The sequence below is a fragment of the Eleutherodactylus coqui genome, chromosome 1 (assembly GCF_035609145.1).
Source record: "Eleutherodactylus coqui strain aEleCoq1 chromosome 1, aEleCoq1.hap1, whole genome shotgun sequence".
NCBI classification, from domain to species: Eukaryota; Metazoa; Chordata; class Amphibia; order Anura; family Eleutherodactylidae; genus Eleutherodactylus; species Eleutherodactylus coqui.
The window spans coordinates 466,054,707-466,198,885 of record NC_089837.1 but is presented as its reverse complement, the minus strand read 5'-3'; the positions used below and the strand labels follow the sequence as shown (position 1 = coordinate 466,198,885).

Here is a 144,179-nt window from a genome sequence, read left to right as displayed (position 1 = left end):
TTATGTTCACGTAGTTTATAAAACACAGGGAAGTGACATCACATTGGGTCACAATGCATACGGGGAAGTCCAACTGTAACATCGTGATTTTGAAAACTGGACTTCCCATTATGCACTGTAAAAATCACACCAGAGGGCATAATGAGAAAATACTTTGAAGATGACATTTTACAAAGGAATGAACTCTCAAATATTCTGGGGAACTGAAAGTAAAATCTGCTTACCTCATTTCAATGATTCAAAGCCTTCAGTATGCATTCCTTCAGAGTCCATTATTTCGCTTTGACTAGAGAAAAGTTTTTCCAGAGAACTGGGCGCAATAGTAACATGAAGAGTAAACTTTGAAAATACTTTTATATTTGCAAGTCATTGCTACATAATAGACCTTTATATAAGCTTTGTAACGTTTGTGGTTGTGTACAATGGCAAGTATTTTTTCACTATGTGCAAATATGACTATTGCATAGTCACAATTCCCACTCCTGCCCACACACAGTTTGAATTATGTTGTCAAGAATTATGCTGCTACAGGAAGATGGTAGAAGTAGCAGGCTTTAGTTTAACATTGTGAACACATTATTGTCAACTTGATAGCCAAAAACTCAACAGTACAAAGGCTGAAAAACGAGTGCAACATTAATGGATTGTCTCTCCAAAAAGAACAACTTTAATATATTTTAATATCAGAATTTTATGACTGATGAAGAGCTTGGTCCATGGTTGAAATGTTTAACACTATTTTTGATAAATATGGAGTTTCCTTTTAACATGTTTATCATTTGGTGCCAGAAATTTCTACTTTCCTTTATGCACGACTAGAGATGAGCGAGCACCAAAATGCTCGGGTGCTCGTTACTCGGGACGAAAATTTCGTGATGCTCGAGGGTTTGTTTCGAATAACGAACCCCATTGAAGTCAATGGGCGACCCGAGCATTTTTGTATATCGCCGATGCTCACTAAGGTTTCCATTTGTGAAAATCTGGGCAATTCAAGAAAGTGATGGGAACGACACAGCAACGGATAGGGCAGGCGAGGGGCTACATGTTGGGCTGCATCTCAAGTTCCCAGGTCCCACTATTAAGCCACAATAGCGGCAAGAGTGGGCCCTCCCCCTCCCAACAATTTTTACTTCTGAAAAGCCCTCATTAGCAATGCATACCTTAGCTAAGCACCACACTAACTCCAACAAAGCACAATCATTGCCTGCATGACACTCCGCTGCCACTTCTCCTGGGTTACATGCTGCCCAACCCCCCCCCCCCCCCGCACGACCCAGTGTCCACAACACACACCAAAGTGTCCCTGCGCAGCCTTCAGCTGCGCTCATGCCACGCCACCCTCATGTCTATTTATAAGTGCATCTGCCATGAGGAGGAACCGCAGGCACACACTGCCGAGGGTTGGCACGGCTAGGCAGCGACCCTCTTTAAAAGGGGCGGGGCGATAGCCCACAATGCTGTACAGAAGCAATGAGAAATATAATCCTGTGCCACCGCCATCAGGAGCTGCACACGTGGGCATAGCAATGGGGAACCTATGTGCCACACACTATTCATTCTGTCAAGGTGTCTGCATGCCCCAGTCAGACCGCGGTTTTTTATAAATAGTCACAGGCAGGTACAACTCCGCAATGGGAATTCCGTGTGCACCCACAGCATGGCTGGCTCCCTGGAACCCACCCGCTGTACATAAATGTATCCCATTGCAGTGCCCTGGACAGCAGAGCTAACGTCAGATTAAATGCAGGTGGGCTTCGGCCCACACTGCATGCCCCAGTCAGACTGGGGTTTTTTATAAGTAGACACAGGCAGGTACAACTCCCTATTGTGAAGTCCGTGTGGACCGACAGCATGGGTGGCTCCCTGGAACCCACCGGCGGTACATAAATATATCCCATTGCAGTGCCCAGCACAGCTGAGGTAATGTCATGTTTAATGCAGGTGGGCTTTGGCCCACACTGCATGCCCGAGTCAGACTGGGGTTCTTTAGAAGTGGACACATGCAGTTACAACTCCGTGTGGACTGACAGCATGGGTGGCTGCCAGGAAGCCACCGGCGGTACATAAATATATCCCATTGCAGTGCCCAGCACAGCTGATGTAACATCAGCTTTAATGCAGGTGGGCAAAAAATTAATTGGATTACACTGTAGGTGAGGGCCCAAAAAAATTGGTGTACCAACAGTACAAATGTACCTCAGAAAAATTGCCCATGCCCAACCAAGAGGGCAGGTGAAACCCATTAATCGCTTTGGTTATTGTGGCTTAATTGGTAACTGGGCCTGGAGGCAGCCCAGTTAAAATAAAAATTGGTTCAGGTGCAAGTTTCAACGCTTTAATGAGCATTGAAACGTATAAAAATTGTTTACAAAAATTATATGACTGAGCCTTGTGGGCCTAAGAAAAATTGCCCATTTGGCGTGATTACGTGAGGTTTCAGGAGAAGGAGCAGGAGGAGGAGGATCAATAGCATACACAGATTGATGAAGCAAAAAGGTCCCCGTTTTTGATGGTGATAGACAACGATGCTTCCATCCGCGGGTGCAGCCTACGTATTGCTTAGGTATCGCTGCTGTCCGCTGGTGGAGAAGAGAAGTCTGGGGAAATCCAGGCTTTGTTCATCTTGATGAGTGTAAGCCTGTCGGCACTGTCGGTTGACAGGTGGGTACGCTTATCCGTGATAATTCCCCCAGCCGCACTAAACACCCTCTCTGACAAGACGCTAGCCGCAGGACCAGCAAGCACCTCCAGGGCATACAGCGTGAGTTCAGGCCACGTGTCCAGGTTCGACACCCAGTAGTTGTAGGGGGCAGAGGCGTCACCGAGGATGGTCGTGCGATCGGCTACGTACTCCCTCACCATCCTTTTACAGTGCTCCCGCCGACTCAGCCTTGACTGGGGAGCGGTGACACAGTCTTGCTGGGGAGCCATAAAGTTGGCAAAGGCCTTGGAGAATGTTCCCCTGCCTGCGCTGTACATACTGCCTGATCTCCGCGCCTCCCCTGCTACCTGGCCCTCGGAACTGTGCCTTCTGCCACTAGCACTGTCGGATGGGAATGTTACCATCAGTTTGTCTGCCAGGGTCCTGTGGTATAGCATCACTCTCGAACCCCTTTCCTCTTCGGGTATGAGAGTGGAAAGGTTCTCCTTATAGCGTGGGTCGAGCAGTGTGTACACCCAGTAATCCGTAGTGGCCAGAATGCGTGTAACGTGAGGGTCTCGAGAAAGGCATCCTAACATGAAGTCAGCCATGTGTGCCAGGGTACCTGTACGCAACACATGCCTGTCCTCACTAGGAAGATCACTTTCAGGATCCTCCTGCTCCTCCTCCTCCTCCTCAGGCCATACACACTGAAAGGATGACAGGCAAGCAGCATGGGTACCCTCAGCAGTGGGCCAAGCTGTCTCTTCCCCCTCCTCCTCATGCTCCCCCCCCTCCTCCTCAACGCGCTGAGATATAGACATGAGGGTGCTCTGACTATCCAGCGACATACTGTCTTCCCCCGCCTCTGTTTCCGAGCGCAAAGCATCTGCCTTTATGCTTTGCAGGGAACTTCTCAAGAGGCATAGCAGAGCAATGGTGACGCTAATGATTGCAGCATCCCCACTCACCATCTGGGTAGACTCCTCAAAGTTTCCAAGGACCTGGCAGATTGCTGCCAACCAGGCCCACTCTTCTGTAAAGAATTGAGGAGGCTGACTCCCACTACGCCGCCCATGTTGGAGTTGGTATTCCACTATAGCTCTACGCTGCTCATAGAGTCTGGCCAACATGTGGAGCGTAGAGTTCCACCGAGTGGGCACGTCGCACAGCAGTCGGTGCACTGGCAGATTAAACCGATGTTGCAGGGTCCGCAGGGTGGCAGCGTCCGTCTTGGACTTACAGAAATGTGCGCTGAGCCGGCGCACCTTTCCAAGCAGGTATGACAAGTGTGGGTAGCTTTTCAGAAAGCGCTGAACCACCAAATTAAAGACATGGGCCAGGCATGGCACGTGCGTGAGGCTGCCGAGCTGCAGAGCTGCCACCAGGTTACGGCCGTTGTCACACACGACCATGCCCGGTTGGAGGCTCAGCGGCGAAAGCCAGCGGTCGGTCTGCTCTGTCAGACCCTGCAGCAGTTCATGGGCCGTGTGCCTCTTCTCTCCTAAGCTGAGTAGTTTCAGCACGGCCTGCTGACGCTTGCCCACCGCTGTGCTGCCACGCCGCGCGACAGCGACTGCTGGCGACGTGCTGCTGCTGACACATCTTGATTGTGAGACACAGGTTGCGTTGGGGGAGGAGGAGGAGGAGGGTGGTTTAGTGGAGGAAGCATACACCGCCGCAGATACCAGCACCGAGCTGGGGCCCACAATTCTGGGGGTGGGTAGGACGTGAGCGGTCCCAGGCTCTGACTCTGTCCCAGCCTCCACTAAATTCACCCAATGTGCCGTCAGGGAGATATAGTGGCCCTGCCCGCCTGTGCTTGTCCACGTGTCCGTTGTTAAGGGGACCTTGGCAGTAACCGCGTTGGTGAGGGCGCGTACAATGTTGTGGGAGACGTGGTCGTGCAGGCCTGGGACGGCACATCGGGAAAAGTAGTGGCGACTGGGAACTGAGTAGCGCGGGGCCGCCGCCGCCATCATGCTTTTGAAAGCCTCCGTTTCCACAAGCCTATACGGCAGCATCTCCAGGCTGATCAATTTGCCTATGTGCACGATTAACACTTGAGCGTGCGGGTGCGTGGCGGCGTACTTGTGCTCAAACAGTTGAGCTAGCGACGTCTGGACGCTGCGCTGAGAGACATTGCTGGATGGGGCCGAGGACAGCGGAGGTGAGGGTGTGGGTGCAGGCCAGGAGACGGTAGTGCCTGTGTCCTCAGAGGGGGGTTGGATCTCAGTGGCAGGTTGGGGCACAGGGGGAGAGGCAGTGGTGCAAACCGGAGGCAGTGAACGGCCTTCATCCCACCTTGTGGGGTGCTTGGCCATCATATGCCTGCGCATGCTGGTGGTGGTGGCTCTGCAGCTGATCTTGGCGCGACAAAGGTTGCACACCACTGTTCGTCGGTCGTCAGGCGTCTCTGTGAAAAACTGCCACACCTTAGAGCACCTTGGCCTCTGCAGGGTGGCATGGCGCGAGGGGGCGCTTTGGGAAACAGTTGGTGGATTATTCGGTCTGGCCCTGCCTCTACCCCTGGCCACCGCACTGGCTCGGCCTGTGCCCACACCCTGACTTGGGCCTCCGCGTCCTCACCCGTGTCCACGTCCTCTAGGCCTACCCCTACCCCTCAGCATGCTGTATTACCAGTAGTGCAGAAACAGAACGCTGTAATTAAATGTGCCGCTTATTGGCCTGTGGTTGGAGGCTGACTTCGCTTACGGAATGCACAGCAGAGCCAGGAAAGAATTTTGCACAAGCCTGCTGTAACACTTAGCTGGCTGCGTATGAATTAGGACAACTACCCCCAGCAGAGACGCAGTACACTGAGGACGGTCACAGGCAGCCCAAATAGATTTTTTTCCCCAAATGTTTTTGGAAAAGCCCACTGCCTATATAGACTGTATATGTCTTCTGTCCCTGCCTCACCACTACCGGCCCTGGACAATGTAAAATTACTGCAGACTGTTTCACTGTGGACAGGAATACAGCGGTGATGTAACAGGCAACACAGAGCCAGGAAAGAATTATGCGCAAGCCTGCTGTAACACTTAGCTGGCTGCGTATGAATTAGGACAACTACCCCCAGCAGAGACGCAGTACACTGAGGACGGTCACAGGCAGCCCAAATAGATTTTTTTCCCAAATGTTTTTGGAAAAGCCCACTGCCTATATAGACTGTATATGTCTTCTGTCCCTGCCTCACCACTACTGGCCCTGGACAATGTAAAATTACTGCAGGACGCAATGCTCTGCACGGCCGATATACAAAAAAAAAAAAAAAGTGCAACACTGCAAAAAGCAGCCTCAACAGTACTGCACACGGTCAGATGTGGCCCTAAGAAGGACCTTTGGGGTTCTTGAAGCCTACAATAACTCCTAACACTCTCCCTATAGCAGCTCCAGCATCAGCAGCACTTTCCCTGAGCTACGTCTGAATGCATCTGAGGCGAGCCGCGGGAGGGGCCGATTTATATTCTCGGGTGACATCTGATCGCCCCAGCCACTCACTGCAGGGGGGTGGTATAGGGCTAGAACGTCGCAGGGGGAAGTTGTAATGCCTTCCCTGTCTTTCTATTGGCCAGAAAAGCGCGCTAACGTCTCAGAGATGAAAGTGAAAGTAACTCAAACATCGCATGGTGCTCGTTTCGAATAACGAGCATCTCGAACACGCTAATACTCGAACGAGCATCAAGCTCGGACGAGTACGTTCGCTCATCTCTATGCACGACACTTTCTAAACAGTATTTTTTTCTCTTCTCATTCTAATTATAGTGGATATTGAGACATATTCTTGGGACCCTGCTTGTGGTCTATTTCTGGAGTTTGCAACCGTGGAACAACAAAGTTGAGGACTCAACATGTGCAACTATTCAGTTGTGTTGATATGTATGCCCAACTTGACAAGGTTAGAATTAGAGATGAGCGAACGTGTTCTTAACGAACACTTACGCACCCGGACACCGGCTTTACCGAGGACTTCAGTGTCCGCGCGTAAAGATTCGGGGGGCGCCGGGGGGCGGGGAGAGGCGCGGCGGCGCGGGCGGCAGCAGCGGGGAACAGGGGGGAGCCCTCTCTCTCTCCCTCTCCCCCCCACTCCCCGCCGCACCCCCCCGCGCTGCCACGGCGACCCCCGAACTTTTTTCGCCCGAGCACGGAATTGCTCGCAAAGTTCTGTGTTCGGGCGAAAAGGGGCGGAGCCGAACACGTTCGCTCATCTCTAGTTAGAATCACTCTTAGGCCTTAGTCAGACGGGCAATTTTTCGCGCGATTTGCGCATGCGCATGCGTCCGGCGATTTTATAAAACCATTGCTTTGCAATGGTATCGGACCCATGAGCGCTTTTTATGCGCTCGTCCGATAAATTATAGAACAGAAATCGCAGATCGCACCTATCTGCGATCTGCGATTCCTGTTCTCTTCTCTATATGCGCTCAATGGGGCCGACGGCAGCAGCGCCGACCCCATTGAGAACATATAGAAGACAAATCATTCTTCTCTGCCACAGCTGTAACAGCTGTGACAGAGAAGAACGATGTTTGCCCATTGAATTCAATGGAGCGGCAATACAGCCGCTCCATTGAAAGCAATGGGCTGCCGGCGTGCGCGGGGTGAATTGTCGGGAAGGGGTTAAATATATAAACCCTTCCCTGCAATTCATTCTAAAATGTGCTGAAATAAAAAAAAAATTGTATACTCACCTTTCCGCTGCAGCCGGAGTCCAGCCGCGGCCGCTGTCAGTTCTCCTGAACTGCTTCTTGGCACTATTCAGCCGGCGGGGCTTTAAAATCCCCGCCTGCTGAATGATCTGCCTCTGATTGGTCACAGCCCTGACCAATCAGAGGCTGAAAACACTCACACACCCATTCATGAATTCATGAATGGGTGAGTGACTGCTGCCTCTCAGCGCTGAGCCAATCAGGGGCAGGTCTGACTCACATCCATTCATGAATTCATGAATGGGTGTGAGTGAGGCATGCCTCTGATTGGCTCAGCGCTGAGCCAATCAGGGGGCAGGTCTGACTCACACCCCCTTCACACCCACTGCAGGACGGCCGCACGGAGCTCCGGCTGCCGGCAGAAGGTGAGTATACAATTTTTTTTTATTTTAACACATTTTAGGATGGATTGCAGGGAAGGGCTTATATATTTAAGCCCTTACCGACAATTCATCCCGGGCTCGCCCGCAGCGCATTGCTTTCAATGGAGACGGCTGTATTGCCGTCTCCATTGAATGCAATGCGCTGGACAGCTCCGGCCCGTTTCTAATGAAACGCGGCTAGGAGCAGATTTTCGGGCGATTTGCGGGCGACTTACACGCACCAGTCACGCGATTTGCGAATGCGCATCCGTCATGCGATCCGCAAATCGCGTGAAAAATCGCCCGTCTGACTAAGGCCTTAGGCCAAAAAAACACATGGCCGTATGCCTAACTATGCTGGCCGCTACGGAACGTAGTTGCGCATGAACTTTTTTTTCTTCTGGGGCTGTTCAAACGCCGTGCCATAGCGCACAAGTTTAAAAAAAAAAAAAAAAAACAGCAGGAAGATAGGTCCTGCCCTATCTTTCCTCCACATAGTATTAACTATGTTCAGGAAAGATGGGGCACGTCCTAGCTTTTCTAGCTCGTAATATTAATGGGCAAGAACACCGTTAATGAAAACAAAACCATTAAAATTATTGGTTTCGTTTTAGCTCGTTATGCTGCTGTGATTACCACATAAAGGGACAGATACATGCCCATGTGAAGAAGCCCTTAAAGTTGCTTCTTATAAATGAAAATCTATGGTTTATAGGAGTTTTCTGTCTTTAGATGTAAAAAAAAGATGTTTTTACCCACTGACAGCAAACAGAGAAACTACGGTCAATAGGACAAATACACCAGCCGACAGAGCAAGCATGGTCACTTCTCCAGCAGAAATGGAGGGTGGATTGCCGTCATTCTTGGAATTAATGGAGGTTTAAAGGAGTTGTCCAGTTGTAAATTATTGATGGGATATCCTTAGGTTTGGACATCCTAATGATGACCTATTCACGGGATGGGCCATCAATAGTGTACAATTGGACAAGCAGTCAACCATCTAACAATGGGACAATTATGGATTATAATAGCACAGCCCTTTGGGGTATTGTTGCATGAAACAATTTATTGCAAGTAACATTTTATACATACTACAAAACAGTTTAGGCCACAATTAACACTTCTTTTGTCTTCTCGTGTAATTTCCATTGTGATGTTCATTATTCAAACAACAATCACCTCTTGCCTATCAGCCATAACTAATTAGTACTTCATTCTAAAAAACCTTTCTTATATCTACTGGGATAATAAAGTTAATAATGCTGATGCGTCCATTAGTAATCACTATAGTCATGATACACTTGGTTTGATTAAATAAATAGTTCTTGTCTTGAAATCGGTCTTTCCCTCACTAAACTCTCCTCTCTCCAATCTATTCAGAATGCAGCAGCCAGGCTCATCTTTCTATCCAACTACTACACCGATGCCATAACCCTTTGCCAGTCACTTCACTGTTTGCCAGTTCACTTTAGGGGCTGTTCATATTATGTTCAGGACTTTATTACTGGGCTTTTTCACAGGTTTCTGTTTGGGTCGCCAAAAACGACACCCAAACAGAAACCTTAGAGGCTTATAGCTTTAGGAAGCCTTCTAGGCTTCCTTTATTCAAAGAGAGACCAATAAGGGCTCCTGTTCATTTCCGAAATTTTTGCCAAAAAGTGGATAGCATAGTAAAGTATGCTATTCACTCTCACAGAAATGTTGAAAGTGAATGGAACTGTGCTCAAATGGAGACCTTACTGGAATAAAGATTATTTTTAATAAACTGCATTTGAGAAGCACTTATCACCCTTTTTTGCAGACTTGTCACTTAAAGGGAACCTGTCATCAATTTTCAGCGTATGAATCTGTGTATAGTGATAGAATAGTGATGTTCATCTGTTTCAAAAACATAGTTTGTAATTGCTCCTTATTAAAGCATAACTGGAAAATTAAGTTTAGAAATTTCTCGCGTCGCATGCAAATGATGGAGCCCGGTCCTCCACTGGTTGTAGCATTTCCCAGTAAACCACCAATCTACACTGCAAAGACATAGATGACGTATTAGATCTCATCCATGAAGTGATGCAAATCCCTGGCATTTGACATGAGTTCATAAGCCAGTGCATGTGCAGATCCATCTGTCCCTTTTGTACATCATCCACATCACAGCAGCATAGAGCAGTGGGTCAATGGGAAATGCTGCAAGCAGTGGAGATGGTCCAGTCAGCCCACCGGATCGGTCTGTCCCTCATTTGCATGCTGCATGGGAATTTGCCATGCCCGTGATCACTTTTTGCTGTTGGTTTAGCCTCTGAAACATATGCAATGTGAAATTCCACCATGTAGGCACGTCATAGATGAGACGGTTGGGTAGTCCGAACTGTTGCTGCACCTCTGGCAGATGAGAGGTGGCTGGGTGTGAATGCCGAAAGTTGAGCACAGTTTCCTGTCCTTTTCCAGCAGTGGATGCAAATATGTGAGAACAGACAATATACAAACATACAATATGTGAGAACAGAAGGCCACATGTTATAGCTTGTATCTTTGTAAGCTGTCCCTGCTTGGCACAGCATAATTGAATTCCCCAAACCTCACTGCTAGCTATGTAAGTTCTGTAAATAATACGTAGTGTCCTGACTCATGACTGAATCATGTCTGAGGCTACTGACACGCACTGTGTGTATTTGCTGTTTCCCTGTTGGGTTTTCTTTTTGTTTTATATTAACAAAAAAAAACACTGCTAACTAAATAAGTCACACTCCCTGGGCGACAGCATAATTGAATTCCCCAAACCCCACTGCTAGCTGCTTAAGGTCTGTAAATAATTCGTACAGCCCAAGTTTCGTATAGCCATATAAACATAATGCAGCTTCTTTCACTGCTTTCTCCAATATAACCCTCCTTAAGTTCTCTGCTTTCTGCAGCAATATATCGTCTGTAGAGTATCTGTCCCTAACAACAGACCACATGTTATATAGGCATATAAATATGATGCAGCTTCTCTGTCCTTTGCTCAACTGTAAAATGGCCACTGCTTACACTGTGCTTATGTTATATGTGGCTACGTCATGTGATGCAGGTATCCAATGAAACTGCTGATCATGTACAACATGAGAGACGACTTGATGACACCAAGGCTGCTGATTAGATACATGATAACCTCTGCAGCAGGCATTATGGGAAACTTGATTTTCCTGTGATTTTTGCCAAAAATCTATTCAGACTCTCTGGATTTGATTTTTTGAAAATTGGACTGATAAAGACGAGCAGCATTATTATAGGAATACATGCCGAAATTTGACTTCCAAATAGCAGGACATTTTAATCCCACTGCCCAAACCATCTGCAAATTACAGTTTTTATAACTCTTTATGAAAATTTGCATAATTCATATCCTCTTTTGAGATTTAGTTTGGGGGAATAAACAGAGTATTAGCATGTACGACAATAGGAAGCACAGAAGCTGCAATTGCACACAGCCATGGTGTATGAGATAGGACATGGCCACTCTGGGACATAAGAGGTCTAGTACTATAAATGACATGTAATAGCTGGTGTGCCATGTTACAGGTTTTGCATCAGAAGCTTTCAGTTATACCTCCAGTTATCATTCTAGTTCTCTGGAATACACTACCCTTTATGATCAGATTGATCCCCAATAGCCACTTTTTTTCAAGTGTGGCCGAAAAGCACCTCTCTTTAGGAAAGCCTATCATATCTCCTAATCTAACTCTTCTCCATCTACCTTGACTCTGCATTGTCCCTCAGAGAGAATGACCCTAATGACTCTGTTACTGGGCATGGGATCCCCAACAAAATGTTCTGCTGAGCAGTCAAAGCTAACCTAGTTATGGCTCTACTACTGCATTTAGTACAATTTGGGTACTTTTACACGCACCAACTATCAAGCTATTTAAACGATAGTTGACCCATGTAAAGGGGGGACCCAATCACTTATCACTTGCTAGTCACTTTGTCTCAGCTCACTGAAATGAAAGCGACTAGTGATCAAGTTCTTGCTCAGTATAAACAGGCAGTCGTTCACTATCTGTTCGCAGTGAATGGAGGCAAGCAGCCAGAAGAGCTCTCCGGTGTGCTCTGCCTTAATTCACTAGATTAGCATCCTTTGTGGAAGTACAAGAGCGAGAGTCGTCCCGTGTAAAAATACCCTTAGGATAAAACAGTTCAGTCAAGAATACTGCTAAAAGCTAGATTATTATAAGTTCCAGCATGGTTTCATTCAGTTTCCTTACTTGTGTGAAATTGGGAGATTCATGCTTTAATACACAAGCAAATCTGCACTTCCAAGAAGCAATAAGTAGTAAAAGAAAAAACTTTCAGTGCTCAAAAAAGCTGAGGAATGTCCAATGCTATAACAACTTGCCCGGTCATGAAAAAAAGCACCTCTGTTTTACCCCGTCGCCCACTGCTAGAACATCACAGCCTGAAAGACTCCTTACAGCTACTTCCTATAAAAGGATCATTGTGCTTATAAGGGATTGAGCTCCAACCTGAAGCTCACATGTAAAAATGTGCTCAGACAGATCCAAGATAACATTATCTAGAAGAAGCCACTCAGCCAAAGCAGGCCTACAAGAGTATCAATGCATGAATTAACCCTTTCATTCTTATGTTGACCCAGGGACTATGTAAAACCTGTTAAACTGAAAGCGAGTAAGGGTTAAAAGGAAAGGTGACTACTTTTGTGTTTGGCTAAAATAGAAAAGTGGCCTCATGGACTGTGAGAAACCGAGTCTGAGAGAACTTCAGGCACTCGGTGGCAAAATGCAAACACAATGTAGTTAGAAAAGAGTGAAGACGATCTGATGCTTGTCAACTTCTGAAGACAGATATTCTTGTGTGCATTTTCTAGATGAGTGATAGAAGTGTCAGTATAGCAGTAGTTATCAGGTACGGTACAAGGGGAACAATAGACTCCACAAATTAACAGCTGTATTTAACACAGGATGCAGTTGATACTTTTTTCTTTGCTTTTCTGCACTTTAATCACTGCTCATCCACCCCCAGACTCCCTCCTGGATAATTTTACGTAGTTTGCTTTAATTGCAGTACACTGAAAATAACACTAGGTGGCATACTTTGGGAAAATTCATATAGTACTTGTGAGGTACTCTGTTCCAAAGGCTTTTACGAAAGCTATTACGAAAATAGGACCAGAAGTATACAGAATAGAGTTAAGAAGTGTTCCTTGAAATACTAACAGTGCCTACAGGTTTTGGTGCTTGACAAAAAGTTTTAGGAAATTGTGCAAGGCATTGGTAATAGAATTATACTGTACTGTTAATGTTGCTGGACTGGCCCTGACAGCCAAAAAATATTTACATTCTCTGTATTAGCCTTTAGATTCCATCAGCAGTAGATCACCAGTCTTCATTACCTGGTATTACATTTAGGTTTAGCTGCCATGATGCGTTTATAAACTCCTCCCATTGCCAGAGGGAGGTGGTAATTCCGTGACACATTCCACAATACATAAGGGAATTCCTAGTATTTTGTGTATAGTAATTTCAAATAATCTGTACATTTCGGAAATAATCTAATTTAATTTTGAAGTTACCCTAATTATTATTATATACTGTGCTTATGTCAATTACGTATCAACTAGATTATTGTTTACTGAGCATTACACTAAAGTTTGGGTGACTACATGTTTTTTTTTTTTGGTCTTTTAGGCGATGCAAAGTCTTGCCTTATAAATATGGGAGGATAGGCAAACTCTGAAGATTAGATCTTGGATGGAACTGAACCCATTACTCTTCTCCTTCATAGTAACCATTCTAAGGGTGGCCATACACCTCTACTGACAGGTTGCATCATATTGGATGGGAACAATGATGGACATCTTGGAGGAACGGGAGGTATGAACAATGCCTAACTCTCTTGCTGACCCATTTATGTTATCTAAATACAACTGATGAATTGCATTAAATACTAATAATTACAAAACATTCAAATGCTACATTTTAGTTCTTAAAGGCTATGGAAACCTTTGGAGGACATTGTTTTTTTCAACTAAATGTAAGTATTTTGGGCTGACAATCAGTTTTGCAATGATTTAATTAAAAATGTTGCCCTGTCTTCTGCAGCTTATACATATCACTGTATATAAAAACTGCAGTGTAAGGGCGCCCACCCACTGGCGTTTGCGTTTTCCGCGGGAAAAAAACGCGATTTTACGCGATTTTTCTGCGCGTTTTTCGCGGCGTTTTCGCGGCTTTTCCGTTAATTTCTATTGACATTCATGGGTGCATTAGGAGAAAAATAAGGACACATATGCAACTGACAGTTCCTATGTTAAAAAACGCAACGCAAAAAAAACGCCAGTGGACAGGAACACATGTTATCTCTATGCCTGTGCAGGAAAAACGCAAAACGCAGGTAAAAAAACGCCAGTGGGTGGGCGCCCTTATGCTGGGTTTACATGGGAACGATTATCGTTCAGAAAAGGGTTCAAATGAGCGAAACTGAACAGTAATCTTTCAGTTTAAACGAGAGTGAACGACGAATGAGAATCGTGCGCTTCTCATTCGTTGTTTAGTTTCAGCCAGCATAAATATCAGCGCTGGCGCGGGAAGTTATTGTGCAGTTTAAACACTGATCGTTCAGTGTTTCATATAGGAATGCAAATAAGGCAGATGGAATAATACCTTTACAGTGCCACCTATAGGAAGGCAGCATTCCTACAAGCCAAAGTTAGACTCTTTATACAAGCCTTGTGACAATGACTGGGAATTAAAAGCAAAGCTAGACTCCATGCACAGACAGCTGTTTCAGGGTATTTGCCCTCTCATCAATGTGCAGCAGGAGTATGGCTTTGCCAGGGAGAGGCCTGGGATGGGGGGTCAGAAACGCTATCTTTTCTTCTTAGGTAGAGCACTTAGACGGTGAGTGAGGAGACTCAAAAGGCCATCATGCTCCTCTGGGTAATATGCAAATAAGTGAGATGGAATAATACCTCCACAGCGACACCTATTGGAAGACAGCATTCCTTCAAGCTAAAGTTAGACTCTTTATACAAGCCTTGTAACAAAGACTGGGAATTAAAAGCAAAGCTAGACTTCATGCACAGACAGCTGTTTTAGGGTATTTGCCCTTCATTAGTGTACAGTAGGAATGCGAAACACAGAATGATTAGTACACAAGAACAGTCTAAACAGGCTGCTCAAGCGCTGACGACCTGGTGATGAGGTCACCAGCCCATACTCTCGGGCAAACGAGAATCGTGTAAAGTGGGCATAAGTCTCAATAATAGATCTGTCATTGAGTTTGGACTGACAGGTTAGATTCCCTCTGCTCACTTTTCTCCTGCATATTCTTATCATTGTTGTGCAGATAGAAAATGCCGAAGGGATTCGGCAGACAAGGGCTGAAGTCTACGGCTGGGTTCCCTCGGGACGGAAATCCAGCGGAAATCTTGTGACTTAGCTGCACTGAAAAGCCGCGAGATTTCCGCGGCTTTGATGCAGCTCTAAAACCCCCTGCATTTCGCTATGGGTTTTGGAGCCGTTCAGTCACCGGCATTCCGTTGCAGCTTTCTCTCCCCATAGAGAGGAGTGAGACCGCAACAGAAAAAAAAAAATTGACATGCTGCGGCTGTCAATTCCACGCTGCATTGCTGCTTCCACCCGGCTTTGCTGCGATTAATTGGCCGCCCCATGTGGATGAAATTCTTGCAAAATGTCGTCCACATGGCTGGCTAATCCCAAGAACAGGAGCCGCAGGAGGATCTGCCGCACAGAAATTCTGCACGGAATTTCCGTGGCAAATCCGTCCTATGTGAATCCAGCCTAAAGGTACCTTTACATGGGAGGACTATCACGATAGTTGTTCAGTAAATGTAGGTGGGGCACAGCAGAGGTCTCATCCGGTTGTCTTCATACACTGGGAATAGGCAGTCAGTAAAAGATTGATCAACTTCTACTTACTCTAATCCAGAGGTCTCTCGCTTCAATGAGCTGAAACGAAGCGACTAGAGACTATTGGGCCATTTCTCGCTCAGTGCCCTGAGGGATCCGATTCTCTTCTATATTTACGTCAATGTTCATGTAGTCTGGCATTGTGCAGCCATTACGTTGCCGTATTAACAAACATAGGTCCAGCATATTCTTGCTGCATAGTGTGTCCAATGCAATAAATCGCAGGCACTATAACCAATTCCATATATAAAAATTTCAAGAGTATATACATATGAACCATCAGAACCCAATTAAAGAGAGTTTACAACACTGGCTTTTCTTACTATGCATGGTTTTTCCAAATCTGCTCAACTTCCAGCTACCATTCTAATACTCTACTGCAGCTTGTGAGATAGATGTGAACTGCTCATTTTGGTTTTTATGTGAAAAGCATAGTCTTATCCCAGAAAGCTTAAACATGTGAAATCTGTGTTTTACTATTTCTGTATTATTTTTCATGGAAATGAATGAATGAGGTGCTGTATGGTGGCACCATATGATCATGTGAACAAAGCCTGAATGGAGGAACATGGATCCAGTAAGGCTCCTTACTATGTTCCACCTTCACATTTGCTTCACATACACATGTTCTCTAGTATGTTTCTGTATAGTTGTAGAAGTAATAGTGATGATTTATCTACACTACTGTTATATTATGCTATTTTTATTTACCGATCTTTAATTAAAGTCATTGTCCAAGTTAAACAAAACCCTCTCACAAGGCCCTCTATGCTGTAAAATTAGCTAATACCTCTCCCTGCTCCCCACTCATCCCCAGCCGCTGGCTCTGATCCTTCTGCTGATGACATCTTTACTGACTACAGACAGCCTGAGCCATCTACAAACAAGCTGCTGCAGACAGCACTCTGCGGTAATTGACTGAATCAGGAGGTTTAAGGGATGTCATAGGCAGCCTGTAAACAAACAGAGTGGAGACTCGAGTCGGCAGCGGGGAAGGAGCGGGGAGCAGGGAGTGGTGAGCATCAGCTGAGTTGTTATTTTATGGCATGGTGGCCCCAGTGAGAGGCATTTACTTAACTCGAGCAACCCCCTTAACATTACTATTTTCCTCATTCTTGAATATTGATGTACTGCCTAAAGGATATGCTAGAATATACAATGGATCTAATCTTCTACAAATGAACACTCATTAACAGAAAATTAATGCATTTAATCTATTATTGCACTTCTCTTTATGACTTGCAGCTGGGCCTAAAGCACCTTGTAAATTTGGCTCTATAGAGCTCAAAGAGACGTTTTTGGAACAGTGCATTGAAGCATATGAGCTTGGTTCTTATTTATATGAAGCCAATTAAATGTCCCATGCTTTAAAAAAGTTTCTAATTGTGTTTATTATATTTACTCTTTAATCAACACGCCTATGGTAAATAGTCAATCTGCTTATTATGCTTAATCGTATTAGTAAATAATGTAAACTCCGACTTCCCACTAACAATTAAAACGTGTAATTCCTATAGAAATAACAGAACTATATATTGTGTAAATGTTGTTTTTTTTGTTATGGGATAGGTTCTTGCATACAGTAGTCAGTAGGAAGCCAGCAGGTTCAAAGTCAACATTTTTAAAGAAAATACATTTGAATATAGGGCAAAAATAAAAGTAAAATATTTACAATGTTATCTCTGATAGTAGATAATAAGACCCTGTAGCATTGCATTTTGGGTAAAGCATCCTTTGCACATGTGATTACACCTGCAGGACAAAATTTACATTCACCCTAACATCAAAGAAACAGGTCTATGAGAAAACCAGGACTGCACACATGACAGATGTATGTTAAATTCTAGAAATGCCAACTGCAAACAAGACAAATACAAAAAATAGCTTAACTGGCAACGAATGGTTTAACCCATTAATGACCAAGCATCATAAATATACAGCGCTTGGTCTTTAATCCTGGCCGATATTAAATATACAACCATGCCTGGGGATCCCCTTGTAAACGACAATTGGTAATCCCCTCTCTCTAGGCCTTATTCTCTAAAAAAAATCAGTCTTAACTTGAAATACAACTTACAGGTCTCCCAGAAAATAACAACATTTTGACATTTACCAGAAAAATAATCCAGAAGGTCACATTTAGGTTCCATTATAGAAGCGCTTGCTGATCCAGGTGGTGTAAATGGACCGACTTTTTGTAACTTGAGGTCTTGTTTGATGTCCACCAGCTCAAGAGTTAAGGCCTGTAATTGCTTAGCGATCACATGGATAGGATCCAGGATCTGATTTTGTTAATATGTTGTTTTTTTAACGGATTATATTGTCACGTATGATAAGACTTGTCCGTGCAACCAGATATTATTAATTCCAAAACTAAGAATGGTGTCAGAACGGAAGATGGATTAACAGGATTTTATGGTCAAAGGTAAGAGACCAGAATGAACTTTGACAATGGCGACAAGTTATCTCCTGAACCGCTTAGACCCGACTGTCCACCTAATAAGAGCCTCCACTACAAAAAGGGTTACCCCACTGTGGGAGAGAAGCCCAGTCATGGTACGAGATGAACAAGTGACACCGAACATGGTACACCAAACCACAGGATACTAAAGTACTAGGTACAGGATTATTTTTAGAAGGGGCAAGTAGCTGAGTGTTTCTGCTAATTATGATAGTTAGTTACCCTTGGTGTTTTTGCATGATGTCATAGGACATATTTTATTAGTTTTTTTGTGTCCTGTTATTGTACATGTGGTGTTTGCTCAATAGATTTGAATGAAAACTCTTTATTTTATGGGAAAATGTTCAATTTGGTGTATCAATTTGTCTTGTATATACTTTTATTTTTAGATTCTGGGTACCCCTTCATTCCATACACGCGCACACACTGTCCTCCATAGGTGTGCATGCATGGGTCTGATGTACTCTCACCTCTCCTTCACAGCACAGGCGGTATCCCACAGAGCTGTTCTCTGCTCCACCATGGAGATTAGGAGTTCCACATCAACTCCACGTGGCATGTTGCCAAGGAAAATGAGCTCAAATGCCTCTTAAAAATGTCTGTCGTGCAATTTCCTGCAGACGTTGTAGCGTCCTGACAGGTGTCTGCATGAGCACACGGTTTTTCATGCATGTCCTTGCGTTTTGCGCTCACATTTGCCCATTCGATTAGCTGCTATGGGGGCTGTTGCAGTGCGAAAGTGTGTACAAACCCATAGATATCAATGGATTCTATTCACTGCGTATGGTATGCACAAATTTTGGATGTCTATTGGCCCATGTAAAGGTACCATTAGACCTGGGCAAATATAGTTTATTGAGTACAGTGTGCACAGATTTAGCCCCTAGGATGAGTACCTTCAGCACCACTGCTTTTGGCTATGTGCTGTGCAAGGAATGGATATAGAGAACTCCAAGTATACTTTCTTGATGCTTTGTTCCGTTTAGTGGCCATGATTTAAGGTGCATTGAGACATAAAGATGATTGCTGAAAAGGTGGCTTTTGAGCGATCGATCATTTGTGCATAAACTACTACTCGGTACTAATGCCTATTAGTACCAATAAGTAGCGTGTGAGCCATGGGGAGCTGTAATCAGAGAACAGACCACCCGCTGTTCTCTGAATAAATTCCTTTTGTTCTACCACAGGGCTGACAGCTGAGACAATGTAAGCAGCTGTTATCAGCGCTCCCCGGGCACAACAGAGCATGATGATGGATGTCAGTTCGGCAGAAAAGTGAAAGATGCACACACATTTACACGCAACGATTATTGCTCAAAAGATGGCTTTTGAGCGAGTTTTGGAAGATAATTGTTGTGTCTAAATAGGCCTGTACTGTACAGCCATCAAAAATTCTGGAATCTAGGCAATGGAAAATGCAAAATTTGAATATGTTCCTTCATCCTTTGTTATCATCAGTCATTTTGCATTGAGTGGACATACTTTCTTATATATGGTGATGCCTGGAATAACTTGGGTGTAAGGACCCCTCTTAGCATTGGACTGTAACATGACCCTTGCGTTTTCAGCTGCTATTGTACGTAACATGTTTTTACCTTGGATCTCCCCAACACCTATTTAATCCTAAACTCTTTGATCATCTCACATAATTGATATACATATGTATTTTATAAAGTGGACCAAGGTTTAGATTTTTGTTTCTATTTCTAATTTTATTTTTTCCTTTATTAAAACATATGAGGAAAAAATGCCATACAATTCCAAAGAAATACAGGAATGAGTAACGTTATTTCACCAAAAATGTTGTATGGGAATAAAACATGACTTAAACCCAAAATATGATAGCTATGATTCTTTGATTTTTAAATTATAGCCCTAAAATAGCTGACCCCGGCTCTACAGATATGGGATTCACACATGCAGTTTTTTGCCATATTTTAATAGAATTTTAAGGCTCCTTTAGGCTAAATTCAGATGGCCATATGTAAGTAGCACCTGAAAACCTCGGATGAACTCACACATCGGTCCATGTGAAAACAACGGCTGTGTATAGCCTCATGGGCTATAATGGGTATGTATGCTATCCATTAAATAAGTCCATCTTTAATTTGTTCAGTGTTTTTAAATGCTTGTAAAAAACGTAAAGTATTTCAATTGTTTTAATGGATTTTTTACAAGTTGCTGCTGCTAAGCTTTCGTGTAACATTTAAAACTATGGGTAAAATAGCCAGAAACAAAAAACTTTGTATGTAGTATAATTTATATAGCACTATAGAGTAAAATACTAAAACATGCAGTTAAAAGCACAAAATAACTGCAAAAACATTCTATGCAAAATCAGTAGAGATGAGCGAACGTGCTCGGCCACGCCCCTTTTTCGCCCGAATACCACGATTTTCGAGTACTTCCGTACTCGGGCGAAAAAATTCGGGGGTCACCGTGGCGGCGAGGGGGTTGCAGCGGGGAGTGGGGGGGAGAGGGAGAGAGAGAGGGCTCCCCCCTGTTCCCCGCTGCTACCCCCCACGCCGCCACGCCTCTCCCCGCCCCCCGGCGCACCCGAGTACTTTTCACCCGAGTAGTGAAGTACTCGTAAATCGCGGTATTCGGGTGAAAAAGGGGCGTGGCCGAGCACGTTCGCTCATCTCTAAAAATCAGCTTTTAGCCAAATACAGAATGGGATCCAAAAAGGTAGGAAAGATGTATATGTCTTCTATTTTTCTATAAACTCCTGTTTGGCTAAAAAAAAAACACACCAAAAACTGAAGGTGTGAATCGAGCCTTAGGAGCCAGAGCCCTACGCACTGAACCGGAATGACAAGGCACAGAGGCCATGTGGCTTCCTAGAGAGTCACAAGTCCGCTTTCTTGCCATACAGGCATATGTACAGAGATATTGTACCCTAGAATAAAACTTCTGCACACACAGAACCAGATAGACAAATCACAATTGATACCTGTTGGAATTCTAAGGAATTGAACAGGAAAAAGCCTCAGTACACCTCTATATGAAGTCAGAGGCATATGAAGGTACAGCAGAGGCCACTTCTATGGAATCCTTATTACAGCTTCATACAAAACAAAACTGTATATGCTTGCGTGTACAAAGCCCTAAAGGGGTTTTTCATTAAAAAAAAAATCTATACTTACCTACTCCTTCCCAGGCAGTCTTCTTACCACATCTTCTCACTGATCTTCTCCGGTCCCCGGGTCACCTCCAGCTGGCCTGATCCTCTTGTTGTTATGATGCCTCCATTCTCTGCATTCTTCTTCCGGCAGGTCAGTGTAGGTTACATCACTAGACATGAGCGCTGTCTCACTGCAAGTGTCCATATACTATTGCAAAAAGACAGCGCGCATGCACAGTCTGGGCAATAGCTCGGCACTCCCTGCTAGCCTGTGAACGTTAGATCACTAGTGAAGTAGTGTACATTACCCTGCAGGAAGGAGACTGCAGAGAATAGATGCTTTGTCTTCGGCATTGGTGACTGTAGGAAACAGGAGAGGATCAGTGGTAAAAAGACTGATGGGGGAGAAATAGGTAAGTATAAAATTTTTGTTTTCTAATGACAGAACCCCTTTAAGGTATGTTCACATGGGATGACTGTTGGGCGCATAAGCGCCAAAAAGCCGTCCCACGGAATACCGCCCAACTATCACTCCTGTGCTTGCACACAATCAATAATCTTTCAAGTGAATAGAGGCAGTGTAGACCAGGATCGTTCCAGCCCGTCCGCCTTCATTCACAGTAAAGTGGAGTCACTCAAACACTGAGCTGCTCCTGTTTACCCGGCCCAACAGTTATATGATTTTTAGTTCTGCTAAAAAAACAAGTGACTCCGATATATGAGAGATTTCCTGCTCTTTGCCATGTCGGTGGCCGTGTGTACAAGGGGAAGAGTATCACCCAAATTCGCTGTGTCCAGTGATATTTTTTTTTCATTTGAAGATAGCAAGTGGAAAAGAGCTATGGCCTAGTGGGAAGGGGGCATAGCCTAAATGTGGCATCACACAACAAAAAATTGTATCAAAAGTTCAGCACAAAATGTAGCATAAATTCAACTAATATGTGGTATAAAGATAGACTGGATGTCTAAATATGCACTAGATTTATCATCCAGGAGAATCACTGATAAATCTGGTACATTTTAACCCCTTAAGGATGTAGCCCTTTTTTTATTGTTTTTTTCTCCCCACTTTCAAAAAAATCATAACTCTTTTAGTTATTTATCAATGTAGATGTCTGAGGGCTTGTTTTTGCAGGACAAGTTGTAATATGTAATGTACCATATAATGTACTAAAAAACATTTTAAAAATTCTTAGTGGAGTGAAATGAACAAAGAAGGAACAATGACAACTTTATTAGTCAGTACAATTGCAACGATGCAGAATTTATATTGTTTCTTTTTTTTTTTTGCTGCACTATTTGAAAAATATAAAACATCTTTGGAAAAAAACTAAAGTTATTTTCTGCCACCATCTTCTGACAGCCAGAATTTTTTATTTCTCAGTCGACATAGTTGTACAATGGCTCCTTTTTGGCGGAACACCCTGAAGTTTCTATTGGTATTATTTTGGATTACAAACAACTTTTTGATCGCTTTTTACAAAATTTTTTCATGGAGACGGGATTTAAAAAAAAACGCAAGTCTGATGTTGAACTTGAAATTATTTGATCGCTCCAGCAGTATAAAGTAATACTATAGTTTACATTATACTGCGATCTGACAGGCATTCTATCAAGCCATGCCACAGGCATGGCTTCATACTGTAGGTAATCTGCAAGGTCGGCCCTGTAAACCTTCAGAACGCCCCTCGGCTGCCATGGCAACCAAACACCATCCCACGATATTATCGTGTGGGATACATTCTAGACCCCCGAAGTCTGATCGGGGTATTTAGATGCCACCTCTGGAATTGACTGCAACAGTAAAAAGGTTAACAGCTGCGATCAGCGTGAGTGCTGATCATGGCTGTTGCAGGCAGGTGTCAGATGTCAAAGAAAGACAGATGAATTGTATGGAGCGGGATCGTATACTAATTGTGCTCCATACAAACCATCAACATCCATGCCGTAACTGTACGTCATGGAGTGTTAAGGGGTTAAGACTTTTTTAGTTTGGACTTTTTGGCTATTACACAGCATTTCTAAACATCTATGAATTTACAGTCCTATATATTAATCACAGATCTGTGCATAGATCATACGTAGGACATAGCAGGTTCAGGAGATACCTATATTAATACACACTGACCTATATTTGGCTATTACATGGCTGTGATTTGGGTGCTGGATGTGAGTTGCATTCTTTTTACTACAAGGGGCTAAAGAGCAAACACAGCTTTATTTGACTCGACTCTTGACTTGTTGAGTAGAGTTGTGTTTTCAGTTTAGATAGCTGACTGACATGCTAGACATTATGTCCGGGGAAGATATACTTAACTTTTACCTACTAGTGAGTCAATACAATATATGGATTCTAAATAAAAGAAGTAGTAAATATAAAATGTTTCTCTCATTGTGCATTCATTTACTACATTCATTGATTCACTGCAATCTACTAGCTAATGGTTTTGTTACGCTTTAAATTGTTTATACTTGAAGGGATTGTACCAAGATTGACTTTTATCACCTTTCACACAGTCGGTGATAAAAATGTATTTGGTGGGGTCTTACTGCTGAGACCCCCATCAATCCTGAGAACAGCATTTCCATGTCCTTCTCTTCATTGCAGGTGGGTGCAGTGATGTGGAGATTGATTGGAGCGGATTATCCTGAGGTTCCCCAGTTTTCACCATTTGACACCACCCATTATGATCTGGTCTTTGCTGTCGAGAACATGAGTCTTTTATCCCAGAAATAATCTTGGTTATGGCTGATGCAAACTAGGTACAGTTACTGTAATGGGGTACCAGAGGGTGTAAACATAGACGTGGTCATAGAAGAGCCGAGGTCAGGACACGTATAATATTTTCATAACTGTGAATTAGGCCAAGAATCAGGATAGGCAGCAGACAGAGTTAGAGTGGTCAATAAACTAGCCGAGGTCAGGAGTGGAGAAGATGGAAAGCAGGATGGAACAAGCACAGGTCAAAACCAGGAGAACTCTCAGAACGAGAGAACACCTTTGCACACTAGGGAGACTAATTGCTCAAGCACACTCCAGTACGGTAGAGTGCTTTAGATAGACATGAGCCTGTCTGGGTTGCTGGAGACTGGGAAGCTGGGTGGGTGCTCTGTCCCTTTAACCCCTTGAGTGGCGGGTTTCCTACCACCCTGTCGTGCCCACCAGGGCAGGTTTTTTAAAATGGTCTAAATATTGAATTTCAACTAATTTTGCAGTTGCGTCTCAAGAGCCATAACTTTTTCATTTTTCCATTGACATGGCCATATGAGGGCTTGCTTTTTGCGGGACAAGTTGTGATTTTTTAAACAGGGGGGAGGAAAAAAAGAAATGGGGGAAAAAGAAAAAAAGGGGCCATTCATTAAGGGGTTAAATAATGTATTAACTTCCTTCTCTGGGTCATTAGGACGCATGGATACCACATGTGTGATTTTATTTTTGATTTTTTACAAAGTAAAGGGAGACAAGTGTTTTTATTTTTTTTTTTATAATTTTTTTAACTTTTTTTTTTTTAATTTTTTTTTTGTCCCTTTAGGGGACTTCCACAGGGACCCATCAGGACCCCTGATCACATTCCGGGGGTCCGATGGTGACAGCCCTTTACATGCTGCAGTGACAGCCCTTTATATGCTGCAGTCACATAGACTGCAGCATGTAAAGGGTTAACACAGCAGAGATCGGAGGTTTTCTCTGATCTCTGCTGTAAGAGCTAGTACCTAGCTGTCCTCTCACAGCCAAGCACCAGCTCTCCCTGCCACAGAGACCTTCGGCTTGCTTCTGACAAGCCGATGGTCTCTATGGCAACCTGTAAACAAACCAGTGCAGGAGATTGCCGACATATCTGCAATATCTTCTGCTGGTTTTTCAAAGCCCTTGCTTTGTTCTCTGTGAGTCTGTGCAGGCAGAGCACACTGTCACAGCCTGTGGCATTGTGCTCTGCAGCTCCCATAGTGATACATAGCCCGGAAATCTTCCGGGCTGTATCGCTATGAGCAGTGGAGCTCGTCCCGGAAAATTTCCGGGCGTGCCACTCAAGGGGTTAAGAGGCGGCTAAAGTGTGCACCCCTCATGCAGCAGTGACAGCAGGACTAAGAAAGAGGAGGATACAGTGTCTTCCGTTCCACAGTTGATAGAGAAGATGGAGAATGTGACCACCTTGGCAAGTCAGTGGCCATGGTCCCAGTTCATTTATATAAATAATGGTATATGCACATGGCAGAGAGGAGCAGCATATAGTCCTGTGCCATGGAGCAATAGGCACTCCATGTGTTCATAGTATGGAAAAAGATACAAAAGCACTCCGCAATGATTGTCTTCTTCAGACGTTTTGGGAATTTGTGATGTTTTCATAGTAAGATGCTATTATTTAACAGCTGTGCTGAGCTTTATTCCTTTGCTCAGTACCATGGACAGAGAAACGCAATAAAATTTAAACCAAATGTTACACATTTCTACTCTTAACAATTCCACATGTTCATATGTATTTTTAATGATGACAAAGGGTGGCTGAGTGCTTTGTAGTGGAAGTACAGTACAGTCCTGAATATACCACAAGTCCCACATTATGTTCAAAATGAGAAAGTAGCACTTCCATGTTACTAGTATAGGAATCCTTTTGCAAACTACAGAGCAAAGGCATAGATTGAGGCTTAATTCAAATTTGTACAGGGCCCACCCACATAGTGTAAAATATGGCATTTATATTACTGGAGTCTTCATATGTCGCACAGAAGTGCAACTGCTATCTCTACACCCTCCTATAACCCTTCAAAGACTGCTTTACAACTGTTGTTTGGTGCCCCCAAGCAACTACTTGGCTATTTTGTAGCTCCGGTGTATTAGGGCAGAGCTGTGATTCTGAGACACAAACCCTGGCTAATGATTGGTTCAATCTGCAGAGGATCGAGCTAGAACCAATGATAAGACATGGGGTGTGTCCCAGACTACTTCCGATTAGGCACTGCAGGTAAACTAATCACAGATTAAATGTCTGCCCTAATAGAACTGAGCTATAAAAAATGCCAAGGAGCAAGATCTGAGGAAAAAGAAGTAATCATGCCCTGTAGATACTGACCTATTTTGAACATCTAACTTGAAGGGTCGATTTAAGGAAAATTACATTGTGAACAGAGTAATTGGCATTAAAGGAAAAAATAAAAAGTGTTATGGTGAAAAGGTGCACATTTGTGAATCTTAGCACAATTCTTGATAACAGAAAAAAATAGGATACGTGAATAGGATACAATTGCAAAATGTGGAGCAGCAGGGAAATTAGAACTAGCTGTCACATATTGAGTACTGAGGGGCATAGCGGGAGATGTACCCTGCAAGGTAATCAGAAAATACTGCATTGCCATTGTAGGAAATACAAAATGACTTGTACACATCTCCTTTTTAAATTCTTTTCATTTTATCAACAGTAACAAACAAATATTAAAAAATAGTACACCAAAAACATCTATCCGCCATTGAGTATAAACTCCATCAATACATACTTTATTTTTAACTTTATATTACACCCAGCCCACTGGAGGAACCATGACAAATCAGAAGATGGCATTGATGAGAATCAGTGAGCAGGGAACACTGTTGATTAGAGTTGAACGAACATACTCTGCCGAGCTCGATGCTCGTTCGAATATTAGTGTACGCGATGGTGCTCGTTACTCGAACGAGCATCAAGCCGACTTCGACCCCGCCTCAGTTTTTCTTTCCTCCCTGCTGTGACGCGCCTGTTTTGGCCCCTCCCTGCCACAACGCAGCGCGCGTCAATGGCAAATTTTTTGTCTGGCAGGCAGGGGGAGAGAGAGAGAAATGAACCTAGAAAAAAAAAAAAAGCTCGCCACCCAGCGTCCCACATACAAAAATGCTCGAGTCTCCCATTGTAGTCAATGGGGTTCGTTACTTGAGTAGAGCTCTCGAATTTTACAAAAAGCTCGATTCGAATAACGTGGGCCCGAGCATTTGGGTGCTCGCTCATCTCTACTGTTGATCGCTAGAATTAAAAGAAATGTAGCAATTCAAACATAGTTTCACAAAAATATGTAGAAACATATTGATATAAACATTGTGTAAACTTACGTCTATTTGTGTGTTCTCTTTTCTATTCATGTTGCTGATCTGTATACAATATCCAGGTTACAGATCTTCACAGTGAACACAATCAGCTATTTACAAATGTAGTAAGGAATAAAAGAAGAAACATAAAACCATACAAATTACTCATCCACCTGTTGGCTTATCAGATCAACCCATACAATGGTGAGCTTCAACTGACAGGAAACGTTAAGGAATACAAATTGTATGGGATAAAAGAAAATGAAATACCTACTGCATGTATACAGAGAAACCACTATGCTGGGGGAAATTCTTTCAGACTTTAGTGACCATAGTTCACACAAAGAAAACATATTGTAGAATGATAGCTTTTCTCCAAATTCAAAGACATAGCTAGAACATACACATGCATTATACTAAATGATCATTAGGGTGCCATGTGCAGAAGAGTAAGTAACTTGCAGTAACATAATATGAAGGCTGCAAGTTCCATCCCCGCATGACTCAGGTAGCCAGCTCAAGGTTGACTCAGCCTTCCATCCTTCCGAGGTCGGTAAAATGAGAACCCAGCTTGGTGGGGGGTAATAAGTAATAATTACCTGAAAGCGCTGTGGAATAAGTTGGCGCTATACAAATACCAAGATTTATTTTATTTATTTATACTTTGTGCTACAGAACTCACCAAGATAGTCAAACCTCTATGTTGCTACTCAGTAGCGTAGCTAAAGGCTCTTGGCCCCTGGTCATAAAGTTCAGATCAGGCCCCCCTTCCTTCTCATGGCTGTAACTAGCCTTGACCATTTGCTGGGTCTGTTAAGTGACCCATTGATGCAGCAGTAGCAGCCAAGGGTGTTGCTAGAGTCTTAAAATCTGAGGAGCACAAACCGCAGGACGTGTGTTTTGCCTTCACCCTCTTCCAAAAAAATATTATATAGACACAAAAACAATATAAGACAACTTTTATAAAATGGCAGGCTTAGATACGGCAGCTCAGCTCCAGTATACCTCTAAATAAGAAAGTCATTAGGCAATAGATATCAGCTCTACACAGTGCTAGTGATTACAGTGCAGTTACCGCTTGAGATTACAAGGGATGTCTTCTCTGATTTGAGTCTTTCTCTTTCCCTTTTCTTCACTACCTGAGTCCAGACCACCAGGAAGTCTTCTTCCAGTGACAACTCAACTCTGCATTCTATCCCTATCCTGCTACTACTCCTAATACACCTCTCAGTGACCCAATAGCAATAGCGCCTAAACACAGGAATAATGCACTTATAATGCCCACCATAATAAATAATTCCTCCTTAATGCCCCCAAAGCAATAGTACCTCTATGTACCCCCACAAAGTAATTGTGCCCCTCTGTGCCCCCTCAAAGTAAATAAGTCCCCTTATAGCCCTATAGTGTCTCTTTGTCCCCCTATGAAGAGTGCCACTCTATACCCCCTTAAAGAAATTCTGGCTTCCAAAAAAGTATTCTACTGTGCCGCCACAAAATAATAGCTTTTGACTGTTCAATAATAGTGCCTCTTTGTGCCCCTACAAAACAACTGTGTCTTTATGATGCCCCCACAAAGTAACTGTACCTTAAGAGAGCCCCCTCAAAGTAACTATGCCTTTTGAATGCTCCCACAAAGTAACCGTGCCTTCACAGTACTCCCACAAAGTAAATATGCCTTGATACTGCCCCTCAAAGTAAGGGCGCCCACCCACTGGTGTTTGCGTTTTCCGTGGGAAAAAAACGCAGCGTTTTCGCCGCGTTTCCCGCGATTTTTCCGCGCGTTTTTCGCGGCGTTTTCGCGGCTTTTCCGTTAATTTCCATTGACATTCATGGGTGCATTAGGAGAAAAATAAGGACACATATGCAACTGACAGTTCCTATGTTAAAAACGCAAACGCAACGCAAAAAAAACGCCAGTGGACAGGAACACATGTTATCTCTATGCCTGTGCAGGAAAAACGCAAAACGCAAAACGCAGGTAAAAAAACGCCAGTGGGTGGGCGCCCTAAATATGCACTGAAAGTAATCTTGCTCCTTAAAATGACCCTTGAGCCTTGATCTCCGTCGGTCACCAGTGAAGTTCTGCATCACTCAAATTGCTTGCCGCAAGGATGCCTTGTGTGACATAACGCAGCCTGATTCCTTTCCCCAGCTTCCTGCTTTCTGGCGCTTTGCAGTACATTGGTATGTTGACAGCAGAATCTTGAGGAAGAAGTCTGGCTGTGTTATGCTTGGTTTGCGAGATGCTCCGCTCATGCAGCACGCAATGTGAATAATGCAGAGCTTCACTGGTGATCACCAGAGACTGCATATGTGGGAGTGTCATCCCTGCTATTATGGGAGGGAGGGGCCTGTGGGCCCTCCTAGCTTAGGGGCCCAGCCGCAATCATGACCACTGTGACCCCCCACCCACCCTATAGCTACACCACTGCTGCCTCTGGTTTTATATTGGAAAAGCTTGTGCTCATGGGCTAATAAACTATCTTGGTATGGACCTTTCCATTTGACTCCCCACCAATTAGTTTCAGGTGCACTACAGAAGATGTTACACTGAGACATGGTGTAGAGAGCATGCATGGGTCAAGTACTAAACATAAGCAGAATGTGATCAAGAGGCGGAGCAGAAATCAAACACAGGGAATACTAAAGGAAGACAGCTGGTGTAATATCAAAAATGTGATACAGGTATAAGGTCTGGATGTGGCAAAGTTTGTGATAGGTACAGAGCAAGGCAATTGTGCAAGTCAAGATAGGGTAATTAGGTCCCTTTAAACATTAGACTCAAACTCTTATTGATGTCGTTGCGCTAAGCCAATTGACTTGGAGACTGGGAACAGCCGAGAACAGAGATGCAAAAAACATAATTGGAGAGCAGAAGATAGTCCCAGGGTAAGTCATCACACTGAAGAGTAGTAATGCTTTTATATTTTATCACTCCTTCAGTTTTATGGCTATACAATGAGGATGACTGTGTGTGGTCAAATCTCAACATTATGGTTCTTTGGTGCTGGGAAGTAAAGTCACCATTAGGCCTTATTCACACAGGCGAATTTACGTGGCTATTTAGCCACAATAAAACATCGACCAAAAATCGTGACCATGTGAAGCATTGGATTCCAATACATTCATTCACATGGACAGTTTTCAGGTGCGTGAAAAAAAATCACACTATTAAAACGTCAAATCGGTCGCCGATTTTTCACGCTGTGTCAAAAGATAGGTCTTGACCTATCTTTTGACAAAAATCGCTGGGGACTCCCATGGAAGCTGAAAAAAAGGGAGGGGGAAGGAGTTTACCTGCATCAGAGCATCAGAAGTCATTCTGAGGATGTCTGCTGACCGGCCTGAATTCTACACGTATCTTTCATGCGATACGCTCATTTGAACAGGTGAGAAAACGCTAATTAGTCTTGGCACTCGATTGCAGCTATCCTTCATCGATGTGATTTTCGGCTGTGACGGCTGCATAAGTTCGCACCGATCGATCGTATGAATGAGGCCTTAGAGTGATGGGATGATAACAAGGTATAACAAATAGAGATGAGCGAACCTACTCGTTTCGAGTAATTACTCGATCGAGCACCGCGATTTTCGTGTACTTCCGTACTCGGGTGAAAAGATCCGGGGGGCGGGGGGAGGCGTGGCGGAGCGGGAGGTAGCATCGGGGAACAGGGGGGAGCCCTCTCTCTCTCCCTCTCCCCCCTGCAACCCCCCACTCAACCACGGCGCCCCCCGAATCTTTTCAACCGAGTACGGAAGTACTCGAAAATCGCGGTGCTCGGGCGAAAAAGGGGCGTGGCCGAGTAGGTTCGCTCATCTCTAATAATAAACTTTTATTGCTAACTGCTGGGTAATAAAGGCCATATTCCCTTGAGAAACAGCAATGTCTTATTTACCTACATATTGCTGTCCTTGTCTGTTGGGTAGTTTGCTCTAATGTCAAGGGACAAGATTCAGTCTGCACTTTCCATGGATTTATTACTGATGTTTAGGCTTAGAGTCACAATGATAAATCACAGCATAACCTTAGAATTTTAAGAATGCGAAGACCATTGTTCACATTTTGCAGTCTGGAACATTCTGGCTCATTTTATTCAGGGTATGTAATATGAAAATAACAAACTGGAAAGGATTTTGAAATCTCAAAATGCCACATAAATAGCATTTTAAAATATAGGTAGATGAAAAATGACTTTTGTAATGTACTGACCAGCACTGAGGGAATGTATAGTATAGAGATTAGCTCAGAGTTAGTAAATACATCAATTTCCTTTCCCTAAATAATGTAGGGACTAATGTACTGTATGTATAAAAAACGTGTCCATAATAAAACATGAATGAATGAATAAATTCTGAAAGGTTGTGAGTGCCTATGTATTCAGCCCTTTTGCTATGAGAAACGAAATAAAGTCTGGTTCGGTCAATTACCATCATAAGCCACATGCACGTAAGCCATGGCTGCGACCAATGCAGTACCAGAAACAATTGCACAACTTTTGTTTATACTAACCACATAAAAAAGCAATGTTCTTAGCTGACATTTTGTGACCAGCTGCCACATCCAGGCAAACCTTAGGCCCCCTGTCCACGGACGTTGCGGTATCCCGCGGTGGATCTCCGCCCGGGAGCAGGAGCCGCGTACGGTTCTCCGCAGGTGAGCCTAATCTGATAGATAGGCTGACAGCGGAGAATCAGAGCAATTTGCAGCATGCTGCGAATTGCCGGGTGCGAGTGGAGAATCGCAATGATTCTCCGCTCGTGGACAGGGGGCCGGCGCTTTCCATAGCAATGCTATGGAAAGCTTTATACGACGTGATTCGCCGGCATTTTGCTGTCGGCGAAATCACGTCCGTGGACAGGCGGCCTTATTGGATGGGTTCCTAACTCTATTGGCTTAAAAAGATGACCGTATTTGTGCAAGTTTTTGCGCGCTGAAACTCACACCCCACAAAACACGCTGAAGGTTCAATAGGTTCGTTCTCGTGAGCGTGTTTCTCGTATGCAATTCCTGCACGCAAGAAAAGATAGGCCTTGGCCTTTCTTTCTGCGTGTTAAGTCTATGGCAGGTAAAAAAAAATCAAGGGGAAGGGTGTGACCCTGCGGACAACCCTTGTTCATGCGCAAATATGCTCTGTTGCGGTGAGCGTATTTGTGCATACGTTCGATTGTTGAAGCCCTAAAAAACATCCCACTTTGGGTCAAAGGCATTAAAGTAAAATTAGGGAAAGCAGGATACCAGGCTATATAGTCTCATTGAAGCACCTAGGACAGATGGGTGAATGGAGTCCATGAAGTGCTGAAGCATGTGTTTCTGTTACTGTATTTGTCGCAGTCATGGCTTATATACACCTTCGCATTTGTTTTATTTATTGGAAGGGCTGTTCTTGTTTTTTAATGCATGTACATTTGTGGGGAGTAGCTGCCTGCATTATTGTCATGCACTCCATTCACCCAGCAATCCCAGGTGCTTCATTGAGAGCATGCAGGCAGGTATCTTGATTCCCCCGAGTTAATTTGGAAGACTTTGGCTGAAAGAAAAGTGTCTTTGAGGGCTTAAAACACACCGCCATGTTTGCAGAGCTTTTTGCTGCCATGAAAATCACGGCGGCAAAAAGTGATTTCAATGGCTTTGTTCTCCCAGGCGTGATTCTCGCGCAATATTCCCATGCGTGAAAAAGCTAGGACTTGCCTATGTTTCTCGCACGTATGTTTTACATGTGCGAAAAAGGTTCTGCCCTATTCTTTGGCTTTTTTATTTCTCAATAGCTTGAAAAAAAGCAAGACCTGCTCTATCTTTCTACGTTTTGTGCAGCAATACACAAAGGAAAGTGTAAAACACTGCGCAAAACTTGCAAAAAAAATAAACACATCTGGACCTCATGAGGTAATTATTAGCCTTTTAATCAATGGAAAGGGTGTGTTACGCACCCCTGCATGTGTGAACTGGCCCTGCATGCACAAAAAGTGCAGCACTGTGTGTAAACACGCCAAATGTACCTCTTCCAACCTTGTTCATGTACAAGTATGTTGTGCTGTGGCGAGCGTATTTGCACATACGGTGGTGTGGAGCCGCCCTAATACGCATCCCTCATACGCCCATTTGCACATCTCCCATAGACTTCTACATCTTTGTTGCGCAAATACACACAAAATTAGTGCATGCTGGGTTTTTTTGCACATAAAAAAGACAAATGAGAATTAACCCATTGAAATCAAATTTTGCGCAGGGATGGATGGCCTTGTGAAACCGTTTGGTCTCCATTTCTTATAATAAAGGGGTCTTCCAATATTTTCTATTTAAACTGGCTGGCTATGCTGAAAAATAATAAGACAATATATGCTCCGCCGTCCCGGGCCCCGCAGCTCTAGAAACCGCATCTAGCACTCTCCCTGCTTTGTCTATCTATAGGCCACTCTTACGCAGATATTTTTTACAGCGTTTTAACGGCCGTCTGAAATGCCCCTCTAGATGAACGCTGTATGTTCTATTTTAGTGCATTGCAGCGCTTTTTAACGCACCACATCACCCATTGAAATGATGGGCTGCGTATAAAACACAGTTGAACGCATTTACAAGCGCCGTTCTCAGGCCGCATGCACACTGGGGGAATTGCTTTGCAGAATCTGGAGCGAGTGTCCGCCTCTGGATTCCGCAGCAAATGCTGCCCAAATGCTTGCGGAGAAGAAATCGCGGCATGCTGCGATTCTGTGCGGCTTCTGTGCAGATGGCTTCCATTGAAGTCAATGGAAGAGTCCGCCCCGCAACTCTTCCGCAATCATCATTGCGCACAGTTCATGGGATCCGCGTCATCGCCTAGCGATGGCACAGCACAGTCTGTACTGCCGGCACATCCGCAGCACAAATATAAGGACAGCTGTTAGGTACGCGGGGGTTGCCAGCTGGCACTGGGTCGGATTCCACTGTGGGATCCCTCATTCGGAATCCAACTGGGCTGTGTTCAGGTGGCCTAAAACACCGCATTTAAACTAACGCATGTGTGAGAATGGCCTTATAAGGGACATCACAAACTGCTGCGGCCCAATACCGGGCCTTAGCCTTAACTTACATTTTAAATCCCTTTTTTTTACTTGTTTAGCTCTCTAAAATAAGTGCAATCACATAATTTGTAATATAATTATCTGTATTGTGGACATAAACACATAATAAACCTGCTTGTTGTAGGTAGAACCTGAAATGTCAAGGGAAATAATGTGTAATTGGCTGGATAATAACATCACAATACAAGCCAGTTCTCTAACAAAGACATTTTGTACCGAGCGACTGTGGAGATTGAACTTGACATTTCTACTTCTTATATAGAATACATCGCAGTAGAAATGAAAATGTGTTATAGGTCATTTACTTGGAAAATGACATAACCACAATGACATAAGCATTTGTTGTAGCACAATGCCCTCGCTGTGCCGAATGGTTCTGTACGGTGGTGCTCATTGGTGGAGGTACACAATACAGCGAATTGTCTGCATGGCACTGACCTGGAGAAGAAACTATGGAGTGGGCACTGGGCATGATTACAACTGGCCAGAGTCACTGTTAATCTGATGGGTAACATAAAGAATGCATTAGGCATCTTGAACTATATAGTAGACTAACTAAGGCCTTAGTCAGACGGGCGATTTTTCGCGCGATTTGCGCATGCGCATGCATCCGGCGATTTTATAAAACCATTGCTTTGCAATGGTATCGGACACATGAGCGCTTTTTATGCGCTCGTCCGATAAATTATAGAACAAAAAATCGCAGATCGCACCTATCTGCGATCTGCGATTCCTGTTCTCTTCTGTATATGCGCTCAATGGGTCCGGCGGCAGCAGCGCCCCGACCCCATTGAGAAGACAAATCATTCTTCTCTGCCACAGCTGTAACAGCTGTGACAGAGAAGAACGATGTTTGCCCATTGAATTCAATGGAGCGGCAATACAGCCGCTCCATTGAAGGCAATGGGCTGCCGGCGTGCGCGGGGTGAATTGTCGGGAAGGGGTTAAATATATAAACCCTTCCCTGCAATTCATTCTAAAATGTGTTAAAATAAAAAAAAATTGTATACTCACCTTTCCGCTGCAGCCGTAGTCCAGCCGCGGCCGCTGTCAGTTCTCCTGAACTGCTTCTCGGCACTATTCAGCCGGCGGGGCTTTAAAATCCCCGCCTGCTGAATGATCTGCCCCTGATTGGTCACAGCCCTGACCAATCAGAGGCTGAAAACACTCACACACCCATTCATGAATTCATGAATGGGTGAGTGACTGCTCCCTCTCAGCGCTGAGCCAATCAGGGGCAGGTCTGACTCACATCCATTCATGAATTCATGAATGGGTGTGAGTGAGGCATGCCTCTGATTGGCTCAGCGCTGAGCCAATCAGGGGGCAGGTCTGACTCACACCCCCTTCACACCCACTGCAGGACGGCCGCACGGAGCTCCGGCTGCCGGCAGAAGGTGAGTATACAATTTTTTTTTATTTTAACACATTTTAGGATGGATTGCAGGGAAGGGCTTATATATTTAAGCCCTTACCGACAATTCATCCCGGGCTCGCCCGCAGCGCATCGCTTTCAATGGAGACGGCTGTATTGCCGTCTCCATTGAATGCAATGAGCTGGACAGCTCCGGCCCGTTTCTAATGAAACGCGGCTAGGAGCAGATTTTCGAGCGATTTGCGGGCGACTTGTGCGCACCGGTCACGCGATTTGCGGATGCGCATCTGTCATGCGATCCGCAAATCGCGCGAAAAATCGCCCGTCTGACTAAGGCCTAAGGCTAACTTCACACTGGCAAGTGCGATATGGGGCCATGAATTCCACCCGCATATCACGCTCACCATCCATGTGAATTACCGGCGGTTCACAGAGTTTCTCCCATTGTTTCCAAAGGGAGACCTTGCATCGCATGCACCTAGCACGTGCTGCGATGCTGCCACCGGCCCCATTGAAAACAATGGGCACTGTGATGCAAGAGCAGGTAGCAAGATAGAATACGTAGAGGGGCCCATTGTTTTCATGTGCAAATTTGCAGTGAATACGCATGTTTGATGCATATGAACTGAGTTTTTGGGTAGCCCATTCACTTTTAGGGCCTATTCAGGGTGCAATATGCCCTAAAATAGAACTTGCGGTGTATTTTTTCCCGTGACCGAAAACCGCAGGACAAAGACACAGATGTAAAGGAAAGCACTGAATGAGGCCTTAGGCAAGGGTAACTGGTTTATGATCATGTTTATTTAGATCTATTTGTGATAGATATTATATTGGCTGAAGCCAATGTAAAGCCAATACATAGGGCCGTAGTAAGGATCCATATTGCAAGAGATCCCACGTATGACCCCTCTAGTCTGCTTTCGGCCCATTGTATACCTTCATACGTACACATACATTTTTTCCATACGGATTTAGTTTGCCACAAACACAGGGTGCCTGATCCCTATAAGAGCGACTTTTATAAAGCCATAGTCATTAACTATATACAGTTTATCAGTAGAAGTTTGAGCAGCTTCTTTTCTACTATCTCTAAGGCCGCTTTCACACGGCCGAGAAATTTGCGTGAGATTTGTGCGTTGCGAGCCACACAAATCTCGCACAAATATGAACTCCATTATTGGGTCATACACATAAGCGATTTTTTTTTACCACATCACACCGTGATGAGGGAAACAGATCTCGGCACGTCCTCTCTTTGGGTGTGCCCTCGCATCACCCATTGTTTTCAATGGGGTCGGCAGCAGAATCGCACCACGTGCTAGATGCACTCGATGCGAGGTCTGCCAATAAAAATTTAGGAGAAACTCCGCGATCCTGCCAGCCACGGCGGAGGATCACTACTTCCTCAAAGTGATGCGAGGTGGTTTTGAGATAAAAACGCCTCGCATTTGCGGGAAAACTGCACGATGGCGAAGGCAATATAGAGCCGTGATTCACCCATGTGAAGTTAGCCCAATTGTCATCTTTTACAATAAACTCCATTTTCTTGCAACCCCCGTGCATAATCTTCTTTTAGTATGTTGTTCATCAGTCCCCAATTTATAGCGCACACATGTACAGTATAGTGTAAAGGTTTTAGGCAGGTGTGGAAAAATGCTGCAAAGTAAAAATGCTTTAAAAACTGGAAGTGTTAGGGCTTGTTCATATTGCTGTATGTGGGTTTCCGGTAGTGTAAATACACTGCATATGTACTCGACTGAATATCGCATCATCCTATAGTTCGGCCCTTCCTGTGGTGTCTGTGTGTTAAATAAGCAGCGTATTTACACACGCAAAAAAATATGCAGAAGGGCCCATTGTCTTTCTGCGCAAATATGCTAGGAGTGTGCAAGTTTCCACTGGAAGGACGTATCTCTTAAGAAGCGACTTGTGGAAAACCTTATGGACCCTCCACGAGTCCAGCAGGGCTAACTCATATGACATGCGGTTGATGACTCTGGTAACTGAAAATGGTCCCACAAACCAAGGAGATAACTTTAGTGAGGGTACCTTTAATTTCAAATTCCTAGAAGACACATACACCAACTGACCCATGGTAAATGGTTCTGAAACCGTACATCGGCTCATGCTCCTTCCCTGCATCACCAACCGCAAATGCTCCAGGTAACTACACACCTTGCTCCACGCCTCCTGCAAGTTCTGCATGAGCGTGTTTGCCGATGGATTGTTGGAAGAGGAGTGGAACGAGACAGAAAAACAGGGGTGGCGCCCATAGTTGCAGAAGAAAGGAGAAACACCCGATGAACAACTAGTGTGATTGTTTATGGCAAACTCTGCCAGCGCCAAATAGTCAACCCAAAGACTCTGCTGGTCACTTACATACATTCTGAGATATTGCACAAGCTCCTGGTTCATATGTTCAGTCTGCCCATTGGTTTTGGGATGAACGGCAGAGGAGTAGGACAACCTGATTCCTAAGCACTCGCAGAAGGCCTGCCAGAACCTGGCAACGAACTGCACTCCTCAGTCGGAAACAATGTCTATCGGAACACCATGAAGACGCACAATCTCTTTGATAAATATAATGACCAACTCTGGTGCTGAGGGAAGCTTCTTCTATGGTATAAAATGGCCCATCTTAGAGAACTTCTCAATCACCACCAGAATAACTGAACAGCCTTGAGACACGGGTAAATCCGTAATAAAGTCTATTGACAGATGGGAACACGGTCTATCTGGAACAGGAAGAGAGAGAAGCGGGCCGTCTACGTACACTCTTTCCCCAGGCGCAAGTGGAGCATGACCTAACAAACTCTCTGACATCATGAAACATCTGCAGCCACCAATACAACCAGGCACACAGTTCCAATGTACCTTGAATCCTTGGATGACTGGCCAAGAGAGACGAATGGACCTCCTCAAGCACAGGGAGACGCAGTGCACTAGGAATGAACAACCTCCCCTTAGGGAGGTCCTCAGCTATCGCCTGTTGGGCCGCCAGGAGTTGAGTGGAGAAGTCAGACCTCAGGGCTGCTACCACAAACCCTGCGGGCAAAATACTCTCCGTCTGGAAATCATCCACCTCAGGGACCCCCAAACTGTGCGACAAGGCATCTGCCTTCACATTCTTAGATCCAGGCACATAAGTAACTACAAAATTGAAACGTGTGAAAAACAAACCCCAGCGTGCTGGCCGGGCGTTAAGGCGTTTAGTGGACCCCAAATAAACCAAGTTCCTGTGGTCCATAAAGACAGTAATAGGGTGCCGGGCCCCCTCCAGGAAGTGTCTCCATTCTTTGAAGGCCTATTTTATAGTTAACAATTCCCTATACCAATATCGTAATTGCGCTCTGCTGGGTTAAGTTTCTTAGAGAAAAAGGCACAAGGTGGGAGTCGGCCCGGCCTGAGGATTTGTGAGAGAGAACTGCCCCTACTCCGTGTTCCGAGGCATCGACCGCAATGAAGAACGGGCGGTTAAGATCAGGCTGAACCAGAATCGGCACTGTAGAGAAGGCCCTCTTGAGAAGTGCGAAAGCCTCCACAGCCTCTGGAGACCAGAAGTCAACCTTCGCTCCCTTCTTAGTAAGGTCGGTCAAGGGTTTGGCCACAACTGAGAAATTCTTAATAAATCTTCAATAAAATTTAGCAAAGCCCAAAAAGCGTTGCAAGGCTTTTAAATTGGTGGGCTGCACCCATTTGGTAATGGCCCTAACCTTGTCCGAATCCATACGTATGGCCGAAGGAGAGATGACATAGCCTAAAAACAAGATCTCCTGCACCCCAAACAGACACTTCTCCAGCTTAGCAAACAAGTGATGTTCCCAGAGATGCGACAGGACAGTACGCTAATGCTCAACATGGGACTCCCAATCAGGAGAAAAGATCAAAACGTCGTGGAGATATATGACAATGAACCTGCCCAACAAATCATGAAAAATAGTGTTCATAAATCCCTGAAAAACTGCCGAAGCATTACATAACCCGAAAGGCAAGACTAAGCATTCGAAATGACCTAGTGGTGCATTAAAAGCAGTCTTCCACTCGTCTCCTCTCTAACGCGAATCAGATTGTAGGCTCCCCTGAAGTCGAGTTTGGAGAACCACTTGGCCTCCACAATCTGATTTAGGAGATCCGGGATCAAGGGTAGGGAGTACCGGTTCTTGATAGTAATCTTATCCAGGCCTCTATAATCTACACATGGCCGAAGACCACCATCCTTCTTTTCCACGAAGAATAAACCTGGCTCTGCAGGAGACTCTGAAGGGCGAATATGGCCCTTGACCAGACTCTCAGGGATGTATTCCATCATAGCCTCCCATTCGGGCACAGTTACATTATATATTCCCCCCTTGGGAATCTTACTCCCGGGAATTAGGTCTATCTTGCAATCCCACTCCCGATGGGGGGGTAAAGCTTTAGACAGTTGTTTAGAAAACACGTCCTCAAAACCCTCAATATAGTGAGGTAAAAAGTATTCCTCACCACTAAATGAATGAACCGGAATTGAAACCAGGTGATCTTTACAAGTTGAGCCCCACTGGACCAATTCGGAGTGAGCCCAGTAAGTCTGCGGATTATGGATTTGTAACCACGGTAACCCCAGAACCACGTCTACAGAAAGATTCTTCATCACCAAAAAGAAACAGGTCTCGGCGTGTAACGCCCCCACCGAGAACTGAAGCTCCGGAGTTCTTCTCCTGACAATACCAGCATACAGGGGAGTGGAGTCAATTCCGGAGACCCGTACAGGGTGGCTCAGGAGTGGCAGCCACTGAAAAATGGGCTTAATAAACTCAAAATTCACAAAATTTGCGGCCGCACCAGAATCTATGAACGCTCGGCCAACAAAATGGTCTCCTGGATCTCCACAGTAGAGGCATAACCGGTGCTTAAGCCGGTACTCCTTACGCTCCTGGGGGGACATGGAGCCTAGTTCCATAGGTTCTGCGTCTTTGATGGGTGAGGCCTGGTTCCCCGGAAGAGCAGGAGGTACTCTGTGCTGAGGGTTGCTTCTGGCACTAATTCGTCAGTCCACCCTAACCGCCAAGGTCATGGCTTGATCTAACATCTCTGGTTCAGGATGTGACAACAACAGGTCCTTTACTGCCTCAGACAACCCAGTCAGAAACAAATCTTTTAAAGCATGGTCATTCCATTGGGACTCAACACAAAACTGACAGAACTGTGAACAATCTTCTTCCACTGAGCGCCTATCCTGGAGAAGTTTTAACAGCTTACTGACAACATATCCCACCCTATCGGGTTCATCATATATTTGATCCAGGGTCGAAAAAAAAGCTTCGACAGACTGACGGGGTGGTGAATCGGGAGGCAACGAAAATGCCCAATTTTGAGGGTCACCCCTCAACTGTGAGATAATTAAGCCCACCCTCTGGTGTTCAGAACCAGACGAGTAGGGTCGCAAACTAAAGTATAACTTGCAACCCTCCTGGAAAGAAAAAAAAGCTCTATGGTCACCTGAAAAGAAGCCTGGCATGGTGGCCTTAGGTTCACACCATGCATCCGGAGCATCTGGAGCAGCAGGTGGGGCTCTAGTGACCATCTGTTCCTGCTAATGGAGTCGAGCTGACAGATCCTGCACCAAACTAGTTAGGGCTTGCACCTGACTCGCCAGAACGGATACAGCCTCCATATCTGGACTCAACAGGGCAGGTCAGAGAGAAAACCCTCTGATGTAATGGGCCAGTATTTCTGTTATGGCTGGTAGGGGACAGATGGCCAGGGGGATTCCCTACTACAGCCCACTCCCGTATTCCTACCTACTTGCCCCCCTGGGCTAATTCCCAGGGCGACAACTGGGCGGCGGTCCCTGCTCTGATCTAGTGACAGGGATTCCAAGGAGGTAGGACAGGAGATGGAAGGTCAAAACCAGCCGGGTAGAAACCTACTACCCAGGGCAAACCGAGTCAAACCAGGGAGGCACGTGCACAGTACAAAGGACTAGGACAGGAGCGGAGTCAAAGGCAAAAATGGGTTAAAGAACAAAACAGTCAGGAGCAGTATATGGCAACCTCTGCTAGTACTCAGCAGCCTGATAAGTGAAAGTCCGTGCACAGACAGGGCGGGGAAAGGTGACATGCTGATAGGGGAGGTAAAAAGACCGACTCTCCCCGGGGCTGTGTACTATGCAGAGAACCGTGCAGCCAACCCGAGAGAGCGCGTCCCCTGAGTGCAGCAGGAGGGAGCGGGTAACCACCAACACGGGGGAATCCGACCGGAGCCGCCTGCATCAACATTCATGGCATCAGGAGAAGCCGAGTGCAACCGCCGGTCGCCAGCGCTCCCAGCGGTAACCCTATACCTAACACAGGCAGCTTTCAGCCATACATTAAATTATGTATGTACTGCACATGACCGCCTGTGTGAGCACGCAGTTATACACAGTACATTATGCGGTTGTACACAGGGTCACAGCTGAGCTCACAACTGGAATCCGCTGCTGGTTTCCGCGAGCAGATTCCGCATACGACAGTGTGAGCCCGGCATACGTCAGCAACATGTGAACACACCCCTAAGGTGGAAATTAGATAATTGTTGGCATATTCTACTAATTGTCCATCATTTTGACAACAATATATTGTTTGTTGTCTGCCATGAACACGGGGCCTTAAGGCCCATTTACACACAACGATTATTGCTCAAAATTCGCTCAAAAGCTATCATTTGAGAGATAATCGTTTGTGTAAATGCTTCCATCTTTCACTCTTTGGCTGAACTGTGATTTTGAGGTGAGCATAAAATCCATTGTTCAGGCAGAGAGAAGATAACAGACCACATGCTTTGCTTGCTGTCCATGGTGCTGTATTCACCACGGGAGCGCTGATTACATTGTATTGAATTTGCAGCCCCGCGGCAGAACAAGGCAGCTGTATGCAGAGAACAGACCACCTGCTGTTCTCTGCATGGAGCCCTGGAGGCTCATTTAGATGCAAATGAAGGTGATAAGCTGCTAATGGACATTAGTGTCCATTAGCAGTTTATGCAAAACAATTGCTCAAAACCTGTAGATGCATTTATTACAAGGCAAGATGATCGCTCAAAATTCGCTCAAACAGCAGTTTGAGTGATAGTTTTGAGCGATCACTTTGCATAAACTGTTAAGTAGATAATTAGCTACTTAAGAGCTTATTAGTGTGTAAATGAAGGCTCCCGCTGTATACAGAAGACAGCGGAAGCGCTGCCTTCTGCATACAGCTGCTATGTTCTCACAGCTCTCAGCTGGTATCCCGCTGACAGCTCCGAGCGGGGTATGCAGACGACAGCTGGAGCGCGGTCTTCGGCATACAGCTGCTTTGTTCTCGGAGCTCTCAGCTGGTATCTAGCTGAGAGCTCCGAGCTGGATACCAGCTGAATCAATACTTTTAGCAGTATCCTGCTGAGAATGCAGCATGTAGTGCTGATAAGGCTCATCGCAGATTTTTAGCTTGCTAAAAGTTAGCGATGAGCAAATAGTGCCTGAAAAGTGCACAATGGCAGCGCGTTTAGACACGATTATTGCACAAAAGATGGCTTTTGAGCAAATTGTGAGCGATAATCGTTGTGTCTAATTGGGCCTTACCTTTTGATCGATTATCTTTGCGTGTAAATGGGCCTGTGTGTGAATTCCGCTCCTAAAAACACGTAAAAATACATGGTTTTTGGCGCAGATCCACATGTGGGCAAAATCTGTGTGTGGATTTCTGACACGGGGAAAAACAATTTAAAAAACACGTATTACGAAATTTCTTTACACATCGAAATTCCACATACAAATTTTACCCATTGAAAGAGCAAAATCTGGGTGTAGATCCCTGCCAAAATCCGCGGCAGAAATCTGTGAATTTTGACATGGGTTTTTGAGATGGAATTTGCCACAGAAAATTCTACCGTAATTCTTCTGTGTGAACATATTCTCAATTGTTAACAGACTGCCAACAAATATAAAGTGCTTGTTACCAACTTAATTACAAAACCCTCTATATTATTATCTTTATATCATTTTATATAGTACATTATTTATGCAGACATATTAAAAACCATTAACACTTTCAAGACCAGAGATTTTTTTGTTTTTTCCTTTTTTTTTTGTTTCTACCTTCCACAAGCCATGCCTTTTATATTTTCTCATCTACATAGCTATAGGAGGGCTTGTTTTTTTGCAGAAAGAGTTGTATTTATACAATTCAATTTACTATTTAATGTACTGAAAAACGTTTACAATTTTGGATGAAATGAATTAAAAAAAGCAAGTGCACAATATTTGGGTGGTTTCATTTTTATGGTGTTCACTTTATTCTGCAGGTTAATACAATTAAAGGGGTTGTCCCGCGCCGAAACGGGTTTTTTTTTTTTTCAATAGCCCCCCCGTTCGGCGCAAGACAAACCCAATGCAGGGGTTTAAAAAAAAAAAACGGATAGTACTTACCCGAATCCCCGCGCTCCGGTGACTTCTTACTTACCTTGCGAAGATGGCCGCCGGGATCTTCACCCTCGGTGGACCGCAGGTCTTCTGTGCGGTCCATTGCCGATTCCAGCCTCCTGATTGGCTGGTACGGCACACGTGATGGGGCGGAGCTACGAGGAGCAGCTCTCTGGCACGAGCGGCCCCATTCAGAAGGGAGAAGACCGGACTGCGCAAGCGCGTCTAATCGGGCGATTAGACGCTGAAAATTAGACGGCACCATGGAGACGGGGACGCTAGCAACGGAACAGGTAAGTGAATAACTTCTGTATGGCTCATAATTAATGCACAATGTACATTACAAAGTGCATTAATATGGCCATACAGAAGTGTATACCCCCACTTTGTTTCGCGGGACAACCCCTTTAAGGCAATGTCACATTTGTATACAGTAGTTTTACTACTTTTAAAAAGTCAAAAACCACCATTTTCTAAGAACCTTAAGTTTTTGATTTCTCCTGCAATTGTTCTGTGTCAAGACTTGTTTTTTGTGAGGCGGGCTGTATTTTTTATTGGCACCATTTTTAATTATACGGGATTAGAGTTCCCCCAAAAATACAATACTGGCATTGCATATTTTTTTATTTATGGATTTCACCATGTGCAATAAATAGTGCAATATTGTAATAGTTTGGACTTCTACAGACACAGAAATACAATTTTTTACATGAAAAATGGGAAAGTAGAGATTTGAACTTTTAATATTTTTTTAAATGTTATTAAAATTAGTTTTACATTACTTAGTCCCCAAAGGAAACTCCAACTTGCAATCACTTGATTGCTTGTACTATATATTGCAGTACATTTGCAGGCCATAGGCAGGGATTAACAGGTCTCAATGGATGACAGCCCTGAGAATCTTCACTAGGCATCAAGCTGCCACGTCAACCCATTAGCACCTTATAATCATGCCGATAGGGACTGGTAGGGCACTGGTGGACCCCCACTCCATTAGGCTAGCTGTTTAAACTGCGAGGTCAGGATTGACTATGGTATCTAAACAGTTAAACGTGTTGTCATGTTACTGGACAACCCCTCTTCAATAGGACCCTCTATGTGAAAATAATAAACAGAGATGTACTAACACCTCCGTACACACCGGGATACAGCTAGCTGTGGTCCTGGAGTTTGCTCTGAAAGATGATACCACAGGGAATCAGGTGACTGCTGCAGCACTATATTATATATACATATATATATATATATATATATATATATAATATATATGTGTGTGTATACGTATAGCAGTTGTGAAGGGATTAAGCATAAAGGTGCTTTAAATTACTTAAGGTAATCTACAGAAGTAAATGCTGCGAGATCTGGAAAAAAAATGTCATTAAATGCAGTTGAAACTCCCTCCTGAAAGTTTACAATCTGATTGCCATATTTTTCTTAGTAAATTCTGTTTACGATGGCTTGTATACATGTAGAGTTTATTGGATGCAATAGGAATTTAGGCTCAAGACTCTTAAAGCCCTTTAATAAAATATGTCTAGAATTAAGATCTAGAAGATTCTTTTAAAATCCAAGTTGATTGATACTGGCATGATAAATTTCATTATCTTCATAGGAATTACATTTTGCATTTTTTTGTCACAATGGACATTGCATTTTGAAAAGATGAAAAATTGAGCATTTTTCCCTAAAAAACGTGCGGATCTCCCCACCGTCGCGGCCGGATCTTCTTTCTTCGGCCTGGCGTATGTGCCCGGCGCATGCGCGCAGGCACGCTGTCGGCGTGCCAAGCACATCTGCCGGGGCCAGGAAAGAAGATCCGGCCGCGACGGAGGGGAGACCCGCAGCGTCCAGGACAGGTGAGTTTATTCTTATTTTCAGCCTCATGTCCCCGGGAAAGAAGGGACCCGCTGCGGATTCTGCATGGAGAATCCGCGGCGGGCCTCATTTTCCCCGTGGACATGAGGGCTTAAAGGGGTTGTCCCGCGCCGAAACGGGTTTTTTTTTTTTTCAACCCCCCCCCCGTTCGGCGCGAGACAACCCCGATGCAGGGAGGTAAAGAAAGCTCACCGGAGCGCTTACCTGAATCCCCGCGCTCCGGTGACTTCTCTACTCACCGCTGAAGATGGCCTCTTCCTCCGTGGACCGCAGCTCTTCTGTGCGGTCCATTGCCGATTCCAGCCTCCTGATTGGCTGGAATCGGCACGTGACGGGGCGGAGCTACACGGAGCTACACGGAGCCCCATAGAAGACTGCAGAAGACCCGGACTGCGCAAGCGCGGCTAATTTGGCCATCGGAGGGCGAAAATTAGTCGGCACCATGGAGACGAGGACGCCAGCAACGGAACAGGTAAGTATAAAACTTTTTATAACTTCTGCATGGCTCATAATTAATGCACAATGTACATTACAAAGTGCATTATTATGGCCATGCAGAAGTGTACAGACCCACTTGCTGCCTCGGGACAACCCTTTAATGTTCTCTTGATTTGTGAGATTGTTTCCTTTAGGGTCCCAGTTGCCTGGGAGACTGAATGGAGTGCAGGCTCTCAGGAACTCTCACGAGATTTGACAGGGGTAGAGAATATATAAAAAGGCTTACGTCGGAATGTGTGTGTTGTAATGTAGCATAGATTGTGAGACAGTAGAGGAATGGGTAATTCGCAAGAACTGCTGCAGCGAACACCAAAGACAAAGTTGCCTGGCTTACCAGAACGCATTGCTGCTTCAGATCGCTGTTGTGAGCAGCGAGAGAAACTGTTTGAAGTCAGACTATTTGACTGTGGAGAGGGACCCAAGCTTAGGACAAGTGACCTGGCCGAGAGTCTCCCTCCCAGTACCAAACCCTATAGCCAGAACCCCGAAGTGACAGTGATATCAGAGCCAGAGTTGTGCAGTTCATTTTTTCGCATTTGGAATTAAAGTTCTTCAACATGTTACCCACATGTCACGACCTCTGACCTCATCCTTTCGCCACCTTGTGATCTGGAACCCCTGCTCACGGGACCTCTACCGGCACCAAGCCGCTGAGAGTAACATATCCCAGGTAAGCTCAAAGGGTGAGTGCCTCACCTGAACCCCCATCCCTTGGGCCAGGCCTAGCAACTCCTTTGTTAATCACAGGGCAGCTTTCATTTTCAAGAGCGAAATACGAAATGAAGGTTGAGTTATGACTGCTATGGACAAGAAATGCAGTTGTCATAAATCTGCACCATTAGCTGCAGGATACAGAGCCTAGTCAGAGTGCTGGTCATGTGGCTAGGAGGCTGGAAGAAAAGTGCAGAATACACAGCAAGGATGGGACAACCTACAGAACTGGATCCTTCACAGCAGAGGTCACTGATTATGTGATGGATTCCTCTAAAAAAATGCTTGTTTAAGAAAATTAATTGATCGCATCCCTTCTCACCCAAGTCTCATCTCACTGCTCTACCCCACAGTGATGTCACTCTGAGTGGACCACTGGCCGCCCACGCACGGTCAGTGCTTAATTCATTTTAATGGGGCTGATAGAAATATTCAAGCAGCTCGGGTATCACGGCAGTCTGATTGAAAGTGAATCGTGCAGTGGTGCAGTTGCAGGACCAGCTCTTCATTCAGTCTCTTCCTCACATTTACGAGGGCATCCTCGTAGGGTATACTCTTTGCCATATCTGGTTAGGACTTTGAGCCATGAACGCTGTTCCTTCTGACAAGTCAATATCCTACCCAGAATGCTACAATTGAACAATCTGGATATTCTACAACCTGTTTTCCTCTAATAAGAGTACAGTAGGGGCATCTTTTGAGCAATAATTGTTGCGTCCTAACACGCTGCCATCGTGCACTGTTTATGCACTATTCGTTCACCAGTAACTCTTATCAGCGCCACACACTGATTTTCTTAGCAGGCAGCGCTGATAGTATTCTTTCAGCTGGTATCCCCCTGGCAGTTCTCAGCGGGACACCAGCTAAAAGCTCTGAGAACAATGCAGCTGTTTGCATATACAAAACAGCTGCTTTATTCTCGGAGCTATTGTGGCAGTATCCCGCTCCACCTGCATTAACTCTTAAGTAGCTAATTAGCTACCTAGAGTTATGTAAAGAAGATTGCTCAAAACTGTCACTCAAACTGTCGTTTGGGCGAATTTTGAGCGATCATCGTTCTATGTAAATAGACCTTTAGCCCTTACTTTTCCAGAAGCCCTCAATAGATCACAGGCACAAATAGAGCATTTAATGATAATTATCGTGTTTATTTAAAAAATAAAGGATGTCAATTCCCTATCCTGCATCACTAGTTGAAAAGTCGTATCAAGCCATCTCCTGTAAGGATTTTGCTAAAACATTGACTAAAATCTAGCTGTACAGAAATAGTTAACTGCAATTTATTGTTCCCTCTAATTACTCATTTTAGGCTAGTGAGAAACTAATTACAGCATTTGTCAATGGGATTACTGACGGGAAATCCAGAAAAATGTCTGCTCTCATAATCACAACTTTACTCGTTCTCTTCTTCTGAGAGCTCCCTGAGACACTTCTATACATATGTGTGACAGATATTAAGAGCTCTTCTTATAACTTGTGAACTTTAAATTGAGCATATCTTGAATATTGCACTTTTCTCAGAGAATATGCAACCAACACTCTAGAAGTCAGTGGACTATATGGCTCACATACTGAGGCAGATTTATCTATGTTTCACAGCTTTAGAACTGGTCTCTGTTCCCAATCACAGCGCACATTTGGCACATACAGTTGCTGAAGTCAACTATTGACTGTCTTTATTTCAGAAAACATAGCCAACTACGCTTTCTATTACAGCTCCAACATAATATCGCAGCCAAAGGGAGACACTTTTGGCATACACATGATCCGTAGAAGCCTAAGGATAGGTTCTGCCTACAGGCAGTATGAACATGATCTAAGAGGGTTTTTCTGACAATACTAATAATAAGCTGTCAAGACATGCTGGGAGTTGTAGCTTTACAACAGCTGGAGAGTCAAAAGTTGGAGAACATGGAAAAATAGTAGAGGAAACATTGATCCCGAGGCCTTTAACATTGTAAAAATATGTCAAACAGCGCTCCAAATTGTAATAAATGATATAGCATTAAAACCCCACATTGACATTATTAGTTCATCTTCCACATTGTGTCCTAATTAGAGATGAGCGAACGTGTTCTTCCGAGCTTGATATTCGTGCGAATATTAGGGTGTTCGGGATGTTCGTTATTCGTAACGAACACCATGCGGTGTTCTGGTTACTTTCACTTCCTTCCCTGAGACGTTAGCGCGCTTTTTTTGGCCAATTGAAAGACAGGGAAGGCATTACAACTTCCCCCTGTGACGTTCAAGCCCTATACCACCCCCTGCTGTGAGTGGCTGGGAAGATCACCCGAACATAAAAGTCGGCCCCTCCCGCGGTTCGGCTCAGATGCCTGGTGAGTTAGATGAGGGACAGTGCTGTTTGTACCGGAGCTGCTGTAGGGAAAGAATTGGTAGTTAGTGTAGGCTTCAAGACCCCCCAAAGGTCCTTATTAGGGCCACTGATAGCTGTGTGTTGGCTGCTGTTAGCAGTGGCAAATTTTTTTTCCCTCAAAATCGGCTCTGCAGAGCGTTGCACCTGGCATTAGGGACAGAAGTGCTGCATAGGCAGGGAGAGTGTTAGGAGTGAGTGTAGCCTTCAAGAACCTCAACGGTCCTTTCTAGGGCCATATTTATCCGTGTGCAGTACTGTCCAGGCTGCTGTTAGCTGTGCTGCATTTTTTTTTGGCTTCTCAAAATCGCCTCTACAGAGCATTCCACCCTCCATTGATACTGCAGGGAAAGAATTGTATAGGCAGGGCCACAACACAGTTATTATTCATAGAATATACGCAGTGCTGCCTTTTGCTTGTAAAACAAGTGAAAATAATTCTATTTGTCCGGCCTCTGTCCGTCCTAACGCCGGTGGACACGTGTCGGCTGCGTGTGCAACCTGTAAAAATCATACGCACCCAGCTACGTTTTACTCCTGGCTTCGCCATTTGCTTTCCTTAATTGGGAAAAAAATACCTGCTCTGCCACAGTTAATAACTCTGCTACCCTCACGTTCTGTGACACATTAGCAGGAAAACAGCACAGTTATTAAACTTCTCATGTTCATAGAATATACGCAGTGCTGCCTTTTGGTGCAAAAAAACGGAAAATAATTCTATTTGTCCTGCCTCTGTCCGTCCTAACGCCGGTGGACACGTGTCGGCTGCGTCTGCAACCTGTAAAAATCATACGCACCCAGCTACGTTTTACTCCTGGCTTCGCCATTTGCTTTCCTTAATTGGGAAAAAAAATACCTGCTCTGCCACAGTTAATAACTCTGCTACCCTCACGTTCTGTGACACATTAGCAGGAAAACAGCACAGTTATTAAACTTCTCATGTTCATAGAATATACGCAGTGCTGCCTTTTGGTGCAAAAAAACGGAAAATAATTCTATTTGTCCTGCCTCTGTCCGTCCTAACGCCGGTGGACACGTGTCGGCTGCGTCTGCAACCTGTAAAAATCATACGCACCCAGCTACGTTTTACTCCTGGCTTCGCCATTTGCTTTCCTTAATTGGGAAAAAAAATACCTGCTCTGCCACAGTTAATAACTCTGCTACCCTCACGTTCTGTGACACATTAGCAGGAAAACAGCACAGTTATTAAACTTAGATTATTCATTCACTAGAGGCAGTGGGGCCTTTCGTTTTCAAAAAAGGGAAAAAATTATATTTGGCCTGCAGTCTTGCGCCAATTTATTTCCTGCCTGTGAAATCAAATCACTGGTAATACAGCATGCTGAGGGGTAGGGGTAGGCCTAGAGGACGTGGACGCGGCCGAGGACGCGGAGGGCCAAGTCAGGGTGTGGGCACAGGCCAAGCTCCTGATCCAGGTGTGTCGCAGCCGACTGCTGCGCGATTAGGAGAGAGGCACGTTTCTGGCGTCCCCACATTCATCGCCCAATTAATGGGTCCACGCGGGAGACGGTTATTAGAAAATGAGCAGTGTGAGCAGGTCCTGTCCTGGATGGCAGAAAGTGCTTCGAGCAACCTATCGTCTACCCGTAGTTCTGCGCCGTCCACTGCTGCCAATCCGAATCCTCTGTCTGCTGCTCCTCCTTCCTCCCAGCCTCCTCACTCCACTACAATAACACCTGCTCAGGAGCGGGAACACTCCCAGGAACTGTTCTCGGGCCCCTGCTTAGATTGGGCAGCAGCGGTTCCTCTCCCACAAGAGGAGTTTATCGTCACTGATGCCCAACCATTCGAAAGTTCCCGGGGTCCGGGGGAAGAGGCTGGGGACTTCCGCCAACTGTCTCAACAACTTTCTGTGGGTGAGGAGGACGATGACCATCAGACACAGTTGTCCTGCAGTGAGGTAGTAGTAAGGGCAGTAAGTCCGAGGGAGCAGCGCACAGAGGATTCGGAGGAAGAGCAGCAGGACGATGAGGTGACTGACCCCACCTGGTGTGCAACGCTTACTCAGGAGGACAGGTCTTCAGAGGGGGAGTCAAGGGCATCAGCAGGGCAGGTTGCAAGAGGCAGTGCGGTGGCCAGGGGTAGAGGCAGGGCCAGACCGAATAATCCACCAAGTGTTTCCCAAAGCGCCCCCTCGCGCCATGCCACCCTGCAGAGGCCGAGGTGCTCTAAGGTCTGGCAGTTTTTCACAGAGACGCCTGACGACCGACGAACAGTGGTGTGCAACCTTTGTCGCGCAAAGCTCAGCCGGGGAGCCAACACCAACAGCCTCACCACCACCACCATGCGCAGACATATGATGGCCAAGCACCCCGCAAGGTGGGACGAAGGCCGTTCAGCGCCTCCGGTTTGCACCCCTGCCTCTCCCCCTGTGCCCCAACCTGCCACTGAGATGCAACCCCCCTCTCAGGACACAGGCACTACCGTCTCCTGGCCTGCACCCACACCCTCACCTCCGCTGTCCTCGGCCCCATCCAGCAGTGTAGTTCAGCGCACCGTCCAGCCGTCGCTTGCGCAACTGTTGGAGCGCAAGCGCAAGTACGCCGCCACGCACCCGCACGCTCAAACGTTAACCGTCCGCATAGCAAAATTCATCAGCCTTGAGATGCTGCCGTATAGGGTTGTGGAAACGGAGTCCTTCAAAAGTATCATGGAGGCGGCGGCCCCGCGCTACTCAGTTCCCAGTCGCCACTACTTTTCCCGATGTGCCGTCCCAGCCCTGCACGACCACGTCTCCCGCAACATTGTGCACGCCCTCACCAACGCGGTTACTGCCACGGTCCACTTAACTACGGACACGTGGACAAGCACAGGCGGGCAGGGCCACTACATCTCCCTGACGGCACATTGGGTGAATTTAGTGGAGGCTGGGACAGAGTCAGAGCCTGGGACCGCTCACGTCCTACCCTGGTAAAATACCCATCCGACAGCGCTAGTGGTAGAAGGCGCAGTTCCGAGGGCCATGTAGCAGGGGAGGTGCGTAGATCGAGCAGCATGTACATCCCAGGCAGTTCAACAGTCCTTAAGGGCCTGGCCAGCTTTATGGCTCCCCACCAAGACTGTGTCACCGCTCCCCAGTCAAGGCTGAGTCGGCGGGAGCACTGTAAAAGTATGGTGAGGGAGTACGTAGCGGATCGCACGACCATCCTTGGTGACGCCTCTGCCCCCTACAACTTCTGGGTGTCGAAGCTGGACACGTGGCCTGAACTAGCGCTGTATGCCCTGGAGGTGCTTGCTTGTCCTGCGGCTAGCGTCTTGTCGGAGAGGGTGTTTAGTGCGGCTGGGGGAATCATCACAGATAAGCGTAGCCGCTTGTCAACCGACAGTGCCGACAGGCTAACACTCATCAAGATGAACAAAGGCTGGATTTCCCCAGACTTCTGTTCTCCACCAGCGGACAGCAGCGATACGTAAGCAATACGTAGGCTGCACCCGCGGATGGAAGCTACGTTCTCTCTCACCATCCAAAACGGGGACATTTCTGCTTCATCAATCTGTGTCTAATATTCCTCCTCCTCCTCCTCCTGCTCCTCCTCCTGAAACCTCACGTAATCACGCTGAACGGGCAATTTTTCTTAGGGCCACAAGGCTCACTCAAATAATTTTTCAGAACAATTTTTATAAGTTTCAATGCGCTTAAAAGCGTTGGAACTTTAACTTGAACCAATTTTTCGTTACACTGGGCTGCCTCCAGGCCTAGTTACCACTTAAGCCACATTAACCAAAGCGATTAATGGGTTTCACCTGCCCTCTTGGCTGGCCATGGCCAATTTTTGGGATGTACATTAGTACTGTTGATACAGCAATTTTTGTGGGCCCTCGCCTACAGTGTAATCAAATTAATTTTTAGCCCACCTGCATTACAGCTGACGTTACCTCAGCTGTGTTGGGCAATGCAATGGGATATTTTTATGTACCGCCGGTGGGTTCCAGGGAGCCACCCATGCTGTAGGTGCACACGGAGTTTTTAATACATCTGTACACTTCTAAAGAACCCCAGTCTGACTGGGGCATGCAGTGTGGGCCGAAGCCCACCTGTATTACGCACGACATAACTACCTCAGCTGTGTTGGGCAATGCAATGGGATATTTCTATGTACCGCCGGTGGCTTCCTGGCACCCACCCATGCTGTGGGTCCACAGGGAATTATAAATGCATCTGTTTCCACTTATAAAGAAACCCAGTCTGACTGGGGCATGCAGTGTGGGCCGAAACCCACCTGCATTAACCCTTTCCAGTCCACTGTGTGACCTGTGAAGACATTAGGGTTTAAGGCTGTACAGCTCCGTTGTTGGTAGACGTCCGTCGGGGTTCTCTTACTGTATATTGCCAGCCTCTCTGCTGTCGGAGCCTATCCTACGTGTCAGCTCATGCAGTACTGGCTTTAGCCAGCATATAGCGCCGTTGTATAACGGCAGAAAAAGAGTAAGCCCCCTAGGAAAACCATATACAAATTGGATTGGAAAGGGTTAAGCACAACATTACCTCAGCTGTGTTGTCAATGCAATGGGATATTTCTATGTACCGCCGGTGGCTTCCTGGCACCCACCCATGCTGTAGGTGCACACGGAGTTTTTACTACATCTGTACACTTATAAAGAACCCCAGTCAGACTGGGGCATGCAGTGTGGGCCGAAGCCCACCTGCATTAAGCACGACATTACTACCTCAGCTGTGTTGGGCAATGCAATGGGATATTTCTGTGTACCGCCGGTGGGTTCCAGGGAGCCACCCATGCTGTGGGTCGACAGGGACTTCACAATAGGGAGTTGTACCTGCCTGTGTCTATGAATTAAAAAGCCCGGTCTGACTGGGGCATGCAGACACCTTGACAGAATGAATAGTGTGTGGCACATAGGTTCCCCATTGCTATGCCCACGTGTGCAGCTCCTGATGGCGGTGGCACAGGATTCTATTTCTCATTGTTTCTGTACAGCATTGTGGGCTATCGCTCCGCCACTTTTAAAGAGGGTCGCTGCCTAGCCGTGCCAACCTCTGCAGTGTGTGCCTGCGGTCCCTCGTCATGGCAGACGCAATTCTAAATAGACATGAGCGTGGTGTGGCATGAGGGCAGCTGAAGGCTGCCCAGGGACACTTTGGTGTGCGCTGTGGGGGGGAGGGGGGGCGGTTGGGCAGCATGTAACCCAGGAGAAGTGTCAGTGGAGTGTCATGCAGGCAGTGATTGTGCTTTGTTGGAGGTAGTGTGGTGCTTAGCAAAGGTATGCCATGCTAATGAGGGCTTTTCAGAAGTAAAAGTTGTTGGGAGGGGGGGGGGCCACTCTTGCCGGTATTGTGGCTTAATAGTGGGACCTGTGAACTTGAGATGCAGCCCAACATGTAGCCCCTCGCCTGCCCTATCCGTTTCTGTGTCATTCCCATCACTTTGTTGAATTGCCCAGATTTTCACACATGAAAACCTTAGCGAGCATCGGCGAAATACAAAAATGCTCTGGTCGCCCATTGACTTCAATGGGGTTCGTTGTTCGAAACGAACCCTCGAGCATCGCGGGAAGTTCGTTCTGAATAACGAGCACCCGAACATTTTGGTGTTCGCTCATCTCTAGTCCTAATTATATGTATTGAAGCAGATGAGAACAGTTCTTCACACTTTCAGTAAGGACACGTAGGCCATTGATGTCACTACTGAACTGCTGCCGCTGGTAAGAAGCCTGCAGAAGGCTGGCTCCTGGGATCAGCTGTGCACAGTGCTGCATTGTTGGAGCACATTCCTGGAAGAGTTTGCCAGACTGCAACTAGTTGGGAAGTGGTATGTGACATCATGTCATCATACTGCATGAATAGCCAATTAGGCACTCCCTGTTTAATGTAGCCGTGATCATACATTCTTAGTAACAGCCACTGCCCCATCGGTGTATTTAGAAAGCCATTAGTGTGTGACCATGTTGTAAACTAAAGAGCTTATAATTCTTTTACTCATCAAACTCCACATTTGTAGGAGCTGCATAACTTTCTGCTCCATAACTTTCTGAGACTGCAGAATAGCAAATCTATTTTGTTTTGTCATAATGCTTCGCTTGTTCCCCATATTGTTGCTAGACAAATTTGCTGTTGGGGAGTGAAAGAAAATTGGGTTGGTTCATGAGATGTCATCAACTGTCATATTACTTTCCATCCAAAAGTAAAGACCACTAATGGTCAGTACAGCCATATTTGCTGTAACCCAGCTTTCTGTATCAGCTTTCCCTAACACAGAAAAGTAAAGGAGTACATTTTTAACACCTTGAGGGCTCTTTCACATGAACGTATATCGGCCACCGTTTTCACGGCCAGCCAATATACGCTACAGTTTGATGCATTGGATTCCATTTCATCAGACCACATGGCCGTATTCCCGTGGCGTAAGAGTGCCCGGCCAAGCCAATATAGTAGCGGCCAAGCCAATATAGCAGCGGGCACTTTCACGCCTGGAACTATCTTTTCGGCCAGAATACGTCGGCAGCTGCATGGGCTCCTATGGGAGCCAATGACAGTGGCAGAGAGGGGAGGTGGGAGGGAGTTTAGCAGCGTGACTGCTAAACTCCCTACCTCTTCTCTCCTCCTCTCTCCTCCCCTTTCCTCCCCTCAAACTGTTTGCAATGAGAGAGGGCGGGGCTAAATGCCAGCCCGTCCTGACTCCTCCCATTGCTGGCTGCAGACAAGAGGCGGGAGCTTAGCTCCGCTCCCATTCCGCCCCCACCTACTGCAAACAGCCAGAGGGGAGAAGAGAGGAGGTGAGCCAGTGAGTGGGAGGGAAGGGCAATGGCATGGCGGCCTCGGTGTATATGCGCCAAATTTGTGCGCCCGTTCACACGTTTTTACAGTGCCGGGTGCACATAAAAATGCCTACAGCCGTGTGAAAGAGGCCTAAGGACGCGGTCAGACGAGCGTGTTTTTTTGCACGACTATGTGCATGAAAAAAACACGTTGCTCGCCTGAGCGGAAAACGTGTGAAGGGGTAAAGTTTCCACGAAGGTCTCCTCGTCACTGAACACTGTGATAGCACTGTCTTAGTGTTCAGTCATGATGGGACTCCCCGCAGGGATGAAAGAATCCCCTGTCACAGCTGTGGCAGAGGAGCGTGATGCTACCCTATTGCTTTCAATGGGGGCCTGCGCTGCTGCCGCCCCATTAAAAGCATTGGGATGAAGGCAACCCCCAAAGCGATAATTTTGGGGGGAAAGGGCTTGAAAAAAACTTATAAAAAAACAGATTGCAATCGTTTAATGTGATTGCAATCCATTTTTATCACATGTAACCATGGTAACCTTAAAAGAGTGTGCAGAACCAAGAAGTGTATGGAACTTTGTAATGCTTTTTTTTGTGGGTAAAAGGGAGATGCAAAACAAATGTAAATTGGATGGAAAAATTACAGAAATGCATAAAAATTGTGTGAACATCGCACAAAAAAATGGTCTGATTTATTAGGACCAAAAAAGATTAAAAATTCCCATAAAAATGACATCTGGGGGACTTATATTTACTTTATCATTGTCTGTTTAATTATAGCTGGAATTTCTTTAACCAAGATCTGGAATATATATATATATATATATATATATATAATGCTTAAAGGTATTTATGAAGATGACCACGTAGGAGTACAGGGTAACCATCAAAAAAAGGCATAGATATTACACACAGACCGGGGTACACATGATCCTTTAATATTTTGATTACATTAAAGAGTTTGACCAAAGTGGTTTGGAAGTGGGTTGAAGACTTGGAATCACCATTATCCGCTCAATGAGAGATGCCATAGAGAGGCTTGACAACTCTTACTGTAATTGGTTCCTCTTAGGCACACCCTTGAGATCCGCTTCATCCAATGAAATGTGTCAAGGAAATAAATTACTATTGGTTACATATACTTTCTTGATGGTATCCAATTTGCATGTTAACTAAAACTCCGCCTTCAAATTATAGGTGTCAGCTAAACTATTAACAGTTTTTACAAGAAGGAATACTTAATATATATTGTGTTGGGCAATGACATTGCAATAAATAGAGATCAGAGATCCGTCCTTATCATATGTAATATGAGAATAGAATGTGCATCAGCTTATATGACTGGTAACAATATTAGGTAATAATCATGAATATATCTGTTACTGCTTGAAATAATAAATACAGTAGTTGAATAAGGTGCAGATAGGAATAAACTAAAAAGTCTGTTTAGTCAAACATACAACCCTTACGGAGATCACAGTTGAGTTCTGCAGTAAATCAGTCTGTTACTTGATTAAATAGTGATTAATTCTCTAATTTAGGACAGTAATAGTCAAATAAGTAAACCATTGTCTCATGGAATATCCAACTTTAAACTGGAACATAAAGTTCAATTTCTGACCCTCCCTTATAACACATAGAGCCCAAAAGGGAAAAGCAGACAAACATAGATCTCATTCAGTAGGACCACCTGGCCAGTCCCAGCATCACACTGAAAACCAGTTCCCTGCTTCAGAATGTGGAATATGTAATAGAAAGATCATTCACGAACTCACTTACACTCTAAAGGCAGCAGTGATACAATGTAACACCCATATGGATATAACTAAGTGTAGAGCAGTGATACAATGTAGCATCCATGTAAAGCGTTGAGTGTCAAATGATGATGAAATGAAGAGTGCAGCAGTGATACAATGTAATATCCACAGCAAGAGTCATACAAAGGCAAAATAAACTATGCAACATTGATACATTGTGCAGTATGGATATAATATAGCATCAATCTAAAAAGTCAAATGAGGTGCAGAGGTGATACAATGTACTATTCATGTAAACAGATAGAAGTCAAATAAGAATGAGATACATTGTTCAGCTGTGATACAATGTATCATCCATGCAGTGGGACAAGAAGCAGATGAGGATGAAATAAAACTATGCAGCAGTTGTACAGTGTAACATCCCTATAAAGAGTAACTTGAGGTGGAATTCAATATCAATGCATGCATTATTGAACTATGGATTAGACAGAGAGACCTACAGAAATACCGACAGAGATAAAAATCGATACAGACAAAATATTGGTAAACTAGATCTTAGAATGATACTTATTAACCTTACAGTGTTATACAATTGTACAACAAGCAATACCTGTGATTATTAAAAGAATGGAGTATAAAAGCTAGAAGCATCTCAGAGATTCTAGTGAGCATCTCTGTAAAAAGAATATTAAATAAGTGCATGAAAGGAACAGATATTCCTAAATCTCCCATAAATTTTCCTGAGCGTGTGAACAGTGCTATACCCCAAAGCCACCTGACAAAGCTGGAACCATCCACAGCCTCACAGTCTCAAGAACCGTAAGAACCTGCCAGACCTCCCCAGATCACCTCTCACACAACTAAAGTTTCTCCTGCACCCAGCAAACTTTTCAGCAAACTCAGGATAGGAGTCTTGTTTAAGCAAACTGGGATTTTTTTTCTCCACTACTTCTTTCTAAATAGTGGTACTTTTTTTTTTCCTTGACAGAGGAATGAAAGAGTGAAGGTGATGGGGGAGGCAGGACGCAGGGAAGGGGAGGCTGAGACACTGAGAGGGGAGGGAGATAGGGGGACAGAGTGTGGCAAGTCTAGCAAAGGGACCCTGTAGCAGAAGGAGGGGTCTGGTGGGATAGAGAGAGGGCAGAGAGGAGTGGAGGGGCTCAGATTTCAGCACTGCTGGGGGCAGGGGAGGACTAAGATGTGGGCATATACATTGACTTGAAGGCAGTCAGGACTATAACTTCAGTACCTTGGCCCAGAGCAGATAGTACTAAGTTTCTGCTGGGGCCTGGTACTGGATTCTCCTCCTTTTCCCAAGACATCGGCTGCATGAAGACAATATAACTTTTGGGGACAGTCAGCCTCCTCTCTTCCCCTTCTCTTCTTCACTTTTTTTTCCCACAAAGCTTTTGCATGTCTAACATTTAGACATGTTTAACTTTGTGGATTCAAGGACACTAGTGCTGTTTGCAGCCACACAAGCGATATTATTAGCAGTTGTAAGATGCCAAGGTGAAAGCCACCGTAAGTGACAAGCGTTTTCATTTTTACTATTTGTCTTTTTTTATGAATATATATTGTAGACTTGTATTTCACTTAAATTGCACTTGTATAGCAAGTTGAGAATAACTTTGAACTTTTCTGATACTTTTTAACCAGCAGGTAGAAAGTTAATCAGATCTCACCTGTAAAATCTCACAGTTATTCATAGGAGCTTACTGTGAATTAATTGCAGTTCATTATAGTCTGTAAATGTAGTTTCAAGGTTACTGCATGCTTGCTAGATGCAGCATCCAGACCTGTTCCCCTCCTTCCTTGGCACATGCAGTGCAGATCATTAGTAGTGCTGTGTAAATATGCCATGAATTCACAATCTGTGGGTAGCAGCATTGGAATACTGTAGTGTCTTGGGCTTAGAGCTAATGTAATCATTTCTAATTTACTTAGCACTCATAAAGATTCCCACTTACCTAATATGATATCCTGAATCCTAAAAAAGAAGGTTTATACTGAGAAGCTGGACCTGGAGAGAAGCAGCTGAAATAGCTATAGATGAGACTTAATGACACATTGCTAGACAGTGAAATTCCTGTGCTTCCACCGAGGGCTGCAAGTGTTAGCCACGATGATACTAAAAGCCTACAGTAGCCTAAAAGTGAAGTTTTACCCCTTAAAAGAATATGTGAGGGAATTGCTCAACTAGTAATCCCTGATACAACCTTTAAAGCAATGCCATGCTCCATCAGTCTGACTAATATTTGGTAAGCAAGGTGTTAGAGTACTAAGCAGAGGAGGCACAAAAGCTGCATTCTTTTCAGTAACTGATCTCTCACAGTATTTAAGGATGACAAAAAAGGGAATTTTCCCTTAAGAGGCCGTGTGAATGTTGAAAAGAATTCCTGTGACACACATTTCATTCTAAAGGAACCTTAAAATAGTTTTGCTAATGGCAGACAATAGAATGCAGATCTGGTATAATATACGATATTGTATTATCTAAAGCTACATAATATTTAGCCGCATTAATAAAATGTGATAAGTTTTAAGAATTAAGAAATTGCTAAAACTGGCAAAAATCATGGAATATTTGAGAAAACACCTGGCTGATACAAAGGACTGGGCAATTCTTCTAGATAAATGCTTGAAGCTTTATTTCTTAGCACAAATTTTTCAACTTGCTTGGGCAGGTCCCAAATGGTCCAAAAAAAAAAAGAAAAATCCTTTACGAGCCTTTTAAGTCTTTGTATACTACAGATTGTAAATCCATTTTACTGCTAGTATGGAAAAGGCATGCTCCCTTGATTTTTTGCCATTCTTTCTGTTGGAATCATTCCTCCATTGCTTAAAGAAAGCTTCTTTTTGTGAATCTGACATCTACTGAAAGGGAAATATGTGCATGAAATATTGAAAAAAAGTTATACAGAAAGGGTTAATATTTTCCTGTAAAATGTGTATAAATACATTGCTGAGCAGATACATTTGTAACTGGTAGTATCATAAGCTCTTGTACTAAAAACATAGAATTGCTATATTTGCCTTCTAGAGATGTGTAGCATTAGTTAACCCTTCAGGTGAGTGAAGGCCCAAACTGAGTTGGTACATTTACTTGAAAGGGTCATGCTAATATGTACTAGGTCTGATTTAAAAGGGAAATCTAATGCAGATCTCTTTTGTGTATGCAGATGAACTTTTAAGATGTGTCAGTACAGGATAAAGATGTGGCCTGATTTGAAGACCCCAATAGACTATTGTGATGGTTTATTTGCACTAGAAGGATTGGCAGCAATGGTTTCCAGATGGAGTTGAAATGCTGCCCATATTTATTTAAACTGGCCCCTGACAGTGAAATGTGAATTGAAGCCTCTGTGTAGTGTACAGAAAGGCCCATTCATTAAGGGTCCTCTGGGCTACCCAAGCCTAGGCATGGGACCCAAAGGGAGCGAACCTGAGCATAAAGAACATAGATCATGAGTAGCAGCAGGCCCATAACATACCTTCTTACCTTTTTATATTGTTTATACTCATTTTATTTGATTTTAATATCAGTTCCACACAAATGTATCGTATTTCCTCAGCATTTATTTCATTAAGGGCAAGATCATCACCTACATGTATATAAGCTATAATTACTTCATGTGTTCATAATGGATGTCATTGAATAATGCATTTTATTTGCAGCTTAAGAGAAAAATCACATTTTAATACATTATCGATATAAGACATCAATTTGGAAAAACCTTCTACTGAATGACCTTAGAGAAACCTGCTGTTCATAATAGCAATTCGCCATAATCCATGTAGCAACATTGTATTCCAACTTCCTATAGTTCAAGCCAGAAAACTTTACACTAGGGCAATCTCCTCCCTTTTACCCCAAGCAGCCTCTTCTTTTCTGAACTTATATCACCTACATCCGTCTGGCTCAACACTGCCCCCGCCTGGTAATAGTTAACATTGCATCTTTCATTGCAATGACTACTCTACTAATATATCATTATACCATGAGTAGTATGAAGTTATACGAATATAAAAACTATTTTATCTAAGACTGAGGATAATTTAGTCATCATATATATAAATTTGGTTCTCCCAATATGTTATATATATATATATATATATATATATATATACATATATATATATATATTTGTATACCTAGATTATGCAATTTTTTGACAATTGTATATGAATATTATGTGATGTTTTGCATTTTATTTTATTTCTGCTTCTTCTCTTTTTGCTGCCTCTTCCTTGGCTTATACTTACTACATTCTGGCACAGTGGATGCAGGAAGCTGCGTACAGGATGGGCAGAAATATAGTGACAAAGATGTGTGGAAGCCAGAGCCGTGCCAAATCTGTGTTTGTGACACTGGGACTATTCTATGTGACGAGATAATCTGCGAGGAAAATAAAGACTGCCCCAATGCTGAAATCCCCTTTGGAGAGTGCTGTCCCATTTGCCCAACTGAGCAATCCTCCACCACCAGTGGTCGTAATTTATTTATTTGTGTTTCATAAATAAATTACTTGTGCACACCTTTGGCTAACATCCCATTCCCTAACAGACTGGGAACCCATAGGTCTCTGCTGCAATTAAAAAGGCCACCTTCGGTTTAGCTCTCTGCCTTGATCATAGAGATGTACAAAAATATGCTCAAAAATGTGTATTTATACAAATTTGTAACTATCCTCTAAAATTTGTATTCTGTATCTGTCCATAGTGGAGATGATAGATAGTATAGTATGTCTTATAGTCCAGTAGCGCACATGAGATCAAAGCTTTGATACATCCTAATTACAGACATCCCAAGGAAAGGAGTGGTTTTGTGTCCTTTTTTTGCCTCGAGTTGAAGCCACGGGTCTTCACTCCTGCGGTTTCTTTTGGCAGTCATGTTGGAAGCTCCTGCTGAACAGACCATGTGCAACTATAAATATAAGACACGTATTAACCTGTTCATGCTCCACATAAAAAGATGCAATAAAAACAATCATTTTTATTTTCAAAGAGGCGGAAGTTGAACCATCACAGAGGTTCCCTTTTTAATGACTGGTTCTGCATCATCAGCAATGCTAATGTAAACAGTATTTCTGCTTGATTATAAGCTCTTCTGGCTAATGAGGTATGCCCTCTTGGAAATCAAGCCGGCTGTAAGATTAGCAGTGCTATGTGCAGTCTTCTTTAACGTGTCTTAACCCAACCATAATTCGCTTCTCCAGTAACTAATCGTTTTCTATCTCCTTCTCTGTTACCATTTGCTAACCAGCTTTCCATACGAGAACTCTTCCATCTTGCTTTAAGCTTAAGAATGCTGGATGTAGGAATTTTCAGTCTTGATTCACCTGAGACAAATGAGCGGATCTGACATCTATCTTAAGTACAGGAAGTGCTATATGTCATGTGATTTAACCCTTAACTTCTTCATGGGAAGAAGGCCTTCAATGTATCATACGTTTGCTTGTTCTGTGGTCTATGTTCATTCATAATCTTTTTTGTCTATTTTCTGTTTTTATGTCACTATATCATCAATTGAATTACTATCTGCTGACTTTTATACTTTTTTTCCCCCCTTTTCCTCCAATAAATAGGGATTCTTGGACAAAAGGTAATTTATTCTTACTATTTTTTATGCAAATGGCAGAATATTGCTACAAAAACAGCTTTGTGCAAAACTCAACATTAATTACTTGAATTGCTGAATTTAAAAAAAACCAAAACATTCACTACAGTTCTACTATGTAAATTGTGTAAGTGCTATATTGCATTTTTAAAGTATTTTCTCTTTTTTGTTTCATTATTTTAGGGCCAGAAAGGTGAACCTGGTGAGATTAGCATTGTAAGTATATAATTTTATTTATAAATATCTCTAGTACTATCTATCTATCTATCTAATCTATCTATCCATCTCATATCTATCTATCTATCTATCTATCTATCTATCTATCTATCTATCTATCTATCTATCTATCTAATCTATCTATCCATCTCATATCTATCTATCTAATCTATCTATCCATCTCATATCTATCTATCTAATCTATCTATCCATCTCATATCTATCTATCTAATCTATCTATCCATCTCATATCTATCTATCTAATCTATCTATCCATCTCATATCTATCTATCTAATCTATCTATCCATCTCATATCTATCTATCTAATCTATCTATCCATCTCATATCTATCTATCTAATCTATCTATCCATCTCATATCTATCTATCTAATCTATCTATCCATCTCATATCTATCTATCTAATCTATCTATCCATCTCATATCTATCTATCTAATCTATCTATCCATCTCATATCTATCTATCTAATCTATCTATCCATCTCATATCTATCTATCTAATCTATCTATCCATCTCATATCTATCTATCTAATCTATCTAATCTATCTATCTAATCTATCTATCTATGTCATGAACATGTAGCAGAGCCTATGCTGTTTAATGTGGTGTTACAAAGTGTTTAATTCAGCACTATGCATCAAGATTTTCATATATATATATAGATAGATATATATATATAGATAGATATTAATTGGTGTCCCAAAAAGATCTATACACACTTTAAATGTAGTTATTTATGCTCTTCTTTAAAATCCAAACTGACTATATGACAGCAATATATGGCTATCAGGAGAGTCAAATAAAATAGCAAGTGTTGACTTTCAATCACCAGTGTTGCTCATGCAATGGTTTGCCAAAATCAAAAGTGTCTGGATGTTAATGGAAACTACGCTGAGTACCTAATGTGATTGCAGAAGTCAAACATGACTTACAGCTATCCTTTGATGTCTATCTAGTAATACAGCTTCTATGCAGATGTATGTATATATATATATATATATATATATATACACATACATACACACAGACGCATACTATATATATATATATATATATATATATATATATACATATATATATATACACACACCATAGCAGTACAGGTAAAGCCGCTGAGCTATTGTATGACAGAGGTCAATAACAAGTTCAGATCTTCTATGTGTATATATAATAATTGCTTCTTTTACATAATGTAATACTGTATTATTTCTATCTTTAATACAATAGTCATTAGGACCAAGAGGACCTCCAGGATCACAGGTATATACGCTCTATGGAAAATAATTGATTGATATTTTTATTCCATTATATAAAACACTCGATCAAAATGATATTAATTTATTTATTGCCCTTTTATCAGGGACCTATTGGTGAACAAGGAGCAAGAGGTGATCGTGGAGAGATTGGCGATAGCGTAAGTTAAAAATTAATTTATGGAGGGAGTAGCATAATCTGAATGAACAGTAAGCAGATAAATGAATGAAAATGAATGCAAGTTTGCATTAATAAAGTAAATAGGCAAGAACCAAGAAACTAGTCCATACTTGTATATGGCCAATCTTATGCCAATCAATTGAAGAAAATCTCATTTGATGTTGCCGTATCCATCATATAGCTTTGAAATAATGTCTCTGCCTTATGAAAGTAGAAAGTGCTCCTTGTATAAATCTGGCAGATGATGTGTCCACTTTGTATATCTGAAGCTTGTATGATTGGAAATCAGTGTGCACATTTTGTGTAGCTGGGAAACTAATATGCCCATCTTGTGTCTTTATTTTAGGGTCCACCCGGGCCCCGTGGAAGAGATGGCGAACCTGGTACTCCTGGAAACCCAGGACCTCCTGGCCCACCTGGCCCACCTGGACCCCCTGGCTTTGGCGGAGTAAGTAGGCTCAGGACTGACGCCCAACCTTTGTCACAAGGTTCTAGAGTTCACATCCCAGGCTCACATCCACACAGCACATTTGCTCTACATCTCTAAATGAAGCTGACAGCATTGAAAGGCTTCACTGTTACCGAGTACCTCATACACAGTCACTCTTTGTAATCCTTCAGTTTGTTTGCATTCCTCTGACACAAAATATCTTCTCTGCCCAGAAAGTTTTTTTTGCCTATTTTGCTGGACACTGTACAAGTAGATGATTGTCCAACATCAGAGACATGCACAGCGATGCCCTCATGCTATCGCAGGGGTAGAACCTGAACACATCTATCTATACTGCAGCTATACTGCAAATTACAATGGCATTCATATAAAAAAAAACAAAAGAGGACTTGCAACATTTGTAACTTGTTGCATCGACTTGATTCATTACAATGAAAGTGAATACATAATAGAAATGAATCTACCACTAAACCCTATCTGCAAGAAAGCGTAATGGTGCCAACCGCACTACAAGACAATCTAACCGATTCTACCTGATATTGTACCCTGTTACAAGTGAAAAATGGCCTCAAAAACTAAACCTATATGTTTAAATGTTTCCTTTAAAAACCAATAATAAATAAAATCTTTTCATATATCGAAAAAAACAGTAAAGAAATACATTTACATTCAAAGATCAATATAAGCAAGGCCGCTTTCAGAGCATATTTTACGCCCATATTTAGTCCATATTTTGTGAACCGTAATATGGAGCTAATGTAAATCAATAGGACTATTCACACGGCCGCTTTTTTAAAAAAATACAGCATCACTGAATTTTTTCCTTATTTGCCTCTGTAATGCTATTCTTTTTGTTCGGTAAATACGGATCAGTATTTGATCAGTAGGATATAAAATATATGGAGGCAAATACAGGTTAAATAGTGGTAAAATACCGATGACATATGGTTCTAATGTCATCTGAAACACGTCCGTAATGCACATCTGTATTACGGACGTGTTTCCATGCACTCAACTGAAACCGGCCTAAGTGGAAGTATACAAATAGAAAAAAAACAGCTCACCACTGCAGGATTGAATCAGTCCTCATATAACTAGGCAGGAAAGAAAAACACTAACTCCAGCAGCGAATCAACAGGTCACAAGAAAAGCAGGACTTCCAGCATTCTCATAAATAAAAGGTAGCTTTTCTTACATCTTCCAAAAGGCAACATGGTCAGGATTGTATGGCTTGAAACATGTAACCGTTCTTATTTTGATCCTCTGCTTCCCACTGCATTGTGTTTTAGAAGATGAAATAAAGCTATGTTTTCTTTATGAAAGTGCTGGAAGTCCTGCTTTTTCCTGTAATTGGAAGTATCCCTTATAGTTATATGGAATCATGTCTAAAATAGTAAATCCACAAGTTCTTTGGATAATGTTTTTACTAGGCGATTCCCTGTGTAAATATAGAGAAGCAGCACATTAGTGTGAAATGATCTATATAGGTCTATATTCACTGGTATGGCCTTTAGTTAGACAGATTCTACCATCTTTTGTGTAGTTATCATATTAAATCACATACTGTATGAAGAACTTTGTGTTCTAATTGGCACCATAAGAGAAATAACCATATTATAGAATACTATATAACGTATGGATACATTATAACATTACGCATAGATTTATATTTAGTGTTCACATTTGTATATATAAAAATGTGGATTTTGGGAACCAGCGCTATATGTACAGTCTTACATCTGTTCATTCATACAGCTACCTCAAAGGACAAGTTAGGTTCACTGCCCTTTATGCACACAGCTTGGAATGTTTTCAGTTTGTCCATAGAGTATGCTACATGGATGACCATGTTTATAATAAAACAGGATCAATCCGCAAGATCTCAGCTTGAACACCACGTTTTGAATTTAATTCGCAAAGTGATTTACCATTTAGTGTTCAGTACAAATATCTGTATCATAGATAGTCCATTAATATAAAAACTTAAAAGGGGTTTTCCTGGCAAATACTATTGATGACCTACATTATTCTCGGGATATGTAATCAATGGTTGATTGGCTGGGATCCACCGCTCAGGACTCCGACCATTCAGCTGATCAGGTGCACACTGTCACAATGGTACAGCGTGGAAGTTGATGCTCCGACCACAGTGCAGTGGTGAACACTTGTAACTGCAGGCACAGCTTTAATTGATTTTAATGAGAGCTATGCCTGCATTTATGAACACTCGCCACTACATGAGTCAGAGCCATCGACCTCTGCTCTGTACACATGTGTGTTGTGGCGCTGACAACGGACGCCTGATCAGCTGATCTGTTGGGTTGCGAATGCTGGGCCCCGGGGGTTCAACTATTGATGACCTGTCCTGAGGATAGGTCATCAATAGTATTTGCCTGGAAACCCCCCTTAAAGGACTATGTATTGGTTGGCAATATTCAGCCTTCAACGTAAAAAAAAAAAAAGGTAAGATTATTCTGACCCATGCCACCCATATAGATTTAAAAGCTTAGCACATAATAATTACCTAATCTATTATTCCCTATCAATGGTGCATTTCTGAGTTGGGTAATAATGGTAAAATAATTTGTTCCAAATCTCACCACTAGGTGGCACTGTCATAAGATTGAAGCTAAATAGTATAACACTCATTACAAATACATTATAATAATTGATTACACATTTTACATCATTAATACTTGTTTTATAGCATTGGAGTTTACAAGTTAGATAATATAAACCCATTTCAGATTTTAGTTTTGTAAGAAAACACTTTACATTGATTTCATGATTACATTCCATCTGAAAATAAAGGATTTAGTCAAATAACATTTGACAAAAAAAAAATCAAATTTATGTCAAAACGTGTAAAAGCTCTTTCAAGATAAAATGTAATGTTTTCCAAAGTGATCTGGATATTTCAAAATGTAAGCAACCAATCGATTTCAATGGAAAGTCAGGACCCTAAGAGTATGTTCACATGGTGGAATCCGCAATGGAATTTTCCGCACGAACTTCCCCAGTAAAAAAAAAAAAAACTGCAGAAATCTGCGGCTATTCTGCTGTGTTTTCTTCTGCAGATCTGCATGTCGATTTAGTCCTGTTAATGGGCAAAATCTATTTACGGAATTCCGCTGCATTTCTGCGCAGATCGCTGTGAAGAAGTGACATATTATTTCATAGCACGGAAATGTGTCGGAATTCCACATGCAGATTTTGCCCATTGACAAGGCAAAATCCACATGCGGATCCATGGCATGCATCAAAATAGCCACAGATTTGTGCTGCGATTTTACAGATGGAATCCACATAGAAGATTCCATGTCAGATTCCGCTTGTGGACATACCCTTACTATAATGTGTTCACACCTGAGCCCTGGAGCCTTAGGGTACCTTCACACACAGCGTAATTGCTCTGGGCATTCCGCAAGGGAAAACCTGCGGCAATTATGATCAGCAGATAAAAACCACAGCAGCCAAATCCGCACCCAAATAGTGCGGATTTGGCCTCGTTTTTTTTAAGCCGATGTACTGCAAGACTTAAAGTGACTCCTTCAGTTTTCGGACAGATTTCTGACCTAGGACAGTAGCAGCAGGGGAGTATATTGCCTGCAGTTGTTCTTCCCTGCCACCCTCTAATACACCGTTTCTAGCCTCAAAAGTTCCGCAGCAATTTTCTGACTAGCTAATGCACACTGCTTCCTGTACTCTGATTGGCCAGTGCTGATCACATGACCAGCTCTGGCCTATCAAAGAACAAATATAGTACATTGGTAGTCCTAACACTATCACTGCACTGAGGGGATTAGATAGTCGGAAAATTGTGTTGGCCATGACTGAAAATAGAACCCAAAACTGGCAGATTGGAGCGTCAGCAAAGAAGAAGAAATCCAGGCAATATACCCGCTTCCCCATACGGTGCCAGGACATAATTGTGCCCTGAAAGTGGAGGGTCACTTTAACCTTGTATATCAATGGTGGGATTCTACAGCATAAATAGACATGCTGTGGATTTGTTGCAGAAACTTTCCGCAGCATGTGACAGAGATTTTAGTAACCCTTTCCAATCCAATTTGTATTCTGGTTTTCCTAGCGGGCTTACTCTTTTTCTGCCATTATACAACAGCGCTATCTGCTGGCTAAAGCCAGTACTGCATGAGGTGACATATTGGATAGGCTCCGACAGCAGAGACGCTGGCAATATACAGTAACAGAACCCTGATGGACGTCTTCTAACATCTGAGCTGTACAGCCCTAAATCATAATGTCTTTATACATCAGACAGTGGATTGGAAAGGGTTAATGTTGCAGAATTTTCACTGCAAACTTGAAATTCCACAGCATTTAGACCATGTGTGGAAACTGAGTTCACATATTGCAGAATTGTTGCAGAATTTCAATAGCGGAATATAAGCTAAAAATCCACCGCACTGTATGATGCAAACTAAGGCTTCATGCACACGGGGGGATTTAAATTGCAGAATTGGCATCCGCCTCCGGATTCCGCAGCAAATTCCGCCCATAGCATGCAATGCAAAAATGATTTTTCCTGTACACAAGTAGAAACCACTTGCGGTTTCCGCTCGTGGATGAAAAATAGCAGCATGCTCCACTTTACAAACTGGCGGCTTCCATTAAAGTTAATGGAAGCCATTCGACCCACTGCCCGTCCGCATTCGACATTTCAGATGGGCCACGGAAAAGCAGGAGTTAAAAAAAAATCTGTACTGTGCATGTCCGACAGCGAGCTGTGCGGACCATCCGCTGTACAGAAAAGAAGAAAATACAGGTAGGCGTGGATGCCGGCTGGGCACAGGGTTGGATTCCACTGTGGGCTCCCGCAGGTCATTCATTGTAATGCAGGTTTTCTCTGCGATGTGTCATCATACCCCTAGGGGGCACATTAGGTCTCTCTATCCCGTATAAGGAGATAAGTAGTATTAATGAAGCGTTATAGTTGGGCCTTGTTACATTGGGACCCAACAGATTCAAGTTATGCCGTATTTATGTACATGGCCTGGCCATAAGATCTTCTCAGGAAGAGACTCAAGGTTTTGTACTGTTGCCAATTATGAATTGATGCTCTTCAAATCCGAACATGCAATGAAATCCTAATATCAATACTTGATTCCACAGCTCTTTTCTGCTCAGATGTCAGGAGGCTTCGATGAGAAAGCTGGAGGTGCACAGATGGGTGTTATGCAAGGACCAATGGTAAGAAAAGCTGCTCATCTCGAATACTTGCAAGAATTGATATTGCCTTCTAAAGGACAGCGTTGGGGCTCCTTCAGATGTCCGCGCAATATACAAAGAATAGAATGCATTGATGTCAATGTGTTTGTTCAGCACTCGCATTTCTCTTACGGGACCTGCTCTATCTTCCTGCGTATTTGCACACCAAGGGCTCCATAGAAGTCTATTGGACGCAGGAGCAGCATGCGCAATATGCAGCATAATTAGTGAAAACAGAATACATGTGGACCTTATTAGGCTAAATAGTCTTTAAAATCAGAGCGAGGGGGAAGGGGTGTTGCACATGCATATGAACTAACCCTGAGTGCGCAAAAAAAGTACAGTACCATGCACAGACACGCATGCAAATCAACCTCATTCATCACACAAATATGTATTTGCGCATACATCCAAAGATGCCCTTTCAGTAATTGAATGAAGATAGGATCTGGCCTACTCTGGCAATTTATACTGAGGCTTATCTTATATCTTTAAATTCAAAATAACATTTCGAAAAATTGCTACATGCCCTATTTTGGGGAGATATCGCCCATTATTTTTTATGGGACAAAAAAAAAACCACATCGCCCTCGCATGTAAATGCGATTTTATATTTTTGGAATTGAAAGAACATGTGATTTTCACGCGTATGAAAATCACATGTAAAACTGCATGCGATTAATTTTTCTTGCAAAACACAGACTCAGGGTGACTACCCACTACAGTTTTTTTTACTGCGAAATTCGCAGCGTTTTTTTTCTGCAGGGGTCTATGGGACTTGTAATGTTAAAATCGGGATCGCGCAAAATCGCAATTTATCGCGATTTTGCGCGATCGCGATTTTAAAATTACAAGTCCCATAGACCCCTGCAGAAAAAAAACGCTGCGAATTTCGCAGTAAAAAAAAAATGTAGTGGGTAGTCACCCTCACATAGAAAATTTCTGACTTGGAAGTGCGACATCGTTCTCAGCCCTGTGTGAATGCACACTGGGGATTTTCATGTGCAAGTTCCATCTGATTCCGATATGGATGGAACTTGCATGTGAAAAGCACCATTATTTTCTATGAGATCTTTAAAAAAACGCATCTTACTTACATGCTATGCCATTTGCATGCAAGTACAATGCGTTGGTCTCTACTTTAGTCCTCCTTCAAACGGGCGCATTAGCGCACACAAAATATCAGCGCAAAATATGCAGAGGATAGGACTCATTGATTTGAATGGGTTTGTTCACATGCACATATTTTTTCTGTGCATTTCGGGTGCGCAAAAAAGGATGTAACATGCTCTATTTTCCTGCACATATGCACACCCAAATTCCCATAGAATTCAATGGGAATGTGCAAAATTTGCTAGGATATCATTGAAACGCTGCATAATTGCGGAGGAAAAAGAAAACATCTGAAACTCATTAAACTAGCCATTTCAATCGTTATTCATTTGCCTGTGGCAAACAAAGATGCATGTACAGTGAAATACACTGATGCATGCACAAAAAAGCATTGTTCATTCTGCAAATACCCAGCACTCAGGCATGCGCAAATACGCGCATGCACGTGTAAAGGGGGCCTTAAGTGTAGGAACAGCATGCAATTTTTATACGCACATGTACAGTGATGCAATGCTAGTATGCTAAGCTCCCGCCAAATCTCCGCCCTTTGTCGGCTGCCAGCAATGGAAGGAGGCGGGATGGGGTGGGAGCTTAGCAACTAGCTCCCACCCCATCGTGCCCCTTCCCATTGCAAACAGTTAGCAAGGGGCAGAGAGGTAGAGGGAATGGGGTAGGAGTTTAGCAGTCACGCTGCTAAACTCCCTCCCACCTCCTTTCTCCGACAGTTACCATGGGCTCCCATAGGAGTCTATGGGAGCTACCGCTGTATTCTAGCCAGGAAGATAGTTCTTGAATTACCTTTCCTGGCCGGCGTAAAAGCCTCCAGGCCAAAATGTTCTCTTATGCACTATCTTGGCCGTTCGGGTGCTTTAATGCCACAGGGATACGTCCATCTGAACTAATGCATTGTAAACCAATGCACCAGATGGGCAGTGTATATCGGCCGGGCGTGAAAGCACGGTTGATATATGCTCATGTGAATAAAGCCTAAGCGTGCATTCACAAGAACGATTTTTCTGCGTAAGATCCATCTGATTGCTTTGTGGATGGAACCTGCATGGAAAAGTATCCCATGGATTTCAATGGGTTAATTTACATGAGCAATTTCCCACTCGCACCAGTAGCCTGAGATTAACAAATTGCTGTATGTTCTCTTTTTTTAAAGAATCACCCACTTATCCCTATGGGATTTTAAAAAATTGCACTTGCATGTGATACAATTTTCTATTTATTACTGTTGGAACAATATGCAATTTTACCTGCGTGCAGCAATGCAATGCATTTTTTTCGCAAACCGCATCGTACTCCTGAGAAAAATCTCAGGTTTGGAAGTGTGATATCGGTCTGGGTTTCTCATAACCAATATCGCACTCGCCCATGTGAATGCACCCTCACCCTGATAAATGCCTACAGGTCTAGAGCCACCTAGTGGACACATTTAGCAAACATCTTCCAATGTTGCAGTTTTAGAGTGCAGTATATAATATTTATACTACTGTAGCTGCAGAAATTACATAGAATTATAGGGACTTGTTTTTTTTCCCTGCAAAACTTGGATTAGCAAATAAATAACCAACAAGTCTGTAAAGATAAGACAAGAATTGTTTGGACTTTAGTTGATTTTGGCCTGGAAGCCTTAAACATGCAGACAACAGCTACTGCTTTATAAGAATTCCTGCAGGAAACGTCTGCTCTCCAGCCCCTCTTGGCAGGCGGTAAATGAAATCTAGGGCTGGTAAACATGGCTGCCTTCCAGCTCAAAGCCTCTAAGAAGCCGCTTTAAATAAATATAGATGTGTTACTTAGTACAAACAAAAAGCATACAGTTCCATACTAGCCCGATATACAGAAGGCCATTGATTGCCTCTACAGTGGTGGTGGGTCACTATTTAATTCATATTTTTACTTATGTTTTATTCATGTTCTAGGGCCCTATGGGACCCAGAGGACCTCCCGGACCATCTGGCTCTCCTGTAAGTATCTACTGTCAAGTGTTTCATTAATTAGAGTCTCATTAACTTGCTTTAATTAACTCTAATTGGTTTTATTCTTAGGGACCTCAAGGTTTTCAAGGAAATCCCGGTGAACCTGGTGAATCTGGTGCTGGTGTAAGTAATGTGCTTATTTCAGTATATTATTACCAACACTGCTTTACAGTCAGGTACTTTGCATCAGGAGCACTTATGTGGGTATAATGGTATTATGTCTATGGCTCTAAGTGCTGCATTCTAGAACCTTGGTATCCCTTCTAGATTTAGGATTATAGTTAGAGTCCCTTAAACGTCATGGTACATTTAAAGTGTAATTGTACTTTCCCCCAAAAGTTTGACATCTTAAGTTTTGATAATTAGGGGTCCAGATGCTGATACCCCCAATAGCTAGAATGAAGCAGTTGAAGTGTTCATCCAAGCACTGTCTCTGCTCAGTAGCTGAAGACTGGCTCAATAGACAGTCTATGGACCTGTCCTCTGGTGGCAAGCAGTGACAGCGCTCAGATGACTGCCTTAGCTGCTTTGTTCTAGAGATCTTATTTCCCAGATCCCCAGTATTATAAACTTTTAACATTTCCCTATGGCCCATCAAAAGTTTTTTGAAAGTCCAGTTATATTTCAATTGCCAATAGAGAATGAGTAAAAAGAAACTGCACTTTTTAAAAACTTTTGACATGTCAGATCCACATGTCAAAAGTTTTGATCAGTGGGGGTCCGAGTACTGAGACCCCTGCTGATTGCTCAAATAAAGGGGCTGCAGTCCTCACCCAAGTGCTGTGCCCCTTTGGCTGTCTTTACTTCCTGTTGTCAGGTCATTTCGGTAGCTGAAGACCCCTTGTTTTTGGATAGGTGATGGAATTGAGATATGTAAATATCCTCTGCACTTTACATGTCTTAGTTATGAAAATTAGAACTTGAGCTACTATTCAACCCCTGGGGTAGTATTAGCTTCATGAAGTTTTCTTCTTATGTTCGGATTTGTTTGAGACCATCATTGATTGTAACTCTCCTTTGCTTTATAGGGCCCTATGGGTCCCCGTGGTCCTCCTGGCCCTGCTGGAAAACCTGGTGATGATGTAAGAATAATATATGTACAGATGGCACAAATTTTTGCTTGATTGTGATAGCACAGCTCAGAACGTTATCTGAACCCATTAAAGAGCTCTTGTTCTCTTACCTTAACACAAGAAAACCCTTGATAAGTGTTAATAAACCACCCTGACAGCGCAGCACACCGTGATATCACACCCCATAATGACTCAAACTATTGACTAACCCATCTATATCTTAATAGAAAACTGTCAAAAATTTTAGAAATAAGCCGTAATTGTCAATTTAAGACTATACTGTATAACTCATATAACATAGTACTGTCATTAAACGTCTTCCTACTTTCATAAAAATGCAATAATACAAATTATATACCATTTTTTACAATAAAGGCTGTATTAAACACTAGCGCTAATAAGATGATGGGATCCAGAATAGAATATTTTCTCCAGTCTTTAACCAAAGTGCTCTTTTATTAGGGTGAAGCTGGAAAACCTGGTAAATCTGGTGAACGTGGACCCCCAGGACCACAGGTAAGAACCTTTAGACGATAATTACATTATATTATACACTTTTAATTATACCAAACCATGAGCAGATAATTAATGGACTGACAGCGACAATTACCAAGTCCCAGTAGTTATCAAGCTGTATATCGCTCCTGATGGTAGATATGAGGATCTACAGCTTAATGTATTATTCTACTCCTGCACATCGTTCAGACACTGAGGTTATTGGTGGTACAACTGGAATTGACTTCACAAACCACTGCAGCAACCATTATATTGTTAGGGAAGATTCATAACTGCACTTTGAAACTTTACAGAATACGTCATGATGCAATAGTTGGAACATGGATACTATTATAAGAAAGCTTTATGTGGAACATTGTTAATAGAAGCTATCAGTTCTGGAACGCTGATGGTGTTAATGGAAAAACTATTATCGTACTGGATGAATATTATCAATGGTCATGAAAAGTTACAGCTACAACTAATGGAATATTCGTACAATTATTGGAAACCACCATCCACCACTGTTGGAACACTGATCTCATTCCTGGAGAACATAGGGTCCAAATGGCTGAGTTCAAACACTACTATTGGGAGATGTCAAACCAATCTAATGGAATGTTCATACAGTGACTGGTGGATTGGCACATCCTGCTGGATGAACAGCGTGTATGGGACACAACCACATGACCTACTCGTGAGAAATGGAATGAAGGACATCATATCTAGCTGATGGAATGAGAAGTTGGTATATGTTGTCCTACTTATGGAACACTGAAATTACTGTTGGAGGATATCATTCTAGTGCTCCAGACCTACACAATAGGAACAATGAATGCCCGATTACAGTTGTCACATCCAATTATTGCAAACAAATACATAACATTTAGCTTATTGTCACCTGACTCTAAACTTTGAAAATTGTGCTAATCACTATCTCTTTTTTAAGGGTGCTCGTGGTTTCCCCGGAACCCCAGGACTCCCAGGAGTAAAAGGACACAGAGTATGTATTAAATGATATAATTATTGTTTAAAAGGGTTTTACGGGACAAAGATATTAATGACGTATCCTACGGAAAGGTCATCAATATCAGATTTGTGGGGAGGCTGTTTACCGCTTGGGTTCCCCATGATCAACTGTTTGAGGAAGTAGTGTCATTTGCGTGAGCAACACGGGCTCTTTCCAGGCCAGTGAGGTCATGTCCAAGTGAGAAGGATTGAGCTGCTATACCAGACAGAGCCGTTATACAATGTACAGTGCTGTGCCTGGTATGCACTGAAGCGGCCGTGGCATTCACCTGAGTGTTGCAGCTACTTCATACAGTCTTGTGTGGTGCACCCCCACCAATCTGTATTGATGATCTATCCTCCGGATAGGTTATCAACCTCTTAGTTTTGGAAAACCCTTTAATGTTATAAAAGGTAGAAGAATGCCCAATAATACCCAGATTGTCGCTAATTGTGAGATTAGTGAAGTACTCTGCAATTTGTATTCACCATATAGTAATATCTTGTGTTTTTCCTTAAAGGGTTACCCTGGTCTGGATGGTACAAAGGGAGAATCTGGTGCTGCTGGTGCCAAGGTAAAGTCCTGTTCATAAAGCAATGCTGACCGTCTATTCTATGCAGATAGGGTAGACTTCATAGAATGTGACGAAAAACCCATCTTTTATAATGGAAGCTGCTTATTTTAGAACATATGTAATCTGTGATACAGCATACAAGCTTGAGTTAGCCTCAATGCATCCATTAAAAAAACCCTATGCGTAATTATTACTGGGTGATAGGTCCAGTTCTAGAATAAAACACCCTTTTTATGTTCCTGCTTGGAACTATGACTGTCATGAGACTTGTTACGATTAATATGTGACATCTATTGTCATTTCACCTTTACTTTTGCTCTTTTCTCCCTATAGGGTGAAGGTGGTTCTCCTGGTGAAGCTGGTGCTCCTGGGCCAATGGTAAGTAGCGTTTTTTAGCCAAGATGAAGTTGTTGGTTTTGGGCTTTTTCTAACAGTAAGATTCAGTGTAGGATAAAATTTGTGGCAACACTTAAGTCAACTCTTATTTCAATTCTTAAGACTGGCCATATACACGAATTTCATCTTTGATGGACTCTACTCTTCTTTAATATTACTGCCAGGTTTTAAAGGGAACCTGTCACATTCCCGCAGCACCATAAACAGAGCTATGCTACTGTTAGGGGACGTGACAGGGAGTCGGGTGATGTATTTTTTCTACTCACCCGTTCCAGCTGTCCAGCACTGTCAACCGGTGAAGTAGTCACACGGCACGAACATATGACTCTTTTCAAAGTCCTATGTGTGTGCTCTCCTATGCAAGTCTATGGTAGAGCATGCACAGGACTCTTAAGAGTCAGATTTTCATGCCACATGCCAACTTCACTGGGTGACAGTGCTGGATCGTGGGAATGAGTGAAAATATAAAAAATACATCATCCGGCTTGCTACCACGTGCTCTAACAGCTCTATAACTTAGTTTATGGCGCTGTACGGACGTGATGGGTCCCTTTTAAAAACTACAGTAACATATAGTAGTCTCATCTGGACAGGAATTATCCATTTTGTCCAAACTTTGTTTCCTTTGATGGTGGAAGAATTATCAAATCAGAAGATTCTACCAACATTCTTAAAACCATCATATGTACTTATGTTGTCTACAACCTCACAGCATATATATAACCTTAGTATCAATATAGAATATTGTGTGACTTGAGGTATAAGGCCACACTTGCCTCAAGTTGGGATAATGTTGAGGTGCTCTGTGCCGATTCCAGCCATAACTGCCAAGGGATCGAAAAAGTATCATTCCTGAGAGAAGGAACACTACCACTGTTCTCTTTGACTAGATAATATTGTGTGACTTGCAAACCACTTTTAGTCAGATCGTATGAATTTTGGTAGACCAGGTTATTTGCTAAACTTCATCTTATGCTCTTCAGAATTTTCTTTATTCATAGTTATCTACATTTTGGCACATGATTGACTAATATATTTATCTGCTCTAGGGTCCACGTGGTCTCCCTGGTGAGAGAGGACGTCCCGGAGGTTCTGGTGCTGCTGTAAGTGTTCAACTTGGCTAAATATGTGTATTTTTGAGGATATTCATATACATTGCTCATAAAAATGAAGGGCACACTTAAATCAAACATCAGTTCTTGATGATCTCTATTGTTTCCAGATACTTTCATGTCCTTTACATGGTCAGCGTGAACCTGCTGTCATCTTTGAAAAGAAGAGGGCGCCAATGGCGGACCTCCCAATTCTAGTGTTCTCTAGCAAATGCCAATTGAGTGCTGGGCTATGAGCACAAGTTCATCTCCAGGATGTTGGGCTTTCATGCCTTCCTAATAGTCTGTTTTTCACAGTTTGGTCACAAACATGCAGACCAGCAGCCCTCTGGAGGTCATTTTTGGGGTTCTAGCAGTGCTCTTCCTGTACCTCCTGACACAAAGGAGCAGATAGCGGTCATGATGCTGAGTTGATGCCCTTCTGTAGCTTTCTCCAGCTCTTCTCATGTAACTGCCCATATCTGTTCCATGCTTTGACACTGCGCTGGAAGACCCAGCAAACCTTCTTGCGATAGCACATATGGATATGCTATTCTGGAGGAGCAGAACTACCTGTGCAACCTGATTGGGCTGCAGGTACTGCCTCATGCTACAAGTAGCGACAAGGATACTGGCAAAATGCTAAATTTGAGAAGAGCCAGGAAGGATAGGGAGAAAGGGACTGGCTGTGACCACCATCTGCCAAGCATTCCCGTTTTTGGGGTTATCTTGCTGTTGTCCGTCCAGCACTTCTGTTGTCACTTTTTATTTGCACCAAAGCTGATGAAAGTGATTCACAATTGCTTACTTGTCCCCAGGATAGGAGTCGTTGTAACCAATAGCCGCAAAATCTTGCCAGATATTTTTTGCAATATCATGTGGCTATATCCCCCCGCCCAAGTGAAAGATCCCTGTCAGTGCAAAAAGTACAGTAAAATGCGCAAAAGTGCAAATTTCATGGTGCAAATACGTTGTACTAAGGAATGCTTTTTCTGTATATATGCCCATGTCAAGCTGGCCTTATGGCTCCTGCACACAGCAGAGCCAGATTCCGCATGCGGAATCCAGCCCTGGCAGCAGCGGTGTCCACGCGTACCTGGTACTTTCAGTTTTCATCTGTGCTGCAGATGGACCACACGGCAAGCTGTTGGACATGCGCAGTTCAGATTTTTTTTAAACTACTGCTTTTCCAGTGTCACCACCTAGTGATGACACGGAATCTGTGACCTTTCCAGAATATCATAGTGGAAGGGCCGCGGATCAGACGGCGTTCATTGACTTCAATGGAAGCCGTCTGATCCGCACAAAAATGGAGCATGCTGCGATTTTTCCTCTGCAATTGGGTTCCGCAAGTGTGGAGGAAGAATCGAGTTCTCACAGCATGCTATGGGCGTTATTTGCTGATACCCTCCACAGATTCTGCAGCAAATTTTGGCCTGTGGGCCTTAGGGTTATACTGTAATGCTTAAGGCTGGCTTCACACAGGCGAAAAAAGACGTACAAATATGAATCCCATTCATTTGAATGGGGTCATGCACATTAGCAATGCTATGTGGGAAACAAATCGTGGCATGTTCTATCTGGCTGTGTGCTATCGCACTGCCCATTGCCTTTAATGGGACCAGTGGCAACATCGCCGGCCACAATGAAAGCAATGGGAGAAACTCAGCTGCGCGGGAGTATTCCCGCATCCCCAAAGTGATGGGGGTCTGTTTTTACATGAAAATGTCTCGCATTCGTGGAGATTTCACATAGTGGGGAGCGCAATATAGGGGCGGGGTTCACAGCTCCATATTGCGCTCACCCATGTAAAGCGCAATATGGAGTGTCCGGAATCACTTATTATAGCCATCATCACCGATTCCTCAGGCTGTGTTCCCATGCAGCAAAAAACGCTTATGGCCACGCGATCTGCTAGCATTGTTGGTAAGATCATGTGGCTATTAGCAGCGGATTGTCAGCCGCCAGCAGGTTTTGCTGTATGGGAATGTGGCCTAACAGATCAATAACAAGGATTACAGCGATACTCTTTAGGGCTTTAGAATAACGACAGTTACAGATTTGGCATCCTTTGGCCTCCTTCACACGAACGGTGCGTTTTTCACGCAGGTCGGATTGCGTAAAAGAATCGCAGCAATGCTGCTTTGCTGCTATCTAATTCCAAAAGGAATTAGCCTTTCCTCATCCATTTACACGGCCACATTGAGTGAAAAGGATGCTGCAGCGGCGGTCGGGAGAATGGCGCTATTTAGTGTAAATAGCTAAATAGAACCAGCTGTTTTCTTCAACAAGCGCCAGACGCAGGTTAACTCCCTCCCCCTCCCTTTTTTTCAGCTCCCATAGGAATCTATGGGAGCTCCCTGTGATTTTCGTAAAAAAATAGGCCATTGCCTATCTTTTGGCACTGCGAGCAAAAATCGCGGCTGGAAATCTCCCGTGATTTTCTTCTCGCGGCTAAAACTTTTAAATGAGGCCTTAGGCTAATTTCACACAGGCGAGCTCAATATCATGCCGTGAAACTTGGCCCGATATCGTGTTCGGGAACGTGCGATATCCCCACGTAAGCAAGGCATTTTTATGTCAAGAAAGCCTCACATCACTTCAGGGAAGTAGCGATCGTCCCGCTCGGTGAGTGTTTTCCATTGTTTTCAATTAGAATGCTTGCATTGCATCGAGTGCACCTCGCACACCGTGCAATGTGTTTTTCCTGGCCCCATTGAAAACCAAGTAGCGAGGCATTCCGAACGAACGGCCAAAGATAGGACATGCCACGATTTTTTTCCCCTGCCACAACACGATGCGGGGAAAATACGCACATGTTTATGACTCCATGCAAAACAGTGAGGTTCATATTCGTGTGAAAGCGGTCTTAGTGTCCCTCGCCTTAATCAGAGCACCAAGATTGTCTTCAGCCCCAAGTAACTCAGTTGTAGGCAGAATGCCTCAGATCTGCGCTGGGATGACTTCTTAGATTACAGGTGTTGGTATCTTTGAAGTCACTCCTGTCAGAGGAACCTAACATGACTTGTGTAGTGAAGTAAGGATAATGTTTCCATCAGGTCTACCCCTTACATGTACCTACTGGCAGCACATCATTCACAGGAGAACGTGGCTTCTAGGGATTTCTATTTAATTTTCTAATTTTCCGAGGATTGGTACAAATCACTGTAAAAATTACATTTATGGTAAAACTGTGTGAGATTTACCCCATGGACATATATGCAGCAGTTAAGGAAATTGAAGTGATTGGTACTTCTTCCTAACCCCCTGCAGTAATAGTAGGTGAGACCTGTATATCTGTGCTTGGTCCCTGTTTAGGCTTGTCTCCAACATTCCTCCTTCATAGCTTACCTGGGCTAACAGCTACCCTGCAATAGCCCTGAGACTTAACCCTTTCATAACCACGTAGCTTTGTCTAGAGTTTCTGCGCAGCTAACTTAGCCATGCAAAAACATGTGTGAGTGAATGTAGTTGAAGACATCATTTAGAATGAATCCATAAAGCTACAGCAGGTTAGACCCAATCAAATGAATAAACAAGTGCTATGCCTAGTAAATGTCAGATATCCAGTTTTCCCAACATTTGGAAGCAACACCTCTACAGTGACTCAATAATGCAGGTGGAGCGATCCAAGGAAGGCAAATCATTGTGATAAGGCATCGGTGTGTTTGTCCAGAGAACAGTAGTGCAGTAAGGATGCCTGTTAGAGATGAGTGAGCACCCAAATGCTCGGGTCCGCGTTATTTGAGTTGAGCTTTTCGTAAAATTCGAGAGCTCTACTCGAGTAACGAACCACATTGACTACAATGGGAGACTCGAGCATTTTTGTATGTGGGACGCCGGGAGCCGAGCTTTTTTCCCCCCCTAGCTTCGTCTCTCTCTCTCGACCAAAAATTTGCCAATGATGCGCGCTGCGTTGCGGCCGGGAGGGGCCAAAACAGGCACATCACAGCGGGGAGGAGCCAAAAACGGGGGCGGGGTCGAACAGGGCGTGATGCTCGTTCGAGTAACGAGCACCATTGAGTACGCTAATACTCGAACGAGCATCAAGCTCGGCAGAGTATGTTCGCTCAACTCTAATGCCTGTACATCCTGCAGTGATCAGCTCTAACCACATGCAGGTCACCGATAATTGCTGGGAAACACCTGGACTCGAACAGGGAGGTCAGGTGTTTCCCATTGGGCTGGCGGCAGCATTGCGCCTCGTGCTCGGTGCACACAGTCCATGCAAGGTTTCCCTGTTGAAACCTATGGGAGAAACCCCGCGATCCTCGGCCGCGGCTGACAGGATCACTACTTCCCCAAAGTGATGTGAGGAAGTTTTGATTAAAAAAATGCCTCACATCTGCAGTGAAATTGCATGTTGGCGAGTGCGATATCGGCCATGATTCACGGCCCAATATCACGCTCACCTGTGTGAAGTCAGCTCTTTTAGGGCTCTTTTACACGAGTGCTGTTTTAACGCTCAATTAGCTGCGCCAAAACAGCACTACAATCTAAGCGTTAAATCGTGTGTATAAATAGCAACCGCGAGCACATCCCGGCTGCTATTAGTGAGATTGACGCTTCCCCTTCCTTTATCGGACGGCTCCCATATGAGATATCTTTTGAAGGCTAGATTTTCCTGGCGTATCAAAAAAAACGCTCATCTGAAAGAACCCATAGGAAACCATGGGTTCTTTTAGATACGATTTTTCACGCACCTACTCACCATTAAAACAGCGTTTGAGTGAAAGAGCCCTGAATCTCTTCGGCTTTCCTGCGTATCTGCTGCAGATTTTGCGCTGCAGGAAGTTCACAGCTGATACGGTCTGTGTGAAGACAGCTTGAAGGACCTTTCACATGTGCAAAATACTTTTGCAAGACGCACGTAAGGCTAATTTTACATGGATGAGTGCGATATTGGGCCATGAAACTCAGTCCGATATCGCGCTCCACAACATGCGATGCCCCCGTGGATGTGAGGCGTTTTTGTTTTAAGGACTGGCAAGTGTTTTCCATTGTCTTCAATGGGAAACCTCGCATCGTACTTGTATGCTTTGCAGACCCTGTTGAAAACAATGGGCGAAGCGTTCCGAGGGAACTCCCAAAGATAGGTCATGACGCGATTTTTTTCCACATTGCATCGCTCATGTATATGACCGCATTCTAAAGAATAGGGTCCATATTTGTGTGTTTTGCAATGCACAAATCTTGTGTGATTTTTTCGCTCATGTGAAAGCGGCCTAAAGATGCAGAAAATTCTCACCAAAATCAGCATGCATATATTCGGGTCATGAAGCAGAAATCACAACAGCAGATTAAGGGCGACTGCACATGGGAGTATTTGTGCACTTATTTTCGCACGCAAAATCTGCGTGCAGAATATATGCTGCGAATAGAACCCATTGATTTCAATGGTTTCCTTTACACAGGTTCTCTTTCCATGCGCAAAAAATGCGACATGCTTTATTTTGGAGCGCAATTATGCTGGGTTCACACAGAGCGGAATCCCGCCGGAAATCTCGCAGTTTGGTCACAGCGAAAAAACATGAGATTTCCGCTGAGAAAGCGCTGCTTCAAAACCCGTGGCACATAGCCGCGGGTTTTGGAGCGGCTTGGCCACATGCTTTTCCATTGCGGCCGGCACTCCCATAGAGGAGAGCGCATCCAATGGGGAAAAAAATTTAAATTGACATGCTGCGGCCGGGTAATCCATGCCGCAGTGCCGGCTTTGCCGCAATGGATTGGCGGTCCCGTGTGGACGAGATTTTTGACAAATCTCGTCCACATGGCTGGTGAAACCCGCGATTCGCGGCCGCAGGCGGATTTTGGGGAAGCAAAATTCCAGGCGGAATTTCCGCTGCAAATCCACCCTGTGTGAACCCAGCCTTAAGGTAGACCTGTGGATTTTGTAGCAGTATCCACAGTGGCAGATTAATGCATGACTTTTGGCGCATGCTGCAGGCTAATTCTATCTGAGTGAAAGCAGCCTAAGGGACCTTTCATATGGGTGGAATAATTCCAGCGGAGTTTGGCGCTGCGGAATTCCGCGCCCAAACCCACAGGGCTAATTGCAGATTTTGATGCGGAATCGCAAACTGTTGTAAGCCATTTTCTTTCCATATCAAAATTTGCCCTGAGCTGTGTGGATTTTGGTGCGGAATTTACTGCAACTTGTGTTGCGGAATGCGACAAAGGTCCCCATAGGGTGCGTTCACACAAGTGGAATATTTACACAACAAACACCTCAGGATGCGGAAAATTTTGCTCCAAAAACCGCCGACCTCCTACAGATTTTGATGCGCAATTGTAAGTGACTTAATTCTGTCGGCAATTTAGCATCAAAATCCGTATGTATGCATGCAGGTTTTCCGCAGTGGCAGACTAAGCTGCGTCTTGTGGAGCCTAGGGCTTATTCAGACAAGCGTGAGTGCCACTACGGTCAGCGGTACGGGAAAAAAATGCGGGAATGTAGGGGCTGCCGATGTTTCCCGCACATAGAATTCACTAGGTATAGTAGGTAAGGTAGGGCAGGATCTATATTTTCTCGACTGTTAATACTGCGGCCGAGTTAGGAGCTGGGGAAAAGGAAACCACTGACATCCCATTGAGGCGAGTGGTTTTGTTTTGTCCCGTTATGCGGCCGTGATTATCACTGCTGTATATGGAGAAATAGCAACCAATCACAGCGCAGCCTTCATTTTACCTCAAAAGTATAAGAAATAGCAACCAATCACATCGCAGCTTTCATTTTACCTCAGAAGTATAAGAAATAGCAACCAATCACAGCGCAGCCTTCATTTTACCTCAGAAGTATAAGAAATAGCAACCAATCACAGCACAGCTTTCATTTTACCTCAGAGGTATAAGAAATAGCAACCAATTACAGCACAGCTTTCATTTTACCTCAGAAGTATAAGAAATAGCAACCAATCACAGCGCAGCTTTCATTTTATCTCAGCTATACTGTGTTTGGTTGTTATTCCTCATACTGCTGAGATAAAATGAAAGCTGCGCTGTGATTGGTTGCTATGGGCAACAAGGATTTTATTTTAGACAGCTTTCATTAGAGTATGGTGACCTACCCTGTAGAAACTTTAGGTGATACCAAATACTATTATTTGCACTAAGCAAATGGATGTAGTGCTGGATTTTTACCACTAGGTGGCAGTATTGGTCAGTGTAGGCTTCTAGTTCTAATATAGTTCATGTAATTATTGCCCCATACCTAGGTTGTTATTTCCCAACCTCTGATCATAAACATGGCTGAGTGATGCCAGGCTTGTAAAGTCTGTTTGCTACACACTGGTTTTACGAGACTGCAGTCCATCAATCAATGTATATCCAGCATATTTACATAATCCTCCCCAAGCTATGGATGGGAAGGACTTTCTCTACTGCAACCTTCAGAATCTCAGCAAAAAATACAAAAGGCCACATAAGCCTCATGTCCATGGGCAGATTGCGGAATCCGCGCGGAGATCCACAGTTCAAGATGCCCATAGGGAACCATACAGATTTACACATGCGGATTTGTTTTCTGGATTCCGCATGCAGAAAACAAATCGCAGCATGCTCCAGTTTAGTGCGGATGGCCTCCATTGAAGTCAATGGAAGCTGTCCGATCCGCGGCCCACCAGCAATTGACAGGACCCTGCGTACCTGTCCCGGTGTTCTTTTTTCTGTACTGTGGATGTGTGCGGAAGCGTTCGCACGGAATCTGCACTAAAATGGAGCATGCTGGGATTTGTTTTCTGCATGCGGAATCCAGAAAGCAATGCGCATGTGTAAATTCAAGTGCGGACGCCATGGTTCTCTATGGGTGGCTTGAACTGCGGATCTTCCGAGCGGGTGCCCTGTGCGGATTCCTCAAATCAAAACCGCCCATGGACATGAGGCCTCAGGCTACATTCACACAGGTGAGTGTGATAACGGGCCAAGAAACTCAGCCCCATATATCGCTTGCCAACGTCCAACTTTCTCAGCAATGTGAAGCATTTTTGGTTGCATCGCTAATGTGAAATTGTGATCCTCAGGCACGTGTTTCACGCACGTAAAAGGATCGCAAGGGTTTCCTATTGACTTCAATGGGAAACGTCACATTGCACTCGCATGTTCATCGCACAGCATGCGCGTACTATGCCATGTCTTTTAGGGTCCCAAGGGAGGGAATGCCCAGAGATGGAATGTTCTGCGATTTTTTTTCCTGCTTTGAGGAAAAAATTGCTTGTATGAATGCATTCATTCAAAAGACTGGATTTTATATTTGTACGATTTTTGCACAAAGTGCACACGAGAATATCGCTCATGTGAATAAGCTCTATCTAAGTGGTTTGAATCCGTGTTTGGCATAAACCGCACCAAGCTTCGTAGCAGATCTTTGCATCTTCTCTGAATTTTTTTCACCTCACTTGCTAAAATTGAAAAGTGACACGAGAAATGGATGAGGTTTCAATGTAGGGGAAGACAAGTTCATTAAGATAAAAGACAGAAAACTGCGCAAATGTTCACTTATAGCAGGCGTAGTTTTTATGTTCTGACTTTAGGGTAGTCTACAATGTGTCAAATTTATTATGAGGTGTTTCCGTGAGTAAATTTTTGATGACCTGCCCTCAGTATAGGTAGTTGATCAGTAAGGGTCCGCCATCGAGCTTGTGCCATCATGTTCATTGGCCACATGGCCTGAAAGCAACTCGCATGAATTGGACTGAGCTCTAATACCAGATACAGCCACTACACCATGTACGGCGCTGTGCCTGGTATGGACTGAAGATACTCTGGCGTTCACTTGAGCTCCCCTGTCACTTCATTCAGCTGATCTGCAGGAATCCTGAGCAGTGGACCCCCACTAATCAATTATTGATGATCTATCCTGAGGCTAGCTCATCAATATAATTTATCCCTAGAAAATCCCTTTAAGGTGTAATAGTCATTTTATTTATTTTTATTTTTTAATGTACGGAATAGGCAATTCTAATCATTTTTACAATATGCTTTATTTGCCTATTCCGCACATTTTTCCTTCAAAACCCCTCTTCTGCTGGGCAGCTAGGTCAAGATGTTGCTAGGAGTTGCTAGGGAAATTGGTATTCAGCATAGTGGAAGAGGGCACTCCAGCTGTGCCTGCACTGCGTGCTGTAGTGCGGCCACAGCTGTTCCAATACAGCACTGTATTAATGTTTTGTGCCATATTTTATTCATTTTAAACCCTACTTTGCCCTCCTGTGTCCTGCTGCTCTTATGTTAATCCTTTTTACCAGTCTTGATGGCTCTTTCCACTGGCACTGCAAAGGAGAAGCTGTTCACCTTCACAGGGCCTGTTCCCCACTGGACCTGATGCACTGTTTGTATCTCAGTGCATCGGATGTGCAGTCCTGTATGTCACCACCCAATGCACTGAGAGCCTGACGTGGGGTCTGACGGGGAGCGGACACTGTGAAGAGGTAAAGCCATCTGCAGAAAAGAAGAGAGCCGCCGAGACTGGCAGAGAGGAATAGCACCAGTGCAGGAGGACAAAGCAGCAGGGCACAAGAGGACAACAATATAAGACAAGCATTTATTAATACAGTGCAGGCACAGCTGGAGGGCCCTCTTCTGCTAAGCTGTTAGGTGAATACGGATTTTCCTAGCAACATTTTCACCAGCTGTATAGCAAAAAACAGGTTTTAAAGGAAAAATGTGCAGAATAGGCTAATAAAACATCTGACAAAAATGCTTAGAATTGCCTATTCTGTACATTAAAAAAAATAAATTATAAATACGCTTTCAGGAAAGTAGATGCCCCTATTTAATGATGGTATACAGGTGTAGAGTTTAAATGTGTTTTGCTGGTAGCCTATTTACACAGTTTTATATTTTTATATATATATATATATATATATATATATATATCCTTGTTGTACTGGTATCTTTCGTTTAATTCAGACTAGGACAACAACTACATGAAGTTATGTCTGCGTTTATGATACATTTCTGATTATAGGCTCTCTGTGAAATTGACTGTAATGGGTGCAGCTTCTGTTTACTGTATTCATTCTCCTAAACATTGCTGTAGAATATTTTGAGGCTATAAATCTTAACAATTAGTAAATAGAACAGTGCAATCTTTTATTATTACTTACGATGTCATTACATTTCTCTTTCAGGGTGCTCGTGGTAACGATGGTCTGCCTGGTCCCGCTGGCCCACCTGTAAGTGATTTTATCAGTTTCTTTAGTTTATATATATTACAGTTTTCCTATTGAGTTTTACCTCCTTTTGCTCAATGATACAGGGTAATTCTAGATTAAATATAATTCAGTATAGCTGGAGCATAGCTGGAGTATAACTGGAGTATAACTGGAGTATAACTGGAGTATAGCTGGAGTATAGCTGAAGTATAGCTGGAGTGTAGCTGAAAAGTAGCTGGAGTATAGCTGGAGTATAGCTGAAGTATAGCTGGAGTGTAGCTGGAGTGTAGCTGGGGTATAGCTGGGGTATAGCAAGGGTATAGCTGGGGTATAGCTGGAGTTTTGACCATTTTCCTTTTGATGCATAAGTAAATTACATCCCTTTATACATAAGAATAATATGAAGTCTTCAGCAGTTCCAAATGAATCAATTGCTAACTGAAATCATGTAGATTTGTTGCAATTATGGAGTAAAATTGGCCTCTGTGATTGTCTGTTTAGTTACAATTTATTCAGTCTAGTTTTATTGTATACGGTACTAGGAGAACACTCATTTACTATACAGCTGTCAAAATACTTAGGACCGAATGGAGACATTTCACTGCCTTTAAATCACTCACAGTCGTTTTTTGTTTACAGGGACCTGTTGGCCCAGCTGGAGCTCCTGGTTTCCCCGGTGCCCCTGGCTCTAAGGTATGTGTCAACCTAAATCAGTTTGTCAAGAGGTTGAGTCAATCAGACATTAAACTTGAAATAAAGCAGACAAGTCCATAGGTCTGACAGGCACATCTGTTGCCTAGAGGATCTGCAAACTCCAATTAAAGACTAACTCCATACAACAGACAAATGGGTGATAGGTTGTAAGATAAAAACGTAACATTTATTTCGAAATAGTTAAAATATACGTACCTCTGGAATTAAGCAACATTAGACAAACATAGACTAATCTCGGATGGTGCAAGCAATACATAAAAATGACCTGGGCAACACTTTTATTGCACACCAAATACCAATCCACAGAAGTGGTGCAAATAAATGATTTTGAAAATATGGCGCAATCTTACCAATTCTAGACTGAAGTTTTAGTATATTTCCATATTGTTGGAGGTGTCCAAAAGATGAACCAGGCATGCTATCTTTCCTCCTTACGGAGAGCACCTAGAGGGTAAGGAGAAAAGATAGCGTTCCTGACCCACATCACAGGCCTCTCACTAGCCAAGCCAGAAACCTACTGCACACTGATGAGGGGCAAACACCCCGAAACAGCTGTCTGTATAAGGATTCTGGCTTGGCTTTCAATTCCAAGTCATTGTTACAAGGCTTGTATACAGAGTCCAACATTGACTTACAGGAATGTTGCCTTCCTATAGGTAGTGCTGCAGAGGTATTGTTCCATCTCCCTTATTTGCAAAGATGAACCAGTGTTGTAAAAAATTTGATGGTCAAACATCTGGTACAGGATGGAAGAGGAATCAGTCACTTGCCCTGTTATTCCTTGATTACTGCAACACCATAAATGGCAGGGTGATTGGGGCTGCCGCACTGAAAAGAACAACCCTGAGCAAATGTCCCTATATAAGAGATCCTAATATGTCCATATAGAGTAGAAAGCCCTAAAAAACATCCCATCGAATAAAGGTTCCTTGAAAAGGTCCCAACATATTTTGCCTTTCCAATTAAACTGAGGCTCATCAGGTGGCCATTATGGCATGGCACCAATATGCCCATTAGGATGTATCTAAAGATTCCATAGAGCGCTGCTACATTGAATATACATGAAATATGTAGCGGCATCTCTGTACCTCTGAAAGGAATCTGCAGTGGCAGTCAGTCAAAGCTTGGCACAACGGGATAACACCATGTACAGTCAGAGTGGCAATCCCTACTGATGCCTAAATTAATCAATATATTGTCCCCCCTCCACCAAAAAAATGAGGATCTTAATGATGCAGTTGCAATTCTGACAATCTATGCACTCATTATACAGGTTATTTGATAATAAAACTGGTACACACATACAACAGATAGATAGACCTGATACATAGGCGGCAAATAGCAACAAATATGTTATACTGTAAAGTTCTGTGCAGCACATATGCTGTTATCGTCAGCAGAACCGCATGGAAAGCTATCATATTATACAAGCACTATTCATATATCACCTCTAATAAAGGCTAAAATGCTTAAAGTATTTACCCCTTAATAATATTGACCACTGTTATATAGGCCAATACCAAGATTTAAAAAATGACATAAAAAAATGTACACATTAAAGACTGTATAGATTAGCATGTAATGCAGTCTTTCACCATTAGGGGTCCTAATGATACACATTATACTTTAGCTGTGGACTGTAGCATTTCACTTGTGTCTTTTTGTAGCTCCAAATTAGTTCAAATTAAAAAAAATGGTAACATCCAAAAGTAACTCCTGATAATAAATCTTTAGGAAGTCTTTATAGGCGAATGAGTAATTGTAAAGTAGGTGATAGTGTGCCATATATGTTGCAGCCATTGCTTCATAACAGAGGCCACGGCTATCAGGTGATGCTACTGAGTCCCCACATTCTTACTATACACTAGAGGAGCTGGTCGCACATAATGATAAGAGCTATCACTGCCTCCTGCTTGGGAGACTACGATACGCTACCCACAGCAGGATGGAAGACAGAATGATAAATGTGGAGCGCAAATTGTCAATGACTTTTTAAATGTAATTTATATAAAATATCTTGATTTTGCTAAAATCTCCAGATCTTCTGGAACAAGTTAAATACCTCATAATACATACTGTAGATAATTAGAAGACTTTCATTAATGGACATGCCTTGACCCTACACCTGGTTGGTTTCATGAGGATCACAGCAGAGCAGGGGGCAGAGAAGTTCAAACTAAGGACAAGAATAGAAAGAAGACTTTTATACAAGCCTCTTCAAGGTTTCAGAGGAAGACTCAATAGGAAAGTCTGTTATTCTTGCTCTGAAGTTTCTATTCCCAGGAGTTCTAGTTGCAGCAGTTGTCTGGACAACTAAAACGCGCAGGGGTCCAGCCTGGAATTTTGATAAACAAGGCCCTTTGTGAAAAAGGAGACAGGAAAGAAGGCATCAGTAGTGCATGAATAATACAATGGTCCTACATACCAAGCACTGAAAAAAAGCATATGGACACAAAATATACAATACTAGTGCTACAATGCTCACTAATAAATTCTGATGATCTGCATTCAGTTTATATATTATACCGAAAAGTTTGGGAAGTTTTCATAGAAAAATAACAATGAGAACCCCCTCTCCATAAAATTGTTATCCAGATAAGTCATTTTTTCTATAACTAATAGATAAAATGTCTAAGGCATCTACAAGTATATTAAAGAGCCACTCCGGCAAAAACACATTTTTCCATCCCTGCCCTCTTAACCTGATTGCCTGTCAAACTCTGGAGGTTTTCCTCTCTGTGTTGGAGCCACTTTCATCCAGTGCATCCTCCTGCATGATGCTTATGACCGTCTTGAGAGTTATTTTTTTTTTACTTTCCCTTTCAAATCAATCCCATGATACATCACACAACATTAGCTAGAGGCTTTACCATTCCTGCCTGCCCAGAGGACAGTATAGTTATCATTACCATCAATATTCACCTGCATAAGCTATAGACCATGAACATACAGTCAGGAGGATGAGCTGCGATCTGCCCTATTGTAACTGTGTGATCATCATTAGTAACTGTGACAGGAGGGTATCATGATCTTCATAATCTCTATCATCATCTTCATCATCATGCAATCAGGATATGTGTTAATATAATGATTTATCTCTTTTGTTAGGGTGAAGCTGGTCCCACTGGTGCTCGTGGTCCTGAGGGCGCTCAAGGTTCTCGGGGAGAGTCAGGAACACCCGGATCACCTGGACCCTCTGGCGCTTCTGTAAGTATCTTTAATCATCAGTATTAAGTGAGCAATTTGTAAACCATTATAGATAATCGAAAACTGCTCCTATAAACAGGCTGACTCAGAATGATTCCTATGGATACTGCAATATGGTAGAAGTAGACATCTAGTAAAACATGTGATTCATCAGATTGTTTTAAAGCTCCCTTAATTGACCAATTGCATATAAACTGCAAAGAGTGTAGAAGAGGGAGAGGGAGTGAGGAATATTCAAGGAAAATGAGATATCATCTACACAATCGTAAGAGAGAACTGTTATCCTATATATGCATACAAGTAAAGATTGCAGTGCTGGGAACCTGTAGTAAAATGCAATACACTGGCGTAACTATAGAGGATGCAGGGGATGCGGTTGCACCCGGGCCCAGGAGCCTTAGGGGGCCCATAAGGCCTCTCTTCTCCATATAGGAAGCCCAGTACTATGAGTAAAGCATTATAGTTGGGGGTCCTGTTACAGGTTTTGCATTGGGGCCCGGGAGCCTCAAGTTACGCCTCTGATGCAATATATATTCTTCTAACCATAACTAGTCTCACTTCTAATGTCAACAAGGCTACTAATTACTAAAAGGGACTTTGCACATAACAAATATCGTCCAAATAATCGCTAATTCAAGATGTCACTCCGATCTGGATGAAAAACACCTCTTCCGGATCGGACGTAGTTTGTAGTCCTAGAAGGACCGATGTACACACATTATATCAAGAAGTGGGAAAACATTTAACTTTCAACAACTACCCAATACATTTTGCAGGGAGGTGTGCACTTCAGAGACAGCAAACATGAACTCTGTATAAAAGCACACGAACAACAGTCATTCATACATTGAAAACTTGCTGTAATGACTATTTCCAGTGACTATTTGAACGATAGTTAGCCTGTATAGACACACTCTAGAAGTGCTGATTTAACCTGCTGGCCATAAGTGGTATTCCAACTATGGGGGGCATTCATAAAAGATTTTATGCCCGATTCTAGTGTAAAAAAAAAGTTTACAATTTTTGAGCAAGTGGGGACTTTTTTTTAAAAGGGGCATGGCTTGTCAGGAGAGATCGGGCCGCCCTGAGCTAACACATTTATGTGTAACTTATGCCAGAAACTGGTGGAAATGATACCAGAATTGAACACTAGATTGGACCTGGCATACATTTCAGCATGAACACATGAAGGAGCCAAGATGCGCCTCTTCATGTAGTAGGCACATTGTGCGCCAGATTATTATTTCCCCCTAAATCTTCTACTTAACCAGTTCCAAGAAAAATTTTAATATATAGAAAATTGCTAGCTAATCTCTTACTATCAAGTCGTAGAGAACACGTGTGTTGTACATGTCATTATTAATAGATTGAAGATAATATGTTGTGATAGGACTGCAAGAGAAAATATCCTCAACTTTTCCATTGTTTTGTTCTATTCCCTTAGGGTAACCCTGGTACTGATGGTATCCCCGGAGCTAAAGGTTCAGCTGTAAGTAGCAAAAACGTTATATATTATAAAATGCTAAATTCTTAAAATTCTACAATTGTGATGTATTTTATAGTAGTATGTTAAGGCCTTCACCACTGATATAGTTATACAGGTTAAGCTAATTTTAGTTATTGGAAAGATACATTTGTACAATACATAAAATATTTATGTAAGTATGTACATCAGGTCTTATATACTAGGTGTTATATAAGGTTATCCAGTATTAATTACATTCAGACAACACACCATTCTTCATTTGTTCCATCCCATAGGGTGCTCCTGGTATTGCTGGTGCTCCTGGTTTCCCTGGCCCACGTGGTCCACCCGGGCCACAGGGTGCCACTGGCCCTCTTGGTCCTAAAGGTCAATCGGTAAGTTCCTTCTACTTTATTTCTCACTTTGACCAGTATTATGAGCAGATCTTTAGAATGTACTAATAGTCCTATGGATTATTTTGTTGTCTCAAATGATTCTAATTGGTCTTTAAAGAACTATTAATTCCAAAGTGCTGTACATAAAAAGAGGTTTTAGTACATAACAAAGGAAAACAGTAATATACATAAATGAATTAATGACAGACTTGTTCGAAGGGAGAGAAGACCCTGCTCACCAGAGATTACAAGCTATAAGTGAAGGAGGAAGGAGACAGTAGACACAAAAATAAATACTTGGATATGATGTGAATGTATGTGATATTTAATAAATGCTCTTTAACATCATAAATACGCTGGCAGGCCTAACAAGATTAGGTTCAGGTGCTTATGCTCTATAGAAGCCTAAATTCTACATATGTAGGTAAGCCATAGTCAGGAGCTACAGCTGTAATTATTGCACAGTAATCAGTAAAGTATCTAGTTTCATCCAAATTATCTAAGACAATTAATGACTAACATGTTCCTTACCTTCATTCTAGGGTGAACCTGGTGTTGTAGGTTTCAAGGGTGAACAAGGTCCCAAGGGTGAAATTGTAAGTATTGATTGAAATGCCTTCCTAATGCACCTATCATGCCATATGGCAAACACAGTAGTGACCAACATACCCACTACATACATGGCAGGTGTCAGCCATCGTTGAGAGATGACACCCACTGGCAACAGCCGCAATCAACGTTTACACCAATTGCTGCCATTTACCCTTTAAATACTGCCGCTAATTTGGACAATTGCATTAAAATGCCCCGATCAGTGTACAGGGGTCCCGAATGGCCTCTTCTTGGTGAAATCGCAAAGTGCCGTTCTGTTATCATAACAGCCCATGTCCTTCTGAAGGCCCCAGGGCTGCCATGAATGATTGACTATCAAGGTGTGCCGATGGCACATCTTGATAGACTCTCTACCAGAATACAGTATAATGCAGTACTATGGTATTGCATTATACTGTATTAGCGATCAAATGATAACAAGATAAATTCCACTGTGGGGATTAAAGAAAAATGGCAAAATGAGTTAAATAAAGTTTTTTTGCTTATAAAAAATATTAAAAGTTGAAAAACCCTTTTCCCAATTGTCTCATCAAACAATTAAATAAAAAAAAAAATGATTAAAATTTGTATCACTGCATCCACAAAAATCCAAATCATTACATAAAAACTACATTAGTTTGGTTTCACTGCATTCATTCTAACCATAGAATAAAGATAATATGTCATTTTTACTGCACTTAGGGGGCCCATAAGGCCTCTCTTATATGGTAAGCCCAGTACTATGAATTATAGTTGGGGGCCCTGTTACAGATTTTTCATTGGGGCCAAGAAGCTTCAAGTAACGCCTCTGATTGTACCAGATTGCTAGTAAATATGATATCCACTGTAGATTACAAAAAATACTACTCATAGGTGAGTCATTCTGACATTTCAATGTTATCACTAGCAGAAAAAAAGTCATTTATTTTTCTTAAAATGGTAGATACAAATATTAATCATGTAAACCCAGAATGTAACACTTTTCATTTATCTAGTAATTGGTTAGTTACATAGCTAAAGGCAGCAACATAACTCGAAGTATTATGCCTAAGATTTATGCAATGTACTAATATACATTTGCTTCTGATTTTTAGGGACCTTCAGGTCCTCAGGGAGCTCCTGGCCCAGCTGGTGAAGAAGGCAAAAGAGGCGCACGTGGTGAACCTGGTGGTGCAGGGCCACTTGGTCCACATGGTGAAAGAGTAAGTTTCAAACTTTAAATTAAGAATTAATCAACTCTTCTATGCATTCCTGTCTGTTGACATTTAAAGAGTAAACCAATAGTAACATAGTTGATAAGGTTTAAAGAAAGCAAACAGCTATCAGGTCCAACCAATACTCCTACCATGTTGCTACCATAAGGCACATACTAATTGACACACAATAGGTAAAAACATTCCTAACTGACTCCAAAGATGGCTATCAAAATTAATCTCTGGTTCAATGTCCCATCTCTGAAAATCTCCTACTTGCAATATTAATGCTTCCAAGAAAGGCATCCAGGCCCCTCTTAGGCCTCATGTCCATGGGGAAAATCAGGCCCGCCGCGAATTCTCCATGCAGAATCCCACAGCGGGTCCCTCCTTTCCCGTGGACATGAAGCTAAAAAAAAGATCAAACTTACCTGTCCGGACGCTGCGGGTCTTTCCTCCGACGCGGCCGGATTTTCTTTCTTTGGCCCGGCGGATGTGCGTGGCATGCCGCAGCGTGCCGCGCGCATGTGCCGGGCACTCCATTTTTTTAAAAACTCCTGCTCTCCCGCGCTCCTGCGCCGGAGAGCAGTAATTTAGGTGTTTCGCGGATCAGGACGGCTTCCATAGGCTCCAATAGAAGCCTGCGGGAGCCGTCCCCACTGGAGACCCGCACTAAAATGGAGCATGCCGCGGGTGTTTTCCCGCAGACGCAATCCGCACCTGAAGGGAAAATGACATCCGCAGGTATTTAACTACCTGCAGGTATCCATTGCATCCCTGTGGGACGTGGATCCGCTGCGGGAAAAAACAGTGGACATGAGGCCTTAAACTTGTACAATGAATCAATTATCACAACATCCTGTAGCACAGATTCCTATAGTCTCACTGTTCTTACAGTAAAGCTATATCCAAATGCCCATAATTTCTGTCCATGTATGTCACAAACAGCCTATGAGGCTATGCACACGAACACTTTTTCACATAAATTGATGGTCCATGTGAAAAAGAAATCACTGCATCTGTATCATGGATGAGAATAGGACACACAATGTTCACTGCCCCCACTAACTGTAAAGCACACAGATGGGTGTCCATGTGCTTCCTGATGTCAGGTACATCCGAGATTCTCTAACGCATATCACATATGGCCATCTGAATTCAGCCTAAAGGAGCCCCATTCATGATGACGGTGAAGCCTTTTCTCCTCTAGATGTAAAGGATACCCCTTTGTAAACTCCTGAGAACTACAATGCATTCGATGGTAATTGTAAGCTTATAGAGTAAGATTAATTTACTGTTCCCATGCATTTTAATACTTTCACATAATCCATCCTCTAGTTCCAGTTCATAATGCAGATTGCAGGTTCAGTATTTTTCAGAGTTTACCTGTAACTGCCCATTCTCTTTAGCATTTACATTACCCCCCACCGTATAATGTTTATTGCCACTATCCAACATACTCTAATGGCAATTTAGAAATTCTTGCACTTTATGCACTCTCATTATATACTGATAGACAATATGAGAATCAACAAGAAAAATCAGATCTGTTAAAATGTACACAGTGGATGTTCTGCTACTTTCCATATATTCACTGGGGCTTATTTACGAATACTGACTAATAGTTAGACAGTGGAAACATAGACTAGACTGTTAAAATGCACCAGATTTATCACAGTAGCTCTGCTGAATGATAAATCTGGCGAATTTTAAAACTGTCTAGTCTAACCTTTATGTTCAAATTGTGTGCCATTTTTTTGTTGCATTTTTCATGCAATTTTTTGTCCACAAAGTTGCATTTACGTTACGTCCTCTTTTCTACAAAGGAATGCCCCTTTATTGGACACATTAAAAAAAGTGTCCGAAAGTGTGTAAAACACGTTGTTAATGTGGCACAAAACATGTAAGACAGTTTTCTGGCACAAACTTGAATTTTCAATAGTAAGTCCCATTATTACAACTCCACTTACTTTAGTCTTACCGATTCCATTTACCCCTAATGCAGTACATACAGTACACTAGTGATAGGAGTTTACTTATCAACCTTCCGTCCTCAATGTATCCATACCATTATTAGTAGTATAGTCACTAGAACGCAGCACAAGTGTGTATATTTATTTACATACCTTCACCGTTCAGACAAAATATTGACACATTGGAAATTATGATGTTCTGCTTTATGATGTTTTATGCTAAACTTATTTTCTCCATACTTAACACTTTCCAATCCACTCTCTGATGTCTAAAGACATTCTGATTGAAGGCTGTACAGCTCCGATGTCGGAAGACGCCCGGCAGGGTATTCTTACTATAGATTACTGTCCGCTCTGTTGTCAGGGGCCTCTCCAGCATATCACATACCGCACTACTGGCTCTAGCCAGCAGATGGCGCCATTGTATAATGGTAGAAAGAGAGAGCCCCCTAGGAAACCCTGAATCCAAAATGGAATTGCAAAAGGTTAATATGGGTATTTTACATGCTAATGCAGTGAATGCGCCACTATCACCGTTCTGTTGCCATCTTTGGAGTTCACCATTAATACCAAGTGCAAATAATAACCATATAAATGTTTCTTTCGATTGGCAGGGTGCTCCTGGTAACCGTGGTTTCCCTGGTCAAGATGGTCTTGCTGGGCCCAAGGTGAGTAGCAATGTTGCCTGGTTTAGATATATTATTATGTAATATCCCATTGCTCTACATGTACAACAGATGTTATCTAAATGGAGCCAAAAACATTATCATGTTTTGGCTATCCAGGTGTGATTCTTGGAATTACATTGGAAGAAATATATCTAATGAACTGGTAATGATGTAAACAAATATTAATTAAAATAGCTGTAGGTCAGTATTGAATGCATTTATTACATACATTTTAATATTGTTGCATTCTGTTCCTTTTAGGGAGCTCCTGGTGATCGTGGTGTTCCTGGTCTTGGTGGTCCAAAGGGAGGAAACGGAGATCCTGGTCGCCCTGGTGAACCTGGTCTACCTGGTGCTAGAGTAAGTGAAATACAATAGAATATTGGGTCTTTTGAAAGTATTTTAATAAAGCTTGAACTGTACAGGCATAGGCCAAAATACTGCATAGACTGTTCTTGTCACCATGGCTTGAACTGCACAAGACAGTTTATTTTGTCTCGTATTGCCAAAAATCTTATATTTGTCAATAGACCCATTATCGGAACGTAAACATAAATCTAACTTATTTACTAGTATATCCAAACTATCTTTTAAGTTTTCAATTATATGTAAGCAACAAGTCCAACTTTATTAATCATAGATACACTTTACATTAGTTACTTTAGGCCTCACAGCGGAAGTATTGTGTGACATGTGTCTTCCATTGACTACAATGGAAGCTAGCCGTGCATTTTCCCGCAATTTCTTTCTTGCTGCGGAATTCCGTGGTGGAATTCCAAAGTGTGAACATTGAAATGCAGAAAGCTATTAGGTTCAATAGAACCCAATAGCTGCAGTGATTTTTGGGGAAGGGCTTTAAATATAAGCCCTTCCCTGAAAAACATCCCTAGCTTGTGTAAAAAAAAAAAAAATATATATATATATATATTTATACTCACCTCTCCATCTAGCCGCTTGGCTCCCTGGCACTGTACCGAAGCTCTTTCAGCAGGCGGGAATTTAAAATCCAGGCCTCCTGAAAGAGCTGCGCCTGATTGGCTGAGCACTCAGAAAACACAATGGATTTGCATATTTGCAAGTGTGATTTCAATCCAAGTTTCTTGGACCAATATTGTGCTTGCCCATATAAATGCAGTCTGAGAGGGAGGGGGAGAGAGATTTTTTTTTGCAAGGTTACCACAAGATAGAGGTTTTTTTTGAGGCATGCCATGAATTGAAAAAGGTTGGGAAACACTGAACTAGAATGAATAAAAAAACAATAGTATAAACCGACAGATAAATACGCTCTAACACAAGAGTAAAAATATACATACTTTATTAGGAAAACTCATAAAATACACGAAAGATGGCACAGAGACTCATATGAAGCCATATCACAGGTATAATTAACCACAAAACATGATAAAGCCAGTGGGAAACAAACGTTGGGGCACAGCTGTCATCCCGGTCTGTATCTTTTATGTCAATACATGCCATTTATGAGGTTGTTTGCCTCTATCAGGTTGCTGAATCTTTATTGTATGTGCACCTTACTATTCAGTTACTAATATAGTAACCTTTCAGTCATGCTTTGAGATTAATTATACTGTACCTGCGATGTGCCATCCTATTATATTTTATGAGTTTTCATAATAAAGAATGCTTATTTTTATGTCTTGTGTAGGAGTATACTTGTACATAATACAAAAAGTCAGTAAAAATTGTGCCATGTAGGGCCTTAGGAATCGAATCAAGAAGGACAATGGAATTTTATGCAAATTTATGATAGGTGTAACTACCAGGAAAGTGAGTATATAAACTGCTATAGGGTCCATCAGCCAAAGGGGCTAACCAGCACTCATAATTCAGGTGTAGTTAATGTATGCATGATGATTGGATATGAATGCTCATATGAAAGTTCATATGCCTGCACTTTGGCATTTGTAAAAGTGTCAGGTGATTGGATCTTTAAATGTACAAACATCGGCAGCACCTCTTCTTGTCTAAACAGAGAGATGTGCTGCCAATGCAATCAGCATGGAGATGGATGAGCATATCAATGATCCTTTATGTCCATACTAGCAATCCTTTGTCACCTGTGAATGGCAGTAATGAGTGCCGATCGACATGCTGATCAGCGGTCATTAACAGTCAGAATACATGCCCATGTAAAAGGCCCCTTAATGACCACTGTAGATTGCAGTGGAAAGTTTAATGTATATCCATGGGGATACCTAGGATGAAAATACACATGGAACAGAATGGAAACCAAAATAATCATATGCTTTCTATGTTCTAAACTGAGTTTTTGTGGTTGTGGTCGAGTGGGGGCCCATTCAGAAGTTTACTTCGGGACCCCGTGGTTACTTGTTATGTCTCGCATTTATATATACACATATATGATTCAATTGAAAAGACTCCTCTCATGAGTTTATCAAGTTTCTTAACAAGTATTCTTTTCCCCACAGGGTCTCACTGGTCGCCCTGGTGATGCTGGACCTCAAGGAAAAGTTGGTGCAACTGTAAGTTTGATATCAAGACTCACATTTGTCTCAGGCATCCAGTGTGGATATAGAAAATGATATACTATTAAAATTATTTAACATAATAATAGGTTTCTCACATAGAATAAGCTCCAAGTAGTAATAAGTTGTAATAAATTAAGCATTGAGTATATTATAGTATAAACATAAAGACTTGTTTTTACCACTTTTAGGGTGCTTCTGGTGAAGATGGTCGTCCTGGACCTCCTGGTCCTCAGGGTGCTCGTGGTCAGCCTGGAGTCATGGGTTTCCCAGGACCTAAGGGTGCCAATGTAAGTGACTTCATTTACATGCCAATTTTGCACACACGAGTATTCATAAAATCGGATTTGGGGTAGCCCTTGATTAGCAGTGGCAGAAACTCTATCTAGTAGAGTAAATAACAATGATTCTCTCATTGAATGAGAGTATGCTGGCTCTAGTTCCCTTACCCTATGTTAACCTCTACAGCATAACACCTCCCCACAGTTCTAGCAACATTAGCAATCCAGTGAAGGGGAAGGGCAAGTGGGTAATAGTGGGTGTGATAGCATGAGTCAATACCAACAGGAACATCTATAAATGATGCCTCCTCTCATCTATTCAGGACACCGGGCCAGAACAAACTCATAAATGTAATGAACTGTGTATATCTTGTTAGCTACCAACAATCCGATATATTACATATTGATCTTCTCACATTATGTCCATGCTACATACATCATCCAACTAGACTTTGCATTCTAGAGAAAATATACTTTGTCACCCAATGTATGATCATTTGAATTTTATTGACTTGCTTTCACAATGTTCAACTATCCATTGACCTTTACACCTTTTTTTCAATCATTATAGGGTGAACCTGGCAAAGGTGGTGAGAAAGGATTGGTTGGTGCTCCTGGTCTAAGAGTAAGTATTTAACCCAGGATTCTATCATTTCCATTTAGAATTCCTAGAATGTAAATGGATTTCTATTCACTTAAGAGAACGTTGTATATATTTAGTACTTGTTTTTCTTATCAGATAGGATAGACAGCTGTAAAGTAAATTTACTGAGTATAGTTGGCATTACATACAGTTATGATTACCGGATTACATAAAATAATATAATGCATTATGTAAAATCACATTATAATATGCTTAACACCTTCACATTTGGGTATAGCCTACTAAACCAATAGGGAATCATTGCAAAAACTTAAGCTTACATTAGTTTTTTAGTACTACACCAAATATATTTTATTTATATTGATGAAATAAGGCTAATAAGAAGAATATTTCTATGTTTTAGGGTCTGCCTGGAAAAGACGGTGAAACTGGTGCTCAAGGTCCAAATGGTCCAGCTGTAAGTAAAAATTTATAACTGATTTGTCTTAAGAGGCATATAAATTGTTCTCACCCCTAGGGGTGGAATTTATTAAACTAAAACTGGGATAAAAAAAATCCATGATTGTGTGCAGAAAATAAAAAGAGGGCACGGCTTTTCAATAGAGGGTGTAGCCGCCACAGCCTGAGAGATTGGGGTATAACCTATGCCAGAAACAGGCAGAAATTATACTACAAATCTACTTCAGCTCTTAGCTTTCTGTGTAGGCTCACAGACAGCTCAAAATGTCCCTAAAGTAGCACGTGATCCTTATGCAATGGGCCCCTTATGCACTGGGGGGATTATATTAACCCTTTCCAATCCACTGTCTGACCTCTGAAGACATTATGATTTAAGGCTGTGCAGCTCCAATGTTGGAAGACATCGATTGGGGTTCTCTTACTGTATATTGCTAGCTTCTCTGCTGTCGGAGCCTATCCAACGTGTCACCTCATGCAGTACTGGCTTTAGCCAGCATATAGTGCTGTTGTATAACGGCAGAAAAAGAGTAAGCACCCTAGGAAAATCAGGATACAAATTGGATTGGAAAGGGTTAAGACTGGCGTTTGAAATGCGGTCTTAACAAATTTCCCACTAGGTGCTCAAATTGTGGCACATACCCCAGAGAGTACATAGCAAGTCTTTAGGACAGAAATCCCCAACTTATGTAATTTGGGAGTCACATTCAACTTTAAGGGATAGTCAGGAGTCATATTCAGCTCAAAAATAAGGTAAAGATATATTAATTGCGAAGAAACAAGTAATCATGAATTTGTAAATATTTACAGATTGAGCATACAGTCATAATTTCTATGGTGAGCTATATGTGGCTCCAGATCCATTGGTTGGGAATCACGACTCTAGGGGGTACTCACACTTTGCTCATGCTGTGATTTTCATTTAGGGCACAGTGTATCATCATAGGCTTGAGGATAAATTGATGACATTTTTTAAATATAGGAGATTTGGCTTAGGAATGTTGAGAAACTGGTCTAGATCCACAGACCTATTAGAATTCTACTGTATGGTTGTAGGATGTGCTAATTTTGCACATGCTCAGATCTCTCATTGGTAAAACTCATTTCATATTCCCACTTGCCAGTAGTTTTATAAAGCCTTGGAAGACCATTTAAACCCATTAGTCTCAAATTATATGCTGAGATCTCAAAATGGGAATCCACATATTTGATTTATTGGGAGCAATATGACCTTGTGGCAAAATGCAAGAATAAAGTGCATGTGTGCTATAAAATCCAGACAGACTAGAGATAAATTACCTGGGAAACAAATGAATTTTGAATTTGTTCATCCAAGACCAGATTATTGCAAATATGAAAAAAACAATATAGTCCTATGTGCAGTTAAACATTGGGTACTACGGTCCACAAGTTAAAGAGAACCTGTCAGTGGATAGAATCAGCAGTGGGAGACCCTACTGACTTTATCCCTGTAATTTTTGTTTTTCTACTCACCTCCATTTGCCCGGGCAGGCTTTTCATAGATGCGGCTTCCAATGCTGTTAATTTGTGAAGTGAACGATTCCCTCTGCTCACCATCACTGGGTGACATCAGACTGTCATTCAAGTCTGACATACCCCATTGAGAGTGAGCAGTGAGGACCACCTACTTTACAAATTAAAAGGGCTTGGAGCCGCACCTAAGAAGTGCCCATCCAGGTGGGTATGGAAAAAAATGGGGATGGAATCGGTAGGGCCAGTGACAGGTGTTTTAAAGAACTCAAAAACCACATATATCGCCTGCAGTGTTGTTGTCTTTCTTCAATGTAATCTCATGATACTAATGATATTGATTTTATTACAGGGACCTGTTGGTGAGAGAGGTGAACAAGGTGCTCCTGGTCCATCTGGCTTCCAGGTATGACAGTGTGTATATTTATTGCATAGTCCATGGTGTGAAAATGAAAGATATTCTCCAGTAGATACTGACTTATTTATTTTAATGCTTAATTATTATGTTTTTTTTCTATCTTCCAGGGTCTACCAGGGCCCCCAGGTCCTCCCGGTGAGGGTGGAAAACCAGGTGATCAGGTGAGCAAAATACATATTCCTAAAGCAATCTCTTTTTTCCATATAGAAGCTTATTGTTGTTCCAATCTGTTGACATTGTAGTTGACACAACCAGGGACATTTACTAAGGCTTGTATGCCACAAGTCTTGCTTGGAAAAGTCACAACTTTTCTGCTCTATGTGCTGGCCTTTCCACTTTTGCAAAAGTAGGCGGAGCTTGTTGAGAGGGTGCATGACTGCCCCAGACAGATACATTTATGTAACATTTACACCGGAAACTAGAGTCAATTTATCAGGAATCTACACCAGCTCCAAGCTGGTGTAGATTCCTTTGTTGGTGCATGGAGGAGTAGAGATGGGCCTAATATATGAAGAGGGTGTGCCTTCTCATATATTGGGTGCATTGTGTGCTGGAGGAAATTTATATTAGAGTGGCATTGCAAATATTGATCTTAAGTAAATTTCCACCAATATCTAAAACAACAATATAGAGATCCTCAACCTCAATCATTAAAATTACACAACTTTTATTACTTGAACCAAGCCATGACCAATGCCATAGCATATCCAATTATCATGTGATCTTGAATTTCAGTTGCTGATCCTTCCCTAAAAATGGGTTTCCCTCACCTAGTGGTCATTAGTGAAAGTCATGTAATATGCTTGTTATACTGTGCTTGTTTTTTTTTAAAGCTACTCATACAGTGTGATAGAAATAAAGTCAGGGATTTATCATATGCGTTTTTTTCCATGCGAGTATTATCTATTATGTAACAAATTTATCAAAAAGTCACACGATGTGTGACTGGAGACCAATATTTAGAAAGGCAGTTTATCCCTGAGGCTTGCGCCATCATTCCTTCTTCCAGCAGCAGTGTACAATGTAGAACTACACCAGGGATGCCCCCATGACACAAATGTCCATATGTGGATGATGACATCATTGTGGCATGTCTGGCGCAGCCAAGTACACTGCTGGAGAGAGGAGAGTAAAATGGAGAAAGAGACAGCAGATAGAAAATTCAGAGCATCCACTTAATTTATCATCACCCCTGTGGCTCGTTTTCTCATTCAACTTTAACACTTTGCATTTCCCCCCAGGCTCTTTTCATCCATTCTCCTCTGACTCCTTTTATTCCCCGCCCCCCCCCTTCCTCTCATTCATTCTCCCCACAGTTCCTTTTATGCATCCCAGCCCCACAGCTCCTTTTATCTATTCTCCTTTGTCTCTTCTCATCCATCTTCCCTCACACCACCACCGCTCCAATCATGCACCCTCCTTGAGTTCTTTTCACCCATTCTCCTGCAGCTCCTTCAATCTATTTTCCTGGGCTCCTTTCATCCCACTCCCCATTACCCCTTGCAGCTTCTTCTATTCATTCTCCCTGCAGCTCCTTTTATCCATTCTGCTCTGTCTCCTCTCATTGATGATCCTCTGCGGCTCCATTCATCCACCCTCCCTAGGCTCCTTTCATCCGTCCCACCGCTCCTCCCAGGCTCCTTTTCTCCATCCCATGCCCTAGGGCTCATTTCATCCATCGTCCTCATGGCTCCTCCCTCTTGGTGCTGCCTTCATCAAATCCTCTGTCTCCTTTCACTGCCACCACCCCCTGGGCTCCATTCATTCCCCTGTAGCTCCTTGATCTTTGCTTCACAATTTTTTCATACTCCCTGGAGAGAGCTTCCTTTTTCACTCCCCCCAACTCAGCATCTCTCTTCCTTCCCTCCCTTCACTCCCTTCTTTATTTTTTCTGTGGCTCCATTTTTGCCCTCTTCCCCGAGGCTCCTTTCAACATTTCCTCTTCCAGCACCGATGTAGTGTAGAATTACTTGGCTACAACAGGGATGTCCCGTGACAGAACTGTCCATATATGGACATCTGCATCATGTGGCAACCCTGGGAAAGCCCCATTGCATCCTCCTGGCTACTTTCATCCATTCTCCTCTGACTGCTTTCACCAACCCCCACACCCCACCACCTTTCATATATTTTAAAGTTTTTGAATTACACACATTTTTGGGCAAATATGACAGGATTTATATTTCCTAAGCAGTGGAGTAAGGATGTGACTATTCTTGTGACTTTTTACAAAAGTCGCCTGTCAAAAGTGTGTACGACAAGACTACGCCTTCTGATTTTCAGTCTTAAATTTGCATACAACAATTAAAATGACGACACCTGGCACAAATATTAAAAAAACTATTACACAGCTTTTATAAATTGGGCACACAATGTTTAGACCTACATTTAGGTGTTGTTGATATATTGATAAATCTCCTCCGAAGTTTTAGGATATTAGAACAAAGTAAGTCAAGGGTAAGAGGAATATTAGGACTCTGTTCATCAGCATTATATTTGTGACCTCTAGAATAAAATATGTCAATTTATCTTATCTCATGCTCATTGGACTTATCTTGTACTTAAGTATAGTTTTCACCTGTATTACATCTGATGCCCTTATGACTTTTATAAGAAAAATAATAGCCCTACTATGAGGGTGTAATAAATGACCCCCAAAAAAACCTTGACCCCAAATTTACATATATTGGTAAAATCAGTTTCTAGACAAACTATAAAATCTATCATAATACCATTATCACCAAATGTTATTTAACTTTAACTTTCTTTCTGAGGTAACAGGATACAGAACATTGATTGTGAGGAACTCACAAATTGTTTAAAAAATCTTTTGGCCCAAATACTTCTATTGACTTCCAGTTTAGTTTTAACCATCTATAATAAAGGTTTTTACAAATTGTATCTAAGTACTGCAACTTACAAAAATCTTATTATCCCTTCTTTTTCCATTTTCTAGGGTGTTCCAGGAGAAGGTGGTCTACCTGGTCTAGTTGGCCCAAGAGTAAGCAATAATGCTAATTACTTACAATAATGTTGTGCTCACCCTGCTTTAGAACATTATATGACATAAAACACATAGCCAGCCAGTCAAATTCAGCCATTTGATCATTGGTGTCACTCCATTGTAGGGTGAACGTGGTTTCCCAGGAGAACGTGGCTCATCAGGTCCTCAAGGTCTCCAAGGCGGTCGTGGTCTTCCTGGTACTCCTGGTACTGATGGCCCTAAGGTAGGATGAGTTTAAGATATACTTCCATTTTATATTTACTCATAGCTCAGACATGTTGAGTAGAATAAACCTACTGTGATCTGTTTGGTTATGTGTTATGTATCTGCCTTGTAGGGTGCTACTGGTCCAGGTGGTCCCAATGGTGCTCAAGGTCCCCCTGGTCTTCAAGGCATGCCTGGTGAAAGAGGAGCTGGTGGTATTTCCGGTCCTAAAGGTGATAGAGTAAGTGAAAAAATTTAGTTTTTTAATACTGTCCATATAGCTTATTTAGAGGATATCTGACTTGCAAAACGTATCAATATTCACATGTGTGATGTTGCAATTAACTAAATAGTTTTTGAATGTGCCCAGTCATAAACCAATAGTTTTTTTCTTGGCACTTGCACAAATACATCAAATGATTAGACTATCCGTACAACCTTTTTCTGCAAAGCACTATTTAGTATTGTACAACGAAGACAACTGGGGTTGAATTCTTTAGAAAAATGAAGTTACTTCAACCATTTACTCCCTAGATTTAATATTGAATATTTAATATCATATTTGATAAGATCAGACTTAAAGGGAACCCGTTATCTGCCTAAAACACCATAAACTGCCTAAAGCAGGTGACAGGGACCCACGTGCTGTGCTTTTCATACTCGCCCACTTCCTGGTTCCCGCTGTGGCTGCCTGTAAAATCTGCGCATTGGCTAAAAAACTGACTCTTTTCAGAGTCCTTACACTTTCAATAGCCATCTGCTGAATGTTCAGTCAACCAGCCGCTGTTCCTTACAACTTTCCCCACACATATGCATGTTTGATTCAGCCTAGCATTCAAGTGTTTTTAATAGGAAGAGGGAGTAAGCCATTACCGGGAACATCTCATGTGGACTTATCTCCCATAAAAAAAAAAATTGGGCATGTCAACATGCCAGATTCTTCCTTCTCCCAACATCATCTGTCAGGGCAGAGTTGGCACTACTCCATACATATAAGGTAGTTGACCTGTCCCGCTGAAATTTTCAGATTCGGTTAACTTTGCTCTTTTCTTTATGGCCCTCATTAGGGCTGTACGATTGGAACAATATTCAGCAAATATTCCTAATGTATTCAATATTATATATTCTTTTTCAAATAGGGTGACACTGGTGAGAAAGGTCCAGAAGGTGCTTCTGGAAAAGATGGCGGAAGGGTATGTATAAAATATCACTATAATATGTCTAATATAAAAACTGACCCAAATCTGTATTGTCTTACGTATACACAGTGTAGAGGGCAATGGGACTATATCAGGCTCATGTGCTGTGGTCAGGTTATGTTTAGTAGCTAGAGTGTCCTATGTTTATAAACTGTAGAGGGAATATAATTAAGAGTTGCTTGTCCAACTGTAATGTCAAGATTAGCAAGTGTAGAGTCCTATGTCTGAACAGCGTACTGCACAATGCAATAATATTTATGTTCAGTGGTTAGATAATGTTGAGTGGGATAGTGTTGTACTGTAAAGCTGAGGCTGAAGGTTTTGGACTCATTTATGAATAGATGTATTCTGTTCTGTCTATATTAAGTGTACAATAATGATAATATTACCAGAAATATAACACTAGTAAGGTGTGTTGGATAAGTAGAGATCATTAGTTGAAAAAACTAGAATGACCCCTTCTTTTTATATAGTATATCTGAATTTTATTATGATCATCTATATTATACAACATTGGGTGGTCCAGTATTGGTGGTGGCGTAGGAAGAAAGACATAGAAATTTACACTTGAACAACTCTAATTTTTTATCTTTGCAGGGCTTGACTGGTCCAATTGGTCCACCTGGTCCATCTGGTCCTAATGGCGAGAAGGTATGTGGGATTTTATCTATTTATTTTCTATTTTACCTTTAATAAATTGAATGCTATAAAATATTTAATCATTCATAATGTTTTGACCCTACTGAGCTTTCCAACTTTATTGCTTTCATCTTCAAACTTTCAGGCTGTTGTATCCACAACTAAACAATAGTATATAAGCCACACAAGTAAAATAACAAATCTTAAAGGGGTTGACAGTTTGGGACAATATCTTTTCAATAGAAGGCTGTCAATGATAAAATCGCCAAATGGTGTTCCATTGCGTGGACCCCCACTAATCAGTTGTGATCTGTAGTAGAATCTATGGGCCCAGCACAGCACCACCATTGCAGTGTAAATAAAGCATTACACAGTTCCCACTGAAATCAATGGGCTGCTGTGTAATATGTAGCTGTTCCGGGTCCTCCAGAGCGAGAGTCATGACTAGGAAACCCATATATTAATTCAGAATGCCTTAATAAGATACTTAAAAATGGGTTTCTTAAACCAGGCAACCTCTTTAATAATAGCATTATTTGACAAAATTAGAGTATAATTCTCAAGACCAGTCCTTCTAATATCTTGCACGTGAAAAAAAAAGTCAATGCTAGTATTAGAAGGAATGACTGGTTTTATTGCTGATATGACCTATACAACAATATATACCAATACACAGACACTCATCTTCCCATTTAATAAATGGCTAAGGACTATATCAACAGGTTATATTGAAGATTCAAGTTGAATACAGTAGTTAACATTAGGGGTATTTCAAAGTTACCCCTATTCACAGGATTGGAAATAACTTGCTGATCGGTGAAGATCCAACCACTGGGACCCCCACCTATTCTGAGATCAGGTGGATCCAAAAGTTTGGGCACCAGAGGATGCGCATGTGCACCTTTACTCTATTCACTTCCATTGGACCACCGGTGATAGCTGATCGCTTGAATTCGGGTATCTCCAATAGTCCCTTTGCAGTGTATAGAGTGGAGGTGCACATGTGTGTCCTCCGAAAGCACTGAGGCTGTATTCTCAAAATTGGTGGGTGTCCTCTGGATAGGGGATAAGTTGCTATGGAAGAGCAACCTCTTTAAGCACGGACTTACAATATACTCAATGCATTAATATTAAGTATATATTCCTGTATATGTACATTAACTAAGGGTACATTCAGACATGGTGGATTTACTGCTGAGTTTTGCAATACAAAAAATCCACAGCAAATATCACCCCTTAAATTAAAGGGGGGAAATCTGCTACACCAAAAACCTCATCAGATTTTCCACCAAAATGACATGGATTTTAACACAGATTTTGGTGCGGATTTCGGCTGATTTTTTCCACCATGGAAAAATCCACAGAAAATCCGCCAATGTGAAGACACCATGACTGTATTTTTCCAAAGTCATCCTATATATGAAACAGAAATACATCTGTTGATCATATAAATATCAAAGCAACAAAACAGAAAACATCAAATACCCCATATTATCAGTTATTTGCAATTATGACTTTTGTGGTTAATTTGCTGAACTGGTCATTGTTCATTCTTTATCTTTTAGGGAGAATCTGGTCCTCCAGGCCAAAGTGGTGTTGCTGGTGCCCGCGGTGCTCCTGTAAGTACATTTTGTAAATAGAATGTTTCATGATTAATATTTTTTCTTTATTGCATATAATTAATGTAGCAAACTTTATCCATACGCACAAATGTGTAATTTAGTAGTAGAGTAATATATTTTTTTATATGTACAGTAAATGTAATCCACAACACAACATCAGTTGGTAGATTAAATGAAACGTTAACTTTTAGTTAATCCATCATTTTGGCTTTTAAGTAAAAACTAATATTACTAGATTAGGACCAGATAGGATCTGTCTTTTATTAAAATGTAGCATTTGCCAAAATGTGTCATGCTAATAGTCATTTTAATACTATTAGAAAACCATTTAACTATAAAATAGATTATCGATTTTTTTTTTAGAATTTTCGAACTATACTTTATGCATTTGAATTATCGACTGAAAGGCTCATAATACAATTCTCTCTTTGTAGGGTGATCGTGGTGAGACTGGTCCACCTGGTCCTGCTGGCTTTGCTGGCCCACCTGTGAGTACAATACCAAAACGTTATTAACTTCATATACTTTAAGGCCTCACAGTAGTGTGTTTGGGGTCATGGGCTGTCTACGTTAATTCATGGGCAGCACACAGCCCATTATAGCCCATGGGACAATGCAGATTGGTGTTTTTTCACACTGACTGATGGTCCATGTGAAAATACTCATCGCATGTACGATTTCCGTCGGTATCACACATGAGAAAAAAGGCATTCTAATGTATGTCAATGTACTGTATCCGTGTATATCAGATAGCACACGAACAGGTAACAACGCAACTCGCACACATGGGAAGTGAGCACCCGGCCTTATGCTACACGAATAAACAATAGGTTACTTTATCACTTGTACATTCTATACTAATAAACATTGCTGGATACATCAAGCCAAAATCTTTATTTATAGATTCTAGTAGATGTCATATTTTGTTATGTTGGCATAAGTGGTGTATGTTGCCATCATATGGATGGTTTATTCACATGGATAAAGAGCAGTAGGAATGCATTGAATATATAGTACAATGACCTTATCAGTAGCAGATTAAGTAGATCATAGGCCCCGCCCCACCCTTCATAAGTATAGTCAGCAGCACCATTTTTGCTCTTCACCAGAGCTAAGCAGATATATAAATACAGCAGGTTCAGATACAGCAACTCAGCTCTAGTATATGTCTAATTAATGGAGTCCCCATATAATGCTCTGATATAAGCTCTACACACACATTGATTTGAAGGAATGCTGCCATCTAATAGGTGATGTTGCAGAGGTAGTGTTCCATCTTCCTTTTTTGCAAGCCGTACACAGTGATGGTAATCACACTGCAGTTACCCCAAGTGATCACAGGTGCCGTTTTTTCTGGTTGCTAACGTCTTCACTAATGATGTATCTGGTGACATCCACTTTTCCCTTTTTTCCCCAATCTGGGACTAGACCACCATAAAATCTTCTTCCAGCCACAGCAGAATCCTGCCACAACCCCCCCAGTACCCTCTCTGTGCTTCCTCGTAGCAATAGTGTCTCCCCCTTTGTGCCCTAAACAGTACTAATGCTCCCTTTTCTGACTCAAAGTAATAGTCCTCCCACCAGTAGTGATTCTCTCATAGCGCCCAGTCCACTGCAAGAAATAATGTCTCTTTTGTGAGCTACAGTAAGTGACCTCCTTTATGCCCTACGCAGTAATAATTATCATTTGTACCCCCCACACAACTTAATAATGCCCATTTCATGCCTGGTAAAAGTAATAGACCCCCATCTGTGCCCCCACATATAATAAAGTCTCCTCTATGCCACTTGCAAAAATAGTGCCCCTCTGTTCCCCTCCATAAATAAAAGTGTCCCTCTAGTCCATCTCCACAAATGCTGGCTGTGCTGCAGCCAGTGTCTGCGATACAGGTTTTTCACTATGACAGCTCACTGGCAACCTCTTAGATGGTGGGGCAGTTTGAGCAACCATGGGCCCTAAGAGAGCTTTGGGCATCAGTTGGCTGTCCAATCGTCCCAATTATAATCCGCCTTTGTATGTAACCAATATCATTGAATTGTTTAGTTATTAAACAATTCAATTATGTACTTATTAGTTACATATTTTGAAACATAATAGTACATTTTAATATCCTGTTTCTTATTTCTTCCTAATTTATGTCCTGAGATGCTTTTTTGCTTTGTGTTGCAGGGTGGTGATGGTCAAGCCGGTATCAAGGGTGAAGCAGGAGAGTCTGGTCAGAAGGGTGATGCTGGTGCTCCTGGTCCACAAGGTCCATCTGGTGCTCCTGGGCCACAGGTTTGTTATTCACTTCTAAAATATGGAAAATATATCCAGTAATAATAAAAACATGCTACATACACCAAGGACATATTGCACCTTTAAGCCATTATACGCTACTACCGTATTATGTCATTAGACATATATATATATACCAAGAGGCTTCAGTTAAGTAGTAATAATTTCACATCCATTAATATATTATACACAAACATTCTTCTCTTTTGAAACATACTGGATAGAAGATGGATGGAACCAACAAATGTCACATTATAACATGGCAAATGTTTTTGTCATTCTAGGGTCCAACTGGTGTTACTGGTCCAAAAGGAACTCGTGGTGCCCAAGGTCCAGCTGTAAGTATATTTAATTTCTCCAATGACTATACTAAATTACTAATTCCATGATCTGTTCTTTTTAACATCACTGTAATGAGAAATGCAGTAGTGTATTGTTCTAACTGTAAGTACTAAAGTGGAGGTTAGATATGGAGCTTCTCAAGATCATACTTGAAGTAGACCAACAAACTACTCTACCTAGCCACAAAAATAATGACAGTGCAGATAGGATGTTTCAAATTGTTAAAGGGATTGTCTGGGTCTGAACTGTTGATGAGCTATATTCAGGATGGCAGCAGAACCCCACTGATCAACTATTGATGACCTATCCTGAGAATAGGTCATAAGTAGTTCAGACCTGGACAACCCCTTTAATCCTTTCTAAGCAGGGACTATATTATTGAGCAATGCTTGATCAGTAGGGACGCTATATGCTAAGTTTACGAATAACAATATCAGTTGCCCAAGGGCTGTATATTGTACCTATATGAGAATATGAGGAGATCCCAAATAAACCATTATCAACTGTTGATTAAAATAAGACCTCTAATACAGCCACTTCCAGCATATCATAATTCATTTCTCACTATTGATTGGTCTTAACTTCTAATTTAGATCTTATACTTAAGTTTATTCACTTCAATTAAATTATATATTTTTAGTAGTATTTGATACCCCGTGGGGGAATTCTTACTTAGACCAGCATTTTATACATAGTCTAAGAGTGCCATAGAGTGAAATGTGCCAATTTAGGAAGAGTTGCATGCCTCTTAGGAAATTTGGCATGTCTGGCCAGTCCTTGCACCAAGATATGTAATCTACGTTAGCTACGTAGATTTCCACTTACATTTACGCCAGTTGCTGGCATAAATTATAGTAAATCCAGCGAGCAGCAATAGGCTATGCCCCCTCTTTGCTAAACCCCACACACTTTATAAAATAGTGCAGGATGCAAAAAAGTCCCATAGTTACATAATGATAATGGATATAATGGTTACAAAGGAACCTGTTTAGTAAACCCTACATTAGATATGTGGAGGATACTACATATCTCTGGATTGAACTTGTGAAACAATGCGGAGTCTTCCTTTTTTCATACATTTCAGTTGAACACATGTAGAAGTATATACAAGCGGTTGTGATTTTCATTCATATTTCCTTCTTTTTTAGGGTGCTACTGGATTCCCAGGTGCTGCAGGCAGAGTCGGTACCCCTGGCCCCAATGTAAGAAACTTGCTTTTATTTATATTTGGTAATTAATATACACATTAACATAATATGAATTATACAATATATTCGTATAGTGTGCATACAGCTTATACTGTACATCCCAGCTGTCACACTTTCCATTGTGCTGCATATACACTGACTGTGGATTGAGACTGCCATAAATGGATTTGAAGAGCAAATATTTTTGTTCTCTAAATCACTTAAGTCCCAGTTTTTATGTGTAATTGGACTGTGTAATCACTATATACTGTAGTTTTCTAAATAGATGCCATTTTGTTAACTTACTGGAAATTATAACTGGTGAACAATTCTATAGCTAGAAATATGTAAATCTATTTTATAACAGCCAAATATATTTTATAGGGAAACCCTGGACCCCCTGGTCCACCTGGATCTGGTGGAAAAGATGGACCTAAAGGTGCTCGCGGTGATGGTGGTCCTCCTGGCCGTGCTGGCGATCCAGGTCTTCAGGGTCCTGCTGGTGCTTCTGGTGAGAAGGGAGACTCTGGTGAAGATGGTCCTTCTGTGAGTATATAGACATATATTTTGATAATAACCCAATTTACTGTTGCAATAAAAAAACGAGCGTTTGAATGTGTCTAAGAAGACCATGTGATCGGGTTAATGTTCTGATATTGCACTCATTTTCGGCAGTTAGACAGAGAAATAAGCCCCCTTAGGCTACTTTCTCACTTGGTGCAAATGCTGTGGAATTTCCACTAGCGGAATTGCTGCAGAAATCCCACAGCATTTACAGTATAAGGCATTTGGAGGGAATTTTAAAAATCTGCTTCACTTTGCATGGAATCTACGAATCTGCAGCGTTTTTCGAAAAATGCTGTGGATTCTAAATCAGCGGTATGTTCATGTATGCTGCAGAATCGATCTGCACAATTCAACCCTTAACAAAGGTTAAATTCCGCAGCTGTTCCACAAATAACAATGTGGCCAAATACACAGCATTTATGTGCAGATTTGGCCACTGCTAGTGTCTTGAGGAATTGCTATATGTATTCTGCGGAATACCCACAGCAATTCTGTCCTCTGAGAAGGCTGCCTTATACTTATATTTTTTGCTAGGAGTGAGCATTGATTGACGTATCTTGCAAGTTGACCGGCACTCATTCAGCTCCATTTACAGGAAGCAATCAGTAGTAGTGTATGTGTCTGAATGATTGTTAGCATGCTCATTCAGGCACATACAGTTCCATTACTGTTGGCAATCGCTTCTCTTATTAGGCAAGAGCGAGTGAAAATGCATGATTATGAAACCAATGATTTTCAATGGTTCTCATTTGTGATGTTTTCACTCCTGCGAAGCTGCGTGAGAAAACAAATTGCAACACGTCCTTTTGCAATATCGCCTATTGTTTTGAATGGGGCCGGCTGCAGCAGCACCAGCCCATTGAAAACAATGGAAGAACATCATGATTCCCTGGGTTGAGACAGCTGCACCAGGCCATTCCTTCAGCCTAGTGGGATATCCCTTCAGATGCGGTGGGGAAATCTCTTCAGCTACGGCTGTGGGGGGAAGGGATTCCCCACGGGGATGAAGGCATTCCCTGCAGTGATGCGAGGCTGTTTCCATATGAAAAGGGGTTTTCAGGAGGATTGCGAGGGCAGTATTGGGCCGTCAATCACTTGGCCGTGATATCTCTCTCGTCAGTGTGAAGCAGCCCTTAGTGCTGCATAAGAGATACGATCACTCAACAAAGGAGTATTTGCTTATTTGTTAGCTGATCTCTTGCACTCTCACTCTTGCCGATTATCGGCATGTGTAAAAGTGTCTTAATTCTGTCCACTATTATTAGTATCCCTGATGATCCCAGGCGACTGGCCTAGTAGTGGCGTGTTCTCAACCTTAACCTCCTCACAGTCACATTAAAATTGGATAAACCCTCTGCAGAATGTCACATTTTCATAGTGATTTTGAATTTATGCCTCATGTAAATATATTTTACGCAGAACTCAGTCGCCTTAAATGCATTTTTAATTCCTTAGTGACATAACTAATTTTTGACTTAAGAGCCAGTAAACTATTTTACCTTATGTGTTCCAGTGGTCATAAATTTTTACATTTTTTTGTCAGTGTAGCTATACGACACCTTTTATTTTGCAGGACAAGTTCTAGTTTTTATAGCAACCAGTTTTGGGTACATATAAAGTATTGAATAACTTTTATAAAAACTTTTTGCTGGGGGCAATGGCAAAAAGCGATTTCACCATAGATAGTACTGTCTTTATTGCAGTAGTCCAGTTGGGTACGGCAGGCACACCTCCCACTGAATTGGGAGCTGTGCTTGTAGTATCAAACCAGGCCACTGCAATGTTGATAGTGCCATCTGCTTCCAGTGCTGTCTACACCTGATCGGCAGGGATACCAAGCCCCACAGGTCAACAATTGATGACCTATCCAGAGAACAGGTCATCATAGTAAAAGCAGTGGACAACCTCTTTAAAGATCAAACAGCCCGATCTTGTTAGTTTTAGCCACTTATATATGCAATCTTTGGTATAAACCAAATATCATAAATTTTGATAGTACTGTTGGCCAATGACAGTGTTAGTGAGATGCCCAGTTGCTGCTGAGCCATTAAAACATTTTACAGAGATATTCTAACATTGTTCTTCTTCTTAGGGTCCTGATGGTCCTCCTGGTCCTCAAGGTTTGGCTGGACAGCGTGGTATTGTTGGTTTGCCAGGTCAGCGTGGTGAGAGAGGTTTCCCTGGTCTTCCTGGACCTTCTGTAAGTATACATTTTACAAAGTGCACAATTTGCAATCTATGACTATTATGTATGCGCCTGGTATATTCACTTATATGAGAGTTATGCAACCTTGCTTTATATTCAAAAATTAGTGTTTTTATACCAAATAGTATAATAATCTTGTATTCTACAGTGTTATCTAATATAGTATTATTTGACTTAGAAAATATATTATATTCATGTAGATTGGTACTTTCTTTATGGCTGCCTCTATAATATATAGAGAGAGAGTACAAAGGTGTAATGAGTAAATGCTGCATATGTGCTTATTTGTCCAAACAGGGATAAAAGATAATTAGTAAAATCACACAAACATCTAAAAATTGCTGTCCAGGCTTTTATCTGGTTTAACAGCATGAAGACATTTTCAGTTGGTTTCCAATTAGGCAATACAATTTTTAATAACAATTTATATATCATTATTCACTCAATATTGTATTAAATAGTCTTAATCAATGCATATATTTTATAATAATAATGAATATCATATTTAAATATTCCTGCTGTCTCTGATAAATGATTAAATTTCACATTCATTCGATAGCTCGCAAAAAAAATTAACATGCTATCAATAATGATCCAGTGAAGAGTTATAACATTTACTTACATAGGTTGATGACACCTGGTACGGTATACAAAGTCTATAGCAATGGTCAAGTCCACCTAATGGCCTGAGTGTTGGAGGATGCACATGCTCTGTCACTCTTCCCACAGCCAGGTCTCTGTGTAGTGATCCTCTGTTTACAGCAGGGCAGCCCATAGAAATAGCTTTCTGCCCTGCTTGTCACAGAAAGAACAGAACTCCCAGTAAAGATAACAAGTAGAGATGAGCGAGTATACTCGCTAAGGCTAACTACTCGAGCGAGTAGTGCCTTAGCCGAGTATCCTCCCGCTCGTCGGTAAAGATTCGTCTGCCGGCGCGGGTGACAGGTGAGTTGCGGCGGTGAGCAGAGGGGAGCGGGGGGGAGAGAGGGAGAAAGAGATCTCCCCTCCGTTCCTCCCCGCTCTCCCTCGCCCCCCGCCGGCCCCCGAATTTTTAGAGACGAGCAGGAGGATACTCAGCTAAGGCACTATTCGCTCGAGTAATGTGCCTTAGCGAGTATACTCGCTCATCTCTAATAACAAGGCTCCTTCTGCAGACAAGCATGAAAAGACTATATTTTCAGCTGCCAGAGGGGAAAGAAGGCTGCTTCTGTCTAGAGCCCGCCCCCAGCAGCACAGATGAGCAACAGCCCCAAAATGGATACAAGAAAGTAAAAATTATGAAAAGGGTAATTTTTATGCTAAAAACACTGCAAATGACTGTAAAACAGCTAAGTATTTACAGACTGTCAGGACTTTTACTTTTACTATAATAAAGAATAATTAAGAATATTAATAACTAAGTCTCTATAGTTTTTAGGGAGCCATTGGAATTAGGCCAATCGAAATCAACTACGACATTCTGAAACTATAAAGTGAACTACAATTATGGACATATTACTAGCCATATGAAGATACACAACATTAATATTAGACTACGGAATTATCTACCTGAGGGTGTAGTGATAGTGAATTCACTAAAAGAGTACAAGACGGGCCTGGACACCTTTCTGAAGTGTAGCAATATTACAAGTTATAGTCACTATATTTTTAGAGATAGGCTGTTGATTCAGGCATTTATTCTGATTGCCAAATTTGGAGTCGAGAAGGAAGTTTTTTCCCTAAATGAGGAAAATTGACTTCTATCATGGGGGATTTTTGCCTTCCTCTGGATCCACATTGCAGGATAATAGGCTGAACTGGATGGACATACTGTCTGTATCTTTTTTCAGAGTTACACACCATGTTACTATTTATGTTTTATTGGACCTTCATAAATAGATAGAACACATATAAGAATATTATTTTAAGATTAAGAATATGGATAGCTTTGACTTGACATTAAATGGTAATTTTGTAAAACGTTGTCCCATGTTTCGCAGTATATTCGCTGCATATGCTTGTATTTGCTTTTATTCCCAATCTAACTTAGTTCATCAAATGTTCTTTAGGGTGAGCCTGGAAAACAAGGAAGCTCAGGAGGTGCTGGTGACCGTGGACCCCCTGGCCCTGTTGGCCCACCTGGTTTGACTGGCCCCTCTGGAGAGCCTGGACGTGAAGTATGACCATACATTTAATACTAAATAACTATTATAAATGTAATTCCACAAATAGGATTAATCAAAGTGGTGTTAGCCACATAATAGAAATCCAGCAAATATTGTGCATGATGTGTAATTATTTCCATATCTTTTCGCGAAGTAAAGTCTGCACCAAATCCACTAAGTGTGAAAAAAACTCTTTGGTTATGTGCAAATTATAGGGTATATTTACAGAAAATCTGCATCCAATGTGAAGCTGACCAGGCATGGATTTTGGTGTGAATTTGACTCGGGTTGTACCCTTTGCAATGCAAAATGTGAAATCCACACTCAGATTCGCAGCAAACAATTGTCATGCTGTAGATTTAAAATCCGCAGCATATGTCAATTCAGCTGTCTATTCCACCTGATATATTTCTACACCATATGGATGAGATTTTGTCATCTTGTTCACATGGTTTGTACTATAAATGCTGCAGATTTTCCATGCAGCAAATTTCCCACATTTCTGCCCTGTGTGGACATACCTTAATATGTAAACCAATAAAACTGATCTAAGCAAAAAAGATTATCACTGAACACAAAACTATCATTTTTCTTTAGGGTACCCCTGGATCTGATGGTCCTCCTGGCCGCGATGGTTCTACTGGTGTGAAGGTAAGACTGAGAATTCTTTGTCATTCCTACATAGTCTTATGTAAGTTCCATCATGGTGAGATTATATAACAGTATGGTTCAACTTGAATCAATTATAACGCTTTACAGTCTGATTAGGTGAACTTTTATGATACATCCTAGACTATGCATTCATACTGTTTTCTCTATAGATTAAGTATATTAAGTGTCTTTTCAATTCTTTGTAAAATAATAATGACAATACTCCAAACCTTGAACTTTAGCTACAATTGAGTGCATATAGTATACATGGTATATATTACTAGACATTCATTTTCATCACATCACATAAAATAATATCATGTTCAGAATGTCTTATAATGTCAAACCTTTTTACTTAATCCTACAGGGTGACCGTGGTGAGACTGGCCCTCTTGGTGCTCCTGGCGCACCTGGTGCCCCTGGTGGTCCCGGTCCTGTTGGCCCAACTGGAAAACAAGGAGACAGAGGCGAATCTGTAAGTATTGTTTTCAGTTGAGAAGACTGATATGGGTTTTCTTTCTTAACATGACATCCTTAGCTGATCTGTAAGTGATAGGATAGATATAGATCACTTATTAATTGCATAATGTATATGATACTTGGGAGAATATTTTTAGATTGGTTTACAGCTCAGTTAGTCCACCTTAATGTTATACTGTACTATGTAATGTATGGGTGGTCATGGGCGTAACCATAGTGGATGCAGGGGATGCGGTTGCACCCGGGCCCAGGAGCCTTAGGGGGCCCATAAGGCCTCTCTTCTCCATATAGGGAACCCAGTAGTATGAATAAAGCATTATAGTTGGGAGGCCCTGTTACAGATTTTGCATTGGGGCCCGGATTTTCAAGTTACACCTCTGGTCATTAGGTTCTCATTTTGATGTTGCCTGCAATTGCTGCTACTTTGGATGTACTGTTAGTTTGCCAAATGTTTATATTTTATACATTATACTTCTCACAGATAACTAGAAACTATAGATACATTTAAGTAAATCAATGAAGAGTTCAGTAGTTATATACTTTCTCCATATAGGATATGCTATCATTAAAATATTTTTTAACAATATGTATATATATCTTCATTTCTAGGGTCCTCAAGGTCCACTGGGTCCATCTGGTCCTGCTGGTGCTCGTGGTCTGGCTGTAAGTGCAGTTTTTTGTGAATATAGGAAATTATATGTGTTATAAGTACAACAGTAATAGATAAAATAGCATACCTTTTGAGCCAAAGTAAGAAAAATAGGGTGTTCTTGGGTATTTTTTCCCTAACTATAAATGTATAAATATTTGTGACTGCTTATTGCTAAGTCTAGAGAGTTAGTGGTGGGGTCTACACTTTTAGAAGGTGCTGAAAATTATTTTAAAATTATTAAGATGGGACATTTTCAAAAGATTACCCCAAAAAGCATGTGGTTTTAATTTGAATCCCATACAAAAATATTACATGAAGAGTGGGAGTAAAAACGGCTGAAATCATATAATACACCAGGACCTGTATGTTTTTATTGATTTGGTACCACTGTTCTCTATTGTAGGGTCCTCAAGGTCCACGTGGTGACAAGGGTGAGGCTGGTGAATCTGGAGAGAGAGGACAGAAGGGACACAGAGGATTCACTGGTCTTCAGGGTCTTCCAGGACCTCCAGTAAGTAGAACTGAGAAAAATATTTAGATGTGAGTGGTCTTTATAAATGTGCTTATGCAGACTAGAATATCAGTACAATAAGTCCTAAGACTGCTGGAGATATCTACAAGGCCAACACCAAATTCTAAATACCGTAAATAGTATGCCATATTAAACTAATGACACAGCTGGGCTGTTCTAATAATCATAGTGCTGTTATATATGTGATATCATGGCTCAGTAGGATAGGTCTAATGTCACTGAGGTCTGTCTCATGTGCTATTTAAAATGTAGGCAAATGCTACTTAGCAACAGACTACAAATCACCCCTTGGTTAGCTTATACTATGACTAAAAGCCAATTTACATAAAACGATTATCACTCAAAATTTGTTCAAACGATGGCATATGAGCGTTAATTGTTGCGTGTAAACGCTGCCATCGTTCACTCTTCAGCTGAAAAAATGATTTTAAGCTGAGCTTAAAATCCATCGTCCAGCCGGAGAGAGATAACAGGGACCGCACGCTGTGTTCTGCACCGGAGTCAGAAATTACATTGTATACTGCCGACAGCCTGTGTGAGAACAATGAAGCGGTGTGCAGAGCTCAGATCACATGCTGTGCTCTGCAAAAGCTTCCGGAGGCCCTTTTACATGCAAGTGAAGCTGATAAAGTGCTAATGGACATTAGTGTCCATTAACGCCTTATGCAAAACGATCGCTAAAACTGTCAATCTTTCAATCGTTTGAAAGATTATCTTTGCGTGTAAATGTGCCTTAAGGATCCTTTTATACTACGTAATCAATGAGATCAGCACTTGTCTACGGGGCCTTTATTCAGGCCAATTCAGACTCCATGAGGATAAACAATCATTCACACAATTGTTTGCCCCTATACAGTTTCATCAGTGTTGACAATACTATTCACACAAAGAGATGGTCTGCCAACAACGATGATTTTGTGTGTCACATAAAAGTAGCAATCAACCAATGAACTAGTGTTTACTCATTCTATGAGTGATTGGCGGCATCTTGTTATGGCCTTATGATTGGAAAACGAATGTTTCCAAGTATGTTTTTGCTCGATTATCAGGCTATATAAAAATCCCTTAGAAAGTGGAAGATTGTAGACTGCTGGTAATGAACATATAATGGATTGGCATACCTTGAATTGGAGTCACAAGTATTGTTTTCATTCTGAAAATGTAAATTATATTTAATATTTTAATTTTGCTCTGTACTTTTAGGGTCCTTCTGGTGATCAAGGTGTAACTGGTCCTGCTGGCCCTGGTGGTCCAAGAGTAAGTTTTGAATGTATCTAAAAGCAAAAGACTATTAAAAAAACTGTCTAAATGAACATTAGCACTCAATTTATATTTAACCTTCTTAGGGTCCCCCTGGCCCTGTTGGTCCTTCTGGCAAAGATGGCTCTAATGGTATGCCTGGTCCAATTGGTCCACCTGGTCCACGCGGTCGTGGTGGTGAAACTGGTCCTTCTGTAAGTAGACAACATTTTATGCATTTGTGAACCATAGCCAACTGCATGTAGTTGTTTTAAGTTTAATACTGATAATTACCTTTTCTCTATGTTCATAGGGTCCTCCTGGTCAACCTGGTCCACCTGGTCCTCCTGGTCCTCCCGGCCCTGGCATTGATATGTCTGCATTTGCTGGCCTATCACAACCTGAGAAAGGACCTGATCCTCTCCGTTACATGCGTGCTGACCAGGCCTCTAGCAATCTCCGCCAGCACGATGTTGAGGTTGATGCCACTCTTAAATCACTGAACAACCAAATCGAGAGCATTCGTAGCCCAGATGGCAGTAGGAAGAACCCAGCCCGTACTTGCCGTGACCTGAAACTGTGCCATCCTGACTGGAAGAGTGGTATGTAGGAAATAATCTCTTCTGAATATTCAAGTTTCATCAGTTTCTGAGGGGCTTAAATGCATTTTAGAGGGTGTTAATTTTAGTTTATTGCAAGACATGGGGCTGTAGTTGAATTTGATACTACCCAGGACCCAAGGGAGCAATCCTACCCAGGGTGTTCTGTCACATTATCCAGCCTCTTCCCTAGTCTGTCATTATAATATGTGAAAAAACAGTAAATTATACAATTGAGGATGGAAATATATAAAAAGGATGATGATATTCAGTTAATGTACATTTAGAGCAGAAAAGGGAAACCTGTCTTTAAAATGTCGAAATCACTTTTTGCAGGTGACTACTGGATTGATCCTAACCAGGGTTGCACTGTGGATGCCATTAAAGTCTTCTGTAACATGGAATCTGGAGAATCATGTGTATACCCAAGCCCAAGCAGGATCCCCAAGAAGAACTGGTGGACAAGCAAGAGCAAGGACAAGAAACACATCTGGTTCGGAGAGACCGTCAATGGTGGCTTCCAAGTAAGTACCTTTTTATCTTCCCATTTTCGCATAATCGTAAAATTGCTAACAAATTGACTAAATAAATGGAATGTTAATGAAACTTTCCATCATCTATATCAAGTTTATTACAATAGTTTATTCACAAATGTTAATATCAAATGTCTCCTTAGTTCTTTATCGATCATCAACTATCATTTATTTTTCTCTTTGCAACTGCAGTTCAGCTATGGCCAAGACAGCTCTGCACCCAATACTGCCAGCATCCAAATGACCTTCCTGCGCCTGCTGTCCACTGATGCATCACAGAATATCACCTACCACTGCAAGAACAGCATTGCTTTCATGGATGAGGCCTCAGGCAACCTGAAAAAGGCTCTCCTTCTCCAGGGATCCAATGACGTTGAGATCAGAGCTGAGGGCAACAGTAGATTTACATACACTGCCTTGGAAGATGGCTGCAAGGTAAATGCAAATCTAGAAATAGTTAACAAAATATATCAAATATACACCATGAAGCTTATATAAATGTGTATTTAAAGCAACCCTCGTGGCCTGGACAAACCAAGACAGCTGAACCACTTTTCTAACTACCTGATGCACACTGTGCATTAGTATGCATTGGTAATCTAAGACACTATATGCTGCTTCTACTGACCAATGCTGTTCATGTGGGCAGCATTGGCCAATCAAAGCAGATGTAATGTCTTGCAGTCTGCGGCCATATTTGTTTGTCCAAGTCCCGGGGGTCACTTTAAGCAAAAACAAAAATATTCCTTCTTCTAGCAGATGTAAAGTGTAACAGTAAATAGAAGCAGTATTCCACCTAATTCTATAATACATTAATTGGTAGAAATAGCGACTTGAGGCTAAATTGCAATAACGTGGAAGATTTCGAGAAGTACCTCTCGCCATTTCAACTGATGAGTCTGTTTTAGAATAATAAAGAAATTCTTTAACTTTATATGTCTTTTTTCATTAACTAACTATTAACTAACCATGTCTTATTTATTTCAGAAACACACTGGCAAATGGGGCAAGACAATTATAGAATACAGGACACAGAAAACTTCCCGCCTGCCCATCGTAGACATTGCACCTATGGATATTGGTGGAGCTGATCAGGAATTTGGCGTTGACATTGGCCCAGTTTGCTTCTTGTAAAAACCAAAAAAAGTAAATAAAAATAAATAAAAACCCTAAGGACCTGAGTACTTTCCAATCACTTTTAGGACTTCTGCACTGAATGGCTGAACCGACCCCAAATTTTCATTCATCCACGCGCTTACATTTTGGACATTTTATTTTCTATTTCAAGGCCAGAACTGGGCAGACTGCGGAATAAAATCATGGTATTATTTATTTATTGTCTTCCTGTAAGACCTATGGGTCAGGTGAAGGTATGACACTAACTGGCATGATTGAAGGCCCCTTTCCTAACAGATGTACGAAGTGCAGTTTAAAGCAACCCTCCCCCCCTCTCACAGTTTATTCCAGCAGAAGTACTGTGTGTCATTGAATGAAATGGTGCTATTGTTGTAAAAAAGTTTGTATTTTGTAACATCAACTGATATAAAAATAACTTTTTTGGAAAGTACAAGATGATCTGAGCTTTGTTCTTTTTACTTTTTTTTTATACTGTAGATAGCAAAACAAAAAAGTTCCAGGATTTGAAGTTCGCCTGCCCTTTGTTTTTTATTTCCAATACGAGATGAAGGAAGTTTAGGGCAAAATCTAAAACTTCCCAGGTTTAAGCTACCTCACACTAACTAAACAACTATAATGACACGAGTTTAATCTTGAAGCTGAACTAAACACACAGTAGATGCTACAGACATGGATGGAGAGATCATGGCTTGTTACATCACCATAAGGTGCTTCCCTTATGTTTCTGGGTTTACTATTTAGTAGAAGACTATGAGATGGATCAAAGATCAAGGATCATGAGGAATCGGTGGAATAGAAAATGGTGACTTAAATGTTGCTATTTTATGGTGAAATGTGGACAATGCCAAAGTTTAGCAGCTAGAGTCAATAAAATCAGTATTGTAGTGGGCAAGTGGATGATTTATACTATTTAGGTCAAAGCCATTCAAAATTTATATCTCTGTTGTCTTCCCAATGATGTATGTAAATTGTTCATCCCTCAATTTTTTTTCCTCCAAAAATATAAGAATGACTGAATTTAAGGGACAAAAAGGTAGACATTTTTGGCCAGAGGGGGATGGGGGGGGGGGGGGGAGTAAAGACCGAAATGGATTAAAATAAGAATATGTACTATTTTGTATATGTAAAATAGATATTTTTTTTTATTTTGCAATACTGATTTTCAGCATGGTAGGCTAGTAAACATGTCCAACACCAACACTAATCTTTCTTGTGAAATAATTGTCTTACTGTACCTTTCTTTTCTCATTTTCCAATCCCTCCTACTCTTCCGCAATAAAGATAGAAAGCTTTTTCTATAAAAAAAATAAAACCCGTTTTGTTTGATTTTTTTTTTTATTTGTATTAAATTCCATCCTATGATGTAATCTTTGTTGAATGATGTTAATCTTATCTGGGATATTTCATGACAGAACGAAACAACACAAATAAAAATTTTAATTAAAAAAAATAATTCATAAGGCTTTTTATTTTTAACTTATTTGTTTTTTGTTCTGCCAGATCATTCAATATGCTTAGCGGCCTACAATATAGATTAGTAATAGAGATGAGCGAGCGTACTCGCTAAGGCAAATTACTCGAGTGAGTTTTGCCATTTTCGAGTACATGCCCGATCGTGCCAAAAGATTCGGGGGCGGCGGGGGTTGTGGGAGTGAGCATGGGGGAGCAGGGGGGAGAGAGAGAGAGATCTCACCCCCGTTCCTCTCCGCTCTCCCACACCGCCCCCCGAATCTTTTGGCACCAGCAGGCATGTACTCGAAAATGGCAATACTCGCTCGAGCAATTTGCCTTAGCGAGTACGCTCGCTCATCTCTAATTAGTAACATAGAAGAATACAAAATCTCTTGAATATATTTACTACAGGAAAACGTACCCTGAAGCCTAGGCTTCCTATGATATAGAGCAGTTCATTTAACCCAAGAATTGTGGTCCCTAAAGTTTGAGATCTGGCAATTAGTTGATCATTGACGGTCCATCTTTTCTAAGCATTGATGATCAGCTTTTATTTGCTTCACACTTAGCCCTCAGTAGCAACTGCATAGCCAACCATGCAATGCATTGATAAGCCAGGTCCACCAGAGCTGGAGATACTGTTACAGAAAACCATTCCATTCTCGGTCATAGTAGGGGGTCCCGAGTCAGGGAACTCCTCTCCCCCACAACGTCCATATACCCTATTAGAGGGTTGTCATGATGGGACATATTTTAAAATAAAGTCATCATGGAACAATATTAATATGTTTTTAATAAGTATTAAACTCTACAAAAGATGACAGGAATGTGTGAAGTGTTATTGTTGACTCTGTTTAATGATCTGATCATCTCTATTGTATTAATTAACTCTGAAGAAGGGAAAACAATTTGTGATAAGTAGTAAATTAAAAATGAATGAAGCAGAGCTTAATGTTCCTTTTTTTAGGTTTTGATTATCATTTTTTTACCAATCTGATCATCCATCCCTGTAATAATGTTTTGTTCCTAAGTTAAGGTGGGTATATATTTATTGATTCATAATATTTTACTTTGTATTTGTCTGTTCATTGTATTTTTTATATTTTTGTTCCAATTTGTTCCAGACTACAAAGGGGTCTTACAAAGAAAGTTTTCCATATTGCAACTCAACAATTATTGCCTTTGGACTTTTGGTACAGCTGACCAAAAGAACAGTTATAGGGTTTTTTTGGAAAATACTATTGATGACCTATTCCCTGGCTGGAGTCCACCACTCAGGGCCCTGGCCAATCAGCTGTTCTGGCACCCGCTGTCACTGGCAAAATACACAGGGTACAGAGCGGACGCTGCTGCTTCGTCTTCTGTGTAAAGGTCGGAGCTGATAATTGCAGGGGGGTCCCATTAAAATCAATGACAGCTGCGCCTGCAATTGCCGACACTGGCAACTACACAGGGGTCGGAGCATCAGCTTCTGTTCTGTATGCTGCTTATTTTGCCAGTGACAACGGGCAATGAAACAGCTGATCAACAAGGATCCTGAATGGCAGACCCCAGCCGATCAACTATTGATAACCTATCCTGAGGATAGGTCATCAATAATATTTTCCCACTAAGGCCTTAGTCAGACGGGCGTTTTTTCGCGCGATTTGCGGATCGCATGACGGATGCGCATCCGCAAATCGCGTGACCGGTGCGCGCAAGTCGCCCGCAAATCGCCCGAAAATCTGCTCCTAGCCGCGTTTCATTAGAAACGGGCCGGAGCTGTCCAGCGCATTGCATTCAATGGAGACGGCAATACAGCCTTCTCCATTGAAAGCAATGCGCTGCGGGCGAGCCCGGGATGAATTGTCGGTAAGGGCTTAAATATATAAGCCCTTACCTGCAATTCATCCTAAAATGTGTAAAAATAAAAAAAAAATTGTATACTCACCTTCTGCCGGCAGCCAGAGCTCCGCGCGGCCGTCCTGCAGTGGGTGTGAAGGGGGTGTGAGTCAGACCTGCCCCCTGATTGGCTCAGCGCTGAGCCAATCAGAGGCATGCCTCACTCACACCCATTCATGAATTCATGAATGGATGTGAGTCAGACCTGCCCCTGATTGGCTCAGCGCTGAGAGGCAGCAGTCACTCACCCATTCATGAATTCATGAATGGGTGTGTGAGTGTTTTCAGCCTCTGATTGGTCAGGGCTGTGACCAATCAGAGGCAGATCATTCAGCAGGCGGGGATTTTAAAGCCCCGCCGGCTGAATAGTGCCAAGAAGCAGTTCAGGAGAACTGACAGCGGCCGCGGCTGGACTCCGGCTGCAGCGGAAAGGTGAGTATACAATTTTTTTAAATTTTAACACATTTTAGGATGAATTGCAGGGAAGGGCTTATATATTTAACCCCTTCCCGACAATTCACCCCGCGCACGCCGGCAGCCCATTGCTTTCAATGGAGCGGCTGTATTGCCGCTCCATTGAATTCAATGGGCAAACATCGTTCTTCTCTGCCACAGCTGTTACAGCTGTGGCAGAGAAGAATGATTTGTCTTCTATATGTTCTCAATGGGGTCGGCGCTGCTGCCGCCGGCCCCATTGAGCGCATATAGAGAAGAGAACAGGAATCGCAGATCGCAGATAGGTGCGATCTGTGATTTTTTTGTTCTATAATTTATCGGACGAGCGCATAAAAAGCGCTCATGTGTCCGATACCATTGCAAAGCAATGGTTTTAAAAAATCGCCGGACGCATGCGCATGCGCAAATCGCGGCTAAAAACGCCCGTCTGACTAAGGCCTAAGAAGACACATGCACATTTCTACTTTACTCATTTTTTGCACTTTTTAAATTTTTTCTAAAGTAAACAGCAGTTATAATATTCTGCTCTGTTATGGTGCTTTTAAACTTGCACTGGGGATTCTGTTTTACTGCTCCATTAGAAGAGCACAAAAGAGGAATTCCCACATCAACGGTTCAGTTTATGGATGAAACTGAAGAGCGCTGGGCAGACCCCATTGACTATAATGGGGCCTGCCCACTTTCTGCCCAAATGCCCGATTTTGGGATGGAAGAAAAAGTGCTGCATGCTGCTATTTGCAACCGGATTTGTGACGATATCTCTGGACGGAAATTCTGACTCAGATGTGAAACCACCCTAAGTACACCCTGTGTGCTAAGTAGTCCAACCAAGACAATGTATCAGCTCTATGTTTCGTCATCGAAGCTGAGAATGATGATTGGATTATTGTTATGCCAATGTGGGACAGTCAAGTACTAACAACAGCGGATGACATGAGGTTGTAAAATAGTGTACTATCCACGCTATATAACTTGTACTGTGATCCTTGGACATTTTATTTGCATGTATTATTCAAAATGGCTGCCCATATCCAACATCGTCCAGTTCCTTTAGAATACATAATTTTCTAGCTTCTGCTACTTGCTGACAGCTAATTGTCCTATCACATTACCTTATAACAATGAATGTGATCGCTCATTCATTACCTAAAGCTCCATCATCTGCCAATGTTTCCTAGACTCCAGTCCTCAGGGACCCCCAACAGGTCAGGTTTTCAGTATTTCCTCAGTGTTGCACAGGTGATGTAAAGCCAGTGCCTCGGACACTGCCACAGATGTTCTCTCCATAGGATATCCTGAAAACATGATCTGTTGGAGTTTGTAAGGACTGCAGTTTGGGAAACAGTTATAAAGTCATTTACATGGGCCAACCTAACTGATACCATTTGTTTCAGAAATTAGAGGCTCAGGTGTCCTTATTCTCTTAGAATGTTGTTCATTCGGTACATTCTGCTTGTTTTTACTTTGAACCTTAGATGCACTTTACTCTCTTCTCTCAAAACAGAAGTAGTGCTTTCTGTAAAGTCCTTATTTTCTTGGTAATCTAGTATTGGAATTTCCTTCATATTGCAAAACTATAAACTGTCATATTGCTGGGGAAAACCATTTTATTTGGCTCATTTTTGACCTGAGATTAAAACTTTAGAAAAGCCCTTGCAATTCGAAACAAGTCAATGTATTTGCCTTATGGAACAGAAAATGTGTTTGAGTTGTGCTCTGAAAAAGTCTTCTTAATAACTAATTAGCCTTTAAACATGATTACTTAAGGTTTCATTTAGGCTGTGCTGACATATTGCAGTTGCATTGCGATATTAAAGAAAACATTTCACATGCTGGTTATTATTGCGGTTGGGCCAATTCTTCTGCTAGCAGTAGTTGCATTTTAAATGACAGTGTCGTATTTCAGGCATTTACTGCAATACTGCGCCGCCACATACCATCAAATTGCTCTTAGCCTATGGTGTGGTTTCATCTGCAATGTGGCTGCAATGTGTGACGATAGCCTTACACATGTATATAAACATTTTATGTGAGAACAATATATTTATTGCCAAAGTGGGGGATGGTCTTATAGGAAAAGCCTTTCTTGAAGGGAATGTGTCATCAGAAAATAATCTATTGTCTAAGTCAAGTTTTTCTATTTAAACATATTTTTAAGAATTTTTGATGATTTTTATTTTGTTTCATTTTCAATGTCACAATCTATGCTCAAAGAATCCTTAAATTCTGCAGTTTTCACACTGACCACTGAGCCTAATAATAGTCTGAAACTTGGTGTTTTGTAGAGAAAACTGTTCAGCAGTGATCTCGTTATTATCACAGGCAGGATTACAATGATGCCTCTACATAAATATAAGACTATCTGGTTTTAATTAGTAAAAAAAAAATATGTGATATGTTCTCTTTAAAGGAAATCTCTGATGTGCACAATAAGCATTGTTGCCTGGCTCAAAGGTTATAAGTACTCTTAGCAGTCTCATGGGTGCTATTGTTGTCAACCTATACAAGACTGATCATTAATACAGCCATGTGCATACACTGTGAGTTTGCAAATTTATATATAAGTTTAAGTCTATGTACACAAATGGTTGTAATTAAAGGAAAGAAAGCAGAGTCACTACCAAAATCAGCTGAAAAAAATACTTTTCAGTTAATTCCTTTTCTGATGGTTTTCCCACAATCACAGTGGCAAAACAGTTAATTAAAAGGGTCCTTAGAAAATTATTTGGACTTTTTTTTCATGAAAACCCATCTAAATAGATTGGTCAACAATAAAAACTGAGCAAATCCACAAAAATAGTAATAATTGGTTTGTGTACGCCTTTAACAACATAATTTGTGACAGGATTCAGTACATTAAATCATGATGTGTTAAATCAAGACCTGGTTTATGCACATTAGGGTGTAGAGTCTACGGCATATGGATCTGATGCATCTAGCAGGGACTTGATACTGGAATGTGGAAAGATGAGTGATAAATACCCCCTTTGTTAAGACCCCAACTTGAAGGAGTAATGAGACACATGAGAAAATGCTTTCATTGATGCCCAATGTGGGCAGCCAAGATGTCTGCCAATCACCAACCATACTTTACAGGTGACAACCAATGTTCAAAATTGTTTTATGCATCAGACCATGAGGAAATGATCTACTAATGTAATGTCATATGTTCTATTCAGCCATTTGATGAAGAGGTCAACGTACCCCAAAATGCTGGCTCTAAATGAAGCGATCCTCTTTTGATCTATATAATTGACTTCACTCCCTTTTAAACACCCACCAACAGGTAACATGAGAGCCTTAGTTCCTTTTTTCAAGCTTTCTCCTCAATGTTTCATGCTCACACCACCTTTGATTTATCAGCGTGCTAGCTGTGATTCACTTCTGGTCCAACATCTTCCCTTTTTATTGGTGCTCTGCGCATTTTTTTCCCCTCCTATTTTAGAAAATTGATCCACAACCACCAAGGCATTCCAGATTCCTGCGATCAGTGAACATGGCAACAAGATATTTACCACCTTTCGACAGTTCTTACAATTTCTTGTAGTCAAGTTTCATCAAAAAGCAATTCACACTCACTAAGATTTCTTAATAGGGAAAATTTTTTCAGATAAACATCACAGAATGCATTTGGTTTGCACCAACTCAAAATTGTCGCGCGATCAACCTCTAGGTAAAATGGCCAATTGGGATTCAGATTTTGTGGACCTGCAACTAAAGAGAAGCAGGAGTTGAGAATGTTGAAGGTTTGAACCATCAGTCTCAAGAATTTGCATCCGTCCATGTTGACAGTGAGATGTGATAAAATTCCATATGAATTGTTGACGGTAATTGGCGAAGCTGAGGAATCTCTGAAGCGCTTTGAAACATATTGGTTGAAATCCGTTCTGAAACAGAAAGACCTTTACTGGATTGAGATGAAGACTCCCTGCAGAAATGATATAGCCAAGAAAGGAAGCTCCTGTTACTCAAATAACTATTTTTCCAATTAAAGAAATGATAGTTTGTAAGAGGAAGTTTTTACAAAGTAATTGGAAACCCGAGATTTCAAACCCTATTAGTAAATGAGTATATTGTCAAGCTAAATGAATTAATTAAATATTCATCACTCACTACGTATTCATAGTATCTATCTAGATGTTGAAGGAATTGGCTGCAGTGGTCACATGCTCTCTAGCATGAGATCATGCAACCTGGAAGTGAGGAAGGACAGTAGTGGAGTGGCGGGGGAGAAAAAGAGGTGAGGATACTGTTTTTTATTTTATAGCCTTCCTTTACTTAGTGACCTTCCTTTACTTGGCCTCCTTGAGACACGGGCTGTAGCACCCATTTTGGCTGCTTTGTTGGTAGTTACACCCCTTGCTGGGCTTTGCAATTTTCCACACTGAGGGCTGCAGTTGGGTTGTGTATTTCTCCACACAAACCTCAGGCTGTTCCTTCCCTCACTCTCCTGCCCTCTTTCCTGCTTTCAGCATACTCTCTGGCTCCTTTCTCTTTCTCCACATCTGGGTTAATCTGCTCCTTAATTTCTTCAGAGTCTGACGTGAACAGGAAGGTTTCTGGTTCTGTTAGACTGCCTTCACATCTGCATTGGAACCACTGTTCAGAGGGTCCATCACAGACCTGGCACAAAATACCGGAGAAATAGCACTGCATGCTGTGCAGGTGAGCAGAAACCAAGCAGACCCCATGATAGTCAATGGGGCACGTTTGTCACTGTTTGATTCCATCATAAGATGGATCCATTCGGTCAGAGAATTTCCCTTTCCTGTTTCCTGAACAGAGCAGGAAAATTATACTTCCCGCCGCAAGTGTGAAAGCAGCCTTACTTCTTATTCTCTCACAGTTCTCTGCTGGGCTCTTGTGAGGAAATCACTATGCATCCTCCCAACCTCATAGTAACATAGTATGTTAGGCTGAAAAAGGACAAATATCCATCCAGTTCAGCTTGTTTCTGCCCCCCCCCCCTCCCACTGTTGATCTAGAGTAAGGCAAAAAAAAGCAATGAGGCATAAACCAATTTACCACACCCTGGGGGAAACATTCCTTCCTGACTCCATAATGGCAGTCAGAAGGTTCCCTCCAGACCCAAGTCCGGCAGTTAAAAGATCCCCCTATCAACAACCCATTCTGACTATTTAATGTCTATATCCTGTAATGTCATAGTGCTCTAAAAAGACGTCTAGTCCTTTCTTAAACTCCTCTATTGATTTTGCCATCACCACGTCCTCAGGCAGAGAGTTCAACAGTCTCACTGCTCTTACAGTAAAGAACCCACTTCTGTGTTGGTGATAAAACCTTCTTTCCACTAGACGTAGAGGATGCCCTCTTGTTACAGTCCTGGGTATAAACAGATTATGGGAGAGATCATTGTATTGTCCCCTAATGTATTTATACATAGTTATTTGGTCACCCCTTAACTGTCCTTTTTCTAGGGTGAATAAACCCTCTCTGGGTATTCCAGTCTTTCTATTCTGTTTATTAATTTAGTTGCCTTTCTTTGGACCTCCTCAAACACTGCAACATCTTTCCTGAGTACCGGTGTCCAGAACTGTACACAGTATTCCATGTGAGGCCTGACAAGTGCCTTATATAGTGGAAGGATAATGTTCTTGTCCCACGCCCCTATTTCTCTTTTAATGCACCAGAAGACTTTATTTGCTTTTGCAGTAGCTGACTGGCATTGATTGCTCCAGTTAAAGGGGTTGTCCCGCGAAAGCAAGTGGGGTTTAGCACTTCTGTATGGCCATATTAATGCACTTTGTAATATACATCGTGCATTAAATATTAGCCATACAGAAGTTATTCACTTACCTGCTCCGTTGCTAGCGTCCTCGTCTCCATGGTGCCGTCTAATTTCAGCGTCTAATCGCCCGATTAGACGCGCTTGCGCAGTCCGGTCTTCTCCCTGGTGAATGGGGCCGCTCGTGCCGGAGAGCTGGTCCTCGTAGCTCCGCCCCATCACGTGTGCCGATTCCAGCCAATCAGGAGGCTGGAATCGGCAATGGACCGCACAGAGCCCATGGTGCACCATGGGAGAAGACCCGCGGTGCATCGTGGGTGAAGATCCCGGCGGCCATCTTGCTAAGGTAAGGAAGAAGTCGCCACAGCGCGGGGATTCGGGTAAGTACTAAATGTTTTTTTTTTTAACACATGCATCGGGTTTGTCTCGCGCCGAACGGGGGGCCTATTGAAAAAAAAAAAAAAACGCCGTTTCGGCGCGGGACAACCCCTTTAAGTCTACAGTCAACTAGCCTCCAGTTTATCTAGGTCCATTTGCAGTCGTGCATTGTCCTCCATTGTATTAATTACCTTGCATAATTTCGTATCAGCAGCAAATATCAATATTTTACTGTGCAGTCCCTCTATCAGGTCATTGATAACTATATCAGCAGGCATTAAACCCTTTTTCGGGGAGGTTTATTCAGTCCAAGCTAGTCAATGCATGGCCTCAATGATCAATCCCTTTTCTTAACGAAAAGGAATTTCCATACGGAAAAGATAAGCTGTCTCTTCAGATTTTCCTTGATACTGTATGCTGACATTTATCCAGTCATTGGTAGGAAAAGTCGAGTAACCCCACCACTTACAAGATTGTGACCTGAAAGATCTATGCTTCCTATTTAGAAAAGACATCAGCAAAGATCTGATATTTTGGTTGGACACCAGATGGAGGCAAAAATAACCGAGTGTGAAAGAAGATCTTGGAGACACAGCTGGAAACACTTTGATCTAACCAAAGCATTGTCTGAACCAGGGCAATCGCAGGAGCACTGGACTGCTGGAATGATGTCATTCCAGAAGATTAATTCCTTGGTATTAAGAACTCCTTCCCAAACGCCTGACAGGAACAAGTTGGTAAATGATGTGATCCTGTGGAATGAGTGGTCAGTCCATCTATGGAGGTAAGACATAGAACGTCATAAAGCAACAGGAGAAAAATTTGGTGTTTGCAGACATAGGAAATACTCAAGGGAGCTCTCTATTGTGTCAGAGTCTTGGAAAGCCATGAAGTCATGAAGAATCTTGAAACTCTACTGGTACAAACAAATAACTCCAGAAAGGACTTGTCAATGTAATCTCCCTCTCTCACCTAAGCTCAGAGTTTTCTGGCATATCTGCTGACTTCATCATTAATATTCATGCTCAACTGGTTCCGAATAATGTGTATTAGCTTGTTCAAAACTCCCTAGTATGGGCTTACGCAACAGAAGAAGCTACATATATCTCTGTATAAAATCAGAGGCACAGAAGAAGTCCTAGACCTACTATGACTCTCTATAAATGGAGTCATATAACAGCTGTATCTCATATACAATGTATAACAAAAACAAAAAACTTTATTCACAAATTGTTAAAGCGGTTATCTGGGGACAATTTTTATTTTTTAGAAAGTGCTTATGATGCTGTACCAACATAAAAGAGAACCATACCCAGGTCTCCTATCACCAATGCTCAATCCCTCAGTGCTCTTTATTTCTAAATGCAGGGTGATGTTGCCCCAACAAGACATTGACTGCTACCTACTAATTAACAGCCAAAGTGAGCCAGTTATTGGCTACAGCAGTCACATGTCTCTGCGGTCAGTGACATTATCCATGGCTTGCTGCAACGGAACTGAATGCGAACTGGAGACTGGCCACTGGCGGAATGGGAGTGGTGGGACTACGGGTGCAGTGAATATAGCTTCTTGGTATGGCATAGTGAGCACCTTTTGGGGAAAAAAATTTTGCTTCTGGATGACCCCTTTAGCTTTTCATAATCTGATGTACCATAGTAACAAATTGTTTAATTTTCAAATTCTAGCACATTAGGGCTCGTATTTAAGTGTTTTATCCTGCTGCTCCTATAATGAAAATAATTGTGAAAAATCTGCTGTATATTTTTATATGATTTTTTAGATCAAGTAAAATCTAGTATATTTTCAGGTTAACATGTGGCAAACAATACTTGTTAATATGTTAAATACCATACAGCAATAGATTGATGCCCATGACTTTATAGCTATTGTGAAACTACAGCTCCAAGCACCCCCTAGGAGTTGTAGTTTTAAAACACTATATGGCAGCTTGAAATGTAGCACTTAAAGGGGTTGACCACTTTATGTTCATATTTGCAGACTGACTGGGAATATACTGTGCCAGTTATTAATGTATAAGTGTTTGACTACTGTACTGCCAGAAACCCTGCCCCTTTTGTTTCAATAGCCTCCTGTACTCCTTACATGGCATTTCCCTTGATAAACATGGCTGCTGATGGAGGGGCATGTGACTGGACTAGTCAATCCGAATCATACAATGCATTGCACTATGCATACACTAATCTTCCATGTCATGTTAATATGTGAATCAGTGTAGGCATCTGATGGAAGGGTCTAGTCATGTGCCCCTCTATCAGTGACCATGTTTAGAAGAGTAATGCTATGTGAGGAGTACAGAAGACTATTATAACAAGGGGTGGGGCTTCTCACAGGTAAGTGATCAAACAGTAATGTATTAGTTAATGGCACATTGTGTCGCTCCTATCCAGTCTGCAAAAGTGAATATAAAGTGGCCAAGCCCCTTAAGGCATCTGCTTAAGTACTGTCCATCTCTTAAAGAGTACACTAAGAAAAATGCATGGCTAACCACCTGTAGGCAACTCTATACCAAATGATCATTGTGGCTACAGCTGAAACCTCCACCAAACATTTCCTATGGCTACAAATAAGTTTCTTCCACATTGAGGAGGAATTTTGGACCATTCCTCCTTGTAAATCTGTATCAGTTCATCATTATTTATGGGATGCTTCGCATGCATAGCCCTGTTGACATCATGCCACAGCATCTCGATAGGGTTAAGGTCAGGACTCTGACTTGGCCATTCTAAAACAAAACAATCTCTTCTTCAACTGTTCACAGTTGCAATTAAGTTTTGGCGTTTGTGTGATCTTCACAGGATGCATACTACTACAAAAAGTAACAAATGTCCTGAATTGCGGACAGATGTACACCAAGGTCTTTGGCAATACTTTTATAGCCTTTTCAAGTTTCATGCATCTCTGGCTTCTTTCCCACGAGCGTGTATCGGCCGCAGTTTTCATGGTCGGACGATATACGCTACCATCTGTGGTGCTAAAGCTCGTGAACAGGTGCACAAATCTAACATTTGTGCCCCTGTTCACCGCCATGGGCGCCGGCGCATATACGCCGAGGCTGCCATGCCATTGCCCCTTTCCCCTCCCTTCCCCTTGCTGGCTCACCTCTGCTCTCCTCCCTTCTTGCTCGCTAAGCGCCGCCTCTCATTGCTGGCTGCCCGCAGCCAGCGATGGAAGGAGGCGGGATGGGGCGGTGCTTAGTTCCATCCCATCACCTTCCATTGCAATCAGCGTGAGGGGAGACGAGAACAAGGAGGGAATTTAGCAGTCACGCTAAACTACCTTTCACCTCCCTTCTTTGGCTGCTGTCAGTGACTACCATAGGAGCCCATGCAGTGGCCGATGTATTTCGGCCCGAAAGATAGTTCCAGGACTAGCTTTTGGGCCGGACGTAAAAACGCCCAGCGCTATATTGGCCGACTGGGTGGTTTTATGTCACAGGAATACGGCCATGTGATCTGATGCATGGGAATCCAATGCATCAGATCACAGTGTACATCGGCTGACCGTGAAAACGGCAGGCCGATATACACTCGTGAGAAAGAAGCCTTATAAGTCTTATAAAAGTTGTTTGAATTGAAGCATGATTTGGACTAACCATTCTTGAGAAGAATAGATGTCAGTAACCAAACTTTTTGTGTTGTTCTTTAATGGGTAAAGCACTTGTGAAAGCTACACTACTATATCAATCTAATATTTCTCTTTCTTTAACTGAAACATCTTTTGCCAATTTGCTTTTAGACAAGCCATTAACATAGAGGTTTACTTGCTTTGTCACCTTGCACTGTAGATGTTCACTTAATGTGCTTATGATATAGACTGGTAGGGCATCAGCCATTTTGCTGTGTGTGTCATCCGTTTTAGTAACCACTAATATCACATTCTGGCCTTGCCCTTTCACCCATTTCCTTACTTCTGTCTTTTTGAAAATTTGCATTTAGAAAGGCAACTGGTCTCACCTTATCCTGGACTAGAACTGTAATGTAAATAACCCCCTTCCTTGCTTTTCCCCACTTATCTATTTGGTTTAGAATAAGCATGAGGAAACCCAATTGTATGACCATTTACTTGTTAATGAAGTCTAAGGAAAATCATTCACCTAGGAGCTAGGTTCTCACAGACATGCTGCTCTGACATTCAAATTAGGGAAAAATCTTTTAATAAAGATTATTGGCTGTGTGAAAGTCCTAGCCAGATGTGAATTAGATTTTTAGAATTGGGTGAACAAAACACATCTAAACTCATTCAGATGCGGGACCCAGAACACCCCCAGGTATCAGTGTACCTGGTTATAATTTATGTATCATGTTTGATATTCCCAATCAGAGGATCTCCTACAGAGATATGGCCAAAATGGGGAATTATGGCTTTTCACAGGGATGTACACATTTACTCGACCCCTCTTTGAATGACCTCAGAAGGGGCAGGGAGAGGTGTGTTCTTGGAAATCTTTAAAAACTAGGGCCTCAGTGAGACCCAGTGTTAGACCTTTGGAGATACACCGCAGTGTAAGACTTTCCTGTTGCTTCCTGTGACTCTGCACAAATCAGAGCCTTGAGCCGAACACCCCAAATCTGGTACCTTCTTTATTTCTTCCTTGTTTTATTTTGAATACTGTTTGTTGTGTATACCTGTAAATCTTATCTCCTCTGTAACATCTTTTTCTATTTATTTTAATCAAATCTTGTCTGTTTTAAAAGAAGCCATAACTCTGAAGATTGTATTAATAATTCATAAGTCTGGGTTTCAGCTTACCTGAGAAACAAAAGCTGGTGGTGGCAGCGAGTGCGTATTGTAGAGTGCAGGATTCATTAGACCAGCTCAGGTGGTGATTTGAGCTTTCGTTCTGTATGCGTGCAGAAGCCTAGGAAAGCTGGGTACAAATCCGCCTGTATTCTAACGACTTTGCGTTTGTAATCCCACTAGAGTAATCGATCGAGACTTTGCCGTGACAAGCCGTTATAGCAGCGAGAGTGCTTGCAGTAGTTGATCCATGACAAATCAGTGGTACAGGCGAGATCGATCGGGGTCTCCCCATCTCTCCCCTCCGTGACAGTACTCAATAAGCTATCAAGGGATCAAATTACTTGTGTCTTAGGCTCCTTTTACAGGGAGCGATAAATAGTTTGCATGAGCGAATGATGACAGTTCGCTCTTGGAGCCTGTTTAAACAGGCAGATAAATGGTCTGCAATTTTGTTTGGAATTGCGCTTGCAAAGTCATTTAGACATTCACCGAACCAGTGAATGTGAAAGACTAACCGATTACTGTTCACTTGCAACGATGGGCAAATGTTTATTTTTATGCCTACATAAAATGAATGACGAGAGAGAAGTGAACAAATGCTCATTCGACATTCCATCTTTGGCCATGTTTACAGTGAACGCCTCGTTCAAATTCACACAAGCCAGCGATTTGTGTAATAGGGCTTTTAGTTATCTTCTGTTTGCCTATAACCATGACCATTCTAAAGCCATGAATGAGCTGGTGGACCAAATCGACTCATTTTTTCCATTCTTATAGACAATGGCACTTCTCTGCTTAGAGCTATGGTCACATTCTTTTTTCCCAGTTTTCTGAATGCAATTTTACTAATAAAGCCTTGATTCTGGTCGCCCTTGTTATATACAGGGACAGGAACAGACATCTATTGTATCAGCATTTCTTTTATTCATATATACAGTATATTCTTTACAATAACAAAGTACGCTTACCAAGCTTCACAACTGTAATATAGGGTGTTTGTACATTAGTATATCTAGAATCGACTAGGAGAGAAAGTAGATATACACAGGTATGCATGTAGAGAGGAGTCCAGTACATGGTGCCATGTAAAACAAACACATTTAGGAGTAGTTTCACAATTTTTTTCTTTGCAAGGCCTAGTGGTTATTGATGCCTTTTTGTTTTTTTTAAGCTAAAGCTAGAAGTAGATTTAGATTTAAAAAAAAAAAAAAAAAGCAGCATGGTGGCTCAGTGGTTAGCATTATTACCTTGCGGTGCAAGGGGTCCTGGGTTCAAATCTGACCAAGGAAAACATCTGCCTGAAGTTTGCATTATTCTCCCCATGTTTGTGAGGGGTTCCTTTTACACCCCAAAAACATACTAATAGGAAACCTATGAGCCCTAATAGGGACATCAAGTGCCGAGGAATAATTATGTGCTGTATAAAATAAAAAGAAATGTAAGACCTTACTTTACATAGTCTGTATCCTTTTTGAATCCACTTGGCTTTGGCCAGAAAAACACCCCCCCCCCCCCAAAAAAAAACCCTGCATGCATAACTGCAGCAAAAAATATGTAGAATTTTTCCAGAAAAGTGTGAAACCACTCTTAAAATGGTAGAAGAAAAAAAACAACATGTTAATTGATATACTGATACAGTCTATAATTTAGTGCACTATTTTATTTTGTTCTTACGTAAAGTAACAGAAAAAAATAAAGCAAAAACTAAAAACCACATAAATAACATTTTATATCACTAAGCTCATATACTTCACTGCTTAGATTCTATTGCACAAAAGTCATTTCAGGAAAGAAACTTTGGACAAAGCCAATAAACTGCATTACGCATCTTGCAGGAATGGAGGGGCGGTGCACAACACAGGGAGTCTAGTGTTCTAGGAGTCCCTGAGTCATGTATGGTCCCCTCATGTCCTGCACTCCGCATAATATAATGTATTGGTTTTGCCTAGAGTCTATTGGCCAGAGTAGAGCTAACCTACAGTATCCATTTAGGACTACAAAAATTATTACCTACAGCCAGGGGCGTAACTATAGGCTCAGGGGCCCAGGTGCAAAAGTTCAGCAGCCGCCCCACCACCCCATCCATCCATACCCAGAGGCATAACTTGAAGCTCCTGGGCCCCAATGCAAAATCTCTAACATAGCCCCCAACTATAATACTTTATTCATACTAGTAGGTTCCCTATATGTAGAATGGAAGCCTTTTGGGCCCCCTAAGGCTCCTGGGCCCAGGTGCAACCACATCCCCTGTAGTCACACCCCTGCCTTCAGCTCTGCTCATATTGGTGTTGCATTCGGTTCCGTTGAGGTTCTGGTGCCCTTTCCCGGCTGTTGGAAACACTAGAACCAAGACAACAGTGTAACCAGAGCCTAAAGCTAAGCAGCAAATAGGGAAACATTTGTCTCCCGCTAACGTGCCGGTATTTTAGAGGACAAGAATATTGAAGTCTGCAGCATTATTTTTTCCATCCAAAATACTGGTACTCAAATAGACCCTGTTAGAAGTTAATGGGGTCTTTTTGAAAATTGATCCATCATACAGCTCTAGTTCCTTTAACAGAATCCCTGACAGCTGTTTGAAAAAGAGCCAATACAAACTCAGGCCCGCTCATGGGCGTATAGTCATTGGACATCGCCAATAGCCCACTGACTTGTAATGGTCCACTCACACCAGCATACTCACTCTTGGCATGTATGCCCGTGTAATCTGCACCAAGACACTGCATGAGGATTGGTGGCACACAGCAAGTATGCATGTCATGAATCTCTGTCGTGCCACACACAGTTGTGTAAGCCCGGCCTCAGGCTGTGAGATACAGACTTCCAAGGAAGCCACTGTGAAAGGAGCTGAAAAACTACTTGGGATTACACAAGTACAGACAGTCTAGTGTCTTGTCCGCGTGAGAACCACATCTCATCATGCTTGTGAGGATTTTAAAATACACAAAAAGATTTAAAAAATGCAATTACAAAAAAAACAAAAAAACAAAAACACACACACCACACACTTGTTTTAACTAATGGAGTCTTATAATGCAATATCACAATGCGTGAGAAGACCACCTAATGGATCTTGACTTTTTATTGCACACATATGTAGAGGATAAATTGAAAAACTTTTGCCGATTCGATTTCCTGGCTTTTGTACCATTTGAGTACATTAAAGTAGAACTTCAGGTTTTTTTTAATGCTTGCTCAACCATATTCTATCAGCGTAATTTGTTGTAGCCCAGCTCCATACATTTTAAACCCTTTCAGCTGGGCCATGTAGTCCTAGTTTGATCACCAGTCCAGCATTTACTCCCAAGTACAGAAGTCTTCCTATCAACTACAGGATTACATTAGCATTTATCAAATTTTTGCTGGCAACTCTCAAACCCCTCATTTCT

General features: G+C 42.2%; 1 protein-coding gene across 2 annotated transcripts; it reads left to right on the top strand.

Moving 5' to 3' along the window:
* Positions 1-59,324: 59,324 nt before the first annotated feature.
* COL2A1 (collagen type II alpha 1 chain) lies at positions 59,325-126,552 on the top strand. Of its 2 annotated transcripts, XM_066584331.1 has the most exons (54): positions 59,325-59,611; positions 62,369-62,578; positions 63,676-63,692; positions 63,891-63,923; positions 65,171-65,203; positions 65,304-65,357; positions 65,724-65,825; positions 70,962-71,039; positions 74,099-74,143; positions 74,225-74,278; positions 75,184-75,237; positions 75,691-75,744; positions 76,673-76,726; positions 77,253-77,306; positions 77,640-77,684; positions 78,752-78,805; positions 88,921-88,965; positions 89,584-89,637; positions 92,767-92,865; positions 94,310-94,354; positions 94,627-94,725; positions 95,268-95,321; positions 96,411-96,518; positions 99,097-99,150; positions 99,412-99,510; positions 101,598-101,651; positions 101,846-101,944; positions 102,507-102,560; positions 102,943-102,996; positions 104,839-104,892; positions 105,012-105,065; positions 107,861-107,905; positions 108,033-108,131; positions 108,246-108,353; positions 109,252-109,305; positions 109,909-109,962; positions 111,516-111,569; positions 112,007-112,060; positions 113,743-113,850; positions 114,135-114,188; positions 115,341-115,394; positions 115,764-115,925; positions 118,039-118,146; positions 120,201-120,308; positions 120,894-120,947; positions 121,315-121,422; positions 122,037-122,090; positions 122,483-122,590; positions 123,815-123,868; positions 123,958-124,065; positions 124,164-124,452; positions 124,786-124,973; positions 125,175-125,417; positions 125,970-126,552. In XM_066584331.1, exons 1-54 carry the CDS (start codon positions 59,518-59,520, stop codon positions 126,114-126,116), a joined length of 4,476 nt encoding a protein of 1,491 aa, XP_066440428.1. In that variant the 5' UTR covers positions 59,325-59,517; the 3' UTR covers positions 126,117-126,552. The 2 variants fall into 2 exon arrangements, with proteins under 2 accessions (XP_066440428.1, XP_066440429.1); XM_066584332.1 differs by lacking the exon at positions 62,369-62,578.
* The last annotated feature ends 17,627 nt before the right edge of the window (positions 126,553-144,179 follow it).

Excerpts from the sequence above, each read along its gene's own strand:
- COL2A1 (XM_066584331.1), top strand. The coding sequence starts at position 59,518 with ATGTTTAACTTTGTGGATTCAAGGACACTAGTGCTGTTTGCAGCCACA. Across the intron at positions 118,147-120,200 it reads CTGGTCTTCCTGGACCTTCT|GGTGAGCCTGGAAAACAAGG; the intron begins GTAAGTATACAT and ends AATGTTCTTTAG. Across the intron at positions 120,309-120,893 it reads CTGGAGAGCCTGGACGTGAA|GGTACCCCTGGATCTGATGG; the intron begins GTATGACCATAC and ends ATTTTTCTTTAG.